This window comes from Papio anubis, chromosome 18 (genome assembly GCF_008728515.1).
Source record: "Papio anubis isolate 15944 chromosome 18, Panubis1.0, whole genome shotgun sequence".
NCBI classification, from domain to species: Eukaryota; Metazoa; Chordata; class Mammalia; order Primates; family Cercopithecidae; genus Papio; species Papio anubis.
The window spans coordinates 39,196,866-39,338,958 of record NC_044993.1 but is presented as its reverse complement, the minus strand read 5'-3'; the positions used below and the strand labels follow the sequence as shown (position 1 = coordinate 39,338,958).

Sequence of the window (142,093 nt, the reverse complement as noted above, 5' to 3'; positions counted from 1 at the left end):
AGCTCTGGGGCTGCCCTCACCTGTGAGCTCCTACGAAGCCTCACTCAGGATCACACGGTGGGTAGAGACAGAGGAGGGCTCTTACTGGGGTCTTTAGATTAAAGTCCATCTTTGTTCACAGGACACTTTTATTTTCCGAAACATTTTAGGTAAGGAAGTCTCTGCTTGCTCAAGTGACATACTATGTGTAACCTTGAGAAAACAGAGAAAAGGGCCATGACTAGAGGAACACAGTTGAAAATCTTGTCTCTCTGCTGCTCAGCTCCTCGAGGGCAGGGGCAGGGGTGGGGTCTTCCCATCTTTCCCTCTATCCTTGATGATGTCCAGTGCCAACCAGGCCACCAGTTGGATTCTACTTGTAGTGCTGTGCTGTGTGGCCCACATAGTGATTTTTATTTTACCTTTAATTTTTTAATTAAGTTTTTTTTTGCATAATTTACATACTGTAAAATGCTCCCTTTTTGGTGTACAGTTGTATGAATTTTGACAGATTGCCACCATAATCAATACACTGGATCATTTCCATCACTCCCCAAAATGTAACCCCCGCCGTCTCCCTTTTGGCAATCCCTGCCCCCATCAATTCCTGTTAGCTACCATCTGTTTTCTGTCCCTATAGTTTTGTCTTTTCTAGAATGTCCTAGAAATGGAATCCTACACTATGGAGACTTTTGGGTCAGAGTGCCTTGACTTAGCAGAATGCACTTGAGATTAGGCATTTTATTTTATTGCATGTCTTGGTGGTTTATTCCTTTTTTCTTGCTGATTAGTATTCTGTCATGGACATACCACAATTCATTTATCCATTCCCCAGGTGAGGGATTGGTGTTTACAGATAAAGCCATTATAAACATTAATAGACAGATTTTTGTGTGAACATAAATTTTTATTTCTCTTGGGTAAATACCTAGGAGTGGAATTGCTGGGTCACATAGTAAGAGTACGTTTAACTTTATATGAAACTGTCAAATGGTTTCCAATGTAATGGTACCATTTTGCATTCTGGCCACCAAGGTAAGAGAGTTCCAATTGCCCAGCATATTCATTCACCAACACTTGGTATTGTGAGTTTTTTAAAAAAATGTAGCCATCCTAACAAGTGCACAGCATTAACTTATTGTGGTTTTCATTTGCATTTTCCTAAAGATTAACGTCGAGCATCTATTCATGGGCTCTTGTCCATCTGTGTGTCTCGTTTGAAGCATCCAGCTCTTTTGCTTATTTTGTTTTTAATTGAGTTTTGAGAGTAATTTATGTATTCTGGATACATTACAGTGTTTTTTAAAATAAGAATCTGTCACAGCCAAATAAGTGGAGTGGTAAAAAAGAATCAGAATCTGTTTAAAATATTTAAAGGGACTCCGGGAGACTTCATGTAGACATGGATTTCTGGTTTTATTTGTTTTTAAAAAGGAAGATCTGACAAGACTGAGCTCAGCATCCCATGTGGCCACAATGGCAATGGCTGGTGGTGCTTGCACCTTTGCAGGGCTGTGTTCTCCAGTCTCTTTACATACCATCCTGGCTCCTGTGGGCATTTGCGTTTGATACCCCCCGAATAACCCATTCTTTGTTTGACCCGTGATGTGTGTTGTCTGCATATAGAGCGCCCCCTGGGGCTGAGTTCATGTTTTGCACTGCTTTTCTTCCCATCTTCCCAATTGCTCCTTAACAGGGACTGAATCTCCCAAGCCCACTTATTCAAATAACCACAAGATCCCTCTTTCTGCCCCTTGGTTCCTTGATGTTCCCACTTGTCCACCATACTGTGCCATTTGCTTGTAATTTATGTGGTGGGTAGCATCCCTTAGAGTTGCTCAGTGTGCAACCCTCACTGCCAAGCGTGCTGGTCTTCTTTGTTCTTCCCTAGCCCAGGTGTTTGCTGTTTGCTCACCAGGTAGGAAGATGCTATGTCGCAGAGACCAGAACCTGATGTTGTCTTAAGACAAGCTCCCTTCTTGGCTTTTGGTTTTAAAAGTATAATTTCACTGCAAGGATTTTACTGGACCAGTGGTTCTCAAACTTGAGCATACACCAGAATCCCTTGGAAGGTTTGCTGAAACACAGATTACTGAGTCCCACTCCCAGAGTATCTGGTTCAGTAGATCTTAAGAGGCGGGTAAAAATGTACATTTGAAACACGTTTCCAGGTGATGTAGGAGCTGCTGGTCCAGGACCACACTTTGAGGATTACTGTATTAGATTATCCTGGCAGGGAGAGGGAGGAGGAGAGAGACTCTGAGTGGAGGAGGTTGACTTCGGGAGAGAAGGTGATGAGAGGAAAATTAAAGTTCCTGAGAGTGTGAATTCTATAATCCTTAAAGTAGTAGGACAGTATCTGGGAAGAGGGAAGTGGTGGTCCCTCCAAAGGAAACAGCTACACCTAGAGTGGCTGGACTGAGGTTCTAGGTCTTGGCAAAGATCCTATGCTCAGGTGTGACTGGAGGCATCATAGCTGCAGCCTCTGGGGGACCCTGTAGTGTTGTCCAGTTCTGCTGTGGGGTGGGAACCCATCAACAGTGACCAGTCAGGCTGCTGGGAGGGTGGTTGAAGTCATATTTCTTTAGTCTTATTATTGACTATTTATTAAAAATATTTTCCAAGCTTTATTGAGGTATACTTGGCAAGTTAAAATTGTGTATATTTGCAGTGTACAATGTGGTATTTTTGAAATATATGTACATTATGAAATAATTACCAACATCAAGCTAATTAACATGACCATCACCTTACATAGTTGTGTGTGTGTTTGTGTGTTGGGAATATTTAAGATCTACTCTCTTGGTAAATTTAAAGTACACAATATGATTTTAACTATAGTCACCATACTGTCCCTTAGATATTCACAACTTATTCATTCTTCATAGCTGAAATTTTGATCCCTTTGACCATTTCCCACAGTCCTAGCATTGACAACCACTATTCTATTCAATCTTCTATGAGTTCAGCTTTTTAAGATTCCACATATACGTGAGATCATGCGGTATTTGTCTTTCTGTGTTTGGCTTTTTCACTTAACATTATGTCTTCCAGGTTCACCTATGTTGTCACAAGTGACTAGATTTCCTTTTACTCTGAGACTGGATAGTATTCCATTGTATGTGTGCAACACACACACACACACAATCTTTATCTATTCATCCATTGATGTAATCTTAGGTTGGTTCCATATGTTGGCTATCATGAATATTGCTGCAGTGAACTTGAGAGTCTATTTGAGACACTGATTTCACATCTTCCAGATATATACCTGGAAGTGGATTGCTGGATCATATAGTTGTTCTAGTTTTAACATTTTGGGGAACATCCATAATGTTTTCTATAATGGCTGTACCAGTTTACATTCCCAACAACAGTGTATGAGGGTTCACTTTTCTCTACATTCTTTCAAATACTTACCTTTTGTCTTTTTGATTATGGCAATTCTAATAGGTGTGAGGTGATCTCATTGTGGTTTTGATTTACATTTCCCTCATTAGTGATACTGAGCATTTTTTTTCATATACCTGTTGGTCACTTGTGTGTCTTCTTTTGAGAAATGTCTACTTAGGTCATTTGTCTTTTTAAAAATTGGGTTGTTTCCTTCTGTTGAGTTGCTTGAGCTCCTTATATATTTTTGAAATTAATCCATTATCAGACATATCGTTTGCAAATATTTTCTCCCATCCCATAGATTGTCTCTTAACTCCTATTCCATAGGTTGTTTCCTTTGCTATGCAGAAGCTTTGTAGTTTGATATAATGCCATTTTTCTATTTTTGCTTTTGTTGCCTGTGCTTTTGAGGCCATATCCAAAAAATCATTGCCTAGATCAATGTCAAGAAGCTTTTTCACTGTGTTTTCTTCTAGTAGTTCTATTGTTTCAGGCTTTGTGTTTAAGTCTTTACTCCATCTTGAGTTGATTTCTGTATATGATATGAGATAAAGGTCCAAATTCATTGTTCTGCCTTTGAATATCTAATTTTCCCAACATCATTTATTGAAGAGATTGTCCTTCCCCTTTTTGTGTTCTTGGCACCTTAGTCAAAGATCATTTGACTATAAATGTGTGGACCTATTCTGGGGCTCTCTATTCTACTGGTCTACATGTCTGTTTTTATGCCAGTATCAGGCTGTTTGATTACTATAGCTTTGTCCTATATTTTGAAATCAAGTAGTGTGATGCGTCGAGCTTTGTTCTTCTTGCTCAAGATTGCTTTGTCTGTTTAGGATCTATTGTGGTTCCATATGAATTTTAGAATTGTTTTTTCTATTACTGTAAAAAATAGCGTTGGGAATTTTGATAGGGATTGCATTGAGTCTACAGTTTAATTTGGGTAGGGCTATGGTTTGAATGTGTTCCCCCAGAAACATGTGTTGTAAACTTAATCCCCAATGTGACAGTGTCGGGAGATGGGGCCTGATGGGAGGTGTTTAGGTCATGAGGTGTCCACCCTCCTGAGTGAATTAATACCTATTGTAAAAATATTTGAGGCTGTGAACTAGATCTTTTGTTCTCTTTTATCCCCTCTTTGACTTTACACCATGGATGACACAGCAAGAAGGCCCTCACCAGATGACAGCCCCTCAATCTTGAATTTCCTAGACTCCAGAGCTGTGAGAAATAAATTTCTTTTCTTTATAAATAACCCAGTCTCTGGTATCCTGTTATTACATGCACAAAGCAGACTAAGACAGGCAGTATGGATTTTTTAACAATATTAATTCTTCAAATCCAGGAACCTGAGATACCTTTCCATTTATTTGTGTCTTCTTCTATTTTGTTCATCAGTGTGTTACAGTTCTCAATGTACAGATCTTTCACTTCCTTGGTTAAATTCATGCCTGAATTTTTTTGATGCTGTTGTACATGGGATTGTATTCTTAATTTATTTTTCAGATATTTTATTGTTATTGTAGAGAAATCCCACTGATTAAAATTTTTTTAAGAGATGAGGTCTTGCTGTGTTGCCCAGGCTGGCCTCAAACTCCTAGGTTCAAGTCATTCCATTGCCTCAGCCTCTCAAGTAGCTGGGACTGCAAGTGAACACCATCATGCTTGGAATCCACTGATTTTTGTTTGCTGATTTTGTATCCTGCAACTTCACTGAATTCTTTTATTAGTTCTAACAGTTTTGTGGTGGAGTCTTTAGGGTTTTCTATATTTAAGATGTTGTTTGCTGGGTGTGGTGGCTCACACCTGTAATACCAGCACCTTGGGAAGCTGAGGCAGGTAGTCAGATCATTTGAGCTCAGGAGTTCACCAGCCTGCGCAACGTGGCAAAACGCCATCTCTACAAAAAAATTAGCCAGGTGTGGTGATGTACCTCTGTAGTCACAGCTACTTGTGAGGCTGAGGTGGGAGGATGGCTTGAACCTGGGAGGCAGATCATGCCATGGCACTCTGGCTTGGGTGACAGAGCCAGACCTTGTCTCAAAAAAAAAAAAAAAAAAAAAAAAAAAAAAGAGAGAGAGAGAAAAAAAGATGTTGTCATCTTCAAACAGTGACTTCTTCCTTTCTGATTGGGATGGCTTTTATTTCTTTTTATTGCCTAATTGTTCTGGATAGAACTTCCAGTACTATATTAAATAGAAACAGTAATAGTGGGCATCCTTGTCTTGTTTCTGATATTAGAGGAAAAGCTTTCAACTTTTCATCATTGAGTACTATGTTACTTGTGGGCTTGTCATACATGGTCTTAATTATGTTGAGGTACATTCCTTCTATATGTATTTGTTGAGCATTTTTAATCATAAAAGGATGCTGAATTTTGTAAATTGTTTTTTATGCCATCTATTGAGATGATCATGTGATTCTTATCATTCATTTTGCTAATGTGGTGTATCACATTTATTGATTTGCATGTTAAACTATTCTTACATCCTAGGGATACATCTCACTGGATTATGGTGTATAATCCTGTGCTCTTGGTGTATAATTCATGTGCTGTTGAATTCTGTTTGCTAGTATTTTGTTGAAAAATTTTTATCTTCATTAGGGTTAATGACCTATAATTTTCTTTTCTGTATTGACCTTATCTGACTTTGGTGTCAGGGTGATGCTGGCCTTGCAAAATTAGTTTGGAAGTGTTCCTTCCCTTCAGTATTTTGGAAGAGTTTCAGAAGGATTAGCATTAAATCTTTAAAAAATATTTAGTGAAATTCACCAGTAAAGCCATCAAGTCCTAGGCTTTTTTTTTGGTTGGGAAGTTTTTGATTATTGATTCAATGTCATTAGTCATTACTGATCTATACAGGTTTTCTATTTCTTCATAATTCAGTCTTGGAAGTTTGTATGTGTATAGGAATTTATCCATTTCTTCCAGGTTGCTAATTTGTTGGTGTATAATTTTTATAGCAGTCTCTTATAATCCTTTGCATATCTGTGGTATCAATCATAATGTCTCCTTTTTTGTTTATAATTTTATTTATTTTAAATTATCTCTATTTTCTTATTCTAGCTAAAGATTTGTCAATTTTTTTTTCAAAAAACTAAGCATTCGTTTCATCAGTCTTTTTTACTATTTATTTAGAATTTCATTATTTTTTGCTCTGATTTTTATTATTTCATTTTTTCTGCTAACTACTTTTGCTGCATCTCTTAAGTTTTGGAATGCGATGTTTCTGTTTTCATTTGTCTCTCTCTCTCTTGTTTTTTTTTTTTTTGACAGGGTCTCACTCTGTCACCCAGGCTGGAGTGCAAGGGCACAATCTCAGCTCACTGCAGTCTCAAACTCCTGGCTCAAGGGGTCCTCCCACCTCAGTAGCTTGGAGGACAGGCACACATCACCACGTCCAACTAATTTTTTAAATTTTTTTAGAGACAGGGTCTCACTATGTAGGCCAGGCTGGTCTCAAGCTCCTGGACTCAAGTGAGCCTCTTGCCTCAGCCTCCCAATGTGCTGGGATTACAGGTGTGAGCCATATGCCTGGCCTCAAGATATACTTTATTTCCATTTTGGTTTCTCTTTTTATCCATTGGTTGTTCAAAAGTGTGTTGTTTAATTTCCACATACTTGTGAATTTTTCAATTTTCCTCGTTATTGACTTCTAGTTTCATAGCATCGTGGTTAGAGAATATATTGGACATAATTTTGATTTTGTTAGGGTTGTTAAGACTTGTTTTGTGGTCTAACATATGATCTATCCTGGATAATGTTCCGTGTGTGCTAGAAAAGAATGTATGTTTTGTGACTGTTGAATGGAATGTTCTGTATATGTTAGTTAGGTCCACTTGGTCTATAGTATAGTTCAATCCTGCTTTTCCTTATTGATTTTCTGTCAGATAATCTATCCATTGTTGGAAGTGGGGTATTGAAGACCCCTACTATTATTGCATTGCTGTCTATTTCTCCCTTCATTTCTGTTAATATTTGCTTTATTTAGGTGCTCCAGTGTTGAGTGCATATATAGTCATAATTGTTATATACTTTGGATGCATTGACCTCATTATCATTCTATAATGACCTTCTTTGTCTCTCATGACAGTTTTTGATCGAAAGTCCATTTTGTGTGAAATAAGAGTAGCCACCCCTACTCTCTTGTGGTTACCATTTGTTTGGAATATCTTTTTTCATACTTTCACTTTCAGCCTATGTGTGAAGTCATAGCCAACTCACTTAAAGTGAGTCTCTTGTAGGCAGTATATAGCTGAATATTATTTTTAAAATCCATTAAACCATTCTATGTTTTTTGATTGGACAACTTAATCCATTAACATCTAAAGTAATTATTGATAGGTAAAGGCTTATTATTGCCATTTTGTTAATTATTTTCTGTTTTGTAGTTTATTTCTTTCTTTTTTCTCTTTCTGTCTTTTTTTGTGATTTAGGGATTTTTATAGTGGTGTACTTGATTCCTTTCTCTTTCTTTTTTGTGTATCTACTATGTGTTTTTCTTTTTGGTTATCATGAAACTTACATAAAACATCTTATGTTATAACATCCTAATTTAAGCTGTTAACAATTTAACTTCTACAACATTCAAAAACCCTGTACTTTAACTTCTTCTCTCCCCACATTTTATGTTGTTAATGTCACAATTTATGTCTTTTGTATATTGTGTATGCATTAACAAATTATTGTAGTGGTAGTTATTTTTAATACTTTGTCATTTTATTTTTATACTAGAATTAAAAGTGATTTACACATTACTGTTAAATACTTAGAGTATTCTGAATTTGATTATGTTCTTATTTATATAGTGAGTTTTATATTTTCCACATATTTTCTTGTTGTTAGTTAGTGTCCTTTAATTTCAACTTGAAGAACTCCCATTAGTACTTCTTGTAAGCCAGGTCTGGTTGATGAACACCCATAGCTTTTGCTTGTCTAGGAGTCTTTTTCTCTCCTTATTTTTAGAGAACAGCTCTGCTGGGTATAGTATTTTTGGTTGCTAGTTTTTTTTTTTCTTTCAGCACTTTGAATATATTATCAAACTCTCTCATGGCCTGTAAGGTTTCTGTTGAAAAATCTACTCATCATCTTATCAACGTTCCTTTGTATGTGATAAGTCACTTTTCTCTTGCTTCTTTCAAAACTCTCTTTGTCTTTGACTTTTGAGGATTTAAGTTTACCATGTCTGGGTGAAGATCTCTTAATATTTAATCTGTTTGTAGTTCTTTGAGTTTTATGACTCTGAATATTCATTTCTTTCTTCAGATTTGGAAAATTTTCTGTAAGTATATCTTTAAATAAGCTTTCTATTCTTTTCTCTTTCTCTGCTCTTTCAGGGGTCCTGTAATGTGAATATTAGTTTGCTTGATCTCCCATTAGTCCTGTACACTTTCTTTACTGCTTTCCAGTCTCTTTTCTTTCTATTCCTCTGACTAATTTCAAATGACTTGTCTTTGAGCTTGCTGATTTTTTTTCTTCTGTGTGGTTAAGGCTGTTTAAGTCTTTTATGAAATCTTTCAGTTCAGTCATGTGTTCTTCAGTTCCATAATTTCTGTTTGGTTCTTTATTATGGTCTATATCTCTTTGTTTAGCTTCTAACTTTGTTTGCATATTATTTTCCTTATATCATTTAATGGTCTGTCTGAGTTCTTTTGTAGCTCTTTAAGAAAATTATTTTGAACTCTTTGCCAGGCAGTTCATAGATCTCCATTTCTTTAGGGTTAGTTACTGGTGCTTTTTTTAGATTCCTTTAGTGGTATCTTACTTTCCTAATTATTTATGTTCCTTGTAGCCTTGCATTGGCATCTGCAGATTTGAAGAAGTAGGCCCCTCTTCTAGTCTTCATGGACTGGCTTTGGCAAGAAAAGTCCTTCACCAGTCAGCCATTCAGAAACTCTGGGAAGCCTATCTGGTAAGGTCCATGGGCAGGTTTGCTGCTAGAGTTTGAGGACCAGGTATGGTCCGTGGTCCCTCGTTCCTGGGCTGGCAGATGGGGCTGGTGCCTGGGTCTGCGGGGCAGGCCTGGCACCAAGGTCCACAGGAGCCAACCTGGCACTGTGGCAGACCTTGAGCTGGAGTCCACTGGCACCAGCTGGCTGCTGGGATGGGCTGAGTTCTGTATCTGCAGGGGCTGGCCTGGCACCAAGGTCCCCTGGGATGGACTGTAGCACTTGGGTTCAGAGGGGTGGGCTGGATCCTGGGTCTGTAGGTGTGAGTACATAGGGGCAGGCCTGGAGGCTGGGTCCACAAGGGCTTGCCTGGTGCCTGGGCCAATAGGGCTAGCTTGGTGCTGGGGCAGGCCTGGAGTCTGAAGCTACAGGGCCTGGCCTGGACTGTGTCCATAGGACTGGCCTAGTGTGACGGTAGACTTGGAGGCTGGGTCTGCAAGGGACAACCTAGCACTGGGGTGGGCCTGGAGCCTGGTGCTAGGGCCTGCCTGGAGCCTGCGGCCATGGGAGGGGGTCACAGGGGCCGGCCTGGTGTCACGGTTCACTGGGGCAGACCAGGTATTGGGGTCTATAGGGAAGTCAGGTCTGTGCTGTGCTGCCCAGATTTAGGGGGGGGTGAAGTTGTCCTTTCTACCTTTCTCAGTGTTTTTTCTTACTTTTTGTGCTCCATCCAGGTAGTGTAATGTTTCAACCTGGATTTCTTAGCTTTTGTGAAGATATTTTTGTGCATGGATGGTTGTTCAAATGGATGTTTCTGGAAGGGAATGTGTGCTGAAATCCTAGTCTCCCTTCATGCTGACATCACTCTCCAAACTTAGTTTGATTTAGAAAAATACAACAATGACTTTAAGAAAACACACATACCTAAGATGATGGAGTAAAATTCATGCCTACTATACATGATTTTAGTTTTAAGCATTTCTATCTTCAAACTGCAGTTTAGCCAACAACAAAATAATTCTTTTTCGTGAGCATGGAGAAACTGATGATGGAAAGAAGTCAGTGAAGGATAAAATTGGTTTGTGAATTATCTGCAAAGTGGAATAATCAAGAGTTGTTTAAAATTACTGCTAGCTCTCCCCATCATCAAAATTTGTAAACAACAACAACAACATTAACAATAGTGTTAAAAACATTAGCCAGGTGCTGAGGATCTACTGTGTTAGAAACTGAGTGCAAGAATCTCCAATTACATTATTTAGCTGAATTGCCTGAAAGCCCCATAAGGTAGGAACTTATTATCCCCACTTTATAAATAGGAGAAACTGAGGTTAAATAACTTTTTTGAAAGCACAGAGCCAGATCTTACTCTGCTTACATGGAGTATTATACAGCTGCAACAGCATAATCTCTCAAGTCAACCTGCACAGAAAAGAATGCATCATAGGCAAGATACACGGTGATGTCAAATGGCAAGGGATAGAGGTTAAATGGACTTTGGGAGGGTCTGGACATAGAGAGTTGGGATCACCGGGCCTTGGAGTCTGTTTCTGTCTGCACATCAGCTGCATCTTTCTTTCCTTTCAGACATACCTCACGTGCCTGTGGTCCAGTTTGGATAGTCCCAGCACAGCTTTACAGGACTAGGCCCCAATTCCAACTTCCAAGGAGGAAGGATCTGATTGACTCAGCTTGGGTAAAGTGTCTGCCCTTGGTCCGGGTAGCTGTTTCCAGGGAGGGTGGAGTAGGGAACTATAAATAAGGCTGTAGGGGAGGGGGACGGAGGTCAAGCCCCTAGTGGAAGGTGTGTTCTCTGAGCAGACACCTCCCTGCTGTGTAGGGCAACCTGAGGCTCTGAAAAGTAATTTGTCTAAGATCATCCAGCTCGTGATGGACCCAGAATGGAACCACTTGCTGAGGTTTTGAGTCAGGCAGACCTGGGTCTCAACTTTGGCCATACTGTGTAACCTTGGGCAAGTCCTTGAGCCCCCAAAACCTTAGTTTTCTCGATTCTAAAATCTAGAAAATATAAACTGCCACATAGGATTGTTGTGTAGCGTAGATAATGTCCACTCAGCTCCCCACACATAATAGACTCTAGTGTTAGCATCAAGCTAGGTTATGGGATGGCAGCTTGCTGGGCTTTTCTTTCCCACAATAGGGATACTGACCATAATTTCAAAATAAGAGAGAACGAATAAGTGTTCATTCCTTTTGTCTTGTACTTCTTTCATCTTGAGTCTATTATTAACCTCCGTGTGACCCGCCAGCAGCTATTTGAATGCCACAGGGCCTCAATTTTCCCATCTATAATATGGGCACAGTCATTCCCCACTCCCAATCATCTCCAGTGGCAGGGGTGAAGTTCTGGTGGGCCCACAGATATAAAAGAAGACACTTCAAGGGAAACAATAGTTCATTGCAACAGTTAAGAAAGAAAAAAAAAGTCTGCATAGGGTTGAAAACTGGTTGGCTCTTTCTGTCATAGAGGTCCAGTATTGCCAGACATTCTGATTTTCTTTTTTTTTTGAGACAGAGTCTCTGTCTGTCGCCCAGGCTGGAGTGCAGTGGCATAATCTTGACTCACTGCAACCTCCATCGCCTAGGTTCAAGCAATTCTCCTGCCTCAGCCTCCCGAGTAGCTGGGATTACAGGCATGCACCACTATCCCCAGCTAATTTATATATATATATTTTTAGTAGAGATAGGATTTCACCATGTTGGCCAAGCGGGTCTCAAACTCTTGACTTTAAGTGTCACCCGCTCCAGCCTCCCATAGTGCTGGGATTACAGGTGTGAGCCATCGTGCTTGGCTACATTCCGATTTTTGAAAAGAAATTTGAAAGTATTTTATTTCTTTAAGAAATATTCAAGTATCTGATATTTTTTTCAATCTTTTAAAGTGTTTGAATATTCAAATTGGCATTTAAATTAAAAATCATCATGGGCGGCAAATAAGACATTCCCTGGGGCCACCATTTGAGACAACTCTTCAAAAGGAGGCAGGGAAGTTTGGGGTCTTGCTTTGAAAGCTGTTCCCCACTCAAGCTCTGGTCCAAGCCTCTGACCAGGCTACAGAATTCCTGACCTCCACTGTCCCCTCCACCGGAAGCCTCCTCCCTGCCTGGTGCCAGGGATGACTTCAGCTGAAAGACAAAGGGGCCTTCATGTTCAAAGGCCAGCAAGACGGTTCATCCTCTATCCTCCACAAACAAACAGGACGGCTTTGATCTGGGTGGGGGTGGACGCAGCAGCTCCAATTAGGAGATCAGCCCGTGTCTGGGCTAAAGAATGTTTGCAATAAAATAAAAGATCTAAGTGGCTGTAATGAAGGGTAATAGAAAAATGGTGTCACTCGGGATTCTCTCTGAGTTGCTCCATTTGAAGTGGATTAACTGACTGGTACAGGAATGGGGACTAGGGGCCAGTCCCCAGAGCCTCTCCAAGCCTTCATCCTCACCCCTGCTCTGGGATTGAGTGGGCACTACTGGGCACACTCAGGAAGGCAGCTAGGAGAGACAGCATGACCCTATTTTCTTTTTTTTCTTTTTCTTTCTTTCTTTCCCTTCCTTCCTTCCTTCCTTCCTTCCTTCCTTCCTTCCTTCCTTCCTTCCTTCCTTCCTTCCTTCCTTCTTTTCTTTCTTTCTTTCTTTCTTTTTCTTTCTTTCTTTGCTTCTTTCTTTCTTTTCTTTTCTTTCTCTTTCACTGTCTCTTTTTCTTTCTTTCTCTTCTTTCTTTTTTTTTCTTTTCTTTCTTTCTTCTTCTTTCTTTTCTTTCCCTTCCTTCCTTCCTTCTTTTTTTTAATAAGACAAGGTCTCTCTCTTACCCAGACTTGCATGTAGTGGTGCGATCACTGCTCACTGTCACCTCAACTTCCCGGGCTCAAGCGATCCTCCCATGTCAGCCTCTCAAGTAGCTGGGACCAGGCACGCGCCATCATGCCCAACTGATTTTTAATTTTTTTGGTAGAGATGGGGTCCTGCTATTTCGCCTAGGCTGGTCTTGCATTCCTGGGCTTAAGCGATCCACCCACTTTGCTTCTGGAGGTGTTGGGATTACAGGCATGAGCCACCGTGCCTGGCCAGACCCTCTTTTCTGAAGCATGAACCTCCTCACCTTTGCAGACATAGCCACTTCCACCCTCCTTCACTTGACACATTTAAATCAAGGTGGTCCCCAGTGACTGTCCTTTGGGGAAAGGTGTTCCTGCTGTTCCTGGCTTTTATTCTCATCCTGCTGTGAGGTTGCTTCCCTCTTGGAGCCTACCGCATGGAGTTTAGTCTTGCATTACAGCAGGGCTTGGGCTATTTTCTGCTAGAAACTCTTTTTCTTTGAGGGCAGGAACCCTTGTGGATTGAGAATGGAGCAGTTCTTCTTCAGCTTTTACATCCACTGTACTCAGTGTGGAGGAAACTTGCAGGGAAGACTTTGAGTTAAAGTCAATGGTTTGATATGCAAACTTACAAAAAAGGAGGCACAGAAGTGGTGTCTCCAACATGCCAACTGCTTTATGTTCATCATCAGGACTGACACATATGGTTGCTCAGATTGTGCACTGCACAATCACCAGGGACGCCTTCTATAGCCTAGGGAATGATTCCTTTCTTCATTCCATGTATCTTCATGATAATGCTGCGAGGCAGTCATTTGGCTCTGAAATAAGGAAACTGAGGCTCTGAGGGGCTGAATGATATCCCCTAAAAAAGATGACTGAGCTAGGAATATGGAGCCTTCTGGACCCCCTGAAGCTCTCATGTCACCACATCAGACTGCAACGCTGAGTGTGTATTTAGTGCTGAAATGCATAGTGCATGTGTACACTAACCCCTTATACATCCTGATGAAGTGGTGACAGTCATTATTATCTCCGTGTTACAGATGAGGAAGCGGAGACAGAGTGGGCTGGAAGGAACTTGACCCAGGACGCTGAGCAAGCAGAGCTGTGAATATTCGAGCTCAAGCAGTTGGGCTCCCGAAGCCGGTGACGTTAACCCTAAGCTACCTTGTCATCATTATAATAGTAATACTTCATTTCTGGCTACTCAGTCTGATATGTTTTTCTTTCCTTTAAATTGATGATTCCATTCACTGGAGAAAGCCTGGGGAGACAACATTTATTCTGTTCCAGACCATATTTGTCCCTTCCAAGTGGACAAATAATAAGTCAATTAATTATTGTCCTGCTGAGGGACAAACAAAAAGTCCCTCCAGGACTTACTGGGATGTAGGGTCTTCCCCTTTCTTGGTGCCCTAATCATCCAGAACCCCTCTCCCCAGGAGCCACCTAGCCACTTGCAGAGGGGTCCTCTGTGTTCTAGAGGTAGCCGGAGCTGTCCCTACTCTCTCACCCTCCCTGCGAGAGGGTCATGCTTCCAGGGAAACTGCCTGAGCACACACACACTGTCTGGATTTATCTACCATACACAGAATTGAGGGCAGGCCTTCTTTGACATGGAATTCTTTTATTTGTAATTTTTTGTTTCTAATTATTAGCTCCAGTTAATTTGGTATGACCTAACATGCCTTGCTTCTAAATTACCAGTGAGTAGATATAGTTGGGACATTAGCCTCATTCTTATCTAATCAGTGATGTGAGAAGCAACGTTTTAAAGACAATAAGGGACCAGATATGATGGCTCACGCCCGTAATCCCAGCACTTTGGGAGGTTGAGGCAGGAGGATCGCTTGAGCCCAGGAATTTGAGATCAGCCTGGGCAACATGGCAAAACCCTGTCTCTACAAAAAGATTAAAAATTAGCTGGGCATAGTGACACTCACCTGTGGTTCAAGCTGTTCAGGAAGCTGAGGCAGGAGGATCACTTGAGCCCAAGAATTTGAGGCTGCAGTGAGCTATGATCATGCCACTGCACTCTAGCCTGGGCAACAGAGCGAGACCTTGTTTCAAAAAAAAAAAAAAGATAATAGAGAGAATCCCAAGGAAGCAACCATCTTCCATCCTCCTAGTGACTGGAAGAGGGAGATGATCCAAGGAAGGGCAGTTCTGGATCTGTGACTCTGAGTTAGCTTTTGAAACAGGAGGTCACCAAACCTGGGAGGTTGAACCAGTTCTTGTCTGAGCAAGGACAATCAAATCAGGAGATCTCCCTGGAGGCACCTTTAGAGACACACATGTGTTTTTTCTGGCCACAGACTTTTAAAATCCATCTTGCTTTTGAATTAGGTTAATGAAGTCATACCTCTGCCTCACTGAAGCACCACATGCGTGGCTGTGTTCACATCTGAGTAGACCCAAGGCACATTGATGGGGACCCTTGTCCTTTCCAGCTTTCTGGGGTGGTTGAGACTCCTTTGTCAAGAAACATCAGCTGGCATCCATTGGCCAGGGCTCTCTAGGTCTGGGGGGCACCTGTGTGCTCTCAGGAGCTCCTAGCCAATGACCGACAACAACGCAGTGCTAGGGCTGCCTCCTATCCTGGGGTATAGGAGGCACTGCATGGGGGGGAATGAGAGACTTCTTTTCTTAGTGTTGTTTTTCAGAGCTCAGGCTCCAGATCAGATAGACCTGAGTTGAAATCCTGGTTTCAGCCTCAGCATACTGTGAGAATTTGGGCAATTCATGTGGCCTCTGTGGGCCTCAGTTTTCTCATCTATAAAAGGGGGATAGTGACCCTGTGCAGGGTCAATGTCATGAGTCAACGTGTCAATGTATATAAATAACTTAGCAGTCTGACACCCTGTAAGCTCACAGTGGATGCCACCTATGAGCATTGACATTAGAAGTATTATAGATGAATCATGTTATATGTATTCAACTCAACTATACATGGCTGACCAAAGCAGAAAAAAAGAAGCAAAAAAGACACACACGTGTGTGTGCACACACAATATGGCAGCCATGAAGGTGCACCCCTTAAATCTCCCTTGAGGAAAAACGTTGCCATTCAGCTACAAGAAATGCAGTTGGCAGACAGCCTTCAACTTCAGCATCTTCAGGATCTGCCTCGACTTTCAAGCTGAGGCCATGGACATCTCAGGAGCTCCTAGCCAGTGACTGAGAACAACGCGACTGCTAGGGCCAAAAGTGACATTCTTTCTTGCCAGCGTGGGGCTCCTCAGATGGGTAGTTGTTGATTTGGAGCCCCTTTTGAAGTTGGCCTAGTCTTCGTCAACTTTGGATTGCAGTCAGAGGCTCCTCCTGCCTGATCCTGCGTCCTCCCTCTTGTATCTTTCTCAGGCATTACCCCCAAGAAACTGCACTCCTAACTCCATCTTAGCATCTGCTTCCCAGTCTGTCTTATCCCACTGACAGATGAGACAGAGATGGGAATGATAGAGAGAGGAGGAGAGAGAGAACAATTTACTTATTATTATTTTTCAAGTTCCAATTGTTTAATGGCATGGGCTTAAGAGAGATAACAATTTAAATGGGATGGGCAGAAACAAGTAAGTGCTCCAGAGGGAATGTGATGACAGAGAGGAGCCTCAGTCCCCATTCTCCTGCGAGAATGGCTCCTGCCTGAGTATGGTTCTCATGCGTAATGTCACATGGCCTCTGTATTAGTCAGGGTTCCCCAGTAGGATATGTACATAGAAAGAGATTTATTATTATAAGGAATTGCCTCATGCAATTACAGAGGCTAAGTCCTTATATCTGCAGTCGGCAGGCTGGAGACCCAGGAGAGCTGAAGGTGTAGTTCTAGTCCAAGTCTGAAGACCTGAGAACCAGGATAGTCAATGGTATAAGTTTTAGTCTGAATCTTGCAGGCTAGAGACACAGGAAGAACGGACGCTTCAGTCCAAGTCTGAGACCAGAGAAGACACATGTCCCAGCTCAAGCAGTCAGGCAGGAGGAATTCTCTCTTAGCCTTTTTTCTGTTCATGTCTTCAATGGATTGGATGAGGACCATCCACACTGGGGAGGGTGAGTTACTTGACTCAGTCTACTGATTCAATCTTAATCTCCTCCAGAAACACCCTTACAAACACACCCGGAATAGTGTTTAGTCAAATGTCTAAGCACTCCATGGGCCAGTCAAGTTGACACACAAAATTTGCGACCCCAGCTTCCCACAGAAGCCAACTCCCTCAAGAAGAGATGAAGATTCGGCTCTATGTTGCTGACATGGCATTGTGTACACAGAACAATGGTAGGTCACTCTGTGAGTCCCTGTGGGGATTTTCTAGGGTAAATCAGACCTTGATTCATGTTCACCGTCCTTGCTTATGAGTCTTTAGCACCCCTCAGACTGCAACCCCTACAACCCTTAGATGTTATGCTCACTTTCACCACATCCCTCAGACTCAGCATTTACAAATTTTCCCCCTGACCTTCGCATCCAATCCCAGGGCTTTGGTCATGGGTGGTTCCAGCTGTCTGCACCTCACAGCTGATACCCCCTCACCTCCTGCCTCCCCAGGGCCACTCTCTCCCCATCCCACCCAAGCTGCCAGGGTGACTTTCTTTTTTTTTTTTTTTTTTTTTTTTTGAGACGGAGTCTCGCGCTGTGTCACCCAGGCTGGAGTGCAGTGGCGCGATCTCGGCTCACTGCAAGCTCCGCCTCCCAGGTTCAGGCCATTCTCCTGCCTCAGCCTCCGAGTAGCTGGGACTACAGGCGCCCGCCACCACGCCCGGCTAGTTTTTTGTATTTTTAGTAGAGACGGGGTTTCACCATGTTAGCCAGGATGGTCTCGATCTCCTGACCTCGTGATCCGCCCGCCTCGGCCTCCCAAAGTGCTGGGATTACAGGCTTGAGCCACCGCGCCCGGCCTAGGGTGACTTTCAAAACACTCTTCTTTCATCGTAGACCCATAAGATGTTGGAAATGGCAGGGACTTTAGAGACAGTGCATCCTCTCTGATCTTCCTTGCAAGATTACAGCTGGGCAACTGAGTTCCAAAGGCAGGAAGAGACTTGCCTGGGGAGGCTTCTCTGGTCCTCAGGCCCTGGTCTTCTTGTGGGTCCCCAGGGGTGGTGGAACTGGTGGGGTGGTGAGAGGGCTGGGGTCATCATGGGTGGAGAGGATGTGAGTAGAGTGACTGGGAGGAGTGGGGATGGGAGGGGGACTTGTGGGTGTGTGGCAGGTGTGTGTGCAATGTGCACATATCTGCATGTGAGCATGTGTGGCTCCTACCAAATGACCCCAGGCAATGGAATCTGGAATGGATGGGGAAAGGGAGCTGGGCAAGAGCCCAGCAGTGTCAGCTAGTTAATAGATAAAACCCATTCTTTGGGATTCTCGTTAGGGCACTGAGGTCTTCATCCACTTCAGACTCAACCTGTATCCATGCAGACCTCACTGAGGGCTTCCAGCAGGCTGTTCTGCTCCCAGCTCTCCTGGGAGAGTGGGTGTTGGTTTTAATTCTTGCCCAGAGCCCTGCTGACAGCTGGTCAGCTCCAGCTGTCTGGAGGCAAACCTGGGGCCCAGCTCAGTGGAACCATTTTCAGCTGTGTACCCCAGCGAGTGCTTGGCCCTTCAGAGCATAATTTCTCTCATGTGCACAAGAAGGGGTGGACCAGGATGGAGGCGGTTTCCAAACACCAGTCTTCCATGCCAACGTCTGCCCCCTGGCCTTGGCAAAAACCAGAACAATAAGGACAATGCCGTGAGTTGTTCATGAAACTAAATGCATCCAGTCTAATGGATTATCCTTTATTCTGAGATGACGTCCTTCCTTTTTTTGATATTCAAATGCCCTTTTGAAAATCAAATGATACAAACTCTGTGTGTGTGTTTGTGTGTGCACGTGTGCACGTTTGTATGCTTGTGAATAAAGGCAGGCTAGTGAAAGAAAGTCAGTGCTTATCAAAGTGAGGTCTGAGAATGCCTGGAGGTCCCCAAGACACTTTCAGGGGGTTTAGAATGTCAAAACTCTTTTCATAATAGTACTAAGATGTTATCTGCCCTTTTTACCATGCTGACATTTGCACTGGTGGTGCAAGAGCTACAGCCAGTAACCTGCTAGTCTGGTAGCACGCCTCAGGCTGGGACGTTCTTGCAGTAAAACAAAAAAGAGAAAAAGACACAATGTCACTTAAGAATGTCCTTGAAGCAGAAAAAGTTATTAACTTCTTCATTTTTCGACCCTGAGTACAAGACATTTTAATATTCTGTACAACCAAGCAAAGGTGTTCATGAAGCATTTCTCCTGCATACTGAAATACAATAGTTGTCTTAAGGAAAAGTACTTGTGCAATTGAGTTGTTAGCTGACCTAGCTGAACATCATTTTTACTTGAAAAAAGAAGACTAACAGAAGAATTATGGTTATTCAGACTCAAGTATTGGTACACGTTTTCTTGAAAATGGATAAAGTGTGCCTGTCACTTCAAGGAAAATAATGGACCATATTTGTCACCAATGATAAAATTCAAGCTTTCAAGATAATGGAGATAAATGCCTGGAACAGAGTGGCTGTCCAATAAAGTCTGTCTTTCCCCTCTTTCTCCTACTCCTATTTCCTCTTCCTCCTCCTTTTTTTCCTTTTTTTCTTTCTCTTTCTTTTGACAACATCTGACTCTATCACCTAGGCTGGAGTGCACTGGCACCACTTCAGCTCACTGAAACCTCTGCCTCCCAGGCTCAAGCCATCCTCCCACCTCAGCCTCCTGAATAGCTGGGACTACAGGCACACACCACCATGCCCAGTTTATTTTTGTATTTTTGTATCTTTTTTTTTTTGTAGAGATGAAGTTTTGCCACATTTCCCAGGTTGGTCTTGACTTCCCTCTCTTCTTGGTGGAGATTAGCTCCTTGGCCCTGCCTGGCAAGGTGTCTGAAAATTGAGCTTGAGATGGGGTAGGAGGTATTGGTTTGGGCACAGAGTAAGCTGCTGTAAGAACAGTCCCCCAAATATAGCAAGTTCAACAAGATGGAAGATTATTGCTCTCATGGAAAACTCCAAGCTAGGAAGGGAATGGAAGACAATTTGACTCCATGAAGCGGATCAGGAATTCAAGTGACTTCCTTCTTGTGCTCTGCCCTCTTTTTCCGTGTTGGAAGCTGGATCTCTGTGCTGTGTCTATGTTTCAGTCTGCAAGAAGGCAGGGAGAAGATGGGAAGGGCTAGCACACATCACTTCTGCTCACATGCCATTCACATATGGCCACATGTAACTGCTTGGGAGGCTGGAAAGTAGTGTAATTTCTAGCAATGTGGCCATTCTATGACTAAAAAGAATAAAGGGAGAATGGATACTGGGGGATGGGTGACAGTTTCTGCCACAATGTGAGTGGGGTAGGATCAGAAGAGAAAAATGTAGGAATAGCAGAAATGTGGCACCTGTGAGCTCACAGCTTCAAAGAGATGCTCAGGTGAAATCCCAGAGAGGCCCACCTAGACTCAGCACCCTGGTGCTGCTACCTCTTCTCACCTAATCAGTCTGTGCACGGTATGTAGGCCATGTGTCTTTGCGTTTTCTCCAAACATCTGAACATGGTGGATCCAGAAGGCACTTTAGAGATCCTCTTTTTTTCTATAAAAGGAGAGGCAGAGCCCCAGAGACAGAAGACTCTTGACCAATGACACACAGCAATTCAGAGTTGGGGTTGGGACTAGGACCAAGCTTTCCCACTCCCCAGGTCCATAGCTCTCTTGCCATGGCACATAATATCTCTTTGATGATGCACCAGGCCCATTCCTTTCTGATATATCAGATGGCTACCTCCCTGAGTTGACCATCTGATTCCTTATCCTGTGTTACCTTGAAAAGCATGAATATATGTTAAATAGGAAAGGAATGAAGCAAACATGTATCACACAGTTGAAAAGAAGAATAGGCATAGAGATGTAGCGTAAGTAAGGTTATTCAGGGAAGGAGCATTTCGATCCCTTTTTATTCATACACCACCCAAGAGTCTTTTGGATGCAGGTGCAAAAATCCCACTGAAACCTGCTTACAAAATTAAGGAGGATTTATTGGCTCATATAGTCTCCAATTCCATATTTTTAGGATGGGTCACTTTTAACACCCCACTCCTGATACCCATTTCTATGTCACTTAAGATGTCTTGTTGACAAGCAGCAGCCATGGGCTCTGACAAAACTGAGACTTTTGGGCATTTATTGGAATAATCCTGGGGTGGTTTCAATGAAAGGACTGAAGAAAGGGCTGAAGAAACAGATCTGGAACTTATATCTCAGAGGATATCAGCAGCGGAAGAGTCTGCCACCTTCCAACCCTGAGTCTGTATGCAGAGGTCAAGTGTGGGCAAAGGAATTCTGATTGCATGCCTACCCCATCTGATACCAGAAGAAAATGGGTTAAACATGGAGAGCTATGACAGATAAAAACAATCACCCTTTTTCCCCCATAAATGCATACTGTCATTATCCACATTTGCTTATTAGATTTGTATTTTTTTTCCTCAAGTTTTAACTTACAGAAATATGTATAGCTCTTATTGATGGCATCTTTCTAATGGGAGAAGTACATGTAATAGAACTTCTTGGCTCAATACTTACTAACTATATAACTTGGGCAAGTTACTCAACTTCTCTGAGACTTGATTTCTTCATCTTTAAGATGGGGATAAGAATTTCTTGTAGGGTATTTGAGATCATTAAGATAACTAATGCATGAAAGGATTTTAAAGTAGAGTGGTTGCCATTTTTATCATTTTAATTTTCCTCTCTCTCTACCATCTTGGGCTGGATTCCCAGAAGCAGACTCTTAGAGAAGGAAATGTGTAGGGGTTGAGAAAGCGGGGCAGAAAGGGAAGCAGATCAGGCAAGAATCCGATATCAAGCAAAGTCCCACAGAGGGTAATTTTGGCTCAATTCCACATGTGAGCTTTGGAGACATAAGTCACAACTCAGAGTTGCATGAGCAGGGAACAAGGGAGCTGGGTATTGATACCCCCATGTTGCCAATCATTGGTTGGGGTGTCTGGCAAGCTGTAGAAAGCATTCTGACAATGAGATGCTAGTGTTGGCTGTTGGGAGTCAAAGCACACTGGGGATCAGGAAAAGGAGCAGAGGAGGTATGGATGAAGCATGCTACCTGTCCTCAGTGGCGCTCATTTGCACAATAGACTTGAAGGGGGTTTTAACAAAGGGGCCAGGGTTAGAGAAAGCATGAAGGTGAGACTCAGCAGCCTGTCCCATCTGGGTCAGAGGTCACTCACTCTGACTCCAGGACTTTTTCCTTGGAGCTGCCAATTTGCAAATTGTAGGCTCAGCAAACTTGGAAAGGCAGGATGCTCAGCTCAAAAGCTGAGAGTATTTGTTTAAAATCTGGGGCTGAGCAATCAGGGATTCTCACCTGGAAGCCTTTTTCACCATGGCATTTTGCCAGCAGGCCCTGTGCTGGGTCAGGCTGCACACACTGGCCCAGGCTCCCAGCAGTGCAAAGAAATGAGTGGTTGTTCCCACTGCCCACATTGTGAGGGTTTAGAGGCAGGCTCAGATTTCACAGTTGGCAAGAGGCTCCCCTGCGCAGGTATTCTCCCTGTACTTCCTGATTACCTGTAAGACCTCAGGCATTGACCTCAGCACTGGGGAAAACCTCACATCTCACAAGACCACAGATAACTCTAGCTCCTGCGCTGCATCAAGAAGGACAGGCAGATCAAGTGTGTTGGGGGCATTGAGAAAAGAAACATCACTTTCCACCTCATCAGGAAAGGTCTCAGAGAAGGGGTGGCTTTTGAGTTGTCCTTGAAAAGAACAATCAAATCGTCTTATTTAGCCAATGGTCTAAAAGTTACATATTTAATATTTATTTTAAAAACATTCACATGGCATTTATTACATGCCAGGAAAAGTTCAAGAGCTCTACATGTATCAACTCTGTTCCTATTTGTAGGGAATGTGAAGCTTACTGGGGATGTTAGTGGGGATCTTGGCTGCCCAGTGTGGGACCTCTGTCCTCTTTAGGTGTCTAAGACATGTTCTCTTTCTCTGTGATGGCTAAGGCATGGCTGGCCAACGGGATGCTTCCCTCTCCAAAGGAGCAGGGAGAGCTGGAGATACCCTCCTTGCAAACAGCAAGCTTGAGGATCCAGCACCTGGTGCACAGGTAACCAGTGGTGGTCTCTTTCTCTGCATCGACTATGCCTGTGGCCTCTTCCGGCCCTGGCCACACCTGCCTGACTTTCCCTGCTTTCCATTCATTTTTTCTCAGTTTGATTTTACAGCCACCTTGGAGTCTCTTTTCTGTTAGGGTTCATGAGCGTTGGATTCTGTTTCAGTACCCAGAAACTTGATTGGTTCAGAAGAGGAAGCTGGGAGATGAGGCCAGATGGGAACAAGACCAAGGAAGGTCTCGATTGCCAGATGAATCGTTTGTGACTTTAGCCTTTGGTCTAGTGGTTCTTAATTGGGGACATGCTTTAGGATCATCTGATACTTTGGTTAACTATTACCGCAATAATGCTACGTAACAAGTGACTTCCCACCCAACCAGGGCATACAACAACAAAAATTTATTTTTCTCACTACAGCTCTGCAAATCAGCTGGGGTGACTCTGATGAACTTGATTAGTATTGACTGAACTTGGGCCAGGGTACACGTTGGGTTCAAGCCTGTTCTGTATATCTGTCATTTGGGGACTCAGACTGAAAGGGTAGTGTCCATCTGGAGCACACTCATGGTAAAGAGCTGGAGTGCAAGAGATAGGAGTGGAAATGTTCAATGCCTCTTCAGACCTTGGCTTGGAACTGGCACAGCATCACTTCTATCCACATTCAGCTGAGCAGAACGCATCACACAGTCAAGTCAAACATCAGTGGTGTGGGGTAGTCCCGTCTGCTCACAGTAAATCATGATACAGGGACACAAGGAAGAATTGTAGATTTATAATTTAATCTATCACACAAGGGGTGTTTTTTCACAACCTGATATCCTGATTCCAACCCTCTGAGTGGAATTTTTTATTTTTTATTTTTTAGAGACAGGGTCTTGCCCTGTCACCTAGGCTGGAGTACAGTAGCGTGATCATAGCTTACTGCAGCCTCAAACTCCTGGGCTCAAGTGATCCTCCTGCTTTAGCCTCCTGAATACATGAGACTACAGGCATGCGCCACCATGCCCAGCTAATTTTTATTTTTATTTTGTGTATAGCTGTAGTCTTGCAATGTTGCCCAGGCTGGTCTTGAACTCCTGGACTCAAGTGACCTGCCTTGGCCTCTCAAAGGGCTTGAATTACAGGCATGAGCCACCATTTCCAGTTAGAATATCTGTATTTTGAAGAAGCTGCCCTGGTGATTCTGATGTGCACTGTCACTGGGTAAGTACTAAGTACCGCTATGGACGATGAGAAGCCACTGAAGGCTTTTGAGCAGAATGACATGAGCAGTTCTTGGCTTGGAAAATAACCTTGGGAAATAGGTGGCGGTGGAGGCTGGCATATCTGCTAGTTAGCAGACTTGCAAATGACCCAGAAGGGATGATGAGGACTTGAACCCTGTGTTTCGGGCACCTATTGCTGTTTAAGAAACAAGCACAAGACTCGTGACTCAGAACAACACCTGTATTTTTCTGTTTGTTTTTTTTGTTTCTTTTTTTGAGATGGAGTTTCACTCTGTTGCCCAGGCTGGAGTGCAGTGGTGTGATTTCAGCTCACTGCAACCTCCGCCTCCCGGGTTCAAGCAATTCTCTTGCCTTAGCCTCCTGAGTAACTGGGAGTACAGGCACGTGCCACCACACCTGGCTAGTTTTTGTAATTTTTGTTGGGATAGGGTTTCACTATGTTGACCAGGCTGGTCTCGAACTCCTGACCTCATGATCCACCCACCTCAGCCTCCCAAAGTGCTGGGATTACAGGCGTGAGCCACCGCGCCTGGCCAAAACAATACCTGTTTTATGAGCGCTTGTGACTCTGGGGGTTAACTGGGCTCGGTAGGGTAGTTCTGCTCCATGGGACTGCAGTCAATGGGGACCCATTTGGGCCAGACATCCTGGATGGTGCACACCTATGGCTAGCAGCTGTGGCTGGCCATCTGCTGGAAGCTCAAGTGAGGCTGTTGACTGACACACATACATGACCTCTCCATGTGGCTTGAACTTCCAGCACAGAAGCTGGGTCCTGAGAGGGAATGCTCCAGAAGTGAGCATTCCAAGAGGGAGAAAACAAGAGCTGCTTGTCCTCTTAAAGGCCATGGCCAGCACGAGCATGGCATTGCTCTACCACATTCTGCTAGTTCAGTGGCCACAGGGCCAGCCCAGAGGCAAGGACTTCATGGGGAGAGTGATGAATAATGTGTATCCACATTTAATCAATCACATCTGGACAGTGGCAGTGCTGAGGGAGGGGACGCAGACTCAAGAGAGGTTTAGGGAGAGTGGACAGGACTTGGCACCTCATTGGTCATAGAAGGAAGAACTGGGGATGCCAAGAAGGTGTTGCCCTGAGCATCTGTCAGGATGATCACTTCAACCCCCAGAGCCAACCATGGGGTTCTGACGTGGGGCAGTCTCTCTGCTAGGTGTTGCATGTGTTCTCTGGAAGGGAAAGATGATTGGCACCTTTGCCCAGGACACTCACAACCCTGCTAGCATCGCATCCTAGTCAGATGAGCCAGGCTTCTCATAGAGCACTAATGGAAGCGGGCTCATGACAGGTAAGTTTTGATAGCAGACGAGGTGGAAAAAGAAAAATACTGGATGCTTCTGGGAGATAAGAGCTGCAGAAACCAGGATGGGATGTGGTATGCACAGGTCAGGGAGATGGACAGAGACTGGCCTCTGATTACCCTGAAGCATTAAGTTCTTGCAGATGTTGTCAGAGACTGAACTATTCTCCTGCCTCCCCCAAGTGGTGTCAGCTGATTCAGATGGGAGTCAGATGGCAGCACCACTTCATGATTTCCCTCCATCCTTGGCCCAGGGCCGTCTGGTGAAGGATGTCCTATAGTTCCGCTCAGTAGGAGAGAATCCAAAAATCACCTTACCGAACATCACTAAGGTCAAGCCCTAAAGGGCAATCCTGAGGCAGTGTATGATATATATTTTTATTTCTTTTTTCACTAAAGTATTTTTTTTTCCTCCAGCTCCCTGGCTAAGCTGGCTTTCCTTCAGATCTGGGGCTTCTGGTCTCGAGGTCACCTGTGTTTCCTGGCCAAGGATGGTTGTTAACTTGCTCCTCAGATTGTTCAGTTTCTCATTCCTGTGCTTTGACCAAGAGGCCAAGTCCGTTCATTTAAAGTCATCTCTAAAGACCAGGCTTGGTTCTGGACATGGTGGGACTGGCTCAGGCAGGAGGCTGACTCAGTCGTGGGAAACATTAATGCCTGCCCATGGTCATTCTTTTCCTTCTAAATGCCAGGTTCGTGGAGATTAGATGTAAGGAAACTTATAGAGGCAGATAGTCCTACTGCTCCCAGGGCTGCCACTTATAAATCATGTGACCTTGGGCAAGCTATTCTATAAAATGTGAGACTCGCTATCTCTATCCATAATGTTAAACTAAGACCTCTCAGGCAGACCCTGAGTTGTGTGCATTGGACAGACCCTGAGTTCTGTTATGAGGACAATCTGCCTTCCTCAAATAAGATAATGTCCCACTTCCCTCCTTCCTTTGGGCAACTTGATTCTTCCCATCCATACTGTGGTTGAGGTGTGGTCACCAATCAACTCCATCTGGCCACAGGATTGGGCAAAAGACTGTGGACTAATCAAACTCCCACAGTGACTGGTCCAGGAATAGACATATGACCCAAGTTCCACCAATCAGATTCCTTCCCTAGGACTTTTCTCACCTGAGCTGGGGAAGAATTATCTTTTCACTCTCAAAGCAAGGTTGTTAGGTTCTAAGACTGAAGCTGTTCTTGATCTCTTCTCCCAACACCTGGGTTATGTGAGCTCATAAGTTTGCCTTCTTCTTGGACTAGTTTCAGCTGGGTTCTGACAGTGTACCTTACAATCAAAAAGTCCTGAAGAAAGCATTACTTTTTGATGCTATTGTAATAATAATAATGAGAGCCGCTTTATTATATGCCTAAAGCTTGCCAGGTTCTGTGCCAGGTGCTTCCATATATTATCTAATGGTTTACCTCGACCTGTGGTTATTTTCGTGCCTGGTGGCACTCCCCGACTGCACCTAATCTCCTGGAGGTTGATTTCATCTCAACATTGCCCAGGGAACCCCGCTTGGTGCCTGTCCTGCACCTGGTGCATGGCAGCCTGACAGTCCCTCCGAGGGTCACCTTGGAGGGCCACACGGAGATGCGCAGTCTGTTGCCATACGTGTTCCACAGGTCACATGGAGTTGGCCCTCTGGCCAGAGGTTGGATGGGTATTGATCTTCATGGGGTGGCTGCATAAAAGTGGGAGCCCTACTCACTCCTGCCCTCCTGCAGACCCCAGCCTCAGCCCCTTCTTTCCTAAGCAGCCTTTCCTAGTATTATTTTAACAGCTGGCTCCAGAATTTTTTCTGGATACTGAGTAAAGGGTATGGGGAATAAGGAACTTGCTGCTCCTGCTAAGCCACCTGGGGTGAAGGTGAGACCTCCCTAGGGCTCCAGCTGGCTTGTGGAGGAAGAAGTAGCATCTATGCTGGGACTGACAGGTGGGCAGGAGTCAGGAGTTGGGAGAGCAGAGAGGGCAACCGCACAGAGAGGACCCAGGCTCAGGAGGCTGCGTGGGCACCTGAGAAACCGGCCAGATGGTGGCGCTCAGAGAGACCTGGGGTGTGAGATGAGGAGGAGCCTGGACGTCCCAGCACTGGCTTTCATTATTCTAGCACATCTCAGGATTTTTTAAGAACAGAAAACCTGGCGTTTATATTGGCAATGAAAAATGTTTGAAATCTAAATTATTTTCATCTGAAGCTAGAAATATCCAGAATGGGCCGGGTGTGATGGCTTATGCCTATAATCCCAGCACTTTGGGAGGCCAAGGTGGGTGGATCACCCGAGGTCAAGAGTTCGAAACCAACCTGGCCAACATGGCAAAACCCCACCTCTGCTAAAATACAAAAATTAGCTGGGTGTGGTGGCGGGTACCTGTAATCCCAGCTACTTGGGAGGCTAAGACAAGAGAATCGCTTGAACCTAGGAGGCAGAGGTTGCAGTGAGCTGAGATCGTGCTACTGCACTCCAGCCTGGGTGACAGAGCCAGACTCCGTCTCAAAAAACCAAACCAAAACAAAACAAAAAAACAAAAAGAAAAGAAATCTCCAGAATGTTACATGCGCACTCAAGCACTGAATTGAATGAAGTACTGGTTTTGATGGTAACTACAGCTTTCCATCGTTTAAAACCCTTTTAGGCTGGACGTGGTGGCTCATGCCCATAATCCCAGTGCTTTGGGAGGCTGAGGTGAGAGGATCATCTGAGCCAGGAGTTAAAGACCAGCCGGGGCAACATAGCAAGACCCCATCTCTACAAACTTACAAAAAAATTAGCTAAGTATGGTGGTGCATGCCTGTAGTCCCAGTGACTCCGGAGGCTAAGGCAGGACGGTTGCTTGAGCCTGGGAGGTTGAGGTTGTAGTGAGCTATGATCATGCCACTGCACTCCAGCCTGTGTGACAGAGTGAGGCCCTGTCTCAATAAATAATTAAATACAACTTTTTCAAAATATCTTATTGCTGTTTAGTTTCCATTTTCCAGGTTTTTAATGAGGCTCAGGAGCTTTTCAAAGGTTCACTCTGCCCCCCTAGTCATTTGGGCTGTGTAGTTCACCCGTAGCATCCTTTTACAAAGAATAAGGTTAAGGCATTAGGGGAGGAGCAGGGAGCACAGAAGGAAGGAGCTCCCAGGCTCCGTTTTCAGCCCTTCCTTCCCCTCCTCTTTTCTTTTTTGAGGTCTGCTCCATTCTCTTAGGGCCTGATCCTGGTCTGCCAACCCCGGATAAGGTGTTGTGATCAGGCTTTCCTTCCCCCAGGGTTCCCCCTGGAGAGATCCAAGGCAATGGATGGAGGATCCTTGGCCCCACCCCATCTCCTCACCCCACTCAAGGGAACAGCATCTGAGGACAGAGGGCAGCAGGTAGTGTGGCCCCACCTCACTTCACATTGCAGGGGGCTCTGTCACTTTGCTCCTGTGTTGCAAATGCCACTGGAAAGGCCAGTGCTGTGCTGCCCAGTGAGGTCTTCAAGGTGTTGGCCGGATGCCTGAAGAAAGTGGGAGCCATGGAAGGTTGTATGCAGGAGAAGGGCATGGCCCCTTCTAAGCATGTTTCCACTGGTGGGAGGCCATAGAGAGAATGATAAAGAAGGAGCATGAGGCCACATGGATGACAGCTAACCCCTGCTAAGAGCCCATTCTGAGCCGTGCACTGTATGCCATTTACAGGAGAAAGAAGTGAGCATGAGTAGGTGGTCAAGGTCACCCAGCTGACAAGTGACAAAGTCAGAGCCATCAAATTTCACCTGAGATTCCTCCCCAGTTGTTTCAGGCATGTTCAATTCGTTTCCTGGCAGTAACTTTGCAAGGATGGTCCTATCGTCCCCATTCACAGATGAGAAAACTGAGGGCAAATGGTAGAGCCAAGTAATGAATATGTTCTGCTTGGTCTTTACTTCTCTTAGATACTCAAGGAAGGCAACAGGTCTGGGCAAAGAAGGAAGGTGTTTCTTCACCAGAAGCAAAATTTGTGTTGGAAAAGGGATCTTAGAAAAGCCCTAGCCTTGACACTCCTTGACTCAGCCTCAGGGCTTTATACGTACTTTGATGAACACTTAATAAGTTGCAATTTTTCTGTTCTACCACAGCGTCAGCGTGTACAGTTGTACAGGTTATGCACTACATAATTCATGGAGTTCCATGGCCTAAACCTGAGGGACCCATCTTGCAGCCCCTGAGACGGTGTGGAGTGGTGTCCACATATGAGGGCTTGGCTGACAAGTAGTGGGGTTTGAATCTGGACTTTGCTACTTGGTTGAGGAGTGTTTTTCTATTCTCCTTGATCCCATTTCCTCATCTGTAAAGTGGAGGTGGTATCGTCGTCTCTTCTGCCTCGGGGGCTGTCAGGATAGCAGGAGAGAACACACAGCATAAGGCCTTTTACACAGGGCCTGGTGCTAGTGGGGCCTTGGAAGAGTTCAGTTTCTCATACTTCTGTTTCCCTGAGTGGGCTTGAGGGCAGGCAGAGGCCCCATCTAACTCATTCCTGCATCCCCCATGCCCAATGCTGTCCTTGCATTTGGGAGGGACTAGGCACCCATTTGCTGAGGGACCAGAGAAATCATGCTGGAGGCAGCGAGGGGATGTGGGGAACACTGGGGCAGCAGGCCCCAGTCCTGCATCCCCACCCCTCTTTTCCCCTCTTGGAGACAGCCTGGTCTGAGTTATTTGCCTTTCCGATACTTCCCTGCCTCCAGGGCACATTTTCTCCGGGATGAGTCCACCCAGGCAGAGGGCGAAGCTGGCAGGCACAGGCTGGATTCCTGCAGAGGTACGCGTTTCATTTGGCCTGCACCATGGCTTCATGTTTTTAAAATTAGTTGCCGATATTTTACAATTTGGAGATTTCACCTAGAAACCTGGATTTCCAGCTATTCTTGAAAAATCAAAAGATCTAGCAGCCCTGGGCCTGCAGCTGGCAGCTGGTGTGCAGCAGCCACTGTTCCTTTGTGTTGGGTATATGCTGCTCAGTTTGCCACACGATCCACCTGGTCCAAGTCCCCCTCCCTTATGACTCCTGCCCTTCCCATGGTGAACCTGCAACCCCTGGCTCTATGGAGTGCCCGGGCCATCCCACCGACCTCGCAGGTCTTGGTTTGGCAAATCATGACCATGCCAGGGTCTTTACCTGTGGAACGGGTATATCTCATCAGAGAGAATCTGTGGGGGTGCCCTCCAAACGTGCCAACCAATGCTCACGACCAAGCCTCCAGTGTAACGATCTGCCCACTTTCTTTCTCCTCCTCCCCCTGCCTCCGTGAGCCAGCGAGGCTGCTGCCCTGTTTTGGGACACAAACATACACACGTTATTAGAACCTCAGATCAAAGGCGGCATCCTACAGCCTGCCTCTCAATGGTCCCTTTGTGCAGGCGGAAGCCTGCGAGAGAGTTAGAATCCAGGGAGAGCGGGAGGGGCTGGAGGGGGTGCTCAGCACAAAGATACTTGTCACCCGGAGAAGTCCACAGAAATGATGTTAAAAGAGGCGCCAGGTGGAGGATGTACCCTCGCTCGCTGTTGGAAGATGCAAATGGATAATTCTCAGTTCTGCAGAGGAGAAGAAAACACCCATCCCTTGTGGTTTCAGAGGAAGGGGGCAACAGTGGCTGCCCACCCCCTCCACCGGCAGCAGCCTCCGTCTGCCTGCCTGCCCTCGCCAGGGGTGTATGTGATACTGAAAAGGGCTTCTTGGAACGAAAACGTGACAGTGACCTTGTCTTGGGCACAGAGTCAGAAGAAATAAAATGATGTGGGAAGGGGGCCTGGGGAAGGCCAGGGGAAGCCGTGGGGGCAGTGTCACCTCTGGCCAGATGGGCCTGTGTGTTCAGCCCTTCAGGCCTACAGCAAAGCATTTCAAAAGCCCCTACTGTGTGCCAGCCACAGTGTGATGCGAGGCAGGAGCAGAGAGGATTAACTCGGGGTCAGGACCTCAGCGGAGGCAGAGAGGGCGACGCTGTTCTAACCAGGGCATCAGAGAGAGCTAGCATCTGCTGAGGTCCCCTCGGCTGGATGCTCTAAGCGTTTTACACACATTGTCTCATTTATCTCTAGGGTTGGTTTGAACAAAGAAGTGCTTTGAGAGTTCAGATATGGAGCCAGGAATCCTGCCTGCCATGGGATGCAGGGAGAGGGGTGGCGAGCAGGTATGGAAGAGGGGGTTCTCTAGGAGGGGAACGGAAGCCAAGAGGCCACCGTGGTGCTGGGATGCGCAGGAGTTCACGGGTGTCTGCGGCCTGCGACACTTGCCAACCTCTCATATTTGCAAGACCCTGGGGCTCTCTCCTTGGGCCTCTTCTGTTCTCTGTCCACAGTCATTCCCCAGGGCATCACATCCAGTGTTGGACTTTCAATTCCATCTGCATGCTTATGAGGCCTGGGCACATATCTGCAGCCTGCAACTTGCTTCTGTATTTTAGGCTCATAGATCCAACTGGCCACTCGATCCCACTGCCAGGACACTCAACGGTCCTCTCAAAATAACGTGCCAAATGGAGCTCCCCTTCTTCCTTGCCTGGCAGACCAGCTCCACCCACAGGCTTCCTCATCACAGTTCATGGCAGCTCCATCCTGGGAGTTGCTCAGGCCCCACATCTTGGCAGCTTTCTTAGTTTCTCTGTTTCTCTCCCGCTCCACGTCCCATACATTTGCTAATGCTGTTGCTTCTAATTTCAAAATACATTCAGCCTCCAACTTCTTCTACCTCCTCCACTGCCATCACCTAGTCTAAGTCGCCATCATCTCAGTCCTGGCGCCAGACCATAGCCCTGTGACCCACACTTATTCTCAACAGAGCAGCCCAGTTGCTCTGGTTACTACTCTCTCTTTTTTGGAGACAGGGTCTCACTCTGTTGCCCAGGCTGGAGTGCAGTGGTGCAATCTCAGCTCACTGCAACCCCTGCCTCCTGGGCTCAAGCAATCCTCCCACCTCAGCCTCCCCAGTAGCTTGGAATACAGACATGCATCACCTTACCTGACTACTTTTTAAAATTATTTTTTGTAGAGATGGGGTTTTGTCATGTTACCCAGGCTGGCCTCAATCTCCTGGCTGCAAGGGATCATCCCACCTCAGCTTCCCAAAGTGCTGGGATTACAGGCATGAGCCATCACACCCAGTCACAACTCTCTTCTAGTAACTCCTGTCTTTCTCCAGGAAAGCTGAAGTTTTTGCTGAGACCTACAAAGGTCTCATGATCTGTGCCTGTCATCTCCAACCTCATCTTCTCCCTGCTGCTCCCAAACTGTGGTCTCTCTGCTCTTTGCTGTTTCCAAAACATTCCTGGCACATCCTTACCTCAGGCCCTTTTCACATGCTGTTCTCTCTGCTTCTTCCTCATTTTCAAGTCTTTGTACAAAGGCTATCCTCTCTGACCTGTCGATCTAAAATCATTAGCTCCTGCCCTGGTATTTTTTCTTTCTCTTTATCACTTGAATTTTTTCTCCCGTAGACACACCACATATTTCATTGACTTACGTATTTATTGTCTCTCTTCCCCCATGAGAATATAAGCTTCATAAGGACAGACATTTTTGTCTGTTTCGTGGACACAAGAGCCTGATATAAATTAGGCCCCCAACAAATCTTCATTGAATGACATGATAAATAAAAGAGAAACACCTTTATTTCTTGGTTGCCTCCTCCCTGACTTTGGCCTCTCCATCTCCTCCCCAGCACGGCTGCTTACACGAGGCAAGGGCAAGCTATGTAACCTTGGTTGCTTCTCAGAAGGCTTAACTTTCTAGAGCCTCCAAGTGTGTGTGGTGTGTGGTCTATACACCAGCACCACCAGCCTCACCTGGGAGCTGGTGAGAAACGACTCTCAGGCTCCACTCACACTGCATTTCAACAAGATCCCAGTGAATTCATATGCACATTAAATTCCAGGGAGCCCTCCTCTAGGCTATTTGACCCTACCTCAAGAAAGAGGGATTAAGAGTCTTACAGGGAGGGATCCAAGGTCAGAACATACAGTTAGTCAGGGACCAGTCTGTCTGTGTCTCTTTCTCCCTGGGGTTTACTATCATTGCTTTCCCCTAATGGTTCTTACTCCGCTTCTTCCTGCTTATTTTTCAGCCCACAGCGACCCCAAGAAGCTGCTCCAACCCCTGGGACTATGGAGCTCTCCAGCTGTAGAGACCACCAGGAAGTGGACTGCAGGCCCTGGGCCTCTTGATTCAGATTCTGCAAAGAGATCCTGATGGGTTTGGCCAATGGGTCAGGCATCCAAACATCTGTGGCTAAGGGGTGAAGGAGTCAGGTGTTACCAACATGGTGGCAGGGGCCACCTTAAAGCTGTGTTCTGTGCCATGGAAGGAGGAGGAGGAGGAGGAAGCTAAGCTGAAAGGGAAGGCAGGTGATACAGGAAAATCAACTATGAGCTTTGCTATAGTGACCACTTTTCCTTCACTCCTTGAGCTATGACCTTAAGAACTGTGTACCAGTGGGAAGCACTTGCATAGTATGTGTTCAATTGCTGAACACTTACAGAGGGGTGTAAGTGGACAAATATGTCCAAAAACACATGAAATGCACACCATCAACACTTGCAGATGGTCTCCTTCAGGGAAACTTTCCACACTGGCTCTCCCCTCACTGAGCTTTCCTTCCTATCGCCCTCCCAGTCTAGGTTCCTGGAGTCAGTGGTTGGAATCTCAGATGGGAAGAAACCTTAAAAGTCATCTGGTCCAGCATTTTTCAAAGCATGTTCCATGAACTTGTTTTCCAGAAACCGTTTCCTGGTCTGGCGAGTTTAAGAAACCCTGCTTACGACGATGCTCTCCTCTTAGAGAATCACAAAGCTTGGCTACTCAATGAAAGCTCTGACAAGTCCTGCAGGAAAAGAACTTGTCTCCCTTTGCCTAAGCCAGGGCTGCCCAAAGTTTCTCATGGAGTCCTTTCTTTCACATAATAATAGCATCTCACAAACCAGTGGTCGGGGGAACCCATTATGGGAAATGCCAATCTTCCGGACCCTTCCTTCTATTTTACAGATGGAGAGGCTGTGTGGTGGTCAGGTTGGCTGCATGTAACTGAAAAACAAAGGCTTAAAAAGATAGGGGCTTCTTTTGCTCCTTTGTTAACAAAGTCTGGGAATAGTCAAAGACTGGTGCTGTGACTAGAAAGGCTTCTGATATGGTTTGGCTCTGTGTTCCCACCCAAATCTCACCTTGAGTTGTGATGATCCCCACGTGTCAAAGGCAGGCTCAGGTGGAGGTAATTGAATCATGAGGGCAGTTAACCCCATGCTGTTCTTGTGATGGTGAGTTCTCATAGGATCTGATGGTTTTATAAGGGGTTTTCCCCCCTTTGCTCGGCACCTCTCTCTCCTGCTGCTATGTGAAGAAAGATGTGCTTGCTTCCCCTTCTGTCATGATTGTAAGTTTCCTGAGGCCTCCCCAGCCATGCAGAACTGTGAGTCAATTAAACCTCTTTCCTTTAAAAATTGCCCAGTTCCGGTATGTTCTTGTAGCAGCCTGAGAACGGACTAATATAGCTTCTCTGACCAGCGTCAAGAAGAGCAGAGAGGCAGGGCTGGGAGGAGAACAGGGCGCCTGCCAAGGAGATGGTGAGGCTGGGCTGGCGTTCTCTCTCCTCCAGGCTCACCTGCGAAACCTGTGCTCTAAACTTGCTCAAACACCCTGAACCCAGGAGGAGTTGGTGGCACAAAAATTCAATTCAATTCAACCAACATCCAGACTGTACTCAAGCAGCTGTCTTTTGGCCCAATCACCTCCAACCTCATCTTCTCCCCTCTACTCCCAAACCATGCTCTCTCTGCTCCAGAACCAGGGGCCTCTTTGCTGTTTCCAAATGTCCATAGCAGTCCCCACTTCAGGGCCTTTGCACGTGCTGTTCCCTCTGCCTTTAGTACCCAAACAGAGTGACTTGGAGACCCCAGCCCTAGTTCCTGGGGAAGCCCAGCCTCCTCCATGTCATATCCAAGGCCTAATGCCTCCTGGCTGCCTCTGGCTCCCATCTTTTCTGCTGCAGGATATCTCCACCCTGAAGATTGCCCTTGGCCCCGTTAATTACCTGTGGGGGTCATCTTTCTGATTCCTTCATTTTGTCCTGTGCCACTAACCCAGGGAAGTGGCTAGGATTTTGCTGAGGGCTTGGAGTAACAAAGGAAGAAGAGAACACTGCCAATCGCATGTTAGAGCTCACTGTCCCAAAAGTGAATTGGCCACTCCCCACCTTGCTGGCTGTGCCTTCTTAGGCCCCATTATCACTCTCTTCTCATGCTGTTTCTTTTGAGACCTTTCTCTTCCCTTCCCTCCAAAATGCCTGATATTTTCTCATGCAGAGTAGTCTAACTTTCCCCTCCTCACCCAAACTAGGCTTCCAGGCCCCTTAGCAATGCCAAAACTCACCAGGGAACGATAAAATAAAGCAACTCCAGGGATCCAGGAAGAACCAGTGGAGACTTGGGAACTGATTTTCTCCTTCATATATCCCAGATCATATTCTTGGCAGTACTCCCTCCTTACTGAGCACAACATGCTCCTGGCTAAGGCTGGGCAGAGTGAATTTCTCTCCTTCCACAGCAGGTGTGATGGCACCTGCTATAGGCAATGCTGTGTTCAGCATTGCAGTCAGAGATGCAAGTCAGGCAAGAACCCTGGCCTCAAGGAGCCCTGGCTCCAGGAGTGAAACTTAGCCTCATCCATAAAAAATAATTGGAGATGGGAGGGGGCGGGGAAACCTTGGCTAATCAGAGCAGAGAAGAGCCCGTCAGGTTGGAAGGTCAAGGAGGGCTTCCTTTAGGAAGTGGCATATGAAGGGGGCCTGATCAGATGGCTTAACTTGGGGGACAAGCATTGGGGCAGCTAACCTGGGTGATGTAGGTTTTTTGTTTTTTGTTTTTTGTTTTTTTTTTTTAATCTCCCAGCCCTATGTCTGACAGATTTCACCTAAACCAGCCTTGTTAAATCTCAAGCCCCATGAAACCCGTTTCTGTTATAATCTCTCTCTCTTATCTCTTCCTTGCCTTCCTTTCCCATTCTCCTCCCCCAAAGGATGGGAAATCTTCAAAGAAAAAGATGTGTCACTGTAAGTATACAGCCCAAGAAATGGGCCAGATAAATTATTAAAACATAAAAAGACAGTTAGTTGTGGGGTGGGAAGCCCTCGGAGGCTGAATGGCCACCCCAGGTGGACAGCATGCTGGTGGCCCCTGGAGACCCCCTTTTCAGAGCCCTGGACAGGCTAACATTTTGCCACAAGGCCCATCTCTTGGGTTCTCACCCCAGACCCAGTAGGGGTGTCATGATTCCAATAGCGGTGAAGCCCCAGGCGCCTGCTGGGCTGGGAGGCGTCAGGGTGAAGGTGGAGGGGGGCTTTGTGTCTGGGCTGGACATTTGGGATTTGCTCCCTGGAAGACTCAAACTGCTAAATGCAGTTTTAGTTCTTGCTTTTATCTCTTTTTGAACTGTAAAAAGAAATTCCCAAGGGGAAGAGGGGATACTTTTTTCTCATGAAAGAAGAAAGCCAGGACTGGTTTAAGAAAGTAACCAACTTTCTAAGCACTGTGAGAAAGGATGCTCCAAGTTTTGCTTTGATTTAGAGGCACCCTGGTACCAGTGGGGAGGGGTGAGAAAGGCAAACAGAAACCCCAGATGAATTCCATTGCCTTTTTGGGGTCTGAAAGAGGGTGCCTACTCTGACTCAGATGCTCAAACCCCTGCCTCCCTCCTACTCCCGACCCCTGCAGTTCTGCCTCACTTGTTCATGCTCCTACAGCCCAGGGGTTCTTACTTCAGCATTACCCACATTTGATGCTGGGTCACTTGTTCTGGTGGGGTGGGGGTGGGGCTGCCTTATGCATTGTGGGATGTATAGCAGCAACCCTGGCCTCTACTCACTAGATGCCTCCAGGCATTACCAAGTGTCCCCCAGAGGGCAAAATTGTTTGCTGCCAGCTCCTTATGGGACGGAAAGAAAGAAAAATGGCCTGTTACCCCTGGTGTAACTTACCACACTGTTTACTCATTCATTACATTTATTGTTTCTTGCCTATCTTCCCCCTAGGTGAGTGGGAGTTCCATGAGAGTGGCAGTTGTCTGTTTTGTCCACTGATGTATCTTAAGTGCCTAAAACAATGGTTGTCACATAGCTGGCCCTTCATATTTGTTTCCAGATGGGAGACTCTCTTTCTAGTGGTGGAACATTAGTTTTGCACTGTGTTGGAACAACCTGATGTAGTGAAAACAAGCCTGGGCAATGAAATAAACAGATTGGAGTTCAGTTCCTAATGGGGTCATGGATGAACTGTGTGACCTTGGGCAAGTGAGTTCACCTCTCTGGGTTGAATAGGTTTCCTCCTTTCTAGAACAAGTATGAGTCTGCATCGGAGAGTGGTTGCGAGGACTATGCATGATGGAGGACGAGGACTGGCACATCAGAAGTACTGAATGAAGAACTGTAACATAAAAATGACAACAGTAATATATTTTTGTGGTTTCAGCACTCCTCAAATGAAACCACCCAGCCAACAGGATTATAATGTACCTGCTTATAACATTAGCCTTCGTTTCTACCAAAAAGGGTGTGTATAAAAGGAAGCTTGGAAGATGAAAGTAAGACACTTGGATGAAGAGGTTTATGACTCTGGGGGACTGTGAATTCCTAATGTCCTTTTGAGACATGTAGATCTTTTGGAGCGATGCGTCCCAATGCAGTAGCCACAATGCCAAGTGCAAATGATCACTTGTAATATGGCTAGTCTTTGAGATGTGTTTTAAGTGTAAAATACACACTGAATTTTAAAGACTTAGTGCAATACAAAGAATGTAAAATATCTCATTATATCTTGAAATTATACCATTTTAGATAAAAAGTGTTCCCTTGGTATCTTTGAGGACTGGCTCCAGGATCCCAGAAGATACCCAAATCCCCAGAATTCAAGTCCCTTATATAAAATGTCTTGTAGTATTTGCATATAACCTACACATACCCTTCTGTATACTATAAATCATCTCTAGATTCCTTGTAAGTCCTAATACAATGTAAATGTTATGTAAATAGTTGTTATACTGTATTAAAAAGTTTTTTATTCTTTATTTTTGCTGTATTATTCTGTTTGCATATTTTCAGTCCACAGCTGGTTGACGCCGCAGATGTGGAACCTATAGGGAGGGCTGACTGTATTGAGTTAAGCGAAATATATTATTAATATTTCATCTATTTCTTTTCACTTCTAAAAGATGCGGCAACGAGAAAATTTAAAATTACAAATGTGGCCCACATTATATTTCTATTGGGCAGTGCTGCTCTGGAGAGTCGGCAAAAAGGGCAGAATGGAGCCTCCATTTTACAGGTCACAAAACTGAGCACAGGGAATTCACGTCAAAGGTGGGGGCTGGTTTCACTCTGAGCTCCGGCTTTTCTCTTCCCACGCCCGGGCTGCCTGGTACCAGGACGAGCGTAACACGGACCCACAGTGTCCCCAGAAGGGGGCAGGCGTTCTGAGAGCCACAAAGGTGGGGTAGAACCCCTTGATGTCCACCGCCCCCCCACCCCCGCCGCGCGACCTCCCCGCAGAGACCTCCCCAGACAAAACAAACAAACCCATGGGTCTGGCGAACTGCAGCGGGGAGCGGAAACCAAGGAAGATCAAAGACCCAGCGGTTACCCCCTTCCGGGCCGCGCAGTTTGGCAGCGCGCCCCGACCCGGGCGGGCACCCACGGGCCCCTGGACGAGGAGATGCGAGAGATTGGCTGATAACGGGGCGCTTTGGACGTCTGTCGCCGCCAAGAGAGGGCTGGGCCCACACTGACCCGGGGTGTGCTGGGGTCTCCTCCTGGACTTCCCAAATAAGAAACTAGAGGAGTGCGCTGGTGGGGGGCAGGGCACGGGGCGGGTAATCAACACTTTCTGTAGAAGGTAGGTCGTGGGAAGACTGGGAAAAGGCAGCGCTGTCGAAGCTTGCACCTGAGCAGCTCAGGTCTCCGCTCCCGACCTCAGTTTCCCCACCTGTAAATTGGAGCCGCCGAGTCTCGCCCTGCCCGTTTAGAAGGAACCTGGAGCGGAGGGAAGTGACAGTACAGTTGGCGAGGGCCGGGGTGTTCTGTCCCAATAAGCCTCCTGGAAAAGCTGCCCAGTGGGGTCCCCAGACCGCGGCTGGGAGCGCAGTCTGTGTCCGCCCCTCCGGTCCGTGCCCCGCCCCCGTCCCCGCCCCGTCCCCGCCCCCTTCCCCGCCCCCGCCGCAGCCCGCCTCGCCTTTGATGCGCCGCACCGGCCAATGGGCGCGCGGGGAGGCGCGGGCCGCGGCGGCAGGCTGGGGGCTCCGCGCTCCCGGGCGTCAGTCGGGCCGCGAAGACGGCGGCAGGAGCGCGTCCCGGCTCCGCCTCGGGCTCCGCTCGGCTCGGAGGCTGAGGAGAGGAGGAGGAGAGCCAGGCGAGGCGCCAGGCCAGCGGGCCGGGCGCATGGCTTAGGGACGCTCCCAGCCGCCGCAGCCCCAGCATGGGGAAACTTCACTCCAAGCCGGGTCAGTGCCCCCGCCCGCGCGCTCGCCCCGGGCCCCGCCGCCCTCGCCGCCGCGGTCGCTAACTCTCTCCCTTCCTTTCTTTCCTTCTCCCGCCGCCGCCGCCGCCGCCGCCTCGCGATGTGCCTACAGCCGCCGTGTGCAAGCGCAGGGAGAGCCCGGAAGGTAGGGGCGCGCGGGGCGCAGACCTCGGGGATGGACGCGGGGGACACCGCGGCCGCGGCAGAACGGCCCAGCCCACCAGGTCTTATGACCAGTGCCACCCCCAAGCCCCAGTTCCGGCCACCGGCTCCCCAAGCCCGCTCCCGGAGCAGCCTTCGCGCCCCCTCCTCTGTCCCTTCTACCCGCTCCCCGCGGTCCTGCGCTCCCACCGCTGACCCTCAACCCCTCCCCCTCCCGCGTCCCTGCCCTCGGCTCCCAGGGCGCCCTCTCCTCAGACCCCCGAGCGCCTCTCCGCAAGACCCTGCCCCCTCTTCCTGCCCCCCGGCGCCTTCTCCCGTATCCTGGCTCCTGCACCTACTGCGGCCCCTCTCCTGACCCCCAGCCCTCTCCTCTGCAGTCCTGGCCACCAGCGCTCCCTGGTCTGATCCCCAAACCCGTCCTCCAGGGGTACTGCTCACCCCTCTTGCCCTCTTCTGTCTCCTCGCTCCTGGGGCTTCGCTGAACCCCCCTTTACTTACCCGCGTCCCTCTCTTGGCTCCTGCCTCAGCCCGCGAACCCCCTCCTGGCTGCCGTGCTGTGGCCCTTCGCCTCCCACCGCGCCTCCTTCCCTCCGCGGGGGTAAGTTTTGGTCCCCGGAGCCAGACTCAGGGGCTTCGTGTCGTCCCCGCCCCAGGTGACAGCTTCGCCGTGAGCGCTGCCTGGGCTCGGAAGGGCATCGAGGAGTGGATCGGGAGACAGCGCTGCCCGGGCGGTGTCTCAGGACCCCGACAGCTGCGGTTGGCGGGCACCATAGGCCGAGGCACCCGGGTATGATTCCCCACCCTGCCCCACCTCCTGGCCTCCTTTCAGCCTCAGAGATGGGTCCCCAAACCCATGCACCCCAACTTTGAGCACTTTCCTGCACAGCTTCTGGGTCTAAAAATCTCTTCTCAGCTACCCCCTGCCCCACCAACGCGACCCTCTTCCCGGATGCCTTGGAGAACCTTGAAGTGCCCAGCTGGAGGCAGAGGGCTGCCTGGGGGAAAGGTCCTAGGTGGGGAGGTGGTGAAGGTCCAGTTGATGGGGAAGCATGTCTGTACTGGAGGGATCTGGGGATCTGCTCTGACTTCTACCTTGTTTCTGCCACCAGCATTCAAAGGTGGAGGTGGAGTAGGGGCTAGGGAGAGGGCGGTATTGGGGTGTCTGGGTGGAGGGTAGAGCTGTGCTAGCCCCAGGATCTGAATATGTTCTGATTGTCTGTGGCATTCATCAGTGCCACCTGTACAGGAACCCCAGCAGAGCAGGCGGCCCTCTGGGTGGCAGATCTAGGGGGACTGAGACCTGGCAGACCCCTTACTTGGCACATGAGAGAGAGGGCCTCATTCTACTGTAGCCTGGGCACAGCCCTGAGCCTTCACCCCATGGGTCCCTGAGGCTGGAATTCGTGGAGGAGCACTAAGTGTGATGGGAATGAGTGAGTCCAGCCCCAGCTCCTGGCCTGGGACTTGGCGTTCACAGATGTCCTGTGAGCTCCGGAACTCTGCACGGGGCTTTCAGGCGGTCTGCGTGGAACTCGCGCAAGCCTAGGATCAAAGGATGAATCAACTTTTTGATGTGACATTTAATTTTTTTTTTTTTTAAACTTAGAGGGGGAATAGACTGAGTCTCAGGTCTGGTTAGTTCTTTGGTCTTATCCATGGGCTGGGGAGAGGCCAGTGGAGACTTCAGATGTGTGTGTATTTGGGTGGTGGGACCTGGCAGCCGGCTTGCAGTGCTGGTGTCGGGAGGTGGACCTGTGGATAAAGTCAGTTCCTGTGTGTGGATGAAATAACCTCTGGGCCTGGGAGAAGCTCCCCTGTCCTCCTCCACCACCACTGCTTAACTGGGGGCTTCTCTGTCTTCTGTTGGCTTGGTCAGACTTGAAGCTGCTGTCCCCTAGTAAAGGTCAAATCTTGGTGGGTGGGGGGCACTGCAGTTGAGGCCCTTTAAAAACAGAACTACAAACCTTCCCTTCTTCTCCTGCCCTTTCTAGTTTTTGATCTACTTATTTATTTAAAGACCAACGAAAATGGTCTAATTTAGCCGTATGAACAAATGCATTTGCAGGTCCAGACAGAGGCCCACTGAGTGGATTTCCATTAATCAAGTTTTGGGTTTTTTCAGCCTGTTTATTTTTACAAAGTATTCCTGCAGAATGACATTTATTTGCAGTCCCTCCTTTTTCTTTTTTTTCTGAACTGCCAGGCAGCTTGCTCCGTGCTAGAGGGAAAACTTGAAATACAACGAGGGCTTACTTCAATTGACTTTTATCTTCAAAGCCATAACAAATGTTACCCGCATGTTTTTGGTGGGTCTCCTTGGCATCCAGTCTGGGAGGATGGGAGGGAGGAGGAAAGAGGGAGAGGAAAACAAAAGTCTGTCGTTTTTAATTAAATAGTAGTGTTCCCAGCGAGAGGAATGCAGGCCAGTAAAAGTTACCATTGGGGGAAGTGAGGGAGAATGGGGAGGGGGCCCCAGCTTAAGTCTGTGGCTTTGGTGAAGTCACGGAATTCTGTTGCCTGGTTTCTTCCCCTAGCTGAGGACAGCATGGGATGGTGCCTGTCCCCCTCCCTCCCTCGCCCCCTCTCTCAGAGAAATGCTGAGAGGTCATTAATGTTTGTTCAAAGTACTTTTGAAGATGTGAGGCTCAGAGCCGTTGGCGTGACATGTGTCAGGTGGTTGGAGGGTGGGCCCCAGCCATCAAAGATGTTAAGCAGGGGGCCGGCCTCTGTCTCCTTGGGAGTTGTTCTTGCTGCTGGGGACCCAGACGCCTGGGTTTTCACCAACCTTGGCCCCAGATGGCCTAGCCAGTGTGTCTGCAGAGGTAGTGATAAGGAGTCAGACCTTCAGGGGGAGTCCAGGGTGTGGAACAGCACTCCAGGGGTCCTCCAGGTGATTTCAGGCGGTACCTGGATGAATATTTTAAATCTTATTAGTTATCTTTTTTTTTTTTTTTTTTTTAAACCAGAAAAAAAAATAGCTAGGACATCAAACCCATGATTTTGCAGATATTATTGCTTAGGATGAAGCTAAGTTAAAAAAGAGTCTAATGTGAAGTCGATTCAGAGAAAAATATTAAGTACAAGTGGTCAAAATTGTGAATGTGGGAACGCAATGCCCAGTTTGGGAAGCACTGAGATATTGAACAGGACAGCAATGGGCAACCCTCAGGCTAGTTCATTTCCTCGATTCCCTCTGGTGCCGAAGGGGTAGCTGGTAGGTTCTTCCATGATATTATCAGGATGTAGGAGGGCGTGGGCTGCAAAGTCTGCTGGTTTCCAAGGGCTGGCAGAGGTCCTCCCACCAACCCCAAGCCTGTTTTGGGGCTAGTCTCTGCCTCCAGTCATTTATGTGGCCTGTCAACTAAGTGGCTGGAGACACAGTGGCTCATCCAACTAGTATTACTGTTATTGCAATAATAACTAGTATTTATTAAGTGCCTATATGTGTCAAGCACTTTGCTTACATTATCTTAATCCTCCCCATAACCTTGTAGTGTTGACAGCCCGCTGGTGTGGACTGTGTGTTTCTCCCTTTCTGGAGCAGTTTCTAGGAGAAGCCATGTGTAGAGAAGCCCTGTGCCAGGGCATCCGCCTGGAGGGTGCTGCATACAAAACTCCCAGAAAGGGGGTGCTTTGAGATGAGCCAGTCGTGGGGCAGGCAGAAGCAGGATGGCCCCTGTTTGCCCTCTTCCTTCCTGACGGGATCTGATGAACTTGGGAAATGTCCCAGATGAGTCCAAGTTGCACACAGGGTCCTGAGATGTGAAAGGGTGACCATGCTGGCATTAAACTAAGCCTGCCCTCTTAAATACAGAAATAAATGAGGTCAGGCTCTGTCCTAGTTATTTGTCACCTGTGCAAACCATTTTACCCTTGTATACCTTAATTAGCTCATCTGCAAAATGGGTATAATATTTTCGTCCCTGGTGGGTTATGATGGGATTATAACCGTTGAACCTGGGAAGGAAGTTAACCTACTGGGAGATTCACTGAAGACATTTGTAGGGTTGGAGATGGGGGCCTACAAACAGGGAGTGATAGGGCTGGGATAAGAGCACCAGAGGCTCTCTGCCTCCCCCACTCTCATGGCAGGCTCACTTGGAGGGATGCAGGCCAAGGGCTGGGCTTTTGCCCTTTCCATGGGGACATGAGCAAGTCCAAGGGAATATGGGCTCATAGGAGAAAAGGAATGAGAAATGGGAGGCACACGAGTAATGTGGAAGAGAAGCAATAAACTGACCAGCACACACGCCAGAGAACACTGTGTTAAACAGAATTAGAAAGCAAAATAAGCATCATAAACTCAGAGAGACAACGGAGGATGCTGGAAACATGAAGCAGCAACAGGCAGTTAGAGAAGAAAACCAATTGGAAACACTGGGTGTGGAAAATAGAATGGACAAGTGAAAAAGCTTAATAGATTGATTAAATAGTGCAGGGGACTCAGGTATCAGGTGGGAGACACTTGGTGAAGACCTGTGTGCCTCTGTATACACTCACAGGCCGATTGTAAATATGTACAACCAGATTTAAAACAATCTCCTCCCCACGGCCCCGATTGGCCCTTTTGTTCTTGTACAGCAGAGCTGCCCGAAGAAATAGGCTGAGAGCCATGGTGCAGGCAAGCCCGCCTCTGGATCAAAGGCGGCTGCCAGGCAGTTTGGTAATTTGGCTGGGGGCACCTAGTACATTTGGATATTTGGAGAAGATGAGGAGGGTGCAGGCTTACATGTCCCATGGGGACATGTGGGGTTGGGTGATGAGATTGGAGGCTGGCCCAGCTGTTGCCCGAGCGCCGGATTCCAAGGGAATTACCCTTGAATGATACCAGTTGGCACAATTAAAAGGCCCCATGTCTTTACCATATGGAAAGTGTTAGGCTTCTTTACGTGGTTTCAAAGCTATGTGCTGGGAGGTGGGCTTGACATTTGAGGTAGAGCATAAATTAAATATTTGGTGTTTCAGGATTAAAAGACGATTTGCTTTAAGGCTGGAGAAGGACTCAGGGTGGAGGTGTTTGGGCTTTGCTCACTGGCATTTTCGAGTTCTCCAGGGAGGGTCCCCTCTACTCACAGGCACCAGGGCCAGCTGCCTGGCCCAGCCTGGGCACTGTCTTTCCTCCTGGGGGGTGGGAAGCAGAGGCTGGGAGAGCTTGGGCTGGGCAGAGTGCCGGGGACTGGAGGGACCTTCTGGTTTTCCATAGGTCCCACAGGATGGGTGGGTGGTGGCCATGGGTGTCATCTTCTTAGTGCTTTAATGGGTCTTTGTGATGTGGTCTCTGGTAGAGGCTTCGAGGAGTGTCTTGTCCTCACTTTGAGACTTTTCTTCTTGGGGAAGGAGGCCGGATGCCCCTGACCCAGACTATGCATGCCTTCTGTTCTCTAGAGCCCAGGAGCACCCTCTTCATTCACATTTTTGTAGGAAACCTGGGGGAAATCAAATCCAGGAGGCACCTGCTATGGGTCCTACAAGGTCCTAGAACTCAGGGGACGTTTCTTCTGCTCGCCCAGTGGGGATGTTGGAAGGTAGGGATGGACGGATCGATGGACAGTGTTGCTGTTTGTACCAGGAAGCTCAGGTACACTCTGGGATCAAACCGTCTCCATGAGGGCATGAAACATCAAGGCTGAACTGTCAGCAGCAAAAAAAGAAGAAATAAATGAAGACACCCTCCCTGCCTCCTTTTTCCCCAGCTCCTCTTCCCTGGTCAGCTTCTTCCCTTTAATTCCTGCTTCCAAATTCCATCTTTTCCCAGGTCCTCCTGTCTGGACTGGAAGGGTAGAACCAGGCCTTTTCTTTCAGGCACTCAGCTTAATGAATTAATATAAATTGTTATCAATAATTCTTTGTTTATTATTTTTTTTTAGAGACAGTTTCACTCTACCACCCAGGCTGGGGTGCAGTGGCGTCATCATAGCTCACTGCAGCCTCACAGTGATCCTCCTGCCTCAGCCTCCCGAGTAGCTGGGACTACAGGTGCACGCCACTGTGTCTGGCTAATTTATTTTTATTTTTTCGTAGCAATTGGGTCTCGCTTTGTTGCCCAGGCTGGATTGAACTCCTGACCTCAAACCATCCTCCCACATCAACCTCCCAAAGTGCTAGGATTACACATGTGAGCCACTACACTTGGCCTTGTTATTAATTATGAGTTAATAAGTCCCTAACTGGGCCAGGCTCTGGGAATACAGTGGAGAATAAGAGAGACGTGGTTCCTGCCTTCCTGCGGCTTCCAATCTGATGAAGGGGACAAAGCAGCAGTGAGCACCCAGGCCCATTCCTAGGACTACACAGAGGCACTCTGGGAGGGAGGGGGTAGGACGGGCCACTGAGGCTGAGGAAAGAGGAGGAAGGAGTTGGAGATTGGGGGAAGAGCTGACCAAGGCCCCAGGCTCAAGCTGCCCTTGTAAGATGGGGTGGAGGGTTGCCAGGAGGCTTCTGTGTGGAATCAAGTGGGTAATCAAGAAGGGAATGTGGCCTCCAAGTGGCTCTGCAGCCTGTGGGAACTGGAAGTCGTTCCTGGCACTGTCTGTGGAAAGCCTCGCATGTTGGTGGCTCTTGGCACATCTGAGTTACCTGTCTGTCCCTCTGGACAGGCATGTCGGGTGGAGCAGGGCGGGCAGTCAGCGTGCTGCCCCTGTGTCACGGACAGGTCCTTGGGGGCACAACCCGGCCTATTTGGGTGGGTGGCCCTGCTGTCGTGTTGGGGAGGAGGCTAGCCGCAGGACTGCAAGCCCAGCTGTCAGGGCTACGGGGGACCTGTGGGGTGGGATTGCTCCTCAAGAAGGAGGCACTTCAGGGACCAGGGAACAAGAGGGAGTGACCAGCAAACCCCAGAGAAAGCTCATCGTGCCCCAGAGCTGCAGCGTGCCTGTGCCTATGGAAAGAGGGTCCCCCATGTGGGCTGAGCAAGGCTATCTGAGACAGGATGTGCAGCCCCCCTGGCACTGGTGAGCCAGGTGCTCTGGAATCCTCCTAGCTCGGGGGTCCTGCAGCCTCGCCCCATGGCTGTGAATCACAACATACTTGGATTTAGATGCTTTTGGATTTTTCACATCACTTGTCGGATTCCAAACCAGGCACTTCCGGCTGCCTCCCTGCCTTCCCTCTCTCTTGCCCACTCACACGTGTTCTTTTTGCCGCTGTTGTCTCTCACAGACATTCTTTCTCTTCTTCTCCCTCCCCACCTCCCTTCCCCCTCCTCCTCCTCCTCCTCCTCCTCTCCCTGAGGAAGGAAAAAAATTCAGTCTCTCACAAACAAAATATCTGCCATTCCGTTGGAGGGAGAACTGAGGCAGGAGCCCAGAATATCCTGGAAGGAACGCCAGCGAGAGTTGAAGGCCTCAGTTGTTTAATCTGGAAGGAGGACTTTGATGTCACCCTGCTCCGTTTATCCTGGGAAGCTTCCCGCTGCTTCATGGCTTCGACTCTCCGCGTGAAGGATGACCGAGCTCCTCCAGGGGCTGGAGGCAAGCCTGAGCAGCCCCGAAGGGCAGCCTGGTGAGGCTGCGCTCCTGCCAAGCCCAGGTGGGGTGGAGAACCTTCTCTAAACAAGCACTTCCAGAGACATAAGTAATTCTTTGATAGCTTCCTGGGAAGGCAGAAGGGAGCTGTTTAGCCGTGTGGGCACCAGTCGTGGGGCTCTGGGAGGAAAGCCTCAGGTCTCCGCACTGAAGTCATCCCCAGCCTCAGAGTGGTGGCGGCGTGGCCCGCCGGGGTGGGTCCTGGATGTGTTTGTTTAGAGGGCTCTGAGGCATGGGTCTGGGCTTCGCTTTCCTTACTTGTTAAGTCACATGGGCTGTGGCATGTGTGTGTGGCCTTGTGTGTGGCTGATGCCTTTCAGAGGACACCAGGGTATTGAGAGGGCTTCACACTGGTGTGGCCTCAGCCAAAGACTCCCTGCCTGGGCTTCAGATTCTCCAGCTGAGAAGTAGAATAAAATCATGGTAATTTAGCACTGTCTATTGAGTGCATTCATTCTTGCATCTGCAGTAGGGTTTTTTTTTTTTAAATTTAGAGACAGGGACTCACTATGTTGCCCAGGCTGGTCTTGAACTCCTGGCCTCAAATGATCCTCCTGCCTTGGCCTCCCAAAGTGCTGGGATTGCAGGTGTGAGCCACTGTGCCCAGCCCTATATATATTTTTTAACTTTTATTTTAGGTTCAGGGTACATGTACAGGTTTGTTATATGGGTAAATTGTGTGTCACAGGAGATTCGTGTGCAGGTTATTTCATCCCCCAGGTAATAAGCACAGTACCCAATAGGTAGTTTTAGATCTTCAGCCTCCTCCCACCCCGCACCCTCCAGTAGGCCCCTGTGTCTGTTGCAGCAGGCATTGAGTACCTGCTTTAGGCCAGGGACACCTAGAAATGCTTGGTACCTAGAGTGAAGGCCTTGATTTCATGGAAGTTAGCTTCTCATAGGAAAACAGAAATATTTTCATAAACAAGTTGTGCAATTTAAGTTGTGATATGTGCCTCCAAAAAGTACTGGATGTTTTGAGAACATGTACCAGGGGTCAGAACTCATCCGGGGTGTTATTCATTCCACAAATATTTGACTACTTTCTCTATCCCACGTGCTGTGCTTAGGGTGTTGTGGAAATTGTGAGGACTAGGACATAGTTTTTGCCTCTGTGAGAGTGGAACTAAGCTGTCCCCATTGCCTTTCATCAATTTTTCTTCTCTTATTGCATTGGTTAGAATCTCTCATACTCTATTTAACAGCTACCAAGTATGATACTTTTTGTTTAAGAAAGCTTCCTTCAACTCCTGGCTTTCTGAGCTTTGTAAAATCAGGAATAATTATTGAATTTTGTCACATGCTGTTGGGATGCAGATGGAATGGATCATTCTTTGCTAACGTGGTGTGTGATTTGTATGCTTGATTTACATTGCTGGATTTCCTAGTGCAACCTTCTTGGCCCTGCAAAATTCTTTGTCATGATAGATTATTCTTTTAAATGTGACCGCATTTGATAGGCTAATATTTCACTTTGGATCTTTGCATGAAATACTCAGTGCAAGTTAACTGTTAAAGTATAAAACCATAAGGGAAGCACAGGGCTGTGGAGGTTGGGGAGGGTTTTTTTGAAGGAGGTGGGCATGTGAGTAGGGATTTGAAGAGTGGTAGGACTGAGATCAGGGGTTAGAAACTTAAGGACCTACAGGGGCCAGAGAGGTAATATGAATGAATGCCACAGGCTCAGTGGGAGACATCTGAGAGGGGTGGGAACCGGGGTCACCCTTGGGGAACACACACCCTGCCTCAAGGGGGCAGTGCCACTCAACCCCAGCCAATCACTGCCATGTGGGAATATGACCCTGGTGTTGCCGCATGGGCTGATCATTAAGAAAATCCAGCTGTCTGGATTTTTATGTGAAACTTTTCCAATTTAAAAAATTCTTGTTAACCAATTAAAATTTTTAGAAAACACTTTTTTTGGGTGACTCAGACGACTGGATTTGGCCTGTAGTACTCTGGCTTGTGTTTGCTGATTTAGACCTTTAAGATTCTGATGGTGGTGGTGGTAGAGAAGTAGTATGTTAGTGATAAAAGGACACACGAGTGAGTATCATATGCACTAAACATTGTGCCTAATACATAATGCATTCTCTTGTAGAATCGTCACAACTGCCTCAGGTATTATTCCGCTATCACATAGATGAGGAGGCCGGCCCAGCAAGTTAGAGTCACTAGCCCAGCCAGGGAGAGCTGGACTCAGGCTGCATCCAAGGCAGAGAGTGCAGGCCAAGCAAAGCCTCAGTGCCAGGAAGCTGTGCACAGTATATTTCAGTCTGGTGGGAGAGCAATGTGGGAGGCACAGGAAGGGTAAGTAAAGATGTGGGCTGGGATGGGAGGCCGAGATGGGCGGATCATCTGAGGTCGAGACCAGCCTGGCCAACATGATGAAGCCCTGCCTCTACTGAAAATACAAAAAAAAAAAAAAAAAAAAGCCGGGCATGGTGCAGTCACCTGTAATCCCAGCTATCTGGGAGGCCGAGGCAGGAGAATTGCTTGAACCCAGGAGATGGAGGTTGCAGTGAGCCAAGATCATGCCATTGCACTCCAGCCTGGGTGACAAGAGTGATACTCTGTTTCAAACAAACAAACAAAAGATGTGGGCTGGGAGACTTTATGCTGAAGACCAGCATGTGCCCATAGAAGGTGCCAGAGGTGTGCTTAGAACTTATAGAATCAGACTTCCTGGGTCCAAGTCCCAGCCGCACCTCTCCCCAGCACGGTGGGGCCAAGTGATGGCTCATCTCTGATTCTCAGTTTTCACATCTGTGGAATGGGTAGAGTAATGGTTCCTACCTCATGGAGTTGTTTTAAGGGTAGAAATGGGTTCATTTCAGCAAGTTAAAGAATAAAGAAGATGTCACCCCTTCTCTCGCAGCTTGCCAGTGTTGTTTGCTAGTGATCACCCGGATGTGTGCTAAGTGTGGTACCAGTGTGCTAAGTGTGGTGAAGGAAAAGGATGGGGAAGGAGAATAAGGGAGGATTCTACTTCGGATTAGGGAGTGATGCATAAGTTGTTAAGACCCAAAGAATAAATAGGAAATAGCTAGGTGATGAAAGGTTTATTAAAAGTATTACAGGCAGAGGGCATGGAATGTGCAAAGGCCAGGAGGCATGCAGGGTTGGTACACAGAAAAAGTCTTTAGCTGCCTTCTCGGTGTCTGACTTGGAACCACATTCCAGTCTCTGAGGTGTAACGGCAGAACTATGTGGTGCAGCGGTGGGGAGTGGGCAGTGCCTGCTGGGCTGGGTGGTACCACTGTATGTTGCCTCCCGTCACGAGGCCTTGTCTCCTCGCTGCAAGTCTTCCATGAAGTGTTACTGGTGTCTGGACTCCAGCTTTCTGGTCAGATTGGAAGAGGTAGGGAGGAGAACCTCTCAGTCACAAGAAAGAGTGTCACCCTGGAGCGGATTGGCTGGCTTGCTGGGCTGCCCAAGCCTGCTGGCCTTGAGCATAGAGCTGGGGCCCTGGGGAGGGGGGAGGTAGAGCATAAAAGGACCCTGTTAGCAGGATGGGGCTGTCTTCCCTCAGGCCACAGCCTTGCTAATGGACTCAGGCCGGAGGATGTTTTCCTAACTTCAGAAGGCTGTGTGGGCTGGTGGGCCCCTCACTCAGAGGCCTTGGCTTGCGGTGGTCCACTGAGTGGATTTGGGGGTGCTGGTGTGTGGTGCCATGCTCATTCCATGCCTGGTTTCCAGAGGGAGCCTTGTTCCAGGACAGTTTTTGACCCTGACTTTGTTGTTTTACCCTTCTTTCCCCCTTCAAAGGCAAAAAGATGATTGAAGAGAACTACTATAATCCAGGAACAAAGTTGCCTTTTCAGCGGGCACTGGGGACTTTCTCTGCTTGCTCCCTGCCCTGGAAAGTCCAAAGGTACCCACTGCCTCAGCTGGTCCTGGGTACGTGCCTGCTTTCTCAGTGGCTGCAGGCTCAATGTGCCCGTGAGCTGCCCACTGTGTGCATAGCCCCGTGCTGAGCCTCGGAGCAGCAGCCCGAGGAGGAGGTGGTGACAGTGTAGCTGCTGCTTGCTGCATGTCTGCTGTGCGCCAGGCTCTGGGCCAAGCACTGTTCATAGTGCTGGCTTCTCAGAGCACCGTTATGAGGCAGCTGTTATTATTATGCCCATCTTACCCATAGGGAAACTGAGGCTTTAAAGAAGTCAACCACCTTGCCCAAGGCCCCTTGACTTGGAAGTGGAATCTTGCTTCAGCAAGATTCAAATTCAGATCAGTGTGATTTTAGAGCCAACTTAAATCAGTTTAGGTGAGTTTTTTTTTTTTTTCCAACTGTATGTCTCAGCCCCATTCATTGTTCATGACATCAATTTAGTGACCAAAATGAAATAGAAAAGAGTAAAAATATGAGAAAACATTATATATAGTAAGAGTAAATATTGTTTTATGTAATTTTTTGTTCTAGTTAAAAAAAATGTATACACACACTTCACACACACCTATACCCAAACGCATATACATATATCTATATCTATCTATCTACAGCAGAGGCACATTGTAAAATATAATTCTTACTATAGGTCATAATCAGAGTGTTAGAAAAACACTAGTGTGGGTCACTGGTGCAGGCCCTGAGCCTGATTGCCTGGTTTTGAGCCCTGGCTGTACTTCTCACTAGCAGTGTGACCTAGGGCAACTTTCCTGACCTCTCTGTGCTTTCTGAGCTGTTTGGTTTGTTGACTTTTGGGCCTGGGTCAGTGCTCCCAAGGATGCTGTGGGTTCTTGCTGCTGGCTCACTCCCTTTGCTTAGGGAATGAAGGGGATGAGCAGTCCCATGGGGGGGCCCCATGGCTTCTCCCCTGAGAAGCCAACAGCAGCAGCTTCATCCCAGGAGAAAGACAGACATGGCTGAGTTGTCAGGGGTTGGACACAATGCTGTGCTGGGAACCCTGAGCCTGGGGGTGCGTCCAGCTTAGCTATGAGGTATCTGTTATGACCTCTCCTGCCTTCTGCTTCCTCCTCTCAAATGCATTAAAGGAAAGGAGAAGGTTTTGTTTCTATTGCTGTAAAAAAAAAAAGTCCAAAAATTAGTGACTTGATCACTGTATGACTTGCTTGAGAGTATGCACTTTGGGCAGAGCCTGGGAGGGTTAAATTGTCTGTGGCTCCATGCGGCACAGTTAGGGTGGCTCTGACAGCAAGGGTCTGACTGCAGCAGCTCCAATTGGGTGACATGTCTGGGGCTTCAGTTCTCTTCTAGTTGGCCTCACCTCGTGGGTAGCTTGGGCTTCCTCACAGTATGGCAGTCTCAGGGTAATCCGATTTACATGGTGGCTGTCTTTCCCAAGAGTATGGAAACAAAAACTGCCAGGACTTTTTAAGGTTTAGGCCTGGAATTAGCAAAAACACATTCTCTTCATTAAAGCAAGTCACAGGTCCAGCTCAGATATAGGGGAAAGAACTACACAGGGGCATAAATACTGGGAAGTGGGATTCACTGGGGGCCATCCACACAGTCTACCAGAGAGTAGGTGGTCTCTTGAAGAGGGAGTGGAGTTATAGAAAAGGACTGAGATGTGTTCCTTGAGTTTAGGATCCTGGTGGTCACAGTTGGGTCTGGCAGGAACTGTCTTGGTGAAGTGACAGCAGAGGTGAGACTTGGGTGGCTCACGAAGGGACTGAGAAACATGTGCAGGGGAGCAGAAGCACATACTTACAAGAATATTCATGGCTGCATTTGGAAGAATGAAAAGTTTGTGACAATTCAAACATCCATCCCTAGGGTACAAGGTAACAGTGGTGTGGACTTCTCATTGAGCTCTCTGCAACTGGTGAAAGCCCAGCGAGTAAGGTCCTCTCTTGCTGACAGGAAAGAGACCCTGAAACACTGCTGAATGAGCAAAGCAAGTGCAAAACATTCATAGGCTGTGGTCCTGTTTCTTACAGTGTGCGAAAGTCTATGCAGGCCTGTGTCACTATGTATCTGCAGGGGCATAGAGAAAGAGCTGGAAGAGTACACGGTCAAGGACTGTTTCCCTGAGGAGTGGAGAATTTCGCTTTTCATTTTGTACATTTTTAGGTTGTTTGACTTAAAAAAGTGAGCATGTGCTACTTTTTGTATTTTTCAAAACGGTGATACATTTTAAAAGTGAATGACAGATGAGGAAACAACGTGTGTAGGCAACTCTATGGAGAAGGTTTGCCAGAAGGAGTGGAGACAGAAGACAGCAGCCAGAGGGTGTGGGGTTGGGGAGGACTCGGTGTGGCCGAGGACCACCTACATCCGAACCTCTTGGGTGCTGTTGGAAGTGTGGAGTCCTTGGGGTTTCCCAAGCCTGAGTCAGAACCTTTCTGTACTGGGCAACAGCTGGGCCGACTGGACCCTGAAGGAAAGGTGACAGGAGGGTGCAGGAGTTAGAGAGGGATGAGGAGGAGGGCATTCCCCATTTGTAGAGTAGCGGGACCTAATGAGCGACCCTACAGAGACACCAGCACAGGCCCTCACTCCTGACAAGCTCTCGCTCCGTGATTCTCTCTCCTCTTCCCACATCCCCAAAACTGTAGCTGCTTAAACTTGCAAATGGATTTAGAGCTTCCCTGGCAGTCATTGACACCTGCCTCTTTTGAAAAGACTGCTAGGTTCCCCCCTGTAGAATGGGAAGAAGAAGGGGCTGTGGAAAGGACCTCTAGACTGTGCTGACCAGTAGAACTTTCTGATGATGGAAATGTTCTGTGTCTGCATTGTCCCTTCTGGGAACCTGTGGCTTAGAAGGTGACCACTGGGACTCAGAGACTGCCTTTTAAGATATATTTTATTTGAATGAATTTAAATGTGAACTTAAATAGCCCCTCGAGGCTAGTGGCTACCGCATTGGACAGCACAGCCCTGGACGCATGGAGAAGATCCTCTGTGTCAGGCTAAGCTCAGTCCTCAGCGGGCACAGCCCTGGACCCATGGAGAAGATCCTGTGTGTCAGTCTAAACTCCATCCTCAGTGGGCAGGGAGGTGTCAAAGGAGTGATTCACAGCAGGTGGTCGTGGAAAGAAACCGCTCCGCCACAGGAAGCACTGGTTAACCCTCTTTGGGGCCTGTCCACAGCCTGCTCCTTGTAACATGGCTTTGTTCAGGCTTGGTGGGGGTGGCCCTGGCTGGCCACAGCCATGGCCACGGTGAGGAATGATCATGATCTTCCTTCTAGATGGTTGGATTGGAGCACCTTCTCGTGATGTCACAATTCGGGGCCTTTCTAGCCTTCTTAACCCTGGAGGTTCTGCTCAGCAGCTGCTACTGGGGTTCTTGAGTGAGGACTCGTCCTCTTGGCTCTGGTCTGGGGCATTGGAAGGTAAACTCCCTGCTGGGTTGGAGGCAGCAGCACTGAGTGGGTGGCTGTTTTGCAGCCAGGATTGACCCAGGGCTTTATGGCTTGCAAAACGTTCCTCACAGGGCTTTGTCAGGCATTTAATATTCACAGAAATGTGGCCAGGATCAAAGTTATTACTATGGGGAAACTGAGGCCAGACTGCAAAGTCCACAGGGCAGGTTCTTTATGGCTCAGTCTTGTATCCCTGGGCCTTTTGCCCTGGTTGGCACATGGCAGATCCTCAAGAACATTTTCCAGGTGGATGAGGCTCAGAGGGACCATGCAGCTTGGCCGGAGGGCACACAGCTGCAGAGGGGGCAGGGATTCTGTTCTGTTCCATCTAAGTCCCCACCTCTTTTATGGAGCCAGGATGTTTTGTGCCTTTGAAGAGAGCCTCTGCCCCTTCAGAAAGGGTCCTCACCTTTTTCCTTTCCTTAAATTAAGTCGTACGCATGGTTAAAAAAAAAAAAAGGAAAATCCAAAATAGTACTAAAGGTATGCAGTACACAGGAAGCCTCCTCCCACCTCCACCTCCCAGCTTCCCCCTCTGGAGACATCTGCTGTAGTGGGCTCCTCAAGATACTTCTAGCCATGCTCTGTTTGTGCATGCTTATCCCTGCACTGACAGCAGAAGCTGTCTTGGCCAACAAGACCAGGAAGCATTGGTTTTAGTAGATTAATTGAAAAATTCATTTAAGGTGGGAACCATACAAAAGCGATATAGAGGCCAGGCCTGGTGGCTCACCCCTGTAATTCCAGCACTTTGGGAGGCCAGGGCAGGCAGATCACAAGGTCAGGAGATCGAGACCATCCTGGCTAATACGGTGAAACCCCATCTCTACTAAAAATACAAAAAATTACCCAGGTGTGGTGGCGGGGGCCTGTAGTCCCAGCTACTGGGGAGGCCGAGGCAGAAGAATGGTATGAACCCGGGAGATGGAGTTTGCAGTGAGCTGAGATTGCACCACTGTACTCCAGCCTGGGCAACAGAGTGAGACTCCATCTCAAAAAAAAAAAAAAAAAAAAAAGGTGATATAGAAGCCAGGTGCAGTGGCTCATGCTTGTAATCACAGCACTTTGGGAGGCCAGAGTGGGAGGATTGCTTGAACCCAGGAGTTTGAGACCAGCCTGGGCAACATAGTGAGACCCCATGTCTTAACAACAACGACGACAACAACAACAAAAACTAGCAGGCATGGTGATGTGTGCCTGTAGTTCCAGCTACTTAGGAGGCTGAGACGGGGGAATGGCTTGGGCCCAGGAGTTTGAGGCTGCAGCGAGCCATGATCGCACCACTGCATTTCGGCCTGAGTGACAGAGTGAGACCATGTCTCTCAACAACAACTACAATGGAAAGTGATACAGACCTTAAATATTTTCTTTTAACTTAAGATTCATGTATACCTCTGGCTCTGCACCTTGCTTTCTTAATATGTAACTTTTTAAACTTATCTTGGAAATCATTTCATATCAGAATGTATAATCTTATTGTTCTTCATGGCTATCAAGCCTTCTGTTATAAGGATAGACCATCATTTATTGCATTGATTCCTTACTGCTGGGCATTCAGATCGTTTGTGGGCTTCTGCTTGTGGTCGGCTTTAGAGCAACAGTGTGCATTTCTGCTTCCACCCCTCCCCCTGTGCCCCCGACGCACACTGCACATCCTGATATGATCCCCGGGTATGGCTCTGCTATGTTTCTGGCAAAGCTGGAGTTTTTCCCCCTGGTTGGTGTCTACAAAATCAAGGAGGAAAGCAGCTTCAGGGGGAGCTTGTGGTTAAGTAGATGTGACCTTTCTCTGTGGATCCGTTGGGACTCTGGGTTTCAAGCCCATGTCAACTGTTTCATACAGTCAAGTTCTTGGCTTGTGTAACGAGGGAGTGGGCTTCAGTTACAGCTGGATCCTCGAGCCCAAGCTGTGTCCCAGGACAGCAATCTGTGTCTTCATCTCTGCTTTCTTTTAGATTGGCTTCATCCTTAGGCACACCCTTCCCAGGTAATGGCAACTTGGCTCCCAGCAGTCCAGGCTTCCAGCTTCAGCTGTTAGAGAAGAAAGTTCCAGCAAAAGTCCAGGCAGAGCTCCCATTGTTTTGACTTGGGTCGCATCCCAGAACCCATCCCTGTGCCTCTGACAGTCCTGAGTCACATGCTTGTCCTGGAGTGGAGGCTGAGATCACCCCCTTACCCGCATCCCTTGAATCTCCCTGATGAGAAACTGACTTGAGAGGAGAGGGCTGTAGAAAGCACACTGTGTGGGTGGAGCCAACAGCTGTGGATGGCCTGGTCCCTGCAATCAGAATCACTGAACAAGGCTTTGGTCAACAGCTGGCAAGGCTGGGTAAGGACAGGGCAGCCAGGTATCTGACCATTGATCCACCTATTTCTATCATATCTTCGAAGAGCCTAGGTGGTTTGCCACCTCCTCCATTCAGCCCACCTGGGTTACAGCCTTCCTTTCAAGCTTCTGACCTCTCTATGATGATCATAGGTTGATGATTTTTAACCCTCAAGGAGTGAGTAACTTCGCTTTTGGGAATCCACCGAATCTCATGTGTCTCTCTCCTTAGATAAATGCTCTTACATTGGTCACTCCAATTTCAGGGCACCCATGTCTCCAGGTTAGGAACTCCCATTTTAGTTTTTATGACTTTGGCTTTTTTTTTTTTTTTTTTTTTTTTTTTTTAAAGACTTCATTGCATTACTTCACTCCTTTTTCCCTTTGCGATCTCCCAATTCGAGGGGTGCATGGAGCTTAGGACCAGGCTTCAGACTTGGGTTTATATTGAACTGTGTTGATGTTGGGCCTTAGTTTTCTCACCTATAAAAAGAGGAACAGAATGCCCACCGTTTGGTGTTGTTTGAAAGATTAAATGATGAAGTAATGCACATGGCCATTGAAGTGTTAGCATGCAGTGAGCACCCAGCAGACATACTCAGTAGCCCTTTAAGGCCTCTGGATATGCTGCTATGTTCTGGAAGATTCCCAGTAAACTCGTCTCCATTTCTTTGGGGCCGAAAATAGCACCTGAAAGGGGCGTGGTTGCCGTTTGCCGGATGAAGATGTTGAGAGGGGACATCACATTCGTTTGCTCAGGAGTTCCCCTGAGATGATTGTTCCCATTTACAGAAGGGAAAACCAAGCCCTAGGGAGGTTTCAGGGGCTTCTCTGGGTGTCTTGGAGTTAGTTTGATTTAGCTGTGAGTGCCTTTTACACTCTGATCTTGGGACACCCCTCACTTATAAGCTGTACCTCCTCCTTGGCCAAGGACAGGCCACAGGTAACAGCTCCCTTGTGTGTTATGGCCCTTTGGCAGAGTCCCCAATCTCAACTGAGTCCTTTCCGGCCCCAGATCCCAGCCATGGCTCTGCTACCTGCCTGGCTGGACACCAGGTCTGGGGTGGTGGGTATTGTTCTGGTAGAAATATGAACTGGTGCTTCGCTTTGAGTATATTAAGACACAAAGTCCCTGTGGTTAACAGCAAATTAATCACAGTGTTAAGGAGGGCCTGTTTCGGGTAGACATGACTTCATGAGCTTGTCATAAAGCCGGCCTCTGCCATATTTCACTCCCCAAGATTTTTGACTTTCAGAAAAGGAACCGCAGATAGAGTTACCAAGTTTTACAGAAATATTTTTACTGGGCAGAAGATTGCTTTATGGCAAGAGCCAGTTATTTCAGGAGACAAGCAAAGAGCCCTTTATTCTCACGTTCTGTGGGAGGAAAATGTGGTGCCAGAAAGCCCGCTTCTTGGATGGGCCCCTTGAGAGGGTGGGCTGCATTTTTGGAGTTGGGAGTGGGTGACATGAGTTGGCTTGCGGAGGTCTGGGGGGCCCCTGAGCACCTGCCTACCTTTTCTTAACCCTCCCTGGGGATTTTGGGCTTATTTTGCAAGCACACATAAGCCTAAGGGTTTTGAACAGGGAAGAAAGGTGGTTAGCACTGGGTTTGAAACCAGGGCTGCATATCAGAGAGGGGAAGAAACTGAGAGTGGTAGGCCAGCCTATGGGGGGCCCCAGCTGGAGACACAGGAAGTCCAGGTTAGAGCTGGTGCTGCCATTTCCCGGCCATGTGATTCTGTCATTTCTCGTTGTAAACTGGAGATAACAGCAGGACCTGCCTCATGGACTTTCAGGAGGATTAAGTGAGAGCATCTGTGTCAAGCGTTTCCTCATTTATTCAGTCCATAATGTCTATGGTGATCGTTGGCAGTGAGAGAGAGGGGTCTTCCTTCATCCACGTTCCTGAATCTACTCATCCCACAGCTTCCTTTGCTTGTGCCTTTGAGTGCAGTGGGCCGGTGCACTGGGAGGTTTGAAATCTGGGCCCCCTTGGCAGGTCGGAGATTTATGGGCCTCATTCTTTGACCTCCAGTCAGCACCTCTGTACATGGGAGGGACGGTTCTGTCTTGGAAATCCGAGGGAAACAGATTGGCTGGAAATTCTGCCCCTGGAGGATGGGTCTGACCTTTGTGTATTAGGACTGGGTGCTTCTCTCCCCCAGTGTGGAAGAAGGATGCGTGTTACAAGTTTTGCCTGTGTCTAGAGCAGCCGTGTGCCTGATAAGGAGATGGCCCCCTTGCTCCTGTCTTGCTTCGGACCTTAATCCCTTAAGTTGGGCAGTTGGAGGAGGTTGATTTGTCTCCTTCTCTTCCCCTCCTTTCTTTCATTATTTAGAATGTGAGGGAGAGTTTAACTGGTTCTCTGGGAGATCTATCGTCTCAGCTTTGGAACAGCATCCAGGTTTACAGAATGGAGTCTGGTGCCCAGCGCCTTCTGATAAATATTTTGGAAAGTCAGATTCCGCTGACATTATGGCCTATGGGTTGGGCAGTGGATGCTTTCCCATGACTGGGTGATTGAACTTGGACTCTCCTCATACCATGCCCTGTGCACCAGCTTCATGCTACAGCATTTTAGGGCCCAGAATTCCGGCCTCTTTTCCTGCTTCCAAGATTCTGCTTGTGCAGTTTCGTTCATCAGAAATGCACCTATTGCTTCTGTATTCCCTGCAAATACACACGCCTCTGCTTTATCCTTGGCTCTCTGCTTCCTTCTTCCCTTTCATGCTGCCTCCAAGTTCACTCACACCCTCCCTGAAGCCCTCCCTGAAGCTGCCCTCCTTGTTCTTAAAAGCTTCCACATGGCTTTGCTAACATCTCCTTTGTTCTGCCCTGGGTTGGCCAAGTCAAATAGGTAGACCCTGGGCAAGATCCATGGTCTGTCAAGCCTCAATTTCCTTACCAATAAAATGAGATGGTAATAACAGAACCAATCTCCCAGGACGAGTATGAAGATTAAAAGAGAATGGGTGAGAAGCCCCAGAGCCTGGTGTGCAGTAGGGTTGGTAATTATTTCACTCCTCTCCTCCCGCTTAGATTGTAGGCTGCTTGAGGGCAGAGGCCAGTTCTTACTCCTTGTTGTAGTTGTATCTTGTGAGCTTTTTAGCATGGTGTCTTGTCTGTAGGAGGTCCTGAGAACTAAGTGGAACCCTCTGGTTGGGAGTGGTGGGGTTCCTTGGATGGAGGAAGTCCTGCAGAGATGGATTTTCAGGAGTTTTAGGGAAGACGTGGAACGTTGCTTTAGCAAAGTGGTTGGAGCTGGGCGGGCACTGCCTACCATGGCAGCCTTTATCCTGACGCAGCCACTGAGCGTTTGAAATAGGGCGGGTCTGGATTGGGAGTGCCCAGGGGATTTCAAAATCTTAATGTAGAAAAGGAAAAGCATGTCAACTTTTTTTATTAATAATTAAGCAAATCACATATAACGATAGTATTTTGAAATGTCGATATTTTGATCATATTGGCTTAAATAACATTGTTAAAATTAATGTCACCTGTTTCTTTGTTTTTTTTTTTTTTTTTGAGACGGAGTCTTGCTCTGTCACCCAGGCGGGAGTGCAGTGGCCGGATCTCAGCTCACTGCAAGCCCCGCCTCCCGGGTTTACGCCATTCTCCTGCCTCAGCTTCCCTAGTAGCTGGGACTACAGGCGCCCACCACCTCGCCCGGCTAGTTTTTTGTATTTTTTTTTTTTAGTAGAGACGGGGTTTCACCGGGTTAGCCAGGATGGTCTCGATCTCCTGACCTCGTGATCCGCCCGTCTCGGCCTCCCAAAGTGCTGGGATTACAGGCTTGAGCCACCGCGCCCGGCTGTTTCTTTGTTTTTTAACGTGACTCTTAGAACATTTAAAATTACATGTGTGACTTGTATTCTGTTCCTGTCACACAACACTGGCCTTGACTCCATGGGAATGATGTTGACCCCATGGAGGCAGAAATTGGTTCTTGGGGGGCAAAGGAGTCTTAGTCTTTTTAAGTATAAAACACAGATATACATCTGGTATATAAACAGATCCACAGAGTATCTGTGGTATTAAAATGTTGTGGTCTACACAGGCTCTGTATGGAGAGGGAAGATAATGGGAATTGAGAAACACTGTACTGGCCCCAGAGATAGGCAGGCCCGATTCAGATGCTGGCCCTGCCACTTACTAGCTGTGTGACCTTTGGGCGAGTGCCTTAACCTCTCTGTGCCTCTGTTTCTTCATCTGTAAAATGGGAGTGAAAATGGTGCTTAGCCCACGGAGCTGTTGTGTAGATCAGATGAGAATGCCTGTGAAACACTTAGCTCCGTATCTAGCCACAGAAAGCAGGTGATACATAGGACAGTTATTATTCATGTGCAATGTGACAAGCTCGGCTGGCCTTTGGAGGCAGAACGGGGTAGGACTTCCGCTCTCAGGATCTATGGAGTGACCCTGTCTATTAGCCTTGGTTTTTCCATCTGGGAAATGTGTTGCCGGGAGTGCTGTACCATCTGTGCAGCACTTTGTGCTGAGGGTGGAATGTGGCTGGCAGGCATTCGAGTGATGCGGCCCCCACCCCAGCCACTGTAGCCCTGCGCCAGGCACAGGGAGGCTTCCACACTGAGGGCTGGCTGGTGGTAGTCTTCAGTGGGCTCATGGCAGACTCTCCTGGGTGTGTGACTGTCCTGCTGTCAGGGCCAGGCTGTGCTGGACATCTCCTCCCTGGGGCTGCCTTCGAAGGTAGAGCTGAAAGTGGAGGGGAAGGAGGGGCTGCCTATGGCCTGCTCGACACAGACAATTGGATTAAGGTTCCTTTCAAGGCTTTGGAAATTGTCAGTGACATGGGTGCTGGCCTAGGGGCTGCAGGTGGCAGCCCTCCAATAACAAACCCAAATTCTGTCTTTGGAGATCGCCGTTTGAGAGACACAGAGGCCAGGGCTCTGCCTCCTGTGGGGAGATGTGATTCAGAGAGGGGCAGGTCGGCAATGCAGCCAGGATGAGGACGAGCAGCCGACCACACAGCCTGGTGGAACCAGGGTTTGTGCACATGGAGGCTTTGGGAGTTGGTAGGGGCCTTGAGAGTTTCAAGTGCTCTGAAGACCTGGGTACCCTCCACTCACTGCTGCTCACACACCCAAGCAGCCCGTCGGAAGCAGCCTTCCCCTCCTACTCTTGAGACCCATTTGCGCTGCCAGCCTCCCAGTCCCATTGAAGGGCTCTCTGTTCATCTGTTGCTCAGAGAGGCATCCTGGGGGGTCATTCCTAACTCCTCCCCTTCCTTCCCTGCAGAGCTGCCAGATGGACACCTTTCGTCAATCTATGACTCTGTGAATCACAGATTTGCCCACTGCTCACCATGGTCCCCATCCTCTTCTAAGCCATCATCCTGTTGCGCCTGGAGGACTCCAACAGCCTCTGAATTTCTCCTCCCTGCTTCAGCCGGGCTGACTTTGCAGAACCCAATGAGATCCACTCCTCCCTCTCCTACTTGAATCTCTACTGCGGCTTCCCAAAGTCCTTAGAGGAACATCTAAATCCCTTCCCATAGTCCATAAGGCTGGGCACAACCTGCCCCTTTCCTGCTTTTCATCCCTGGCCGCCCTTCCCCTCACTCCATCCCAGCTGCCCTGCTCCCTTCTGGAACATACCCATCGCACGCCCACCTCGGGGCCTTTGCACGCTCTGTTCCTGCAGCTGGAGATGCTTCCCAGTACTCTCCCTTGTTCTTCCCAGCTCACCCTCCAGGATGGAGCTCTCACATGTGCCTCAGAACAGCTTTCACTGTGGTTCCTTCTAACACCGTGTTCCTTCTGCCTCCTTGGAATGCTCACCACCATTGGTCATTTGTGACTTATTCATGTGGCAGTTGAGTTACTGCTCACCTCCCACAGGAACAGCAAGGAGTTGTGGATATTGTTATTAACCTGTGGTGGCATGGGGCAGGGTATTGTCACCCCTCTGGTGGCAGGGGCAGGATATTGTCGTTAACCCCTAGGGCTCCACGGCCTTGCACAGGGCCTGACACATATAGGCATCTGTTAATCCTTGAATGAAATTGCTTTGCTGTGTGCTTTGGACAAGTTCTTTCAATCTCTGAGCTTCAGCTATCCTGTCTGTAAATTAGAGGGTGGGAGTAGTTGCTTCCATCTTGGATTTTTTTTGGGAATGAAGCCTGTGTGTTATGTGGGGCTGGCTCAATGACTGGGGGTGGTGGAGTTGTCTGCTCTGCCCTGTCCTTTGTGCTCTAACTCAGGGGAGGTGGCAAATTGGTGGGGAGGGGTTCAGGGGATCTGCTGGGGGAGTCTGGGAATCAGAGAAATCCTCTCTGCACCAGTCTGCCCATCTCTAAAAATGAGTGCTCACCACCTCTATGGTTCGTTGTCTTACCCAACTTAGGTGCAGCAACAGCGTCCGGGCTTGAACTTGTCCCTGAGTCAGACAGAGACAGACCCAAAGCCAGTTTCTGCCAAGCCCAGGAGATGTGGAGGTTAGAAAGGGTGCTGACCAAAGTCAGTCTCTGGAGCCCACAGAATCGTGAGGTCGGAAGGGGTGCTGACCTGCCCCGTGCAGAAGAGGGTGGGAGCGTGGGCTCTGGAATCAGATGAGTTTGAGTCCTGGGCCTGCTAGCTAGCAGTTGTGCAAACTTAGGCAACTTTCCTAATGTTTCTGAGGTCTCAGTCTCCCCATCTGTAAAGCGAAACTAGTAGCTGAACCTTCCTCCTGGAGTTGGTGTGTGAATTGGTGAACCTGTGTGGCCTGGAGGTGCTCGGTAAGGCTGCTCTTATGACTAATTATCATTCCCTCCAAGAAGAAAGTCCTTTCTGGAAGTCTTTTCCCCGCCATGGAAAGGTCTTTGTTATTTCTTTCTTTGCTGGAACCCTCACCTCTACCTTCAGCACCACCCCATCTCAATCCCTGTGTTGCCCCCCTGCACTCTGTCTGGTCTCCAGGTGGCTCAGTGACTCCAGCTGGAGGGCTGCTATGGAGACCTCCTGATGCTGAAGTTGCCCTGTGGGCAGGTGGACATTCCCTGTTCCTCCTCCCCCATCAGGTTAAAGCGAGGCCCTTTGGAGCTTCTGGGCTCTTATTCATCCCCTTGACCTGCCCTGCAGTGTGAAGCCGGATGCTGCGGGGGAAAGAGCCAGCAAGTGCTTTCTGGGGTCAGATCAGAGTTCTGCTGGTCTCTGCCCCTCAGGACTTCCCCTTCTGGATTCTGCATCTTGGCTCAGAGCTGGGAGAGGGTCCCACCCTGACAGCCCTTTAGAATCTGAGACCCTTTGCAGATGTACCGCTTCATGGGGGCCAGGAGGAGGGTCACTCCCTCTCTGAGCTTAGCCACTTGGATCTTCTGAATTTATCTGGCAGCTGTTCCGAAAACTGTCTCTTGTGTATTAGAATAGCTTGGGGAAAATTGAATAACCTGGGTTTAGCTCCTGGTGATTCTGATTCAGTTAGGTGTCTGAGAACTCTTACGGAAACGGGTTGGGCTGGCCTCAGCCACAGGGGCTGAGAGGGGAGTGGGGGTGGGGGTGAGGGTGCTGAGCTGGCACAAACAACAGCTGTTGACTATATATGTCTGGGGTGCAGCCCAGCAGTCTCTCTTTAACATACACATATATGACATATATGTATGTATATATAATACATGTGTGTCTATATATACATGGAAATTTTAAAACTTTGTGTCTTTTCAGTACTTTTTGAAATAGACAGTATCACTCCCATTTTACAGATGGTAAGACTGAGACTCCAAGTGGCAGAATGCCTTCTTCCTAGACACATAGGTATTGGGTGATAGAATTTGATGCTGGATCCAAATGCAGGACTGCCTATATTCATTCTACCTCACAACTACCTCTTTGGGGACTCAATTTTCATCTCCTATCAAATGGGTATACCTCCCTTGTCTTGCCCAACCTCCTAGGTACACAGGCCTTGGACATTGGGGGCTAGGGATTGGAAATGTGGGCGTGAGTCAGAACTGGGGGCTGAGGTGTCCTGGGAGGGCCTGTTTAGTTTGGTTGACATTTTCAAGGGATACCGGGCCTCACTGGTGTCCTGGCTGAGTCGACACAGCCATCTTCCCCCAGGGACTAAATTTAGGATTCCTTGGGACTTGGCTGGGCCTCATCTTGTTTTTGGAAACTTTCCATTTTGCTCCTCCTGCTGCTGGTGGCCGAGGCCCAGGCACGGCCGAGTGGTAGTGCAGCGTGGTCTCGCCTTGGATTGATCTTGTCGGAGTTCATTAGCAGCCGGCCTCGCAGGCCTGGCCTCCAGCGGGCAGGAGGAGCTGTGCCTGGGGCGTGCCAGGAGCCAGGGGGTCCCCTCCCCACATCCTTGCCTCGTTGTCGTCCCAGGCAGAGGCCCTCTGAGGGAGGCGCTTGGGTTTTCTTTGGCACTTGATGAGCAAATGGCTCCCTCTCCCTTTTCTTCTGAGCCCTGTAAAAATAAAAAGTTAAAAGACCCTAAAGTTTGAACAGTAAAACCAAATACATGAAACCAAGCTGTTTCCAGTGGGGGCCATGGTCTGTGAACACCCAAGTTTGAAACTTCCTCTCCTTGGAATTTATGGAAGCCTTGGAAACTTTTTCCTTTTCCCTTTAAACATCAGAATTGGCTCAGGGCATTCTTTAAAAGCATAACCCTGGTGCTTCTCACAGCTTGATTTAATACAGCTTGAATATAATAGTAACTTCTGAACCCGGCTGTCTTCTGAGAGAGCTGGAAAGTTGTTTCATGACACCAGTAAGTAGGTGTTTTTTTTTTTTTTTTTTTTCCTTTAGCCAAGAAGTATATTCTAAGATTTATTAGATTCTCCACTGCCCTCCCCCTAGTAACCCAGATTTTCGCTGGAAGGAAAGGAAACTTGCTCAGATCAAGTTCTTTAACTAGGGGCTGAGAGATAGGGAGGCCAGTCTTCTGGGGTGATGTTGGCACTAAAAGATTCACCAGCGCCCAGAGGCTGGCTGGTTTTATAGGCGGGTGGTTCACAAGTGTTTGCTTCATAGGCCGGAGCCGGCTTAGGGCCTGGCTTTCAGAGTATCAGCAGGATGGGAATTGTATTTTGGGGGAAAAAGAACAAATGGGGTTGTCAGCCTGTGTTCCTGGGAGAAGGGATTTGAAAAGCCCCTTTGACAGGTGATCTTGTGGCAATATTCCCCCCAAGAAATAACGTGGGCCTCCCTTTCCAGGGCTCCTTCCCAGGGCCGTGGGGACGGACTTGCTCTTGAGCTCAGGAGCTCAAACACTGAGAAGTGGGTTATATGCTTTTTCATTTTCCATCTGGACTTAGCAGAGGGCTTTTGGAGGCTCTGGCCAGTGACCTGTACACATGCTTTTTGGCTCTCGCAGCAGAAAAATATTTAATTAGTTGCCACACTTTAAAAATGGAGATGTATCACATAAAAATCCAGAGAGGAGAAAATGGAAGATGGGAAAACACCAGGCCTAAATTCTGGTGTGGCCACCATTTGTTGCATCCTTTGCAGCAGGGGTTCTCCATGGGAGCACAGGACATTTGGCGATGTCTGGGTACATCCCTCGTTGTCATGGCTGGGTGGGGGGGTGCTGCTGGCCTCTAGTGGGTGGAGGTCAGGGATACTGCCAACCATCCTGCAGTGCGCAGGACACAGGATATCTGGGTACATCCCTCGTTGTCATGGCTGGGTGGGGGGTGCTGCTGGCCTCTAGTGGGTGGAGGTCAGGGATACTGCCAACCATCCTGCAGTGCACAGGATGCCCCACTGCAACAATGAATGACCTTGGCCCCAAATGTAAGCAGTGCCAAGGTGGAGAAACCCTGCCGTAGGGGAGCATCTGGGCTGTAGAGCCCACCAAGCCTCCTATCTGGGCTCAAGAATATTCCAGAAGATTCTGAGTTCCCAGAATTGATTGCTAGCTTATTGGCTTATTCCTGCCTTTTGTTGAGACTATATGCTAATATGCCCTCACTCTCCTGAGGGCCCTGAACAGGCACTGGACAGATGGAGGCTTGGTGTCAGGCAGATGTGGGTATTGCCTACACAAGCCTCAGAGCAGAGCTGGGAGGAGCAGCTATACTCACCCCCATGTCCAATTACATGAAGACATTCAGTCACTCCTCCTCACCTCCTCCAGATAGCAAAGAAGATGCAAACCCCAGTGATGGTAATTCCTGGTTTAAATATTGGTAACAAATGACTGATAAGATTATCCATCCATAACCAGATTGCTGTGGTCAAATGGTGATTGTTCAGAAGTGGAAGCAGTGCCTTCTGTTATGTTTCTGATTATCCTTGATGGGGGAGAGAACTGGGTTAGAGGACAGGATTTGGGGTGTAAGCCTCTTGAGTATCCTGAAGATGCACCAGAATTTGGCCTGAGAGCTGCTGCAGGAAACTTGGGGAGATTGTGGGTATGTCTGTGGGCTTTACGGCGGTGGTGGTTTCATGGGTATACCCTTATCCCCAAATTCATTGAGTTGTATACATTACATAAGTATACTTTTTACAAGTCAATCATATCTCAATAAAGTGCTTTTTTTTTTTTTTTTTTTTTTTAAAGAATGACTTATAAAAACTCATTTTTGGAAAAAAAGAAAGTTATTTACCAAGTATACTCTGTCCCCCCACCCAGTGACCCACTGGGAAGGTATTCCTACCATCCCTATCAACAGGTGAGGGCATGAGGTCAAGCAGCATGTGCACTCCCTGCAGTCAGTGATGAGAGGCCCCCACTGGGCTCTGTGAGGCTGCACTGATGGATGGCCTGAGTCCCTGCCTTCAGGAGGTGCCCAGTGTGTTGTGGAGGCCACCAAACCTGACTGGCCCATACAAGGCAGAAAGTGATTTGCGGAAAATGATACAAATATTTTGCACCATTCAGAGCAGGTTGGGTTGGTGGAAGGAGTAGGGTCTTAAGTTAAAACCAAGTTCTGCCTCTACCGGTTTCATGACCTTGGCCAAGTCACTGCACCTCCTGACCTTGTGGCCCTCACCTGTTGATGGAGATAGTAGGAATACCTTCCCAGCAGAGGGTTGTTGGGTGGGTAGGTAGAGTATATTTGGTAAATAACCTTCTTTTTTCCCTAAAGGAGTTTTCATAAGTCATTCTTTATTTAAAAAAATCACTTTATTGAGATATGATTGACTTGTACAAAGCTATACTTAATGTATACAACTTGAATACAACCTGATGGGGTTGGGGGTAAGCATATACTCATGAAACCATCCCTACCATCAAGGCCTGTAATGTCTGTAATCTGCCCAATACATGTCTGTAATCTGCCCAAGTTTCCTCCTGCTCTCTTTATTATTATTATTTGTGTGAAAGAAAGAGAGAAAGAACACTTAAGATCTGCCCTCTTAGAAAATTTTAAATATATAATGGAGTACTGTTAGCTATAGGCACGATGCTGTGCAGTATATCTCCAGAACCTATTTATCTTACATAACTGAAACTTTGTACCCCTTGGCCATCACCCCTTTCCATTTCCTCCTTTCCCTAGCCTCTGGCAACCACCATTCCACTCTGCTTCTTTGGGTTTGCCCATTTTAGATTCCGCATATAAATGAGATCACGCGGTATTTGTCTTTGTAAGCCATTCTTAATCAAGGTAGGCATAGCTAAGCACCCAGGGGTCTTAAAGTCGACCTTTATGTAGAGGCATTCAGGTGGGTTGTATGTAGGAGGTGGTGACTGATCTTATTTAGCAGATAGATTTTTCCTGTATTGCTTTTGCCTTGAGCTTCTTACCCCAGTGAGGACTTACTTTCTTGACCCATGTATTCTTCTTTCTTTCCACTTGTTTTAGGTGGGGCAACTCTGGTTGTTGTAGTAAAGACACCTTGACATTAAAGTTTAGAATTTTATTTATCACTCATGGACCAGTCCAAAACAGGTATCTTGGTTGGAAAATGAGTGACTTAGTGGTCCAGGCTCCTTCTATGTTGTGGCTTCTTCATCTGTGAGAGCCTCTGAGTTCTCTGCTTCCACCTGGTGAAAGGGGAATAAGGGAATGGAAAAACTCTTCCCACTGCTTAAGATCCCTGGCTGTGAATCATTCTGTACCACTTCTGCTCATGTTCCATTGATGAGAACTAATCACATGGCCCCACCCTGATGAAAGCGGTGCTGGGAAATGTAGTCCCATCTGGGCAGCCACCTTCCACTAACAACTCTACACTGCGGAAGAGGGAGCAGGAATCTTTAGGGGCAGGTAGCCATCTCTGCCATAGTACCAGCTTGAGTTGTTGTTCCCTTTGCAGGTGCCCTTGGTACCTGAGCCTCCTTTTCTGCTGGCTTCTGCTTCTTCAGCTGGACATGTCCAGCTCCATGTTCCAGAAGATTCTGCCTCTTTTACTGTGTGGAGTGATGTTTCCCTGGGGATCTACCAGTGCTCTGCTGAGAGACTCACACCCAGATTCTGATCAGATACCCACACTGTGTACGTTTCTCATATTGCGGTGTCTGTCAGTCAGCTTGTGAGAAATGTGTGAGAGCAGCATTCCATCTCCCATGATTCTGCAGGTGATCAGGAGGCCTTCTGCAGCCTGTGGTTCTCCTGGGCAGCTTGGTAGCTGGCTGGCCTGGCTGCAGGACCACTGGCTGTGTCTTGGTCACTGCCTCATCTCATCAGGGGCTACTTTTGTCTCTGGGAATGCAAATGTCACTATGATCACCTGGAGAAGTCACTTGACATCTGTGAGCCTCATCTTTAAAAAGAAAGAAACATTTAAATACAGCCTCAGCCACATATCACATGGGCTGTTATGAGGCTCTAATAAGGATATCATTGTGCCTGTGTTCCTGCTACTCAGGTACTCTCTCAGTCCTACGGGCTGCCCACTATACACACACACTAACCCGCCACACATGCACTGTCTTAGTCCCGCAGCCTACCTGCTACACACCCTCTCTCTTGGTCTCATGGGTACCTGCTACACACGCACCCTAACCTGCTGCACACATGCACTCTCTCAGCCCCACGGGTTACCAGCTACACACACACTGTCTTGGTCCCATGGGCTAGTCGCTACACACGCACTCTAACCCACTAAACTTGCACTCCAACCTGCTACACATGCACTCTCTCAGTCCTGTGGACTGTGTCTTCCTTCGTTGGCCTCTCCAGGTGGGCTTTCTGCTTTTAGTTTTGATTTGAGAGTGAATTCTATTTCTGAAAAGGACCTTAGGGAGTGTTGTCATGACACCATGATGGATCCCCTTGATGGACTGGCCATTTTGGCCCCCCACTGTGTGCTCACCCCTTCCCACACATGGTAGGGCCTGCCCAAGGAGAGGTGAGGGCCCAGTGCTTAGAGCAGTGCCTTAGCAAAGGCAAAGTCTGCATCTTTGGGAGGCCCTCAATGCAACTGGCATAATAGCAGGTACATGCAGGGAATGCAGGACTCATGCTCAGTGAGTGCAAGAGAAAGCACCCGAGAGAATAAGAGCACTCAAACCCTTGCCAAAGGGTTCCCTGGCCAGAGGAGCTTGGGAAACGGGTGGCAGCACCAGTTGAATGAGCATTACTCCGTCCTTTTTGGCAGAAATTGCAAACTGGTGAGCTGAATCTAGCTCCCAGGAATGTTTTGTTTGACCCTTTCAATTTTGAAACAATTTGAGCCAACATTTAAAAATGAGGAATTTCACTTAGAACTCTAGATTTCTGACTTCTTTTTAAAAATTGGAAAAGCTAATATCATTGGCATGAACCTCTTAGCCTGGCAACATTCAAGTGGAGCTGAATGTAGCTGTGCTCTTGGACAGGGCCTGTGTACCCCAGAGCCCCTGCAGTGCCCACCAATCCTGTTTCTCATTTTTCTCTCTGTATTTTTCATCATTGCCTTTGCACATTGGTTTTCTTATAGAACTATATTTCTTTTAAATAAATGTTTCTATTTCTCTCATAGGAAACAATTGCTATCAAAGATGGAAGAGAAAAGATAAACCAAAATGGTTTTTTGTTTTCAGAAAAATAAGAGCATATTTCTTCATGGAGATGAAGAGTGTTTCCATATGCCTCTTATGCAAATATTAAACCTGCCCCCGTTTAACTTATTTAAATAACTTAGCTCCTTAGCTCCTATGGGATTGGGGCTTGAGGTATCTGCCCTGTACTGATGTATTGCTTGCCCGGGACAATATTTCCTAAATATATTATCCCACTGGAGATTCTGGGGAAAAAAAGGTTATTTGCAAAATTAACGTTGTGAAACAATTGCTACAACTACCCATTAAATAAGTTCCTTAACTGCAGGACTTCTCAGAGCCTTCATTGTCCTAATGTGCATTGTGAATCTGGAATATGGAGTTTTCGTATTATTCAGGATTCCTTCAGTTTAGGGACTAGTTTCCCAGGCTTCTCTGACCAGGGAGCCCTTTGGCAAATAGTGCTGCAGGATTTGAGTTCTCTTATTTTCTCAGTTGCTTTCTCTTGCATTCACTCAGCATGTCTATTGCATTCCTGTCTCTACCTGCTATTATGTCAGAGGCATTGAGGGCTTCCCAAAGATGCAGACTTTACCTTTGCTAAGGCTTTGCCTTCTGCCAGCTCCTATTGCTGTGTGGGACCCCTGCCACTTACTCAGAGGCACCTTGGATGGAGAGAACTGGCTAAACAGCAAGTGTCTGCTATCTGTGGTGGGTTTGAGGCCCTGGGTACTTTTGGGGCTTCCACAGAGCTGGTGATTAATTTTTCTGATCCAGGATGATGATGTGCTGTCTTGCAGCAGCTCTCAGTGGCTGTGAGCTTACAGAGGAGTGGGATCAGGGGAGGGCAGAACTGTGTGTGTAGGCATTCGTGCCCTTTATTGCTGTTAGCCTTGATTTGCAAAGGGCAGGGTGGTTCAGGAGGCAGAGAGCATGTTGCTGATTGCTGAGAGCAAAGGATTTTGTGTACAGGATCTGAATGTTGCAAGGAGTGGTTGTTTGGGGCTGCTGGCGTGGAAGGGATTGCCTTGTTGATCTCTGCAAGCTGTGTGTTGTTCTTGCCCAGTAATGCATTTGTCTCTTTGCCCAGCCATCGTAAGGCAGCTCGTGGACCACATGCCAGCCTTGATCTGCTGAGCTCTCTGGGATGTTTCTGAGAAGGCCAGAGTGTGTTGCCCGCCCAAGGATGTCTCACCTAATTAGTCCATTAGAGCCAGTGGGCCTCAGATCATGAATCTGGAGCTGTCTGCTAATTATGCCTTGAGCGTGGTTTTAGTTAAATGATTAAGGGCTCTCGCAGGGCTGTCCTCCCTACAGCAGTCCCTCAGGCCTGTGCCTAGAGCCCCACCCAAAATGAGATTCACATCTGCCCTGGGAGAGAGCTGCCCCCTCCCACATACCCTAAAGTGGACCCTCCCAGGGGAGTCTGGATCTTGCAGGTGCCCATTTTCAGACTGAGGTCTTTGCAAAGAACGTGGTTGCCTCATCCTTCCCGACATCCCTGTGTATGTGCAGGGAGAGGAACATTGTCATTCAGTGGTCACCCCATTCATTCATTCTGAAATGGAACCTTGGGGCAGTCTCATGACACAGCAGAGATTCTGGGGTTCCAAGGCTGCTGCCTTTGTCTTGGTGTTCATCCACGAATTGTCTGTGGTTCTGCTGGGAATACACCATTTGTTTACTCAAGGCATATGCTGCAGACCTATCCCAGGCCTGCTGCCCAGTGTGCATTGGGGTAAAAATGCATTATTGTGGCTGGGCACAGTGGCTCACGCCTGTAATCCTAGCACTTTGGGAGGCTGAAGTGGATGGATCACGAGGTCAGGTGTTTGAGACCAGCCTGGCCAACACGATGAAACCCCAACTCTACTAAAAATACGAAACTTAGCTGGGCATGGTGGTGGGTGCCTGTAATCCCAGCTATTTGGGAGGCTGAGGCAGGAGAATCTCTTGAACCCTGGAGGCAGAGGTTGAAGTGAGCCGAGATTGCGCCACTGCACTCCAGCCTGGCGACAGACTGAGACTCCATCTCAGAAAAAAAAAAAATGCATTATTGCTCCATTTCAAGATGTGTACTGCTACCGACTTGGGGGTTAGGCCAGGGGGCTGTGTAGGAGGTGAGAGGTTAGGTGGCTTAAAGTGGATGCAACTTGTTGCCTTCCCACTGAGAGGAAGAGTTTACTCCCCATTTGGAATCTAGGTGGCCCCTGTAACTGCTTTAACCCATTGAAGGCAGTGGGAGGGACGCCTAAGAAAGCCTGGCAGCTTTTGCTTTCATGCTTTCGAGAGCCCCACGCTGCCCTATGAGAAGTCCAGCTACCTTGCTGGAGAAATCACTTGGAGAGGTCACGTGGAGAGTGAGGCTCTGAGACAGAACAGGGCAAGAGAGAGGCCCAGTTTTCCCAATGTCCCAGTTAGTGTCCCAGCTGAGCCCAGCCTTCCAGCCACCCCTGCCAAGGTGTCAGACATGAGCCATTTGGGGTATTCCACATCAGACAAATTCCTGATGACAGCAGCCCCAGCCTTCCTCCCCCTGCAAACACACAAGACTTGAGCTACCAGCACCACTGCCCAGCTGAGGCCAGTCTGCCCAAAGCATCAGGAGTGATAGTAAAATGAAGGTTTTAAGTCACTAAGTTTAGGAGCGGTTTTTTTACACAACGATGGATAGCCGACACAGAGGTATAGCTTCATGTCAGGCTGGTGTGGAAGAAAGATGCCGTGTCTCCTGGCACATGGTAGAACATTGCCTTTTAAGTATATAGAAGAGGAGAACAGATCAATAAAGGGTTCCATTTAAGGGACACCACACAGGTGTGATGGAGCAAATAGAGTTGTGACTCCTGATGTGGCTTGATCCCTTCATGTGTATTGTCAACAGTTCTAGAATTCGAATCCTGATCCAAACACAGTAACTTTTTGACAATCCCGCATTTAAAGCAAACCCTTTGATTTAAATGTCTTTCTCACTCACTCTGTTAATTCTCAGGCAGTTATTTTCCTGTGTCAAAAGAGAACAGGCAATGCAGCTGGCATATCAGTTAGCTGTTGCCATGTTGCAAACCACTCTAAGACTTAGTTATTCCACCCACGTCTGCGGGTAGGTGGGAGCTGTATGGACCTGGGCTGGGTTGATCTGGGCTGGGCTTGCTCATGCTTTAAGACAGTTGGCCACAGCTTCCTGGTCTAGATCAGAATTGGCTGGGACAAGTGGTCTCTCCTTCTTGTGCATGTCCTATCCCTCCAGCAGGCAAGGCCAGGCGTTTCTCATTGCAGGGACAGGGTCTGAGAGAGGAAGTGGACTCCCCAGTGCCTTACCAAGTTTCTGTATCACATTCACTACCATCCTATCTGCTAGAGCAAGTCACATGGCTAAGCCCAGTCTCAGTGTGGGAGGGCTCCCCCAAAAGGGTATGAAATCAGGGAGGCATGAACAAATTAGTGCTTTAATGTAATCAGTTTACTCCAGTTTGGTTGAAGGGTATTTTCCCAGCCCAGAGGTCCTGTAGTTGGGCAGGGTCCTACCTTTGCCACTTTCCAAATGTGTAACTTTGGGGCATTATTTAACCTGTGCCTCAGTTTTCTCATCTGTAAAATGGGTATGGGAATAGAAGGGATGTTGCAAGGCTTTGAAAAGGGGATAAATGTAAAGCATGTGGCATGGTGTCTAGCACAGAGTAGCCCTTGGTAAATGATTAAAATAGAGTAGCCCTTAGCAATGATTAAAATAGCAGCCAGCTTATAAGCAACCCAAGGCCATAGGCACATGGAGAATTGGGAGCTACTGGGCTGTTTGGTTTCTTTCCCTTGACCTCCATGGATAAATAAGGGTCTCTTTCATTTAGGCTGTCCCCTGCTGAGCCCTCTCTGAGTGTGGACAGTAGCTTCTTGGCACCCCCACACTTATCCTATAGCACCTGTGTATCTGAGGGCCCTGGGCTGTTGTCTGTAGATAGTAATGAGGCCCAGGCGCCCAGACTGAGGTCTGAGATGTGGGCCTGGCTGCACGGAACCCTGACTGAAGGCACCTGCTGCCAAGCCCAGGCATGCCTTTCTCCCTTGCTGTCCTCAGGAGTCCAAGTGCTGCCAGATTTGGGATTGGAGAACAGAGAAGATTCTTTTTTATTAATTTTTTCTGTAAAACTTGTTCTTTCATGGGATTTCCTTCCAGTCGCTGGAGAAGGTCACAAAGGAGGTGGATGGCGAAACCTGGCATTAGATTCCGATTTTGACCACGTAGTACCTGCCACTGTCCAGGTGCAGAGGAATCAAGGGGGATAGCTAAAGTCCCTCATGGGTGCTTGTACCAATTACGTGGCTAGGGCAGGAGCTGGGATGCTGGCATTTCCCAATTCCTGGGCTCGGGGGCTGGCAGGGCCTTGGTGGGAGCAGAAGAGAAGGCACCCGGCAGCTGGGCTCTGTCAGCTGCATGGAGACGTGAACCCTGCTGGCCAAGGAATTTGGGGCCTGAGTTTGAGAGGCTGCTTTGGACGTGCATCCTGGGCCTTGGAAGAATCTGAGCGCCTGGGCAGCAGGCCCGATGGGGGACATGGGGCCCGGATGCCGGGAACTGAAAGCTGGCCTGACTTCTGAGGCCGTGGAGCTGGCTCTCCAGAGGCCTTGCTGCCTCCAAGATCCAGCCGCCAAGCATTTACCCAGGCAGGGCCTTCCCCACGCCCCAAGTCATTCCTGCCCCAGCCCTCAGAGTCTTGCATTCCTCCTCTGTGTACCTCCTCCTCCTGGGCTGGACACTGTGGTCTGTGACACTGTGGTCTTCTCTCCGTTGGGAATTTGGTAATAGTAATAACTGATAGCAGTGGGAAGGACCGTGATAACAGCTAGCATTAAACGAGTGACCCCTGGGTGTCACAGATGTGCTGATCGCTTTATGTTTGTCATTTCATCGAGTCTGTGCCCTGTTTAATGAATATACTCAGTAAAGCTCCCTCTTCACAAGGGTTCTGTTCCTGTCCACTCTTGGTGTTTATTGGATGTGGTGCTTACAGCATGCTAGGCATTGTTCTGAGGTTTCACGAGGCAGGGATTATTCTCACCTTCATATTCCAGACAAGAATCTAAGGCTCAGGGAGGTCTTAGATTCACCCTCCCACCTAGGGTAGAGCTGAGAGTTTGATCCCGGTGGTCAGACTCTGACCCTCAGCCCAGCTGCCTCCATGCCAGGTCCGTTTCCCTGGCCTTTGACATTTTAGAGGGCAAATTCTCATCAAGGTTTTTTTCATTTTCACCTTGTTCTTCTGTGAACAGAGCAAAACTTGCAGTCCCTTGAAGATACCAGCGAGTGGGGTCTGGTTAGTCAAGGTGGTGGCCCACTGGTGAGTGGATGGGGGACTTCTCCAAAGAGTTTCCCTGTTTGAGAAAGTGTGGATCACTGAGTCACAGAGGCGTCTCCTTGTTTGGGTGGGGGGTGGGTGGCTGTGTCCCTGCCTCCCCTCCCATCTCCAGCCAGGGCTCAGTTCTGCTTATTACCTGAGGACCACTGTGAGCCATGTGTCTGGGATCTAGGTTGAGGGAGGTGCTGGGGCTGGAGGGTTAATAATAGGCCCCATCTTCTGTTCCAACTTTTGAGGCCACAGAGGTTTCCTAGGATGTCATGGGCCATGGCAACCCACAGGCAGCTTTTGGTGGGGAAGGGGAGCACACCCATTTTCCAGTTCCCAGTAGATATAGAAGACGCCTTCCTGGCCTTGCAATTAGAGAGAAAAGTTCAACCCATCAAGACTGACTCCTTTGTGAAATGGGAATCCTCTTCTGTGCATCCTGTACAGAAGGCCTCCCAGCCTCTGCTTGGATACCTCCTGTGACAGGAAGCTCACTCCCTTGATTCTCTTTTGTTGGACAACTCTAGCTCCTGGAATGATAGAGAATTTGGGCCCTCCCTGTCATTAGTCCTGCTTTGCCTTCAAGAAATATGGAGAATTGTCCTTCTTTCTCTGGTGAGGGAGTCATTCTCTCCCTGTGTGAAGGCAGGAAGCTGGCTTCTTCCATCCCATCTCTCAGGTCATCTTGGGTTCTCACTGTTCCTTGAGGTCCTACCCCTTCACCATTATGCCATCAGCTCCACAACTCCAAAGCTGTGTGCATGTAAGGTACTCATATGTATTAAAATAGGGCTTGGTACATGCTGGGTATATCAATATTAGCTGTAATCATGCAATCATCTTTCTGGTTGTCCCTATACCACGGTCTCTCAAACATGAATGTGTATATGAATTGTGTGGGGATGATGCAAAAATGCAGATTCTGATTTCATAGGGTAGATGGGACCAGAGACTCTGCATTTCTGACCACTTCCCCGACTATATCAAGACTGCTAGCCCTCAGTCCACACTTTGAATAGCAAGGCTGGTGTAGCTGTGTCTTTCTTTATATATGAAACTTTGTTTCCAGGTGGCACCTAACCTGGTAGAAAGTAGTAGAATCATCAGCTCATCACTTCCCAAAATATAGATGTAATACTTCTATTAACGTAGCCCAACATTGTATTACTTAGCGGGGGAAAGCATTATCTAGGCTTTCCAGGTAACTTTTGTTCTCTGGCTTCTATGTCTGACATGGAAAAATATGCAGCTTGCCTATATCTTGATGGATCTGAAAGAAAGTGTGGGTCAGTAAGGAGAGATGCTTTACCTCTGGACTTCCCTCTGCTCCTACAGCTGGGATGTATCATGAACCTAAGTCCAGAGTTGAATCAGTAAATGGAATCCCAAAGAGTGCCCTAGAGCAGGGATCCCCAAACCCTGGGCCAAGGGCGGGTACAGGTCTGTGGCCCGTTAGGAACTGGGTGGCACTGCAGGAGGTGAGCGTCTGAGCTCCGCCTCCTGTCAAAATCAGCAGTGGTATTAGATTCTCACAGGAGTGCAAACCCTATCATGAACTGTGCATGCAGGGATCCAGGTTGTGTGCTCCTTATGGAAACCTACAAAATGCCTCATGATCTGAGGTGGAACAGTTTCATCCCGAAACCATCTGCCTACCCGTCTCCCTCTGCCCCCATCTGTGGAAAAATTGTCTTCCATAAAACTGGTCCCTGGTGCCAAAAAGGTTGGGGACCACTGCCCTAGTGCAAATATCCTCAGGGCAGGTGTGGCTGATTCAGGTGGACAGCAAATGAAACAGGAATGGCTTGTGCCCTGGTACTGATGGGATTCCTTAATGTCCGGGCCACGTTCATACATGGAAAGGAAAATGTACACCCTTCAGTATTTTGTTTATTGCTCAGTTCATTCAACTTACATATCTAATAGAGGAACCAGTATTTCTTAAAGATTTAAATGCTGATTTCAGGTTAACTTAAATAACTGGGACTGAGACTACAAGTTTAGAATGACAGATCACATACCCTAACAGCAGGTAACGGTAGTTATCAGCTTGTCTGCCCTTGCAGTAAGCCCATGCCAAAGCTATGCTGTTGATGCTATAGCTTTAATCCATTGTTTTGCCATTGTTTCTGCGTCTGACCCGCCCTGGGCAGAGATCTGTTCTTGGCTGAAATGAAGCAGCAGCTCAGCAGGGTGGCTAGAGCTCAGCCTCGTGCACCCAGGTAGGCTGGATTCAAATCCCAGGGCTGCCCCTTGTTAGCTACTTGGTCAAGTTCCTTTCATTTCCTGTCCTTTCTTTTCCTTTCCTTTCCTCTCCTTTCCTTCCCTCTCCTCTCCTCTCCTCTTTTTTTTTCTTTTTCTTTTTTTGACAAAGTCTTGCTCTGTTGCCCAGGCTGGAGTGCAGTGGTGTGATCTCAGCTCACTGCAACCTCCACGTCCTGGGTTCAAGAGAGTTCTCCCACCTCAGCTTCCTGATTAGCTGGGATTACCAGTGCCCGCCATCATGCCTGGCTAATTTTTGTATTTTTGATAGAGATGGGGTTTCACCATGTTGGCCAGGCTGGTCTCAAACTCCTGACCTCAAGGGATCCACCTGCCTCAGCCTCCCAAAGTGCTGGGATTACAGGCATGAGCCACCGTGCCCGGCCTCAAATTTGTTAACTACTGTCTGCCTCAATTTCCTCGTTTGTAGAATGGGGAAGTAGCAATGTCTACCTCATGGTGGTTGTGACGATTAAATGAGTTATAAACATGGGGCGCTTGGGAGGGCGACTGGCACATGGTCAGTGTGGCACACCATTTGGTTTCCCTATTTTGCTGTGACCTCACTGTGCCTAAAGGAAACCTAATGTCTTCTCTGACCCCAGCGCTCAGATCCTCCTTGTTGCCCGGGTGACTCTTGGTTAGCCTTGGGCCTGGCTGCTTCTCCCAAGATGGTTTAAACTCAAGCCCCTGTTCTTTAGACTAAGTTCCCCTTTTTAAGACTGTTTCTCATAGAACATTTCAGACAGACACGAAAGTAGAGAGAATACGGAAATGAGTTTCCTCACACCAGTCCCTCAGACTCAAGCACCAGTCGACTTTCTTGACTTCCTTTTTAAGCGTTAAACTTCACTGGTGGTGAAAAAGACCTTTTTAAGCCCACGCCTTCCTCATGGGTTTTGTTTGGTTTTGCTTTTCTATAGCCCAGCATGCCCCGAGGTGCTGCACGGTGGAAGCTCTGGGCAGCCGGCACTTGCAGCCCACTCTAGTCAGCCTGGTCGGGGGCACCATTAAGACAGGGCTGTGCCTTGCTAGTTCCAACCTATAATTAGTGGAGCCGCCCCGAGGGTTCATCCCTCTGGAGGTGGTGGCCCAAGTCTGGGTAGTTCACGCTCCCCTATAAAGGCAGTGGGCAAATGGATCATGTTGGAGGCCTTTGCTGAATGCTTTTTTTCTTTTCTTTTCTTTTTTCATTTCTTTTCTTTTTCTTTTTCCTTTTCCTTTTCCTTTTTCTTTTCTCTCTTTTCTCTCTCCTCTCCTCTCCTCTCCTCTCTCTTCTCTCTTCTCTCTCTTTCTTTTCTTTTCTCTTTTTGAGACACGGTCTTGCTCTGTTGCCCAGGCTGGAGTGCAATGGCACCATCCCAGCAGACTGCAGCCTCCCTCTCCTGAGCTCAAGCAATTCTCCCACCTCAGCCTCCTAAGTAGCTGGGACTACAGGTGCACGCCACCATGCCAGGCTAATTTTTAAATTTTTCGTAGAGACGGGTCTTGCTATGTTTCCCAGGCTGGTCTTGAACTCCTGGGGTCAAGTGATCCTCCTGCCTTGGCCTCCCAAAGTGCTGGGATTACAGGCATGAGCCACTGCGCCTGGCCCTGAATGCTCTTTTGACCTTGATATTATAGGTGACCTCTCCTGCCAATCCAGCTTTCCCGTTTTTGGAGGAGGCCCAACCTTTTCCAGAACTCTTGGGCTCAACCTCATCTCCCCATACTGATACTTTTGTGTTTGTTCAGAAAATGTTAGAACACATCAGTTCCTCATGTAAATCTGGCCTATGCCTGATAGAGGAAGAAAAAATCCCCACATATGTTCACACCTTCCTATATGTTAAAACCAACGAATGCTAAATATGTTTAGAAACAGTCATCCTTCTTTTTCTTGGGATGCTCATCCTTCTTTTACATTACAAGTGTGTCTTTATGTACTTTATATTCACCTTCACTTTTATTTATTTAACAAGCATTTACATGGTGCTTCTAAGGAACCAGGCATTTTTTCCAAGCGCTTTACAAATGTGACCTAATTTAATGCTCCCAGTAACTCCACAAGGCAGATATTATTATTTACCCATCATACAGAGGAGGAAACTGAGGCACAAAGAAGGTTATGAGTTTGTCCAGCATCACACAACCTGTAGGTGACAGAGCCAGGACCCAAGCCCCAGGCCATGTGGGGCATCGTCTGGGCCCCACACCACCTGGCAATGCCGTTTGCTCCTTTACTGCCATTATGACTTCATGGCCATTAGGATGAAGCCTTTTTTTTTTTTTTTTGAGATGGAGTCTCACTTTGTTGCTCAGGCTAGAGTGCAGTGGCACAATCTTGGCTCACTGAACCTCCGCCTCCAAGGTTCAAGTGATTCTCCTGCCTCAGCTTCCTGAGTAGCTGGTAACTGGGATTACAGGCACTTGCCACCATGCCCAGCTATTTTTCTTTTTTTTCTTTTTTTTTAGTGGAGACGGAGTTTTACCTTGTTGGCCAGGCTGGTCTCGAACTCCTGACCTCAAGTGATCTGCCTGCCTCAGCCTCCCAAAGTGCTGGGATTACAGGTGTTAGCCACTGCACCCGGCCAGAATGAAGCCTCTTTTTAGATTAACCTGATAATTCTTTTTTGAGGTGCTGACTGTTAGACTGAGGCTGCTGGGGTCCTTCCTGGTGTTCTATGCAAGTAGATATTTAACATTTGTTCCTCAGCCTGTGAGCTGCACTTCTCTCTCCATCTGTAGCCACTGTGGTTCCCCTGGGTGCAGGGTGTCTGTTGCTGGGAGGGTTGGGTGCTGGGTTGATGCAGAGTTGAGGGAAGCATTCACATCCACACTTTTCTTTCCTTCTCCGTGAAATACTTTTGCCTCCTGAGACAGACAGTCCTGAGGGCTGATCGTTGGCTTTGCAAGTGGGCGGTGGCCCTTCTGGGTGGCCTGAAGACAGCAGAGAAGGAACAGAGCCTGGGGCCTGGCTGAATGGGCCCTCTCCTGAGCCTGTGGAGTCATGGTCTATTGCAGCAATAAAGCCTTTGGAGATACCCTCTTGCCATGGTTCCTCTTTTTGTACAAATGGGGAAACTGAGGCAGAACGCCCGGCTCCCAGGCTAGCATTTTTCCCTGCCATAACCATTTGTTTCCCAGTAAGCTGGACTGAGAAGCTAGGGTAAGACTTCAGAGGGTTCCAAGTTGATTGAAGCAGGGAGCCAGTGAAGGCTGTGGAGCTGGGGAGGGGTCCTGTGAAAATAAAACGAGTGTGCGCCACCTAGGCTGGGGTACAAGCCAGGAAACTGGTGTGGCAATGCGTTCTCCAGGTAACTGACCTCAGGCTATATGCCTGACTGAACCAAGAAATCAGGTGGAGTGGCTGCCCAGGGATAGGCAGGGGAGCTGTGTGGGCCGGGGCCGAGCAACCCAAGGGGACCCTGTCTGCTTGTGTGTGGAACAACTTGGGTTGTGTATGGGATGTGATGGGTTTGGTCTCAGATTGGAGAGGCCCATTGCACCTGCCCCATTTGCATTCTGGGCAGTGACTTGGCTGCCGCTGAGGACAGAGCTGGCTAAGGCCGCAAGGAGACGCCGGGCCTGTGTTTTGAGCAGGGGCCAGGGCTGGATGCTGGAATAGCAGCCGGCTCAGGTCCAGTCCACGTTGGCCTCGGATCAATGAAAGCTGTCCCAAGGCCAGCACATTGCTGCTGCCACTGCCTGGGGGCTGCTGGGCTGGGCGGGGCCTTCTGAGGCCACCGTCCCGAGTCACTGGCTCTGAGAACGTCGCCAGCATGTCCTGAGCCCACTGGGGGTGGATCCTAGCCCTGCCCCATGCCCTCCCCACTCCATGATTCATAGTTTCACTTGTCCCTGCCTGGCATTGCAGCCAGGATGGTTTTATCCACGCACAGAGAAAATACAGAGCCCACAGAGAGGAGGAAGAGAGGGTTAGCGGTGTCCTTTTTTGTCTGCTATTTTATGTCGTTTTCCAGGCACCATGCCAGCTCTGTAAGGGCCTTCAGTAATGAGGGAGAAATGTACAGACCCTGTCCTCAACAAGTTTAGCCGGCTGGGGAGCCTGCGAGCCACAAGCAGTTGTCTCGCAGAGCGCCGAAGGCAGCAAGGAGGACACAGAGTGGGGCCTCACAGAACCCGGGCTCCAAGCATGGCTTCTCCGAGGCTGGAAGAATGAATTAGGAGGCAGCAAGAAGCAGCGAGTAGGGGAGCATCCTGCACAGAGGGTGGTGATGGGGAGCGGGGAGAGGGGCAGAATTGAAGGTGTGGTTGTGGGGGAGGGCTAGTGCAGAGGGGTGTGGAGACAGGCAGGATTGGTTTTAGGGGTGGCATCCCTGGTCCCTTTACCCAGGGCAGTTCCAGTCTCTCCCGACTTAGGTATGAACAGCACTCCTTTTGTCTCTCTAAAGTGTCCTGGTTAGGGCACTGGCATTATGTGGGCAGTCCAGGTATAAGTATCTATGTTTATCTCACAAATAGGGAAACCAAGGCTCACGGAGAGTTCGTTGTGCAAGGACTTGGAACGAGGATGGGACCGAGTGGGGCCGGGAACCATGCCTACTTGACTGGAGAGCTCAGGCTTTCCCATCGCCCCATGCCACCTTCCTTAGTGAAAGTAAAACCATGTTCTCTGAGCATAGACTCTGCCCAGCCTTATGCCCAGGTGGCAAGGGTGAGGAGGAGCGAGTGAGCAGGACTCATTCACTGGCTTACGAGGAGAATAAGCTCACACTGGCTTAAGCCAAAAGGGGAGATTTTGTGGTTCATATCATTGAAAAATGTAGGGGAGGTACTAGCTTCAGGCACCGTTTGATCCAGGGGTTCAAATGATATTGTCAGGATCCCTTTTCTTTTGCATCCCCTCGTGTCTCTGTTTTCCTCGGTATCAGCTTTTTTCATAGCTAGAATTTCTCTTTGAGGTGGTAAAGTGCTTTCAGCAGGGTCAGGCTCTCAGCTCACATCTCACCAATGTCAACAGAGAGAGAGAGAAGATGTCCTGGGGTTGCCTCTCCTTGGCCTAGCTTGGGTTGTGTGCCCGGCCCTGACCAGTCCCCACGGTTGGCATGGTGCGAAGCTCTTATTGGGCAGGCCTGGGTCACGTGCCCTTCCTGGTGGCTACGGGGAGAAATCAGCCTGCCCACACCATGTGGGTGAGAGGAGTGGAGGGGCAGGGTTTCCAGATAAAATATAGGCCACATGGTTAAATTTGAATTTCAGATAAATAGCACTTAATTTTTTTGTGTTTTAAGTCTATCCCAAATACTGCATGGGACATACTTATACTAGACAATGATGTGTTGTCTGATACTCAAATTTAACTGAACGTCCTTTGTTTTTATTTGTGAGGTCTAGAAAGCCACCAAGGAAAATCAAAGTGTTCCCAGAAGAAGGAGGAAGGGAGGCTGGGGCCAGGGGCTTCCAAACTGCAGATGCCCACTGCAGGAGCCAGATGAGGGACAAAGAACTTCCCATAGCCTCGGCTTCCTCCCGAACTTACAGTCTGTGAAGCCGGCCCGAAGCGCGCTTCCTGAATGAGAGAGGTTCCTGGGGCACGAGGTGCTTAGAACAAGCTTCTTGCACTTGAATTAGGCTCTGAAAGATGGGGAGGGGGGTTCCTGAAGTGGGGCTGGGGTGGGGTGGGCTAGGGTGGGAAAAATTATCCATTTCCATTTTTCTGCCTCTCAGGCCTGAGCCCTGGCATCAGGGTCCCTGGCCCCTCACGCAGCTGAATTGGCCACAGTGTGACCATTGCCTTTCTGGGCTGGACTGATGTTCCACCTGCTTTGTCTGAGACCAACCAGCTTGCAATTCATTGGCCTGCCTACTCCCTGTGAATTCACCAAGTGGGTCAGGATTCCTCCAACTACCTGCGTAGTTCAGGGGAGAGCCCTGTGAGGTCGGGGACTGCAGAAACAGAGCCTGAGGTGAGGGTCACGTGCAAGTGATTCACTCAGGACACTCTCCCAGGGCAGGGCAGGCCAGTGAGGCAGTGGAGGAAGCAGGACAGACAAGAAGAAGACGCCAAGCACAGGTGCCATTTCAGGCAAAGCCTTGGCTTCAGTCTGACCCTCTGGGGGAGCTCTGGGATATAAATTATGCCTCTGAGTTTGTCCTGACAGGAGGTATGGGCTTTCATTCTCCTGCACCAGGCTCAGGGCCACCTGGGGTGGGGACACGGCAGTTCTCTGAATCTGCAGACATAGCCCTAGGGCAGGCCTCTGAAGAGGGCCCCCAGGTGTGAGCTGCTGGGAGGGGGCACACAGACCCGGGGGGATCTGCGTGTGCACATGGTGCCCTGGGGAGGTGGACTGCAATCAAAGGGTCTGGAGAAGTGAGGAGGCCCCCATCTGTGGGCACCTCGTGGGAGTCCTGCTGCAGGTGGTCTAGAAAGGCTTGAGAAGTCCACGCAGCATTCCCCAGACATCCTGGGCCCTTATGCCTGGACCCACTACATTTTCCTTTGAAATGTTTGGTTGCCCGAGACGGTGCTTGTGGAGAAACCATCTGAGGGTGGGCTTGTTGGGCTGGGTGCTCCGGCCCTTGGCAGTCAGGGCGTGTGGGGGCTCTTGTCCTGTGCCTCTGCTCCCCGAGGGAACTCATCACTTGCTGGTTCTTTGCTCCCAGCTGTGGGTCCTCTGGATTTGGATCCTGGCTCTGCTTCTCTTTGGCTTTGTGATGCTGGGCAAATCCTGTCCCTTTTTGAGCCCTCAGTTTACCCATCTGAACTCTCAGAGGTTCCTAAAGTAAAATTCACAAAAGGACTTGTAGTGGGGAGATTCATGAACCCCCTGAAATTCAATGTGCAATTTTCTTTGCATGGCATTTTTCTAGGGGGATATTCTCAGAGGGGCTGTGTCCTTCTTGCAGGTAAGAACCTCTGAACAAAGGCTCTGGCCTAGCCTGATGCTGGTGGTCCTGGTGGAAATGTGGGGCTCAGACGGCAGAGGCGTCTCTTCGAGATCCAGGAACACCCAGGGGCATGTCCTGAGAGCTCTGGCCTTCCTCTCGGGAGTGCTCCGTTTCTCCCAGCCTTACCACTTTCTTGCCTCCCCTCTGACTCTCAGTACCCCCGTCTGTAAAAACAGCAATAGCTCACACGTGGACCTCCTGGGTTGAGTCACTGCCATGAAGACCTTCTTACCCCCAGGCCCAAGAGTGGCCTCAGACCTTCCATGCTGATCATAGGGCCTCTCCCAGACCTCACTGACTTCCCAGGCGACCACCCTGTGGTGACACAGGATGATGTGGGCTGTTGACTGGACCTGCAGGGGCAGGCAGCAGCCTTCTAGATCCCCATACTTTTTGCTTTGAGATCTTTGGTTGCCTGAGAACGGCAACAGCAAAATTTGGTGTGTGCTGGTTGGGATGCGCAGGAGAGTGCCACCCTGCTCCCCCTGGGCCCCCATTGACAGCCTGGCTTGCATGCTCAGCTGGTCTCGTGCCATTTCTGGAATCAAAGTGCTGTCTGCATGACACAGCCCCTGGCTTCCTATGCACGTACAGGGAGCAGTGAGAAGCAGGCAGAGGTCTGGCTGTGGCCTCTTTGTGACCTGTGTGCACTGTGTGGCTGTGGAAGGGAGCAATGGGGTCTGGGTGGCCCAAAGTCCGGAGTCTCCACCTTCCCTCCCAGCTGGAATCAGGAGGCCACCCATTTCACCAGAAAGCTGTAGGTCTTGCCACTGCTAGGGCCAAGACCCTTTCAGCAGATTTCTGAGTGTGAGTCTTTCTAGAACCAACTTGGGTGCCCATTTTTATATGTTTTAGCATTTTTTTCCCTCAAAACGCTTTGCTGTAATTTCTGATTGTAGAAGTAATCGTATGTTCATGGAAGACCATTGGGTGACCCAGAATCCAGCACTGGACACCATTTCTGGGAGCATTTTGGTGCCCGTCTCTGCAGACGTGTGCCTCCTCCTATAGCACATGGAAACACGTGCAGATAACGTGAGGAAATGTAATCACATTTTCTCTGCTCTTTGGCAACTGCTTTTTCCTTTCAAGAAAATGCGGGGCATGTTTTTCTGAGTCAGTAAATTTAGAGCTGCGTTTGGTGGTTAACACGCTGGTCGAGTGTCTCTGCCGTCAGGAGTTGACACATGGTGTGTCAGATGGTGGGAGTGCCCCAGGGATAATAAAGAAGGGAGTGTGGGAGAGGGGGGCTGCAGTTTTAAATAAAGAGATCTGGGAAGACCTCACCTAGGTGACAAGGTGATAATGAGCCCAAACCTGAAGGAGGGGCAGGAGGGAGGGGCTGTCCAGAGGAAGAGCCTTCTGGGTAGAGGGAACAGCACGTGGGAAGACCCTGAGTGGGGAATGAGCTGAACCTGTTGGAGGAACAGCAAGGACGCCTGTGTAGCTGCGGGCGAGCGAGTGAACGGGGAGGAACAGAAGGGGTGAGGGAGGTGATAGGGCAGACAAATTGGGTGGGGCTTTAATGGGCTTTGGTGGAACTTTGGGCAATTAGGTAGGGGTTGGGGTGGCAGCGAGGGCAGAGAATAGAAAGTGATTGTCATTATTCAAGAGGACTGTGGCCTGGAACTCGTGGCAGAAGTGGAGGAGGTGGCAATGATTGGTTTCAGGGCGTGTTTTGAGGGAGAGCCAACAGGATGTGTGGATGCCTCCAGGGTGTCTGGCCAGAGCCAAGGAAGCAGGGAGCTGCCCTGTGTGTGCACAGGGAAGGCACTGGGGAGGACAGGTTTGGGGGCCACCAGGCATCCGGTTTGGACACATGAAGTTTGAGGTGCCTGTTGAGCAACTTGGTGACATCAAACAGGAGGTAGAGCCACATCATTTGTTTTAATGGAAAAACCTCTTTGAAAAAAGTTGTTATTATTATTTTTTTAGTATAAAAGGGTTGAATATTCTTGGTTTAAAAAGAGAGAATATAAATATAAAATTCAAATCACCCAGAAAGCCGGACAGCTGAAGGAGACAGCGCCCCAGTTCCCATTCTGAAGTGGAGTGTGGCCTTCCAGAAACGTTCTGGAAAACGCACCTTTTTGTTTTTTAACACCGCAGGAGGGGACTCGGCGGTTCCTCAGCAGCTTCCTATCTGACAGCACTGTGGACCCTGGGCCCTCATTCCCAAATGGCCCCTCTCACCTTCTCGGCTTTTCCACACTCACCTTTGATGTGATCGTCGTGCACTGCTCCGTGGCAGGCAGGTGGGACTGGTGCCCTCATTTTATAGATGTGGCCACTGAGACTTTCGATCACTGACAGCCCTGGCAGCATGCGGACTGCTGAGTTTCAGAATGAACTGAGTCCTCTGGACGCTGCCAGTGTGACCCTCTTGATTATGTCCTCATGTGGTAGTTGAGGATGGTGGGAAGTCGAAATCCACAGTGGCAAAAGACTTCACCGGCAGTAGAGGGAGGAGGGCGCTCCTGGTGAAGGGGACAAGACAGCTTAGGGCTGGGAGGCTCCGAGCGGGCAGTCCGACCTGTGAGAGGGATGGTGACAAGTTTCTTAGAGCTATTTTGGGGATGTGGGGACAGAAGGGGCCAGGAGATGAGAATGGGAGGCCTAGGGCAGATGGGATCAGAGTGGGTAGGAGCATGGCTTCTGCAAGATGGTTTCTCCAGGGCACTGCAGGGCTGCATGGGTGGACTCTGTGTGTGTGTGTGTGTGTGTGTGTGTGTGTGTGTACGCGCGCACGTACCTGTGCTCATGGGCACTCTTGTCCTGTCCATAAAATGAAGCCTCGGGTTATAGGAATCAAGAGGCTCTTACTTCATCTATTTTGTTTAGGTTCAGAAAAGCAAGAAGCTCAAGCCCTTCATTCCTGAGGCTGAGCAAGAAATTCCAGGCTTCTTGGGTCCCCAAGCCCCTTCCCTGGGCAGGAGCACACATCCTTTCCCTACAGTGAGGTGGCCTATGGCCATGGGGCACCCTTCCTTGGGGCCAGGTGACAGTGCTGCCTGTCATAAGCAGCCTGGCTCAGGGCCACCCTGTCAGCAGGTCACACGCGCTGGACCCTGGCAGCAGACCGGGGGCCTGTCCCAGGGCCAGGAACTGCTGGCAGATGCCGCCCCAGCTGCTTGGTGATCAGAGGCACGCCACAGGCCCTCGGACCTCTCCTCTTATCAGCACTCAGCTGTGCAGTGTGGCGGGCCAGTGGCCGGGCTAGTCAGCAGTGTGCCAGGTGGTGGCATGGTGGGGCCAGTGGTGTGGTGGGCAGTGGTGTGGCAGGATCAGTGGTGCAGTGTGCAGTGGCATGGTGGTATCAGTGGTGTGGTGTGCAGTGGTGTGGTGGGCAGTGGCGGGACAGGATCAGTGGTGTGGTGGGCAGTGTTGTGGGGGCAGTGCTGTGGTGGGCAGTGGTTTAGAGAGGTCAATGGTGGGTGGGAAGGCTGTGTGTGTATGTGTGTGGTCAGCAGTGGGTGGGAGTGCAGAGACTCCCACAAGCGCTGAGTGCACTCTCTCTGCTCTCTGCAGCCGGCCAGAAGTGGGGTCACCTGAGGCCTTTTGGGGTGATAAGGCAGTGCTGGGCTGAGCTTTGATCCGCTGTGGCATCCCTGACAAAAACCAGGGCAGAAGAGAGGATGTGAGGGGACAGAATGAAAGACCAGGACCTGGAGGGAGAAGAAGGTGACAGCTGTGACTTGGGACACGCTGTTTGAGCCAGACCATGCATGAAGCACCGTACACATACTCTCCATTCCTCTCACAACTGCCCTGCCAGGTGGGGGCTGTCATTTCCACTTTTGGCTGGGGAAACTGGGGCATAGTCAGGTAGAATCATTTGTACAAAGTCACACAATATAAAGCCGAAGAACCAAGGCTCAAACCCAGACCTGACTGACAACTCGGGTGAGTCACTTAACCTCTCTAAGCCTCAGTTTCCTCATGGCCAAAGTGGGGGTCATTGCAAAGCCCAGCTTCTAGGGCTGCTGGGAGCACTTGGTCGGTGATGCCCCGAACGTGCTTCATGGAACACTTGGCAGACGTCACACACTGACTAAGGCTGGTTATCATCATCACTGAGTCCTTTATATTCACGACCTCAGTTACCCCCAGGCCGCAACATGCCCATCCGATCCCAGTTTCCACTGTGGAAATGCCTTTGAACACGGTCTAGTCGGAAAATTGTGGTCAGATGAACAGTAAAGTCTCCCCGCCCCGTGCCCTGCCTGGCTGTGGACAATCCCTACATTGGGTCATCTCTTAAGGGCTTTGAAATGCCAGCAGTTTGAGATCAGGGAGCATTCTGGGTGATGTCAAGATTTACTCTTTTCTGTTGTTGGTTTTGGTGTTTTGGTTTTTTTTCCCCCCCCCCCCCCCCCCATTAGTCATTTTTTCTCCATGCTCAGAAATCACACTCTGAAGCCATGAGTCTTGAAGGAGGGTGGCCAGGTGGGAAGGTTGGTGGCCTCTCCTGGTGCCCACCTTGCCTGGTGTCTCTCCCCCACCCACCCTCTTCCTACTTGTTGGAACCAGCCTGACCACTGTGGGGGCCAGGGGATGGGTTCTTTAAATCGTGTTGTTCTGAAAGCGTGGTTCAGTGGTCGATGTCCTATTGAGGGGTTGGAACTTCAGGTGGTAAGTGGTGGATGTCTTATATTTTAATGATTCTGAATTTGTTCAATATGAATTGTCCTTAAAAAAAAAAGAAAAAACACCACCACCACCTAACCTGGGCAACATAGCAAGACTCTGTCTCTATAAAAAGTTTTAAAAAATTAGCTGAGCATGGTGGCCTGTGCCGGCAGGAGTCACAGATACTCAGGAGACTCACTTGAGCCCAGGAGTTGGAGGCCGCAGTGAGCTGTGGTCACGCAACTGCACTCCATCTGGGGGGCACAGAGTGAGAACTCCATCTCAGAACCAAACCAAACCAAGCCCCCCAGCACCTGTGATTTTATTGATCTTATTGCTTTATGGCAAGACTAGATTAAAAAGAGAGAAAGAGACCCAATTTAAAGAGAAGCATTTAAGTACTCATGGTAGCCCAGGTGGGACATGGCTCTGGAGGAAGGTGCGACAGTGGCATGTGGATGCCTGTGACTGACTGGGGTGACAGCCCAGGAAGTGGCCTTTGCTGGCCCTTTGGTGACTGTGGCTGGCTGAGGTTCAGGATTGGGCAACCCGTCTCTAGGGATTATGTGCACCCTGTCGGGCCTCAGGCCTGAGGGCTGGAGGAAGGGAGTATGGTGGTTTCAGAGTCAGGCCCTGGGTCTGAAGTCTTTCCTGCCAGCCCCGCCGTACCACTCCTTGCTGGCTGTCCACCTTCCCTGTGCAAACCCTCAAGCCCGGGAGGTAGGCTCAGGTTGGGGTTCCCAGGATGTGGGGAGCTGAAGGCTGGGGATCTACAGTTAGGAGCACGTCGATTGCATCTTGGGCAGATAAAAATAGTCCCGGAGAAATCTGAGGAATTTGAATTGCTGCTCAATGTCTTTGGCGTCTTGAAGACCTGGTCCTTGCAAGCCAAACACAAAAGGCCTGGTCTGTGTGTGCAGCCCGGGGAGCCTCTTCCCTCCCACCTCAGCTTCCACAGCTCTGAGTGGAGTCTGCGGGTGAGGCTTCTGCAGGGACCCGCGGTACAGCAGGGCGGCAGGAGCTTGCTCCGCTGGCTCCCAAGCTTGCCTGGGAATCCTGGACTTAGCTTTGAGGAGGCTGTGGATTGCTTCTGGGGGCTGTAGGAGTCAGAGCTTTTAGTTGCAAGTAACAGAAACCTGACCTGAATTGCTGGAAGCAGCAAGGGCCGTTTAGTGGCTTGTGTGACCGTCCCATCGGTGAGAAGAGGGGGTGAGGGTGGGCTTGCCCCAGGGTTCACCGAACAGACACTTTATCAAGTGCCTGCCTGGTACCAGGTGCTGTTCAAGGGCAAAACAGACCCAAAGACCTGCCCGCAGGCAGCCTCCTTCTGGAGAAGGCTGGGCCTGAGACTGGTCCCAGCACTGGCCTCCGTCTCTGTCTGTGTGAGCTGCCTCCTCGAGCGAGCTGCCTCTGAGAAGCTGCCGATGAGATGAGATGCAGCCTTGGCACCGGAGAAGAGTTGTTTCCCTTCAGCTCCCAAGAGAGGGGTCCCGGGGGAGGGTTCCAATTGGCTTGGCTGCGGCCGGGGGACAGGTCTGGTGGGCAGAGCCAGGAGCCAGCACCAGATGACCTATGGCTGTGGTGGGCTCAGGGGTCTTCAGGGGAGTGGCTGAGGACTCTGCCCTATATTTTGGCTTCTTTGGAAAGAGATGCCATTTATCTTGGAAGCAGCATGTTGAGGCCTGTGTTCTGATGACCCAGGCAGGGAGGGGCAAGCCTGTTTTCCTCTCCTGGGGAGGAGGATGCCCCCAGCCTCTCCTGTCCTTGGGGTCAGGCCTCCAGGAGCCCTCCCGGACTCCTGCCTGCTGTGCCCTCTTACCATTTCCCCGCCCTTTGATGAGGATTATTTTTGTATCACTGGCCTGAGTGTTGTGTAGTGTTGGGACGGGCTGGGTAATTTCCTAGCACTTTCAGCCTGCTGAGCTTATAGGCAGAGTAGGCTCTGGAGGCCTGGGAAAGCCCTAGGGGCCTGGGGATGGGAGGGAGGCTGTGTGGGCAGAGATAACAGGTCCACAGGGGAGAGGTACATGTGAGAGACATAGAACTTGAGGCCCAGAAACTGGACAGCCCCAGTTTTCCTCTTGTTTCCTGGGTATAGCCCTAGAAAAGAGAGCTGCCCATTGGTGGTGTGTGGGCTGGAACCCAAGAAGGTCTGTGCTCCAGGGAACTGTGAGCATCATCTTGGCCAGCCTCCCTATTCTAGAGACCCCTCCAGGGGTCTATCCCACTCTGTTACTTTCCACAAAACCTTGGACCTGTTACTTAATCTCCCAGCTTTTGTTTTCTCTTTTGTAAAGTGGGTTATTATCTGCGGTTTTACTAAATTGGATTTTAATTACCCAAGTAATATACTCATCCATTAAACATAAGAACACTTCTGATAAGGCTGGGGTTTATGACCCCACACCCGCTGCCTCTGTCTGCCCTTCCTTTCCTGGAGGCCGCTGTGGCTGTCGTCTTCCGCACGTTCACCCACACGGGGACAATCTCATGGTGTACATGGGTTTGGTGCTCTCCTCTGTGTGCGGATAGCAGCACAGTCTGCGTATCTTCCTGTCGTGGCTCCTTTGCCTGTCCTGTGGTCTGGCTGTCTGCCTGGGAGATCTGCAGATCTGTCTTGTTCTTTTGGAGTCCCTCGCGTGGTGTTTCTCTGTGGAGATCCAGCGCACATGCCTTTGGGGCATCCAGGGTGTTCCTGACTGCGGATTAACAGGAAGTGCATTGCCTTAAACATCACTGGATTTAAATGTGCCTCCTGGAAACACAGTGAGCATCGTCTCAGGGTGGACATAGAGGCACTGGCTCCCCAGGCATTAGGATGCAATGTAAGAATATTCCTGAACCTGTGTCGGGAAGAGGAGAGAAACTGATGTTAGTGCTTCCAGCTTCACATTAGACACCATCTAGGCCCGTTGTCTACGTTTTCTCATTGACTGCTCTTTGACATCAAAATCCCCATTTTACAGAAGGGGAAAATGGAGGCTGGAGAAGTTAAGTGATGTGTCTGCTGCCACTCGGCTGCCGAGGGTGGGGCTGGGCCCGGAACCTGGGCGCCCCGACTACCAGGTTGCTCTGGACGCTGGGGAGTGGAGCATCCCTGTCCTGCCTCCTGAGAGGGGACAAGAGGAAGGCAAGAGCTTGCTTTCAGCAAGGCCTGGAGAGCGCCTGGCCGGGCTGCGGCCTCAGTGTACTGGGAAGAGAGAGCTTGCCAGGAATTTCCTGGGGCAGCTCCAGGGTAGGCTGCTTGGATCTAAGGGTTACAGGGTGGCCTGGGCCCTGCCCCCCTCCTCTTTCCCCGGCACGTCCCAACCCTGTACATTCTTGGAATCTGTGAGTTGTGCCGTGTTCTGTGGGCACTGGGAGTTTGCTTTGAAACCCGTGGCACCAACATCTGTTAGCTCTTAGAGAACAGAAAGATTGACAAAGCACTGCTGGGGCAGGCGGTGGGGGAAGATCTTACATTCAGGAGTAGGAAGTCTCAAAGACAGAGGAAAAACCCCAACCAAACTCCAGCTCGCTCCCCAAGGCTGCTTTGATGTGGTTTTCCCATTCCCGGAGGCCTTATAAGGTATCGTGCCTGGATTCTGGGCTCTGGACTGGTGCTGGCCGCACACCCTGTGCCCGGAGGAGCTGGCCTCTCTTCCTGGGGCCCAGTGTGGGGCAGAGGAGGGGCTTTAGGGCCAGCTGATGGGGCACCACTGGGACTTAGGAAGGTGGCACATCTGGGCCTGAGAGGCCACCAAGCCAGGCCACTGGGCAGGAGCAGCCTGGCCCCAGGTCTGGTGGAGCAGGGGCTCTGGAGACCCAGGAAGGTCTTTGATCAGAACTTGCAGAAGAGGCTGAGGCCCACTGTCCTGGAGGCTAGAGGGGAGGGGCCTGGGACCACGGGCAGAGTGACAACTAAGTAGACAAAAGAAGTGGAGGAGGGTGGCCGCTGCAGCCAAGCCCCACATGTGGGTTTCCCAGGTGCAGTGGTGAAGGGTATGGGCTTGGGCACTGGCACTTACTAGCTGTGTGACCTTGGGCAAGTCACTTGACCTTTCTGTGCCTCAGTTGTCTCATCTGTAAAGCAGGGTAGTCATGGCAGTCCTTTGGAATACCTGAAAGGATTGCCACGAGGGGGAAATGCAGCCCCCTGAAAACCGTGTGCTGGGCAGGATGGGGCATGTTTCCAGGTGTCTGTGAGGGCACCTGGGGTCTGGCGAGTCTCTCGGCTCGTCCCAGCAGTGTTCTGGCCACCATATGATAACAATAGCAAGAGTAATAAACAGTAACTACTGACCTGATGAACCCCATTTCCACTTTCAGCTGCCCTGCTAAGCGCTTCACACGCAGTGACTTCCTCACTTCTCACACTGCCCCCCTCAGATATCCTGATTGCTGTCGCCCCTGTTTACGAATGGGGAGACTGAGGTGCACTAGAGATAAAGTTCCTTCCCCCAGGTGGCGCAGCACATGTGAGGCAGAGCTGGGATTTGAACCAAGGTCTGACCACCTCCAGTTCCATGCCCTCTGCACGGGGGCTCCCAGTGGCGCCGTCGAAGGTCGGAGTGTGTCTCCCGGCAACAGCTGCCTTCCCGAAGGGTGGTGCCGGGGGCCTGGCCCTGGCCCTGACATGTGAGGCTGCCAGCCAGGGCTCAGCTTGAGGGCAGGGCTAAGTCCTCAAGTTGTGGGGAGCAGCAGGGGAGCTTTGAGTCTTGCTAGGCAGATGGGAGCCATTGACCACTCACCCACTGGAGCTGCTGGCTGGACTATTTTTCTTGCACTCCTTTAGGTGTGATCCTTGGTCCCTGGTAGGTGCCAGGACTCCTGGCTACCTCTGCTCCCATGCCCACAGGAGCCCTGGTTGCATGAGTAGGAGCCCGGGCTGAGGCACCTGAAAGAGCTGGCTTGAGTCCCCACTCCGCCCCTTGCTGGCAGGTGATCCAGAGGGGGTCGCAGCCTCTTGGAGCCTCTTAGCCACTTAGATGCAGGGCTGTGGGGAGGCCATTCTCCGGAGCCTCCTGTGAGGATCCCATTGGTCAGTACCTCGCACACTGTGAGCACTTGGTAAATGACGGGTGACTGTCATCAGCACTGTTTCTGGTCTCATACGGTCCTTCAGGGTTGAGGCCTCTTTCTTTGTAGATAATAACGGTAACGATTATACCTCTCACTTTACAGTTTGCAAATCATTTTAATGAGCATCTATTTCTTGAGAGATGGAAAGACCAGGGCTGTTGTGATGATTCAGGGGGTTAATAAATACACGTGTACACAGTTGGCCCTCCATATCCATGGGGTCTGTATTTATGGATTCAGCCAACCATAGATAGGAAATATTTGGAAACAAAAAAGCATCCGTATTGAACACATACAGACTTTTCTTGTCCTTATTCCCTAAGCAATACAGTATAACAACAATTTCCATAGCATTTACACTCTCTTAGGTATTGTAAGTAATCTAGAGGTTATTTAAAGTATAGGGGAGGATGTTTGTAGGTTATATGCAAATACTACACCATTTATATATGGGACTTGAGCATCTACAGATTTTGGTAGCCTCAGGGAGTTTTGGAACCAGTTGCCCACAGGTACCGAGGAATGACTGTATATATAAAGTGTCTAGCATGGTGCCTGACACATGGAAAATGCACAGTAAGTGTCAGCTGTTTGGTTATTATTGTGGTTGATGACTGTGCCCATTTTACAAATATGTAGACTGAGGTCAAAGGCGAGGCAGGCGGTACAGCCAGGATGTGATCCTGTGTTTGACTCCACATCCCACATGGCTTCTGGCCTAGAGACTCAAAGCTCTAGGAGCATGCACACTGCACACCGCAGACCCTGGCTGTGTGGCTCAGCGGAGGGGATGCCCTTTTTTTTTTTTTTTTTTGAGACGGAGTCTTACACTGTCACCCAGGCTGGAGTGCAGTGGCGCAATCTCAGCTTACTGCAGCCTCTACCTCCCAGGTTCAGACGATTCTTCTGCCTCAGCCTCCCAAGTAGTTGGATTACAGGCGTCTGCCACCACGCCCGCCTAATTTTTTGTATTTTTAGTACAGACGGGGTTTCACCATGTTGGCCAGGTTGCCTGACCTCGTGATCCACCTGCCTCGGCCTCCCAAAGTGCTGGGATTACAGACGTGAGCCACTGCGCCCGGCTGGGGAGAGAGAATTTTTGCAAAGTTGAGCACAGTGCGTCCATGGACCATGGCTCCAGGGAGCTTTCCAGTGTTCTTCAGAGCAGGGTGCTGTTGAGTGGTGAGAGGCCTATCCCGGAACTTGCCAGAACTCTGCTTTCTGGGTGTGTCAGAGAGCTTGGTCCTCTGAACAGGGAGTGCTGAAGCTGTCAACGGTGATGACCGGGGTGCCTTGAGCACACGTGGTCATCGTTATAGGATCCCACACGGTTGCCTTGTTGGTGGCGATGTCTGGAGTCTTTAAACTCTTCCAAGTGTGCCAGTAAAAAGACACGAGTACTCAGACGTCTCATTGATGCTGTCACCCGGCTGCGGTGCAGTCAGGGTGGCAGGCGCAGAGCCCCCCTCTGCAGAAGACCTCAGCGTGAAGAGGTGCACAGATGCTCTTGAAGACCGTTGCCTGTTCTCTCGAGGAAGCTCTGCCTACCAGCCTTTCAGGGGGCGGCGGCACCCGTCTTTCTCCTGCATGAAGGATGGGCTTTAATTGGCTGCTGGGGCGTCCCAGCCATCTAATGATGCCACCTGTGTGCATCCCTTTCCTGTCATCGTCTCCCAGCTCCCCTGTCAACTCGGGCTCTGTTAACACAAACAGCCAGTTTACAAGCCCAGGAAATGTTCGATGATTATAATAATTGGCGGAGGAGGAGAGGGAAGCCATCCTGACTCGAGGAATAAAGTAGCCTGGTTTTGAAGTAAATGGGACACCAGAGTCTGAATGGCCACATTTTAACAGCTTTTAAGAAAGAGTGTGTAATGCCCTAGAAAGATTTGAAAGAAGAAAGAGAATAGCCACAAAATGTTAGCTGTTTGTCTTTAAAACAAAAAACAAAAAAAAAGCAAGAGGCTTACCTCCAGCTGTGTCCAGTTGATGAGATCAGCAATACAAAGCCGTGTTTTTCTTTTGTTCATCAAGATGAGGACTGGCTTTTTTTTAAGCATCATCTGAGGTGCAGAATTTTTTTTTTTCTCCCAAGGGAAGGGTTGGGTTTTTTTTTCTCTCTCTCTCTTTTATTTTTACAAAGAGAAGTTGGTGACAGCTGCTGAGTTTGGGCTTTTTTATTGCTTGTCATTTTGTGTTTTGAGAAGCACTACCATAGCATTATCATCCCCCCAAACCCTTGTCTGTCCTCCCATAACAGGAGTATTTCCTAAAGCGGGTTTCTTGGGACACGAATCTTGTGATGCTTTTGAAAAACGAAGCTCCATGGTCTGAGTAAGTTTGGAGAATGCAAAATATGCCAGCACTTGGAGATTCACAGTGTTTAGAACCATAGGAAAAGTCCTGATAAGTCCTGCTGTAAGGGATCTTGTTTAACTTTGTTTAAAAGAATCTTCTTTGATCATGGAAGTCTTCTGGCAGAATACCAATAAATACAGAAGACAGTCTGACAAGGTATGGTCTAGCTTCTTCCATATTTGGAGTTATCCTGCTAGGGTGGGTCAGACAGATGGGGCCTTTGTTGATATCCTAGAAATTTCCCAGCTTGTGGACCAGCAACACTCCCCTCGCTAACTTGACACCTCCTGGTCAGGTTAGTTGGGATGAGATCCCAGATATCCTTAACTCACTGGTGGGGAACAGGCAGGGTGAGTGCAAGGAATCAGGCTGGTTTCCGGAAAGCATGTGTGTTGGTGAAATATGGGAGGCATGATGGAAGACCAGGTGGAGCCATAGCCTGCAGGGGCCTGAATGTTGTGCTGACACGTGTGCGTTTATGTTAAGGGCAGGAGGGACCCACCTTGGTGCTTAACTTTTCAGGTGCGATAGGATCTGCCTCAGTTGACCTGAATTCCCATCAGAAGAATCAGCCCAGGGTCTTCAAGGCGCCACTTTTAATGTCTCAGCACTGGACTCCCCCTAACCCCTGCTCAATGCCTCTGCTTTGTCTTCTAGGAGCTCGTGGGCGACGTGTTGAGAGACACGCTCAGCGAGGAAGAGGAGGACGACTTCCGGCTGGAAGGTACTCAGAGTCCATTGCACTCTTCTCAGCAGCAGCAAGTGGGGGAAGCCGGTGTCCAGCTGGCCGTGTGCCCTGCATATTCCAGAAAATCTGCAGACGGAGGGCACAACAGGGACCTTGTGACTCTGGGTGGGGGTGGACTAGAGGGTGAGATGGAGGAGAGGAGTAAGACTCAGATGTGGCACTTCATAGGTCCAAGCCCAAGTGGGGGCCTGGTCACCTTGGTCCACGTCCTGACCCTGCACCAGATTAGCTGGGGGACCTCGGACAGGTTGTTGAAACTCTGCTGCTCCTCTGGGGATAATAAGAGTGGCTGCTCAGAGTGGTGTGTGAAGTGTGATCAGGCAGTGCTGGGCATGGAGTAAGCATTACACACAGTGCCTATTCCATTTCCTCCATCGTGTCACTCCCTTGGCGCATGAGTGCACACATACACACACACACACACACACACACAGCCAGCCTCTCACCTCTCTCCTGTGTCGTCCTCCTTCCTTTCTTGAGACGGGGTCTTGCTCTGTCACCCAGGCTGGAGTGCAGTAGGTAATCATTGCTCACTGCAGCCTTGACCTCCTGGGCTCAAGTGATCCTCTCACCTCAGCCTCTCAAGTAGCTAGGACTACAGTTGCACGCCACCATGCCAAGCTAATTTTTAAATTTTTCTGTAGAGACGGCGTCTCACTATGTTGCCCAGACTGGTCTTGAACTTCTGGCCTCAAGCAACCCTCCCACCTCGGCCTCCCAAAGTGCTGGGGTTACAGGCATGAGCCACTGCACTTAACCGCTGCCTTCTTTCTTCATGGTGAAGCGCCGTGTTGTAGAGAGAATCGGGATACTCAAGTAGAGGGTCTGCTGGCTGCTGGTGTGCTGGTTTGACTTTGGGCAGGCCACCCCACCTTTCTGAGCCTCAGTTTCCACATCTATAGAATGGGAACAAGGGCCTTTGCCCTGCTTGGCTCCCAGAATTGGTGCCAGGAATGGATGACAGCGTGAAGCAGAGTGTTTGCTGAATGGGAAATTTAAAATTCAGAAACGGGAAGAAATCACCAAATGGAGGGCTGCCTTACGAGAGTAAGGAAGGACATCTCTGCTGAGACCAGGCAGACAGCTGGCTGGAGAGCTGGGGGGCCACGGTGCAATGGTCTGCAGAGGGGGATCCAGGCCTGCGGGTGTCCGAAGGGCCGCAAGAGGAGAGCAGACTGTTCTGGGAAGTTCTTAAGGGGAGCCTGGGCCAGACCTGAGGACCGTGGCCACTTCTGGCCTGAGAGCTGTTATAAATATAGAATCTTCACTCCAGCCCAGGCCTGCTGAATCCGATCTGCATTTTAATAAGCTCCCCAGGTGACTTGCATGCACACTACACTCGGAGAAGCACTGTTTGAAGATACTCACTCCGTTGCCTAGAAGTTGGAGGCAGGCTGGAGAGCCAGGTATCTAGCAAACTTTGTTCAAATGTAAGCAGGCCCCACATCAAGGGGGAGGAGTCCTGTGAACAGAAAGCTTTGTGTGTGCATACAGTCTGATATCTTTTACGTAAAAGAAGGGACCAGACCATCCTCAGGAGTTTCTTAGGGTACCACATATGCATATGACTGTGTGGATAGAGGCCTAGACAGATGATAACCATAGCTCTTTCCAAACATGGGAGGAGACTTAAGTCTGTGTTATCTGCATTTCATGGTTAAACTTTTATAAGAAGAACATAGTTGGGCATGGTGACTTATGCTTATAATCTCAGCACTTTGGGAGGCTGAGGCTGGAGAATTGCTTGAGCTCACAAGTTCAAGACCAGCCTGGGCAACATAGCGAGACCCTGTCTCTATTATCAATAATTCTAAAATTATATTTTTTAAAAAAATCAAAAAAGATAATTATGTATTCCTTATGAATTTAAAAACTAATGTCAGTATTTAAAAGTGAAAACCGTAAATAAGGCAGCAGGAGCAGAGCTGCTCTGGTTTGAGTCAGGTGGGCATTTGGACCTGTCTGTGTGGCCCTTAAGACCCCATGAGGGACCCTGGACCCAGTGGCCATCTGTGGTCCTCTGGCACCCTTGGTCCTGTGGTCCGAGGCCGCCCACCCCAGGGTGGGTAATATGGTGTGAATGGCAGGCCACCACATGGCTAGGTCTGGTGAGAGCAGGTGCTACTGAGTTCTGGCCACAGAAAACCAACTGTCTGCTCCGGACCTGGGACTGGGGGGTCCCTCTGTGCTACTGGCCAAGGGAGAAAAAGCCGAGTCCTGAATCTCTTCTTTGTCTTCCTGTTGGCCAAGTTCATTGCCTCTTGGCGGGCTGGAGAGCTGTTTAAGAGAGAAAAAAGGCCATCTGAGGCGTGAAGATAAAAAGAAGTCTTTTAGCCATCCCAGGAGAGGATGGCTTTAGCTCCCGCGTTGTTATGTAAAGCCGGCCCTAATCCAGCGTCTTAACCGCCTTAACTGGCCAGCTGGGAGCGGGAGGGATGGGAGATTAAGGCTGGGCTTGGTGCGAGGGCCAGGGCTGCAGAGCTCCTTTTGAACTGGGGAAAGAACAAAGTAAACATCAAAAGTCCCAAGCTCTGAGAGCTGGCTGGGCGTGGCAGGGCTGGTGAGGTGAGGCTTTCGTGGGGAGGAGGGGAGAGGGCCCCCTCCTCAGCTGACCCAGCTAGGGTCTGAGGACCAGGGAGGGGTGACCCCATGCTCACCTTCAGCACACACCCGGCCTCCCTGCCCCACAGCTGGGCAGCACTCCAGGTAGTCGCAGCCTGTGGCTTGGGCCCCACGGGGAGAATGGGTGCCAGGTCGCGTTCTCCTGCATGGCCTCCAGGAGTCACTGTGTCTGAGGGTGCTGCAGCCACTGCTTTGTCCCCCTCTCCCATCTCCCTCTCTCCAGGAACCCCCTGCCTCTCACCTGGTGAACCCTGCCCCCGCCCAGCTTCTTGGCTATCTCTGTGTCTCACCTCTGGGCCTTTGCTCATTCTCCCTCTGGGTCCTCAAGTGCCTGGTTCCTATCTCTCCACTTCCCGGCATCTTTCTCTAGGAAGCCCCCTCTGCAGGGCGCGGTCCAGCCTGCAGGGTCCCTGCTTCCTAAAGGAGATGCTACAACCACTGAAGTCAGGCAGCCCCTCCTCCTCAGGACCAGGCCCGGGCCTCCCAGCTTCCAGGGCAGGCCTTGCTTTGCTCCTGCCGCCCCCTCCCCACTGGCCTGACGTGCAGACGTGGCAGCCCTTGGGGTGGTCTCTGCTTCCTCAACCCAAGGGTGGATGTGCCTGGAGTTGCTCGTTCTGCCCAGCAGGGAGCAGTGCTAGGACCGAGACCTGGTGGGGGCTTAGCAACACTCTGGGAACTCAGGTCCTGTTCAGCTCTGTAATGGTCCCTAACTTTGCCTTCCTCATCTCTCGTCCCTTCATTCTGACTTTTTATGAATTTGCAGCTCAGACCCCATTCTAGCCTGGCTTACCCACACTCACTATGTGACCTTGGGCGGGTCACTTCCCTGTGGCTCAGTTTCCTCACTGGGTTCCTTGTAGCACTTCTTTGCCAGGGTTATCGTGAAGACAGTGAGGTGATGGATATAGGTCCCAAGGGTGGCCCTGGTACAGACCAAGTGCCCAACACACTTGAGCTGCCATGATTCTTGTTTCCTGGGTTCAGTTTTCTTGAAGAGGCACCAGCCCATGTTTATAATCATTTACCTAGCCCAGATCAAAGACGGCCTCTTCGCAAAGCTTCTTTAATCCTATTAGAATCTCCAAAGGCCTCCCCGTGCTCCCGGTGCCTGGAGTAGGGTCTGGCATGCTGTATGTGCTCAATAAATAAACACTCACTGAAGAAGGAAAGTCAACACCGTGTAGTCACTGAAAGCAGGCGACTCCTCCCTCTGCCTCACTGAAAGCAGGTGACCCCTTCCTCCAGCCTCTCAGGCAGGTCCTATGTACCTGTGTTGGGGCCTAGGCTAGTCCGTCCAGGCTCCCAGGGGTCAGATGTTGGGCAAAGGGACTTGGGAGGCTTATAGTCTCTTTCATTGGTAGTTGGAGAACTAAAGCCCAGAGAGGGGAAGCGACCTGTCCAAGGTCACACAGCAGACTGAGAACAGAATCTGGCCCCTCACTCCTCGCCATTCGGTATGTGCTGGGCATTTGCTGCAGCTAGGGGCTCTGCTGGGCCCTGGGTTCACAGTGAGCAAGGTAGGCAGGCCCATTGGTCACAACATTCACAGGAGGGAGGCAGGGATGAATATGTAAATCTGCGAAGGAGCATGGAAGTTTCTGGTAGTGGTTCTCTGCTAAGAGGTAAAACCCAGGGAGAGGTAGAGTGAGGAGGCTTTTCTGAGAAGGTGATGTTTCACCTGAGATGCAGATGTCAGGAAGGAGCCAGCCATGGAAGAATGTAGGGGGAGAGCAGCTAGGAGGAGTGAGCAGAACCCCAGGGTAGAGGGAACTTGGTGTTTGGGGAAGAACAGAAAGGAGGCCGTTGTAGCATCAGGAATGAGAGTGGGGCGGTCGTCAAGTGTGGGACCACGCACTTGGGTTGGAGAGGGTTGGGTGGGTGACTGCTGGATTCTGACCTGTTTTAAGAAGCGAATTCTGGCTTCTGGGAGGGACTGCCCATGGGCAGGGAGGAAGGGGGCAATGAAACCAGGAGGTGATTGTAGGGTTGCAGGCGAGAGGAGATGGTGCTGGCCTAGTTTGGGAGCTTGGGGCTGGGGAGAAGTCCATGAGGCTAGGGGTTGGAGCTGGTGAGAAGGGAGTTGAGGGAACGATAGAGATCAGGGATGCATCTTAGACTTTTGGCTTCAGGAACTAAGGATTTGGCAGTGTCACTTCTGAGGTGGAGGTTTTGGCAGGTGACCATCAAGTCTCCTGTTTTTGGACCTGTTGGGTTCAAGATGCCCATTTAACATCCAAGGAGAGGTACCGAGGAGGCCGTGGGATACCTGCTGATTGGAGCTTGGGGTTCAGGGAGCAGTTGGGCAAGAAACAGAGAGAGAGCGAGTTAAGACTTCTCAGGAAGTAGCCACGGACATTGCCCGGGACTCCCGGGCAAGGCTCCCTAATACACAGGGCTGGCGGTGGCTTCCTAGGAAGGCTGGGAGGAAGGGGAGTTCACAGGAGGGCAGCAGGGACCCCCAGATGGAGGGGCAGGTGCCTATGCCCTGCCGGCTCCTCTCCCTCAGTTCAGAGCCCGTCCTGTCGGGGGATGTCAGCGGCCCTGACTCTCCACTCCCCTGCAGTCCCCCCAGAAGCTGAGTTGCAGCGGTGACAGAGAACAAGCGGACTTTGTTACCTTGGCAGTTTCTCTCAAGTCTGCTCCTCATAAAAGCTCAGCTGGAACAGTGGAAATTCTGACTTGTGTCAGATACCGGAGAGGCTTTAATAGTTTCAAGTAGCTCGGGGTTAGATTGTAAAAGCTGAATTTCATCACATGTTTTAACTTGGGTGGGGACGGAGAGGGGAGAGTGGAAGGGACATGATATTTTTAGCCCACAGAAGGCTTTTTCTCCCCTTTCCCCCTCTCTCTCTCCCGGGGCTTCCCCCTCCCTCCCTGAACAGATGTTTCGTCTCAATCCTGTTCAGATCTCAAAGCTGAGTGGCCACCAGCCTTATGCTCTGATGAGGAAAAAAAGGCCAGAATGTTATTTGTTGAGAAGAATTTCCTCCCCCACCCCCTTTTCCCCCTTTTTTGTTTCCCCTCAGTTACAACTGGTCCATAAGCAAAATCTTGTGGCAGTAAAATGCAGCTGGGAGGCAGGATGGTGGAGAAGAAGGCCCTGGTGGCACTTCTGGTCTCAGGAAGGGGCAGACCCCCACTGGTGAGAAAGCTGGACATTGCCCTAGAGGGCACTGCCCTGGGTGAGTGAATCACTGCTGTGGTGCTGGTACTGGTGGTTTTTCCTAAAAAGCAGGATCTCAGAAAGATGGATGTGTTAAGTCAGGATTTTTTCGGTTCTTTTGGACACTCACTTAAACTTTTGGCTCATGAAATTGAAAAATCCTAGGGTAGATCTTGCCTAAAAAGGCCTGTTTGGATTCTGGAGCTAAAACCGTGTCGTGGACACATGCACGCACACACACACACTCACACACGCACGTATATTCACACACTCACACACGTGTCTCTCTCGCTGCCCCTCTGTGTCCCTCTCCATCATTTCTCCCTCTGTCCCCTGGTAGCTTCTCCCCCACAGGTGGCGAGGATGGCAGTCCCCAGCTCTGGGCACTCCCATCCTATGAGCACAGCCCTCTCAGGTGGAAGAAAGTTCCCAGGTCACAGTGGTCCTTGCACATGTCAGACTCACTTTACTGACCACTTTACTGGTCACTTGACCAGGGTAAATCTAGGTTTTGTGGGACCTGAAGCTTTCGGGGGCTAAACCAAAATAAATATCTCACCACCTCAGTCTCTCCTTAGCTCATGTCCAGAAATACCTGTATTTCCCCCAGTATCACCTCACACAGGCACAGGATGTCAGAATGGTTAGATGACAATCTTAATAGATTGAGGATAAAATGCCTAATTTGGAAAATGTTACAAATACAAACACATATGACCACATAGACACCTTCAAAGACCCATTCTGACTTGGAAAGGGCCCATATAGGTGAGAGGGCCCAGAAGTCTAGCTTCATTAGCTTCTCCATAAACTCTCCTTTCATACTGACCTAGGACCAGCCACATGGCCTTCAGGATGAAACAAGCTGGGTCAGGTGGGGGTACTGAGTGCAGTGCGACCCTGGAGTGGGATCAGTCTCCATAAACTACATAGACTGAGAGTGGGGGATGAGTGGCTCTGCGGAGGAAAGCCAGACGCTATTATCAGAAGAAGGAGGATTGTTGGACAGGCAGGAACAGGTGTCAGCTATTGTGGTCTGACAGAGTGGAGAGGCCAGTGGTTGAGGAGTTGGGAAACTGGGGTTTAGTTCTCTTTGTTCCACAACTTCTGGGTTCAAATCCTGGTTCTGCTACTTACTGTTGTTTCCTTTTGATGAAGCTGATGATGCTGATGATGATGCAGCACCTATAGTGTGATAGACACTGCCCTATAGACATATATATCTCAGGGTATATATATTGGGCTGACGGAAGATTCAGATGATTAAATGAGTGATATAATAATGGTGTAATAAGGCTCACTGAGCAGGGAAGCCTAACCTAGCCCTGAGGGTGTGAGAGCATGCTGCTCAGAAGAAGGGAGGCTTAAACTGAAGACTTGAAGGATGAGCGGGAATTCCAGAGCTGGAAAGAGTGTTCTTGGCAGGGATGAGAGCATGGCAGGCTCAGAAAAGGGAACGCAGTTCCACAGAGAGACAGGGCTGAGAGGCAGCAGCAGCCGGGTTGTGGAAGCCTTTGGACCCCTCCTTAGGGGAAAGGGGGCCAGCGGAGGGGTTTAAGCAGGGAAACGGCGTAATCGGTTTTGGTTTTTAGGCTTAGTTTCCTCTTTTGCACAATGCCAACAGTAGCACACTCAGTGTTAAGAGGACTTAATGGAATAATGTGTGGTACTACTAACTTCACCAGCCTCTCCGTGCGGCCCAACAAAGTGTGTGGCTGTGTTTACAAACAGAGGTGGGATCACTAGGACCCTCATTCCCTGCGGAGAGCCTGATACAGATACTGCAAGAAACCATTTGGCCTGGAATGCACATATGATATCTTTCTCTTTTTACTGGCAGCAGATTTACCCGCCTAATTATATTTGGCAGAGGCTAATATTAAAATTCATCTGCATTCCCTCGAACAGCTGCTGTCAGAAGGTTGCGGACTCAAACATCTTGGCAAGCAACCCTGAGACTGAAATATTTGCAGCAGATAATCTGTACGTGGACAATTGAGAAAGGACTGTGGATATGTCAGGGCGAGCATCCAGACTCTAGCAAGGAAGTTCTGGCTTGTGTTAAATCTTACATTGTATTCACCGAGAAGAACTTGCCAGGTAACTAGGCTAAGAGAGGGGTCTGCCATGCATTTGAAGTGTTAGTAATTTCTGGTCTTTAGTGGGGCCGATTTAGTCATAACTGTGTTTCAAATTTGTCTCTTCTTTCCAAGTTTCATATGCACCAGGCCTTTCTGTATTGTGTTAAGATAAGCTGGCATTTACTGGTATCATCCCGGGTTTGGATTTTTACCTAAATTTCAACTCCCCACCTCCCCATGGCACTTCCCCGTCTCCATCAAGGCAGAAGGTATGGCATATTTGTTATGTAGCCAAGCTTCCTTATGCCTACCTGTAGAATGTGCTGTAGTTCAGCAGGCCTGGCAGAATCTTTGCCCTGTGCACGGATGGGAAACGCTAGGCATTGGGCAACCCGGGAGCAGAGGCCTAGAGGGCCCCAGATCTCAAGAAACTTGCTTTCTGGCTGTGCAGATGTGGAGGCTCCTGTGAGGCAATCAGAAGGTCCCAGATAGGAGTGTACAGAATAGTGCTAGACTGAACGGCGGGAGACAGCACCCCACTAGCTCCGGATGCATTCGTGCAAATCAGAAAAAAGCTGCCCCTCCTCAAGACACCTTTGTGCCATCTGTCCAAAGATGTCATAAGCAATACACATATCTAGGGTATCGGTCATGTGAGTGGCACCACCTGGGGATGTACAGTGCACAGCCTGCTTCTTGGAGCCGGTCTCCTAGTGACCCCAAATGACCCCGGACCAAGGGGAAGAGCCCCGAGGAGCTCACCCTGCCAGACTGTTGAGGAGGGTGGGTCTGTTTTATTTCACAGGCCTTCTTCTCATGCTGTTTGGGTGGCGCCAGCTGTCAGCAGCTTGGGCTGGGTGGGCCGTGCCATCCTGCTCCCTGGGTCACTGCCATTTGCCAGGGTAAACAGTCCCGAGTGACTGTGGCTCTCACAGCATGCGATCCCCAAGGAGCCTCCCACTGGGCCCATGGGGAGGCGGGGGTGGTGTCTAGACCCACAATCAAAGTTGTCACCATTCAGGTATTTCCTCACTCTCTTCTTTCGCTCTCTCTTCCTCTCCACCCCTCCCTTTTTTTTAAACTGGGGGAGGGGAGAGGGAAGAGACTGTCTTTGATCTCAGCGGAGGAAAAAAGTCTGTTCTGTTCAGGCTTTTGGCTAACACAACAAACAGTGTTTAAAATTTAACTTTGCTTAATTAATTAGTAATTCTGTTTAATGCTGTCTGATCTCCCTCCAAAAGGTATTTTGAAGCTTGAGAAGGGAACATCAAAGGGAGTCGGGTGAAGATGGTCAAGTAATGCATTTAATCTGGCAGTTGCTGAGGGTGGAGAGCTGCCAGGCTGGGAGCTAATGGGGAGAGAACCGTCATTTGGTAAACACAGCAAGCCGACTCCTCGTGGCTATGGTGTGAGGAGGGACAGGGAGCAGCTTCCAAAGAGAAGGAGCTCTTCAAACCAGTACCACTCCCCCAGATTCATATGAGCTGACAATAGGCTTTAAGAAAGCAGAGTTGACATTTTCTTTCTTCCATGGCCACTGTATGGTTGGGCAGGTTGTGTACTGCACAAGGGTTTCCAACCAAGCAGGCAAGTTACAGGTGAAATTGTCTGTGCCCTGCTCCTCAAGCACATATCCTGTGCTTAGAAGTGGAGGGTAGCACACATCTAAAGCAGCAATCGATCCACAGACTTTTTCCTGAAGGGCCAGATAGTATGTATTTCAGACTTTGTGGGCTCTGTTGCAACAGTTCAACTCTGCTGTCATAGAGTGAAAGAAGCCATGGACAATGCAAATAAGCATGGCCGTGTCCCAATAAAACTTTATTTACAGAAACAGGAGGTGGGCCAGGTTTGGCTCAGCAAATGCACTTTGCCACTTCCTGCTCTAAGGCACCCAAAAGTGCTTCTTAGGCAAGTGAAAGGCCTTTTTCCCCACCTGGTCCTCTGCTTTCCCTTTTTCTTCCAAATGAACAGTGTCTCCTGCAGTTCCTCAGACTTTCAGTTGAAGAGTGATCAGCATGATCAGTACTCCCTGATATTAGGCCCCCAAAAGATAATTTCCCAAGGGGAAAAATGGCTGCGCTAAACCAGAATCAGAGGCAGAGAATGGACTCAGACTCTGGTGCCAAAGCTGATCTCAACAGAAATACATCATTGCAATCCCCCTTGGCATGACCTGGGCGGCCTGCAGCGAGCACCAGTCCCCCTCTCCTGCTTCCCATGAGCCTGCGCTCACTGATGGGTGGAGGGTGGTTTCTTCTGCATGGGGCTGACTGGGGGCCTTGGTGGCTTGACTTAGTTTAGTTTCAGAGGGCTCATATGTGGATGAGGCCTGGCCCCTGCCCCGGCATTGGGGTCTGCATGGCCAGTTCTCTGCCACCTCTTCTGGCTACTGGGCAGGGGACAATAGGAGGGTGAATGACTTTCTTTGGTGGAGATAGAGTGCTGACTATCCTTGTTCCTGACCCCCACAGTCCCAGGGCAGGATGGATCACAGGCCCCATGCTGGGAGGGGCCCCTGGCGGGTTCAGCTGACCTGTGGATGTCTGGGTGGCTTTCTGAGCTGGGATGGGATGAGGGAGCCACTGGTGAAGAGAGGACAATCTGGACCACTGTAGTCTTTGGGGAAGACATATGAGGGGTTGAGGGGGATGTTTTCCAGCCCCTTCAGGTGAGGAGAAAGGAAGGAAGAGGGGAGGTCCTGAGGGAAGACAGGCTGTCCGTGCATGGTGGGGGAAGAGTGCTCCAGAGGAGGCGAGAGCAGGGACAGAGGTTCCTTTTCTTTGGATTTTATCAAGTGGAACATGAAAGGCAACATTGAACCTGAAGGTGGTTTTCTGATAACTTCCCTTTGAACTTGAAGTTTGGTTTCAACAAGCCTGGCCAGCTTGCATCTCCAGCCAGGACCTCTGCAGAGAGAGGCAGCAGCTTTGAAGATGGATCTGGGCTTTGTTTTTCTTTCTTCTTTTTCTTTCTCTTCTTTCTCCCTGCCTGGGAGGGGTGAGTAGAGGATGCTGCAGGCCGTGATATTACTCTGGTTTCTCCAGTGGGGCAGTTTGGGGTCAAGCGGGATCATTGGGATCTGGGCTGTTAGCTGGGACCACAGCCCGTCTATATCCTTGGCAAAGCCAGCATTTATCGAGCACCTACTGAGTGCCGGCCACTGTGCTCTGTAAGCCCTTTCCTCATTGCCCTTTCCCAATAGCCCTGTGAAGGTGAGGCCGTCGTGTTCCCATTTTACAGACGAGGGGACTGAGGTCCAGAGGAGTCAAGGGCCTTGTCCAAAGCTGCCTACACAGGCTGTGTATATTTGATATAATGCTTTTGTGTCCATTTGCATTCCTGAAGCCTCCGTTTTGAGAAAACTTAGCTGCTAACTGTCCTGTTCCCAGGAGTCAGTGGGGTGGGGTCATCGGTCCCCTGACTGTTACTACTCATGGCCAGACCTAGTGCGCTGGAGGTCTTAGCCCGTTGTGATCAGGGCTTGTTGCATCCACACAAGAATCCTCTGGGGAAGGGGTTGGTAGCTTCCTCATTTTACAACTGGGGAATTGAGACGTCTAAAGAAGGTATGTGACCCACCCAGGGTCACACAGTGCCAGAGAACAGAACCCAGGTGGAGATGACCACTGCCCTGGCTGGCCAGCCTCCATTAGACAGAGAGAGGCAGGCTGAGAGAAGCACCGAGTCTCCTGAATTGAGCCATGAAAGGCATGGAGGGGCAGCCTAGTGGACTGACTGTGAGCATGATTCAGGCTGCCTGGGTTCAAATCCCAGCTCTGTCGTTTACTAGCAAGGCACTTATCCTCTCCAAGCTTCAGTTTTCCCATGTGGAAAATGGAGCTAATCATAATAACTGCCTCACAGGGCTTCGTGAGGATGGAGTTAGTAAACAGCAAGTGCTTAGTCATTGCTGCCTCATCTTTACGTACAGTGGCGCCAAGGGGAAGTGCCTTCGTTAACTGCAGAGGAGAGAGCTCCCAGCCCGCAGGACCGAGCAGAGCAGGAGAGCAGGGGCCCAGGCCCACTGGGGGCATCCCCACTGTGCCTGGCCCAGGCACTGCGCTTAGGTCCTTGCTTGCATAGCTGGGGTGTGTGAGTGTGGTAGGAGTGTGGGATCAGAGAGACACAAAGCCCCCATCTAGTTGCCTGGCCCAGCGGCCTCATTTCTCCAGGCTGCTGACTTCCCAAGAAAGTCCTGCTTTGCCTTCCTCTCTGACTGGGGAGTCTCAGCTCCTCACATAACCCCCGGCCACATCTGGGTCAGGGTAGAAGGACCAGGCTCCCTTCCCGGAGTAGGAGCCAGGCCGTTTCTTCACCTTTAAAACAGGACAAGACATTTACTACCCCAGGGCAACAGAGGGAATCAGATGAGAGGAGCTGAGAGTGTGGCCTGGAAAAGATGTCTCCGGCAAACCCCAGCCCCACTATCAGACAGAGACAAAATGGCAGAAGGGACTAAAGGAGGCTTATGGGACATTCCAAGAATTGATGGCACTTTGTAGTCTGGGTCCTAAGTCAAGGAGGATGGTGCTACCCTGAGCTGGCTTCCTCAGGAAAATAGTGTCAGTAGGTCGTGGGATTTCACACTCACCCTCACACAGCTCCTGGCAGGCCACACACAGGGCCGTGACCTTTGGCAGAGAAGGGGGAACCTGGGGTGAGCAGAGGCCAAATGCAAGGTTCAGGATGAGTGTGCTCCCTGAAGATGCCTTTTGTGTATGTGCGAGTGTGTGTGCATGTGTGAGTGTGCATATGTGTACGAGCAGGTGTGATGCATGAGTGTACATATATGTGCGTGTGTGCATGTGCATACGTGTGTATGTGTGTGCATGTGTGCTTGTGCATACATATATGTGGACGAGTGCCAACCCAGTTGAACTCTGTTTCTGGCACTCCTTCTGGCCATCCACCAAGGTGCCGTAGGCTGTGCCCAGGTGGTAGCACCTTTGAGGAGGCCAAAATGTCAGCACGCAAGGCAGTGAGACTGCAGAAAATGGCCATGGTTCCTAAGCTCCCTCGCCAGGCCCCAGAAGCACCCCTCCACTCTCATCCATCTACCCTCTGGCCTGACGCTGCTCTGGGTGGCTGTGTGCCTCCACAGGGCAGACGTCACAGGCTGGTAGGGGCCTGAGGGGGCCCGCGACAGTGCAAATGGGTGTACCATGCTTGGCGGGGGGTCTCCCCAGGCAGTACCAGGTGCCAGAGTAGTGTGATGTTGACCCCAGCAAATGGGCAGGGCAGGAGTGGGCCCAGCCCACTGGCGAGAATGTCCAGGCCAGGCCTGGAAGACGAAGGTGCAGTGAGTGCAGTGCCCTGCGTCTGGACCCTGGTCCTCATGCTCCCTCGCCTCCCTCCCTGACAGTGGCCCTGCCTCCTGAGAAGACCGACGGGCTGGGCAGCGGAGATGAGAAGAAGATGGAGAGAGTGAGCGAACCCTGCCCAGGCTCCAAGAAGCAGCTGAAGTTTGAAGTAAGTTTCCTTTTGGTGCTGGGTCCTAGGGAGATGAGATGGGTTTTCTCAACTTTGTGCTTTGGGAGGAGGGAAGCTGAGGCCCTTCCAGACAGGAAGGCCCTTCCTCTGCATGAATAGCACCCTCTGTGGGAGGTTCTTCCTGCCACATCTGGGGCTGTCCTGGCTCAGGGCAGACCCCAGGGACTCACCACTGCCCACCCGCTCAGCCTGGTCCCAGCCCCTCCATGCGAGGTGTGCCCAGCAGCCTGGGAGAAGGCATGAGAGTAGACGAGGGAGGCAGGACTCTGGCCCTGCTGCTGCTGTCACCTCTCTGGACCTCAGTTTGCTTGGTGAAACCTTCCCTTCCAACTCTTGAGGCTGTTCTGGGGGTGCCTGCGGGGGCTCTCAGGTGGAATGGACGAGCAGGAGGCACAGGCAGGTCCCTGACGCTCTCTGGGCCTCAGTTTCCCCATGTGGGCAACACCAGGGATGTGCCTCTCTGTGGCTCTGCGCGGTGCCTGGAGGAGGGAGCAGAGGCTGTGGGCGGAGGTTGGTGAGGCTCTGAGCGTAGGGGTAGGAGTTGGGAGAGGGATGCACAGGAGAGCCTTTGGGAAGAGAAGGGTCTTTGGGGTGAGAAGGGGACACTTGAGTGCCCCAGACCCAGTGGCTGCATGGTCTGTTCCCCACTGCCTGATAGTGTAGCATGCCCCTCTGCGCCCAGCACAGTGCCCAGTGCTGAGAGCCAGGCCCAGGCCTGCTGCATGGAGCTTCCCCACTGCTCCGCCCTCCTTGCTCCCTCCTTCCTTCCCTATGTTTGCCTTCCTGAGACCACCAGGACATAGCTCTAGAGTCAGCAGGCCTGGGTTCAAATCCTGGCTATACACTTAGTGGCTGTGTGACTTTGGGGCAAGTTCCCTAAAGTCTCAGTGGCCTCACGTGCCTCGCCTGTAAGGTGGGGACAGTGGTGATGTCTGTTGCATTGGGCTGTTGTCAGCATCATGAGTTCATGCGCCTAAAGGTCTAAAGTGCTTAAGAGGGTGTCCCTCTTTCTAACCAGTGCTGATTGGCACTGGCTAATTGCCAGGGGACCCAGCTTAGACTTGGTGTGGTTCCTGCCGTCAAGGAGTGCACAATGTGACCAGGGGACAGTTGAGTGCCCCAGACCCAGTGGCTGCACAGTCAGTGATGAGATGAGATCTGGGAGCCCGGGGTGGGGGTCAGGCCGAGGGGTGTGGGGTAACAGACACTTGGCATTTCCAGGCTCTGTGCGGTGCCCGGAGGAGGGAACAGCAGCTGGCGGTGGAGACTGGGGAGGTGGGTGAGGCTCTGAGCATAGGGGTAGGAGTTGGGAGAGGGGTGCACAGCGGAACCTTTGGGGTGAGAAGGGTCTTTCAGGCAGAGGGAGCTGCAAGAGCAAGGGCCTGGAGGTTGAAGTGCCAGCGTGCTGTGTGGGGAGAATGAGCCGCGTCATGTGGCCTGTGCTGGATGGTGGGACATGGGGGAGACGCCCTGTGTGCAGGGTCCCAGGTGACCGATCTTACCCCCTTTCCAGTGTCGTCTCCCTGCCATGCCCCACCATCCTGCACAGGCCACACCACACAGCTTGCTCTCCCCACACAGCACACCAGCACTCCAGCCTCCAAGAGGCTTGAAGGCTCGCCTGAGGAGGACAGGTAGTGTCTAGTAGGAATTAGGGCTGCCAGCTTCTTCCTGGAGCCCAGCCCCACCCTAAGCCCACCTGGGTCCTTGTAGGGTCTTTTGGGGAGCTTGGCAAAGCCCAGGGCTAAACTCAGTGGCAGAAGGAAGACCGGGCCCAGGCATCCTGCCTCCCTGGAAGCCCAAGTGTGCTTGCTTCTGGAGGGGCAGGCTCGGGACTGAGCTGTGGTCCACAGGCAGGACTCACCTGACAAGCCCAGATGGGGTGTGGGAGAGGCCTAGGAGACACACATGTGACAGGTGGGGCAAGTGGCCAGAGTTACTGAACTCATGTTTCTGAAGCTCAGACCCAAGCTGTCTTGGAAACAGGTAAATGGTGTGTGTGTGTGTGTGTGTGTGTGTGTACATAGGTATGTGTGTGTAGGGTGTGCACGTATGGGGTGTACCTGTGTAGGTGTGCGTGTGTATAGGTACATGTTTAGGGGTAAGCATGTGTGTGTGTGTGTGTGTGTGTAGGGGTGTGTATGTAGGCACGTGTGTCATGCCACATGAAACAGTGCCTCGGGCAGCAATGAGGGCCCTTGGCAGATGTCAAACGGGCGTGGCTGAAGCAAGGTTGGCTTTGAACTCAGCGTAGGCGCCTGAGAATTGCTGGAGGGAAATGGCTTAGAGCTGCAGTAGCCAGGGCCAGGACGCTGTGCTGGGACTCACTCCCCTAGTGTTCACAGATAGCTGCCTTCCCCTCTCTGGGGAGCTGAGCCTTCCTCTTGCCAGGCCAGCCGGATGCCACCTTCTTGATGGCGGAAGGAGAGGTGGAGTTTGGCATGCCATGGAACAAAATGGTCTTGTTTCCATAGAATCTTATGGATCTGAAAGGCTGTTTGTGGAGCCCTTTCCTGCTGAACACCATGCTTCCTAGAACTGTTCGTCTGACACTCAGCCAGCCTCTGCACACAGCCCTCCGGTGACCAGCTCACCGCTTCGCGGCTCATATTCCCTAGGGTCAGACACTTCAGGTTGCTGAAAATGATAATAATGAAATGATTGTTTCATTGATTATTGATTGAAATAATTATTTCAGTGAAATAATATGTTAATTATTACAGCAAAAGTAACAGCTACTACCATTGATTGAGCTTTTCCATGTGCCAGACAGTGCTCCAAGCACAGGTGTAAACGACACCAGCATTTGCCCTCCACTTCCTGTTTCCAGTTCCCCTAAGCAGACCTGGCCACATGGCACTGGGAGCAGGCAGTGTGTAGGGGAGGCGATCCTGGAGCACAGGTGCGAGGAAGGAGGGAAGCCAGCGAAGTCTGAGTGCATCTGTGGGCTCTGCCTGCTGGAGAGCCTCCTAGGAGCCACGTAGCATGCGCTCAGATTTGTCCCAGGGAGGGCTGAGGAGGCCTGGCATTTCCACTGCCTCCTGTCCCTCCCTTGCTCCATCGCCTCTGCGCATTCCTTCCCGGGCTCTTCAGGGCTGCCCTGAGACAGAAGAGCGTACATGAGGCGGGAGGTTGGGAACTGTCCCCACCACAGGTGCAGGGAAACAGCTGGGCTGAGGGCATGTGGGTGGGGCATTTAATCTTCCCAGCAACTTCGTGGGAGAGAGGCTACCATTTTCCATAATGTATACAAAGAGAAACTGAGGCACAGCAGAGGGCAGTGACATGCCCAGGGTCACACAGCTGTGGAGGGCCCTGCAGGGGTTGGGGCCTGGGGCTGACTGACACCCGAGCTCCTCATGCTCATGCTGTCCTACCCCGGCATGCTGCTGGGGCTCCCAAGTTGATGCTCCCTTGCCTTCTAGTTGCTTGTTGCCCTTGGTCCAAGTTCAGCTTTTCTGAGACCACAGCGCCTCTTCTCAGACCCCCTGTGTTTCCTTTGTCTTTCAAGACCCACAGACCACCAGGCACCCCTACAGGCGTCCCTCCCTAGGCCAAACCTCCCCTGCCTGGGCTCTGGCTACCCTCCTGGGCCAGTTCTGTCTTGGCCAAGGTGCTCCCTGTCCACTCAAGGTCTGGGGAGGGCAGAGGACAGGTGGCCACCCCTTGGCCTGGCCTCTAGGCCCAGGCTTCCACCACCCAGTCAGTGTTGCCACAGATAGGGGACCAGCCCCACCCATCTCTCTGCATCCAGGAGCTCCAGTGCGATGTGTCTGTGGAGGAGGACAGCCGGCAGGAGTGGACCTTCACCCTGTACGACTTTGACAACAACGGCAAGGTCACCCGAGAGGTGAGTGCACCTGCCTGGCCTCTTGCTGTGCATCATGCCCGCAGGCACAGGGCCTGGGCACAGCACCCTGTCACTGCCACTTCTCACCCCTGCATTGGTCCTGCCCCTCAGGGAAAGCTGTAATAGCTGGGGAGTTGCTGGGAGCTCCTGCGAGATCTGGAGGAGCATCCCAGAGCTGCTGGCAAGTGGGAAGAGGACAGGGAGGGAGGGCAGCTCCCCTGCTCTCAGCCCAGGCACTGCCTCTCAGTGTCCTCTCTTCCCACTTGCCAGCAGCTCTGGGATGCTCCTCCAGATCTCGCAGGAGCTCTGTGGATAGTGCAGGAGAAGTTCACCTTTATGCTGCCAGATGTGAGTTCTGGGTTAACAAGGTCACCTCCTTCTCAGGCTGTGGTTTAGGAGCTGTTCCAACAGGTTGGAGGAGGAAGTTGTGACTTTTAAGCACCCAGGACTCTTTGACATGTAAGTGACAGAATACATGCTCCAACTGCTGTATTAAAAAAAAAAAAAAAAAAAAAGGAATACAATATATTGGGTCATGTAACTGAAATTTGGTCCAGGGTCTGACTTCATGGATGGCTTGACCCAGAGGCTCGGTGGCTTCAGGACAAGGTTTTCATCACTGCTCTGTTTCCTCAGTCTATTTCCTCTGTTCCTCAGCTTTATTTCCCTTCTTGTGAGGCAGACTCTCCCCTTGGCAGTAGCAAGATGATTGATGACAGCTTCAACCTGCATTGTCCTTCACTGCCTTGGTAATGAGAGGAAGGGAGAGAGTTTCCAAGGAAGGTGGCCCAGCCTGGCCCTGGAGAAAGTGTTCACTGGGTCATGTCTTCCTCCCACCGAGGAGCCAGGGAGTGGTTTTGAGTGGAGGGAGGACTGGTCTGGTGTTTCCCTGGTCTATTTTTAGCCCTGACGCCACTCCTCAAATTTGGCTGTAAATACGATTCCCTTCCACGCCTTCTGAGTGCCAGGGCGGATGGGCTCCCACCTCACCGCATCTGCAGCCCAGAGCTGGGGTGTGGGCCAGCTTTCCAATCAGAAAGAAGACCTGCTCCTCCTTCAGGCGTTCGTTCATGCAGGAAATAGCACACCGATTCCTGCGTGTCTGGCCCTGTGTAGTCAGTGAGGTTGATTTTCAAGCTAGAATTGCCAGAGCACATAGGCTCTGAGACCCTCGGTCTGCTGGGATCACCTCCACCCTGATTAGACACCAGGGCCCCAGGTCCTCTAAGGTATCAGAGGTCTGGGGGATGAAGTGAGTGTCCCTCAGCCACCTCATCTGTATAATGAAGCCTCCTTCATGGGCTGCCCAAGATAGAGAGAGTGAGCAAACAGGTCCTTATGAAGAAGCCAGAGGGAAGGACAGGAGGAACAAGGAGAGCCCTCTGTGGGCCTCGTTGGAAGAGGTGGGGTCACTGAGCAAGCCAGCTAGGGAGTGCCTGGAGCCTGGGTCTCAAACTTGTGGCCCCCACAATTTCAGTCTGGCCCCCAGATGTTCTGGTCTGGTCCCCCAAAGGGTTTTGGTAAAAATCAGTGATTCTGAAGATTTAACTGAAGATCCTGGATTTCTGGCTTTTCTGTGTGACCCCCTCCCACCTGCACTGTCAGAGGACAAGCCGCCACGCCTCCCAGGATAGGGTCAGATAGGGTCAGTGCCTCTGTTGGCCCCCACTACTCTGGGCCGCCCACCTACATGCCTGCCTGTTTGGGGCTGCGCTGGGGTTGCCTCAGCTGCTTCAGCCTGCAGGACTTAACAGGCAGGAGGTGAAGGATTGCTGGGCAGGTAACTGGCCACGGATGCGTCTGCTTCATAGAGAAAAAATGTCTTCTCCAGATGTTTCCAATGCCAATTAAAGCAGGACGTTGCCCCCGACCCCAACACCAGACAAGTGACCGCAGCAGATACCCAGACAGAAAAGGCCTAGTGAGCGGAATCTGTGCCCTCCAGCCCCAGTCAGAAGGGTTTTGAGACACCCAGGGAACATTGTGTGGACACCCCATTCTGGTTGAGGGTTACCTGAGGCTCAGAGAGATGAGATTTGGTCAAGTTCTCACAGATTAGTTTATCTTTTAGGGACGGTCTCAGCCAGCTCAAGCTGCCATAACAAAATACTACAGACTGGGTGGCTTAGCAGAAATTTATTCCTCACAGTTCTGGAGGCTGAAAGTCCAAGACTGAGGTGCCACCTACTTCAGTTCCTGGTGAGGACTCACTTCCTGGCTTGCAGACGGCCATCTTCTCACTGTGTCCTCACGTGGTGGAGAGACCTCTTCTGGTGTCTCTTCCTTTTTTCCTAAAAAGAGATGGGATCTTGCACTGTCGCTCAGGCTGGAGTGCAATGGTGTGCTCACGGCTCACTACAGCCTCAAACTCCTAGGCTCAAGTGATCCTCCCACCTCAGCCTCCCAAGTAGCTGGGACTACAGGTGTGCACCACCACACATGGCTATTTTTTTTTTTTTTAATTTTTGGTAGAGAATGTTATGTTGCCCAGGCTGGTCTTGAACTTCTGGGCTGAAGTGATCCTCCCACTTTGGCCTCCCAAAGTGCTGGGATTCCAGGTGTGAGCCATATCCCAGCTCTCCTCTTCTTCTAAGGGCCCTGATCTCCTATCATGGTCCTGCCTTCATGACCTCATTTAACCTTAGTTATCTCCTTACTCCAAATACAATCACATTGGGGGTTAGGGCTTCAACCTGTGGATTTGCAAGTGAGTGGGGAGCCACAATTCAGTCCATAGCAGGGACACATCTCCCTTTCCAGTTTTCATTTCAAACCCGAAGCGGATGCTCTTGATGCTCCCACCCCATTTTCCCTGGGCCCACCTTGAAGTTCACCTGCTACCATGGTGGACAGTGCCCACTGTAAGAACTTTCTCAGGTACAGGGAGCTGGCTTGGCCCTTGCAGGGAAACCCAAAAGCACAAGGGAGGGTGGGGCACAGTGGCTCATGGCTCATACCTGTAATCCCAGCACTTAGGGAGACTGAGGTCGGAGGATCGCTTGAGACTGGGAGTTCAAGGCTGCAGTGAGCCATGATCACACCCCTGCACTCCAGCCTGGGTGACAGAGTGAGACCCCATCTCAAACAAACAAACAAAAATCCAAAGTACAGGGAATGTAGCATCCTTGGGGAGCTCTCAGGCAGTGAGAAATGCGAGTCCATTTCTAAACCCTCCCTCAATCTCGATGAGGCTGTTCCAAGGTGGCCTCCACACTCTCCCTCCAGGGCCCCAGTGTGACTGAGCCCCAGTTGCCCCTGGCTGTAACCTGTTCTTTTCCTTTTCTCTTATGGGATCTTCCTCTTCTCTCTCCCTGCTCCCTCACTTCTGCTTCCTAGGATCTCTTCCCAAATGAACCTCAGACATCCAGGTTTCTGCCTTAGGCTCTGCTTTGGGGCAGCCAGAGGGGTTCAGGCCTGCAGCATCCACTGGGCCCTCTGGTTTCTATTTTCAAGGCCCTGTGACTGAAACCCCACATGGATCTCTGCTTCCCTCCCATTCAGGACATCACCAGCTTGCTGCACACCATCTATGAGGTGGTGGACTCCTCTGTCAACCACTCCCCGACATCCAGCAAGATGCTGCGGGTAAAGCTCACTGTGGCCCCCGAGGGCAGCCAGAGCAAGAGGAGCATCCTTGTCAATCAGGCCGGTGAGGGCTGCAGGGCTGAGCCTGGGAAACAGCGTCCTTCTATCTCTTGGGAAGGACCAGAGCCTTCCTGGGAGGGCTGGAAGGGAACCTGTGGGCTTTCTGGGGCAGCTGCTTTGTGGACAGGTAGGGTTCAAATGGGTCCTTGAAGGGGTAGGAGGAAGGGTGGGAAGGGGAGGGAAGGGATTCTGGGTGAGAGGCCTCACATAGGCAGAGCCATGCTGCTGGTATAAAGGCTGGTGTTGTGGGCAGCACGGCGTCTGCAAGCCTTGAGGCCAGCTAGAAGGAGGTGAGGCTGGAGGGGGAGTCTGGGGGAGGAGGTGAGGCTAGATGGGGACGTGTCCAGGGCAGGTAGCCTTGAGACCCCTTTACTTAGCCCCAGCTCGGGGAACCCTCCCACAGTGACCTTGCAAAGCAGCTGCACGCCAGGCAGCCCTGGGGAGGGTGGGAGCAGGTGGCTTACCTAGTGTCTCCTGTGCTTCTCGGGCCGGACTCAGACCTGCAGAGCACAAGGCCCCGAGCAGAGACCAAGCCCACTGAGGAGCTGCGGAGCTGGGAGAAGAAGCAGCGAGCCCCGCTCAGGTATGTGGGCATGGTGCACATAAGCATATGTTGAACACCAGCTGTGTACCTGCATCTGAAGGATTCAGAGCAGGAAGTTTTGCTCTGGTCTGTGTTCTCTTCAGGGAGCCAACGCTTTTGATGCACAGACTCATAAATCAAATGAAAATCTTAACAAATAACTACATGTAGTCCACATCCTTTTATGGAACACATCTTGGGCAGACAGGACTGGAGTCCAGCATTTTTGGGGCTTTGGAAAGGTGCTCTCAGCAGTGCATCAGGCTCTGACGCATTGCTGTTTCTACTGGGAGATGATTGGATGTTCACACTAAGTGAGATAGAGACCGTAAACACCTTCCCATCCCTTTAGGGTGGGCCTGGCTGCCACGTGGGTTATGAAAAATCTTGGTTTTCAGGCTTTTTGGATTTCAGAATGGTGGATAAGGAATTATGAGGCTGTAGTTAATTTTCACCTGTTATTTCTTCAGCTGCAAGGGAGGAAGGGAGGAAAGGAAAGAGAGATTGTTTAAAGAAAGGGATTGAGTAAACAACAGTAACACGGCAGGCGTAAGGCTGTGTTAACCTCTAGTGTAAATGGTAAGGGAATGACCGGAGCTGGATTAGTACTCGCTTAGGGGAAAGAAAAAACAGTTCAAGCAGGGTCACAGCTAGGTGTGGGGACAGGGCTGAGAATCAGAAGGACCCAGGCTGGCTAGAGATCCTGGAGGAAGGTGGTACTGTGTTGTGTGGGAAGGAAGCCAGGATGGGAGCAGATCAAAGAGGTCTTTGGAGGAGAGGACCAGGGAGCCCCGAGCCCTGCAGGGGAAAAAGAAAGCCTCTGGCAACATTTCTCCCCACCCCTCCATACACACTGTGTTAGTCACAAGTGTGTGTGCACACACACACTCATACACTGGTGAGGCCCATCCTGGGCCGTAGGGCTGGTCATGGGGTCTGCCAGGCACAACTCCAACAGTTTAATGGGCTTCTGCTGCCCGTACCCCCTGGGGAACCAGACCAGGGGTTAGGCTACCTACCTGCAGTGGGCACATTTATACGGCTTGAAGCCTGGCACTGGGGCATTCTTAGAAGTTGGCCAATAATCTCTCACTTTTGCTTTGAACCTGTTCAGAGCAAACTCCCGTCCACTCCTCCCAGAAGCTGTGGGGAGGTCTGGCCATGGGCTGTGGTCTGTGGTCTGTCTCTCCATCCGCAGGGAAGCAAATGGAGGCCAGCTTGTAGAGAGGGCTGTTCCTCCCCACCCTCTCCAAAGGCCAAGAAGAAAATGAATGAATGGTCCAGAGTTCGTTCTGGGGGCTTCCCAGTAGCCTGTGCACTTGCCCCCACCTGGTGGTCGGTGTCACCCCACTCACTTTCCTCCCCTGCTGTAGGTTCCAGGGTGACAGCCGCCTGGAGCAGTCTGGCTGCTACCACCATTGCGTAGATGAGAACATCGAGAGGAGAAACCACTACTTAGATCTCGCCGGGATAGAAAACTACACGTCCCAGTTTGGGCCTGGTAAGGGACTCGAGCACCCTGCGATGGGCGATGAGGGCAGGGCGTGGCTGGACGGGCCATGCGGGCCATGCGGGTGGTGTTCACTGCTACCCCAGGCTTCAGGAAGACAGCTATTATGGGACAGGTCAAAGACTCTTGGAGAAAGTGACATTAAAAACGGTTTCAAAATTAAAGTAATACATGCACGAAATTGAACAAAATCAAATAGTATCTAAGGACTTAGCACCCAATGACAAACAACAGTTCCGTGCCCCAACCCAGCCCATTCAAGCCCTGTTCCCTGGGCAACCACTTTGACCCCTCCTGGCTGTTTCTTCCAGCGAGAACCTCGGTTTCCCTAGGTACAGTGCTGCTGTGTCTTTATCAGCCTTGACCTATGTTGACCTCTTGCTCAATTTCACTCCCACAACTCCCTTCTCCCCTTTCTCTTCATATGTTTAATTCCTCTAGGAGTTACTTCTGTATGTTTTTAGCAATATACTTAGAGTTCTTTCTTGCCCCAGTGACCTTAGACAGTTTTTCGGGTCTCTGCTGCCATCTCTCTTTCTCGGCTCCCTCTCGGAGAGTATTTTTTAAGACCTACCGAAGAACCAGTTCTTCCCACTTAGCACATGGGAAAGTTCCATTTCAGAGAGTTTTCCTGCAAGGCAGTGAGGGGCAGTCGGGCATTGGGAGGTAGCTCTGGTCTTGGAGAACTGGGGGTGGGGGTGATGTCTGGGGTACAGCACAAGCCCCAGCACACAGTAGGTGCTCATTAAATGTCTGTTGAATTGGTTCCTAGGCTCCCCTTCCGTGGCCCAGAAGTCAGAACTGCCCCCCCGCACCTCCAATCCCACTCGGTCTCGCTCCCATGAGCCGGAAGCCATCCACGTCCCACACCGAAAGCCCCAAGGCGTGGACCCGGGCTCCTTCCACTTCCTTGACACCCCAATCGCCAAGGTCTCAGAGCTCCAGCAACGGCTCCGGGGCACCCAGGACGGGAGCAAGCACTTTGTGAGGTCCCCCAAGGCCCAGGGCAAGAGCGTGGGTGTGGGCCACGTGGCCAGAGGGGCAAGAAACAAGCCCCCTCTGGGACCCGCCTTCCCTGCAGTGTCCCCCTCCGCCCACCTGGCCGCCAGCCCGGCCCTCCTCCCCTCCCTAGCCCCCCTCGGGCACAAGAAGCACAAGCACCGAGCCAAGGAGAGCCAGCAGGGCTGCCGGGGCCTACAGGCACCGCTGGCCTCGGGTGGCCCCATCCTGGGGCGGGAGCACCTGCGGGAGCTGCCCGCCGTGGTGGTATATGAGAGCCAGGCCGGGCAGCCGGTCCAGAGACATGAGCACCACCACCACCACGAACATCACCACCATTACCACCACTTCTACCAGACATAGAGCCCCTCCCCAGGGCCCCACCCTGCCATATGAAGGACCCCACCCCCGACACCCCAAGGCATTATTATTCTATTAATTATTGTTATTATGACGATTATTGTTATTAATAATTATTGTTACTCCACTAATATTTAGCTAGCCTTCATGTAGAAGATCTATGGAAACACAGAACTAAACTTTTATTTATATGTTGTGGGGACTGCATAACTAGCCCAGGAAATGACTCTGGTTTGGAGTGGCCTGTAATGGGCAGAGGCTCCCTGGAGGCTCAGGAGCTGCAGCATCTGTGTGGATCAGCCCACACCCTTCCCAGAGCCGGGGAGCCCTCAGCCCCAACTCAGCCCCACCCCAGCCTCTTCCAGGAGAGCACCCTTACCTGGCCCAGCTTCCAGAGACCCTCGAAATCTCCGAGAAGATAAACAGCTGCTACCTCTTAGTATTATTCTGATTTTATTTTGCCCTTAACTGATTGTAATGTGCTACAAGGGATTTCAGTGGACTGCAGAGTGCGAACGTCTTGCTGTTGTGTTTTTATGTCCCAACCTAGAAACCTTAGCTGTCTTTTCTGGAGTTGTCTTTCATGCTTTTCCAGTGGGATCAAGCCCTTTTCCCCAAAGCAGTCCCATCTCTTCTGCCATGCACAACATGAAAATCCACTTCTCTTCCTTCTCCTCCTTCTCTCTCCTTTACAGCGATACATACACATATTTAAGGACTATCCCTGAGACCATCCTTCTCATTCTGGAAACTGCTAGGGAGGGAACCAACCACTTAAACAAGTGTCGTTTTCCAAGATCCGGGCAATTGTGTGCTGTTGGTTGTGGGGGAGGATGTGGCAGATATATACATACCTACACAATTCTCTAACAGCGCTTTCTGTATCTATAGATAGACGCCATCTGTCCATTTCTATGTATCTTTCTATAAATATACACTCTCAGGTATCTTTTCTGGTGTGTAGAAATCAGTGGTTTGCTTCTCTGGATGCTTCTGGAACCCAGATGTGACCCTGCTTGTCTCCTTTTGGGGCTGGATGGCTCAGATGCTTTCATCAGAGGTCCCTTCTCATGTTTGGGGGTCTGATGGATTTTGGAGAAAACTGCTGGGGTACAGAAGCTTGGAGGGAAAAGGGGACCATGACCAGAGTTGGGACCCTGGGGCAACATCCTCTGCAGAGAAGGATTTTGTCTGGCCAGAGCCTGGAGAAACCTGAAAAAGAACCAATCAGCTAGCCAGGGTCTCAGAGAAAAGCAGATTACACACTCAAATTGGGTAAGTTGAGCAGAGTTTAATAAAGGCAATATTTACGAAGTGTGGGCTAAGCCTCCCACGAGAATGCAGAACCCTGGGGCTAGCAGTGTGGAGCGCTACTCCCACCCCTGGGCCTGAGTGAGGAAGGAGTTATCTTTAGCAGACAGAGGACTGCTGGAGGAGTGAGAGGGGCACCTGAAGGAGCTGTGACCTTTGCTCAAAGGATGCAGCCAGTCATGGGGACCCTCCAGGGAAATTAATATCCTGACCCTGCTTTCCTGCCCCTGCCTCAATCCATTGACTGAGGCCGCTGGAAGCCACCGGGCCGAGGGAGCTTGTTGATGTGGGTCACACGGGCATGTTCCCAGGTCAGAGAGGAGAGCCTACAGTGAATCTAGAGGGACACAAGAGGGAGAAGCAACTCCAGCTACCTTCCTTTCTGCCGTTTTAGCTCCCAACTGGCATCCTCTTTTCCAGAGCCTCGAGTTTGGGTTTAATGTAGTTAGTAAGGAGTTACTTCCAAAGATAGTGGGCTTAGTTGTTACCATATTATTAATTTTATTAATGACTGATGTGCCTGGGATTGGATTAATACATTAATCCTTAGGACAGCCCCATGAGGCAGCTTGATGGCAGCTCAGGAGCATGTCTAAGGCTCAGAAGTTCGTAACTCCCTTGAGGCCACACACAGGGCAGAGCTGGGATTCTGGTCTCCCACTCGATCCCTTCGCCACTGGTGCAGAGCTTAATCATGGCCATGGGCTGCCCTTGTTTTGGGTTGTGGGTTGTGGGTTTCTGTCAGTGAGAAGTCAACTCAATCCAAAGTGAATGAAACCAAGTTGGAAGGCAGGGAGGGAACTGGCTTTGAGATGACAGAGTCCAGGATGTGAACTCAGCTGAGACTGGTTCTTGTCCCTCCCTCTTGTCCCTCGGATTGATACTGGTACTCAACTACATGCTTTGTCAGGGAGCCCTGACTGTTGGCCTTCTGGGTCCCCTAACCATAAGGAAAAGGACCTTCCATTAGTGTAAAGCCCAAGGCAGGATTCTGATTGGCTGGGCTTAGATCTGGTGTCCATAGCTGGACCAATCATGACATCCCAGCTGGGGTCACATGGCCAACCTGCCCGCAAGGGGGTGGGGGTCTATACCGGAAGACAGGAGGGGAGGGGTGCAGACCGGACAGGAAGTAATGGCGCCCCAGGTTCCGAATTGCTGCAACCCTGGAGGCCAGCCGGGAGTTGAAACTACTGGTTTTAGAGCAGTTCCTCTGCCTCCCTAAGCTCCACACCTATCAGGATTCTGTTACTTCTTGGTAACTGGGACTTTCCCAGCTTTAAAAACATTATTTAAAAAAATAGTAACGTGCACATGTAAAAGATTCAAATAGTACATACACAAGGTACACAGTAAAAAGTAAACTTCCCTCCATCCCAGGCCCGCCAGCATCCCTGATGCCAACTTTCTGGGTGTGGCCTAGGGCCCCTCAGTGTAGTGTAGGGGTTGTGAGCACAGACTTTGGTGCCAGCTTGCTGGGTTCGAATCCTGACCACTGGGTACCGAGGACTGGGTGTGTTTAAGGCCTCTTTGTAGCTCTGTGCTTCAACTGATATACTGTGCCTCAGTTTTTCCTTTATAAAGGCGGGGATCGTGAGAGTACCTGGCCCATGTGAGCACTATGAAAGTGTTAGCTGTTCTTTACCAGAATAAATGCATTTCTATATCTCCCCATATGCATTTTGTTAATTTTTAAAGTATTTCAAACACAAAGTTTGAAACAGAAAATTGTGAAACAGTAACTGTGAACTCACCACCCAGAATTTACAAATGCTGACATTTTGCAATATTTATTTCGGATCTATTTTTAAGGGGGTGGGGGGCGGGGAACCCTGCAGTTACTGCTTAATCCTCTTCTCACCCCACCCTTTTATTTTTACACAAGGAGCATAGTGTTCATACTTATGCTATTTTTTTTCAGTAACTGAATATATTTGGAGATCTCCCTCCCTAGATCATAGAGCTCTGCCCTCTACTCTCTAACAGCTGCTCGGCCTTCTGTGCTAGAGGTGCTGTCACCAGCTTGCCCCATCCCCTCCTGGTGGTCATAAGGGTCATCTCTCATCCCAGGCTCTGGCGAACACTGTGCTGAGAGTCCTTGCACACAGCTCTCCCAGTGCCCACGGGCAGGAGACAGGTGACAGAAAGTGTCCACATGGAACTGCAGAGTTCGAGAGCAAGTGTGATTTCCATTTTGATGTGATTGTAAATGACCTCTAAAAGAGGTGATACTGGCCGGGCACAGTGGCTCACGCCTGTAATCCCAACAGTTTGGGAGGCCGAACTGGGTGGATCACCTGAGGTCAGGAGTTCAAGGCCAGCCTGGGCAACATGGTGACACCCCATCTCTACTAAAAGTACAAAAAATTAGCCGGGCTTGGTGGTGCATGCCTGTAATCTCAGCTACTCGGGAGGCTGAGGCACGAGAATTGCTTGAACCTGGGAGGCAGAGATTGCAGTGAGCTAAGATTGTACCACTGCACTCCAGCCTGGGTGACAGAGTGAGACTCCATCTCAAATAAATAAATAGGTTATACTGAATAATGAGGAATCAGAGGAAGAAGAAAGAGAGAGGGAGGAAGGTTGGAAGGAAGGAAAGAGGGAAAACTAGAAGGGGAAACCGTGGCTGCTGGTGAGGTTTTGACCACATTTTCCTGCAGGCTGGTATGGGTGAGAGGTTTGGTCTTGTTTGCAAATCTTCTGAAGGCCATTCCAGAGGATCAGTTGCCACTGCCCCATCCCCTGAGCTCTGAGCATGGGGGTTCCCCTGGGGAGACTCCTGGCGAGAGGATGCCAATTTCTGCTGATCTGTCACTGGGTACCGAGGACTGGGTGTGTTTAAGGCAGACAGCCAGGTGAGGATCCCAGCCACTGGGGCCTGCTGTCATCTCCTGGGAGTGCCCGGGGGCCAGGAGCCTAGGGGACTCTTGCACTTCACGTCCAGCCGTGCTAATTACACTTTTTGGCAAAGGAAACAGCGAGGAGCAGTTTCTTTCACTCCTCCAGCCCTGTTTTCTGTGTTTAGACATCAAATCATTACTGGGCTAGAGGGAAGGCAGCCTCCAAAGTGTGGCAGGAGGAGGGGAAGGCTGCCTGCACCTTGGTGTGTCTGTCAGATGCCAGCACTAATAACCTGGCTTCTTTGAGGCCTGTCAGTGCTCTCAGGAATGAAAGGGGACCCCTGAGAGGTGCTTGGTGCCAGCAGGCTGTGAACGCCCTCCACCCACCACCCTCCCCTCCTCCTTAAAGATGATGCTGCCTGCCACACAGCAGACACCTGGTCACTGCACACCTGAAAGACCCCAACGCAGCCTTGCCCCTTGTCCAGCCACGCCCCAGCACCCGCCCTCCTGGCCCCTGCCTCGGCCTCCCCAGACCAGCTGCACCCAACCCCCAACACACACCCCTTCTCCAGATGTGTGCAGGGCCTCGTTTTGCAGAGCCAAGACAGATGTTTCAGCCACATGCTTTATTAATTTCTAAAACCTGTGCTCGGGACACCCTTCCGCGGTCATGAAAAGTTTGATCACTTGCCACAGTCAGGACCTTTGTGTGGGGCTCTGATCTGGTGTTCGGTCTCATCATCTCCCAAACCAGCAGTCCTTGGGCTCATACCCCAAATGATTTTCCTAATTTATGTATTTCCCTACAAAGGGCTTTCTATACCTAGCATCTGCCTCCAGCATGAGAAGGGGAAATAGGTGAGACCCATTTGCCAGTAGCAGACGACGACTCTTGGGAGGAAATGGCAGAGCCTGGCAGAGACTCCCTGTCTCCGGCTGACCAGCCAATGGGATTCCTCTTCTCTCCGCTGTCTCCCACAAAGTAGAAGAATCCTGGTACATTTAGCCCATGAGCCTGACACAGATTCCTATCTAGACATGAGGCCCTTTAGACATGACTTTGGCATTGACCAGCCTGTTGGCGGTGGCTCAGGGAGGCAGAGGGGATGCTCACACCAGCAGTTCTCATCCCCTGAATGCTTCGGATCACCTGGGGAGATTTCACAGAATACTGGTGCAGGGGTCCCACCTCTGATGATGCTGAGTGGTGGGTCTGGGATGTGGCCCAGGCATCAAGATGTTTGCTTTTTCCCCGAAATGACCTCAGAGGGCCCGATTTGAGGGAAATACCTAACGTCAGGGGTCGTAAGAATCCCCCAGGGAGCATGTGAAATGCAGATACCAGGCCCACCCGCAGAGATGAGCTGAGGTGGGTCAGAGGTGAGGCGCAGGGATCAGTGTTTTTCACAAGCTTCGCACCTCCAGGAAATGGTGGTGTGGTTGGACCCACAGACCACAGTCTGAGAGTCCCGTTGCCTGTGCCTTGGCGCATGCGGGGTGGAATCCCAGTGGCCCTGCCTTGAGGAGGATGTGCATTAACGTGGTAGGGGAGGCAGAGACAGCTCCACCTGCCCCCTGCCCCACCGGGGACCTCCAAAAACTTCCTGGATGTTAGAGCAAGCAGCGCAGAGGATGAGGCTGGTGGATTTAGTAAGAGCCCTCTGTGTTTGGGCTGAGTTCTTTCTCTAGTTGCCCTGTCATCTGGCCTCTGGAAAACCCAGCTCTCCTCCTTTATCATAAGATTACAGGTTGCGAAAGACAGTCACATTTAGTGAGACCCCTAAGGTCCTCCAACTAGGGTGGGTCCACAGTGGCCCCTGGTGCATGGACCACACACTCTCTTCCCTCCCCTGGCTCAGGACTAAGGTCTGAAATTAGGGAGATATGAGTGGCTTTCATAAAAACTTCTCTTCCCAATCTTCCCACTTTGCTTGGGGGCCCTTGGTCAAGGCCAGCTTTGGGGACTAGAGCTTGTTGCGACTACCAGCTGTCTCATTTTGCTGTAGTACAAACTCAGGCTTGGTTCCAAGGTTTTGGGGGCCCTGCTGTGCCCCTAGTAGGGTTTGTTTTGGGGTCACATCTGGTCAGATCCTTCAGAGAGCCTTTCCCCAGCCTCCACATCAGGGAGAGAGGTAGGTAGTGAGGAGCATTCGAGGCTTAGAAGAAGGACTAAAGTACAACAGCCTTGGAGGAACTGCCAGGGACCGAGGGCGATCTCTGGAGGGGGCAACCCAGGATCCCCTGGGCTTCTGAGCAGGAGGACCAAGACCTTCAGGGACCCTAAGCAACAAAAACATCACTCCTCATCCCCAAGCCCTGGCATCCCCCTGCTCTTCTAGAATAACTCTTTTCTAGATATTTCTGATCGCAAAATTCTGGGTGGGTTCATCCAAGCTGACTTTTGCTATTTTTTTCTTTCCCAACAAGGCCTCACTTTTTGGAGCCATCTTAGCTGGTGCCTAGGCAGAGGGTCAGTCAGCAGTGGTTATCAGGATCCTGGCTCTGTGGGTTGCCTTCCTCCTGGTCTGTAAAGCCCCTGCGGGCAGGGACTTCTTAGATAGCTGCTTCCTTAGGGCATGGCACGTAGTGGAGCTTCCTTAGGGCATGGCACCTAGTGGGTGGTTAATGAATGGAAGAGAGGGAATGAGCGATCAAGGGAGGGAGAAGGGAGGGAGTGGAGATTTCTCATCCTTTCCTGTTAATGTATGACATCCTCCTGCCTATGAGTCCTTGACTCTGGAGTTTTACAAAGCAGTCACATTTCAAATAAAAGTCTGGGAAAGCAACACAGCATCGCCAACTTTTAATTTTGCTAAATAAGGATATTAGAAAAAGAATAGAAAACTGCAGTCCCTTACTGTTTAAAGAAAAACCAAAAGAAGTTAAAAAGAAAAAAAAAAAAAAAACCTCATTGTGTTGTCTTTTTGTTTTTGTTTTGTTTTCTTTCCTTGGAAACCAGTGAAAGTTTGGTCAACCACACATCGTAGTAGGGCTAGAATTCCCTTCCCATTTTAGAGACGGAAGACCTGAGACTCCAGGTGGGGGTGTGGAGTCCAAATGGACAGTTCTTCCCAAACCTGAGCACAGACCAGCTTGCAGGCCCTTTTTCCAGTCATGGCCTTAGCTGTCTGCAAAGGACTTGGGGGAGGCTGACATCTGTGATGTCCGGAGAAGGGGTTTCTGCAACCTCCAACACTGGTCAGTAACTCCACAGAGGCCATTGGTGGGGGTGGTCTGCTTGTGTCAGCAGGCCTGTCATGGCCAGTTCAATGGTCGGCACTGAGCTGTGTCTCTTGGTGCCAGGTAGAGAAGTTGGAGTGGGCCTGAGGCCAACTTGCCCAGAGCCACACTCCCCAAGAAGCTGTGGGTTCTGGAACTTTGCCCTGCCTTCCTGTCCCCTGCCCACTCTAAGCCTCCAGAAGTCAATCCTCTGCTCACCGGGACCGTACCTAGCATGGCCCATTGATGTGTCATGTTTGACCCGTCCAGGGTTTCAAAATGTTTGAATTTCCAAAATCTGAGGGTTTCACCTAAAAACCTGGATGTTTGGCTTTTCTCATAAAAATCAGAAAGTGTGTTTACCCCAGGCTTCTGTTCCCACATGGCTGCAATCCGCTCACCCCTTCCACTGATGCACGTGCCTTTCTTCCCGTGCCCGGAGCCCCTCTCAGCCTGATGTTGAGGCCTGGCTTTGATGTGATTCAGCTTATGACCCCTGCACAGCCTCAAGTACCTGATTTTTGGAGGTCAGTGATGCCGCTTAAAAACCTGTTCAGGGCAGAGCGTTAGACAGGAGGATGGCTAACGGAGCAGCTTCCGGCATGGTAGGACGTTCATGGGGAAGTCTTTGGGGCAGTTCTGGAGACCCTCACACCGTGGCACCACTCCTCCTTTAGGTAGGGCAGAGTGGGCTGGAACCCCCGGTGGAGGGTCCCAGGCTGTGTGAGACCCTGCCCAGCACTCCTTAAACAGCCAAGACAGGTGGAAAGCCCCAACTCAAAAGACTGGCTGGATTGTACCTGGCTCAGTGACTTCCCCGCTTTGAGACACAGTTTGCTTTTCTGTAAAGTGGACCCAGTGAGGCCCACTTGGCTTCAGCTCCAGGGACTTTGGAGATTTAAGCAAAGCAAGAAACGGGAAAGGAGTTTGTTACATATCAGGCTTCCTGGATGAATGCCCCCAGCTCTCTTGGAGGGGGAAGCAGAAAGACTGCTGATCGGGCAGGGGATGGGGACTCCCTGGGTGGCCACATGGACAGTCTCAGTAGGAGCCTCAGGCCAGGCTCTGCCTGTGACTCCCACTTCTCTGGGCTGCATCTCACTGTTCAGGCTAGAGTCTGGTCCTTGCCCAACTGCAGGTTCAGGAAGATGTGGCGCCAAATTCTCTGGACCTGATGTCCTAGATCCTGTGCACTTGGCTTCATGGAAAGAGTTTGAGAAGGCTGCAGGATCCAGTAGCTGGACCAGAGAATGCAGCTTAGGGGCTCGGCTAAGATGGGCAGACCAGCCCATGGGTGAGACTTTGGACCTGAGCTAAGTCCTGGTTCTACTGCTTCCTAGATGTGTGACCTGGGACAAGAGACTCACCCTCTCTGTGCCTTGGTGTTTCTCTCTAACATGGGGCTAATTGGGGTAACTACCTCACTGAGCTGTTATGAGTAAATGATCCAGTGGGCATGAAGCATTCAGCACAAAGCCTGGTACGTAATAGGCCCTCGATATTAAAACAGCAACAGTAGCTGCAGTTAGGAGAATGTGACCCCAGAAGGCTCATGGGAAAGGAGGTGCAGTCCCGATGGATGAAAGGTACCTGTCCCCCACCCTGGCTGCAGAGCCCCCTGTGAGACAGCTGCTGTGGCATGTCGCCTCCGCTATGCACTCAAGAAACACTTGAGGACATGACTTTTCCCTCTCAAGTTTGATGGGATTACTCTATTCCTTCCAGACCCGACTTGTAGTGTGAACGTGGATAAGCCCCTGCTGTCTCTGGCCTTCAGTACCATATTTGTATTATGAAACTGCCCTTGGCTTGAAGCTAGACCATGAGAGTGGCAGCTCTGAGTCCTACAAACAGTAGGGGCAGTGGTGGGGATGGGCAGCCTGAAAGCCATGCCCAGCAGTGCCTTCCTTGAGGAAAGAGGTGGCCTCTGGAGCAGTGCTTGGGTACCCTGCATCTGGGACTGTCCTTGCCCTACTCCTAAGCTGCAGGATCGCTGAGGAGTCCAGATTGCCATATCTGCCACTTACAGAGTGCCTACTGTGCACCCAGCCCACATTCACTAATGTCCTCAAAACAGCCTTGAGAGGAAACCAATGAGGAAACAGAGTTACAGTTCAGTTAAGCAACTTACCTAACTCATGGCTAATGCTTGGTAGGGTTAAACACAAGCCTGACACCTGTCCCTGGGGAGAAGCTGCTAGACATGTGACCCTCCCTTTCCAGGAGCCTGCTGGCATTGATACAGATTGACAAAGACCAGTCCTACTCCCTTGTCTGTCATTACTCCAGCCAAGTCCAGGGACACATTAGCAAGGGGAGCTTTGGAAGCTGGGGCTGCTGGTGTGGCCAAGACCTCAGCTTCAGCAAGATGGTGCTCCAAGCTCTCAGGGTAACCTATGGTGTCCCCTTCATTCCTAGTACTGATCATGTTTGTAACTGTAGTTGATCCTCACTCATTGCAGTAGTTACATCTTTTTTTTTGTTTGTTTGTTTTTGGAGACAGAGTCTCACGATCTGTGGTGTGATCTCGGCTCACTGCAGTCATTACATCTTATAAAGTTGCCTCTGACAGTGAGTTAGCGCATACGGAACTGTTGTTCCTAGGGGAAATACAGGGTTAGGTTCCTGCAAACTTCTGGTCACAACATTTTCATTACCAATCAGTGCATAACCTTGTTTTATGTGTGTTTCTGTTTAAATATGCCTAATTTACTAGATATTCTTGATTCATTAACATTGAACTCAGCCAACAGGTCTATAACTCGTGACTGAACGAAGCTTATCTAGCACACGTATTTTCTCTGTAAGGCGTATCAGAGCCTTCTGTGCTTAAGAGCTCAAGACAGCACTTCAGCGCCATGCCTGGGGAGCATTTTAGGCAGCCAGATCACTAACACAGAGCACAAACATGCACAAAGCATGATGCTACACAGACTGTGAGAAGGATGTTTGCGTATAGGATGAGAACTGAACCACGAAAGCAGAGCATCATCTTGTTCGACCTCAGCTGAGAACATGTGGCTGGGCCACTCAAACTTTTTGCTGCTCTGCGCATGTCACGAATGAAGTGAGTGCACCACGAGTATTGATTTCGGGTGACAGATAAATTTTAGTGAATAGGCGATTTCTCCAATACAGAATCCACGGAGGGTGAGGATCCACTGTAGGTACTTATCTGTGCCTCTGATTATTTGATTTCCACCAAAGCACTTGTTCACCAAATTATCTTGTAATCCCAAAGGCCCAGCAAAGACAGGTGCTAGTTCAATGTCTGTTGAGTGACTGAAGGACAACACATTCTTGGCCTCCCCACCCGCCCCCAGCTGGACCTAGCACATGGCCTGCTGTTGACAGGTCTTTGTTGATCGAATTCATAAAGATAGATGGGAAAAGGGGCATCCCTCTTGTGGGTTCCCAATGCTGAGACATGTTGGAATGTTGATACTGCCACCAGAGAAGGGAGGCAGCATGCAGACAGACTGAAAACCTGGAACCTCCTGGGGATATTCAGATAGTGTCACTGGGCTTGGCCTGGCTCTCAGCACACTAGGTACAGGGGCCCAAGGTGACTCTGAGTGGCTCAAGTCCCCTGGCCACATCCCCTCCAGATGGACCCCTGGCCATCTTAGCCAACATCACCTGATTCCATTTCCTCTGACTCTGTCCTCAAAAGGTAGCATCTGATTGTGATTTGACCCAGAAATTCCTGGCCAGAATATTTCCAGTGTGGTGCATGTAAACTTTCTGCCTTCCCTTCCTTCCCTCCTCCCTCCTTTCTTCATTGGGGAGAAAGAATTTGACATTCGAGTATCTCACTCTCTCTTGCTAAGCAGTTTAGTTAGACTGCAGGTCAGTCTCTGTGGTGTGACCACCCTCCAGTGGCAAGGAGCTGCCAAAACTGAGCTTCTGGGCAAGACGTGGGCAGAGCAAAGAGAGACCCACACGTGGTACTTCCTGCCCAGAAGGAACCTGCTCAGGCCTGGCTGGCCTTTGCCAAGTTCATCTCCAGGCTTTCTGTTCATCCGTACTTTTGAAGATTTAGTGATCAAGTACTATGTGTCAGGAACCATGCTCAGCACTCGATAAAACGGACATCATCTCTACCTACCTTTGCAGAGCTTTAGTCTAGTGTGGCGGGGGAGGACTGCTTCCACCCAGAAACGACATTTTTATCCACTGTGATAACTTCCGGGGAGACATGGGAGGAAATAACAGGGGACATGATGGAGATGGGGGCTGCAGAGGGACTCTCCAGGAAGCCACATTTAGGGGGTGACTTCAAGGGTGAGGAAGGATTAGCCAGGTGGAAAGTTAGAGGGAGCAGCTGGTGCAAGGGCCTCAAGGGTGGACAGAGGGTGAACGCTTGATGAGTTGGTGCAGGCCTGTATGGCCGGGTGCAGCTGGCAACGGGGAGGCCCGGAATGGGCAGGACCTGGGGGCGTGAATGGTAGAGAGTCTGCTCGTCACCCCAAGAGACACATCAGGAAGCTAGAAGGTCAGTTGGGGCAGAGAGGATGTGACACTCTAGCCACCAGCACGTGGAGAAGGGACTGGAAACAGTAGCCCGGAGAGGGGGCTCTCATGGTAGGATCCCACGGTGACCGAATGGATGCACGTTGTTTACGACATTCTTACCCATGAAAGCACTTAAGGATCTGCTTGCTTGCTTACACGTGGGATCAGCACTACCTTCCGTGCTGCCGAGCATCTTAAGCGAGGGAAAGAACAAAAAGAAAAGTTGGCAAGAAAGAAAGGGCAAAGACAGAGAGACTGGGAGAGAAAGAAGCCCCGATTTCCTCTCTCTGGTAGTTGCTGAATTGGCTCTCGTGAAGGCAGAAAGGGAAGGGCTGACTTATGTCCCTCTGCCAGGAGAGGGGAAAGGAGGGAGGCATGATATTGACTTAAACGTGGGGGATTTAAAAGGCCCCTATGTTCCCACTTTGTGCTTTGCTTCTAACAGACAGCCTGGGACCTTTGAAGTCGGTCTGGCCCAGTGGGGAGCGGGCTTCTGTGGAGACAAGATGCTAACGGGGGCGGGGGAAGGGGGCCAGGGGGCGGCCGAAACTCTATTAGGCATGCTCTAGCAAAAAGAAAGGCAAATCCAATGATAATGTACATCTGTTTCAGGGAATTTATAAGCTTTGAACATTTTTTATGGGCAGATAAGTGGGTCCTTTTCTTACCATAACTTAGAACTTCAAAGCTGAGTGTGTGGATAATGCAAATTGCTGAAATATGAGATTTTCCCTACAAAGAGGTTTCCAAAAAAGACGAGGAAGAAAAAGAGAGGGGGAGAGAGAGAACGAAGGCTAATTGATGCCACAGTCTTTTATGTACATGGCAAAAACGGGACAGAAATTGATTTTTATGAAATAAGAAATTGATGGGAGAGACATGGGGAGGGGAGGAGGCGGCCTTGTAGCAGGTGCTGGGAGGCAGGGACTAGGGCCGGGTGGGTCCACCCAGGCTCTGGGTCAGCCCTGCAGGGTTGAGCTGCCTGGCTGTGGCTCAGGCCCTGGGGACACAGTGTCCTCCCTCTAGGAGCCTCCATGGGGAAAACAAGAAGAACACTGTCACTCGTAATGGGCAAGCAAGGACACTTCAGAGCCAGCCAAGACAGTGCCAGCCCAGAAAAACATCGTGGAACACCCAAGGGGGCTCCGAGGCAGGATGGAACCCCCTGGTTTGGGGAAATCAGAACAGGCCTCCTGGAGGAGAGGAGCTCTAGGGGGCAGGTATGATCCTGAGGGGAAGACAGTGGTGTGGGACATTTCTGACGGCAAAACAGCTGGGTCAGGATATCCCCAGGGTCATGCCTCTGCCACCCAGACCCCATCACATTCAGCCCTCTGTGCTTTTCTTGTCTCCCACATCCCCAGCCCCAGGAACTAGCAGGGACACAGTCAACGTTCAATATGTGCTTGTTGAATGAATGAATGAATGTGAAATAGTGAGAACACAGAGCTCTTTCTTTTCACTATATTACATACCTACAGTGGTAGAGTCATACTAGAAGAGGTGATGGGATGGTGGTGTGGTCCCTGTAGTTGACCCCATCATCCTTTCTGCCCATAGGTGATTCGTCTAAGCCAGACATGGCAAAGCCCTCACCTTTGCCAGTGATTGATTCAGGAAAGACCATGTGTGACCTTATTCTGGCCAATGAGATCTGAAGGGAAGTCTGTTGAGGAACTTGTAGGATGTCATGATGGTGGTCATCTTGCTACAGCCTGAGGATCACAGAGCACAGACAGAGAGTCCTGGGTCCTCGGGAATGATGTTGAGCAAGCACTTATACACAACCTGGCAACCATCCAGCATCTGCATTTTAGTTGTTTGGTTTTTCTCAGGAGGAGGTCTTGAGATGAAGACTCAGGCGCAAGTTGTTGATTTTGAGGTGGTCCTGGGAAAGACAGGGAGGAGAGTGGGGAAGTGAGGCAGGAAAGGAAGGGAAGTTCCACTCCAGGAGCCCACGTGGAACAAACCTCAGAGTTATCCCACCAGCACAGGGAGGGAGCTGAGGTATTTATCCACCCATCCTTGTCAGTCATTGGTCAAGGGTTATTTCCGTGCACAGGCATAGGCTTCAGTGGAATCGCAGGTACTGGCAGCTGGAAATTGGACCAGCAAACACAAATGATTCCTACAGGGGTTACAAGCCAGGCACAGGCAGTGTCTGTTACTTGGGGTTTCTGTTGCTTAGAGCTGAAAGCATCCTAACCCATCCCAGGTGATCATAGAAGGACTGCAAAGTAAAAGGTGAGGCGTTTGGACATTTCCTGAGAATCCGTGGGGGAACCATTGAGGGTTTGGGGCAGGTGTCAACCACAAGAACATTAAACAGGTTCTTTTGGCAGCAGAGTTGGGAGTGGTGTTGAGGTAACTGGGAAAACTCCACAGAAGCTTAGCATTCACCTCTACCCGACACCCTGCCAGCATTCTGGGTGATTTCTGCAGGTGTCTGAACCCCAGTCTCCCAGTGTTATGGCCCCCACCACCAGAAAGGCCTCCTTTTTCTCTCTTCTATAGCCACTCACTCCTGGACCCCACTGTGAACCCATAAATGCCACACCATGGAAGCCACACACTCTGCCGTCTCCTTCTGTCCTTGTTCCTGTCCTTCTCACAGTCAGTCCCTCTTGGTTCTTCCTGGAGTCCCTTTCATTCTTTCATTGCCACTTCCTGCTGCTGTACTGTCACCTGTGGCCTAGATTTGCACTCCAACACCCTCAACTCCAACACCTCTATCTTTCTGCCCTATCCACTGGACAAAAGCTGACTCTGGAAAACATTAGGCACTCCAAATCAAGGGTTCTGTCAGATGGATAATTGCCATTATCCTCACCAAGTTGCCACTGGACTTCCTTGTCCCTAAATCCACTGGGCATTTCATTGCTACCTTTCTTAACTTCTTGATTGTTTTTGTGATACTGACACACCTTCCCTTTCAGAACACCCTCTGCCCTTGGATTCTGTGCACAGGAAGCTAGTTGTTCCCCTGGATACACTCTTTCTTCCTTGTAATAGAGCCTCTGATTTTGAGTCCAAGAATAAAGACTACAGTTCTCAGACTCTTTTGCAAATAAATTTTGCTACTAAACTCTAGTCAACAGTAAGTGTCATGTAGCAGCTCCTGGGAATCTCCTTTAAAAAGAGAGGTTGTTTATACCTATTGTCATCTCTGTTCTTCTATGTCCCTTCTTCCATTTTGCTGCCTGGAAAGCAGGTGTGATGGCTGGAATTCCAGCCACCATTTTGGACCATGAGGACAACACCCTAGAGATGTGGAGTGGCTGAAAGAAGCCTGTGTTCCTGAGAACTTAGAGGACCAGGACCTCTATTCCAGGCTTGGACACCTGTATTTAGACTATTATATGAGGAAGCAATCAACTTCTCACTTGTTTCAACCACTCTCACTTGCAGTCAAACCTGAATTGTAAGTGAAATTGCTTTCCTGATATCAAACCTGTTGGGTTTTCTCCAGAATCCCTGGGCCACTTTTAGCAGTCAGATTTGTCTAATCCTCCTTTCAAGATGGTGGCAATCAAACTGGTACATGGGACCTGACTGGGTTTTGTCTGCAACTTTCTGAGAGTCTATAATTATTTCAAAATAAAAGTTTTAAAAATAATGGCATTGCTCAGATCTCAGTGCTGGCTGCCTGGCCTTCTCTATAGACTCACTTCTTGGGATCTTGTCCACTGCCATGACTGTCTCTAGGTTGCTGTCAATGAGTCCCAACTACATGCCTCAAAAGAAACTCATCATCTTACCCCAAAACCTGCTCCTAGCTCAGCAGATGGCAAGACAATCCAGGTAACCCAGACCAGAAGCTTGGGTGTCATCCTTGACTCCTCTTTCCCTCATCACTCCGGTTACTGAGGCCTTTTCCACTCTACCCTAGCATACCCTAGCGGAGACTCCTGTTGGCTCTCCCCAGCCTGGGGACAGTTCCTCCACTGGCCATGCTGTCTCCCATCAGTCCCCACACTGCAGACAAAAAGCACTTTTAAAAATGCCAATCTGGGCCAGGTGCAGTGGCTCATGCCTGTAATCCCAGCACTTTGGGAGGCCGAGGTGGGCGAATCACCAGAGTCAGGAGTTCGAGACCAGCCTGGGCAACATGGCGAAATCCTGTCTCTACTAAAATACAAAAAGTCACCAGGCATGGTTGCACATCCCTGTAATCCCAGCTACTCAGGAGGCTGAGGCAGGAGAATCTCTTGACTCAGGAGGTGGAGGTTGCAGTGAGCAGAGATCACACCACTGCACTCCAGCCTGGGAGACAGGGAAAGATTCTGTTTAAAAAGAAACAAAAACAGCCTGGTGTGGTGGCTCACGCCTGTAATCCCAGCATTTTGAAAGGCCGAGGCAGGTGGATCACCTGAGGTCAGAAGTTTGAGACAAGCTTGGCCAACATGGCGAAACCCCGACTCTACCAAAAGTACAAAAAATTAGCCGGGCATGGTGGTGGGTGCCTGTAATCCTAGCTACTCGGGAGGCTGAGGCAGGAGAGTCGCTTGAACCTGGGAGGCGGAGGTTGCAGTGAGCCGAGATCACGCCGTCGCACTCTGGCCTGGGCAACAGAGCAAAACTCCGTCTCAAAACAAAACAAAAAACCAAAACAGAAACGCCAATCTGACCATGCCACTTCCTACTGCAAACCCATCTCACTGCCCTCAGGACAAGGGTTCAGCTCCCAGCCCTGCAGACCCGGCCCTCAGGAGCCACTAGCTCCCTGTCTCCTGTCTCCTCCATGACTTCCTGCCTTTCCCCTCTGCCCCACTGCCCCGTGCTCCCTGACAACCCTTAAACAATGGAAGATTTTCCTTTCCCTTCCAGCCCAGAATATGCTGCTCCTTCTCCGTGCAGTGCTTGTCCTCACCTCTCACCTAGCTGCTCCTGGTCCGAGTCTGGGTTCCCCAAGGCCTGGCCTAAGACAGAGACTTGGGGGTGGGTTTTTGGTAGGGCGATGCTCAGGAGAGGAGTGATGGGGCAGGAAGGCAAGATGGCAGGTGACAAAGTGACATGAAGGTGCCTTGCTGAGGTCACCATTAGAGACAGCGGCCCTCTAGGATGAGGACAGAGTGATCCTGGGGTGACTGGCTGCAGGGCGAAAGGCTGGAGCATGTGTCCACTGGCCCCAGCCTGTGTCTTGGGGGTGTCTCTGGGGCTGTTGATGCCCCTTCGCTTCCTGCAGGACTGGAGAAGGCCCAGGGAATGGGCAGGAAGGCCAGGTACAGTTCTGCTGAGATGAGGTGAGTCTGTGCTTGTGAGACTGTCCTCAGTAGCTGCAGCTGAAATGACAGGTGGCCGTGGGTCTCTAGTACATCTGCCCCCTTCCTTCTTCAAGACCCCGCTCCTCCAGGAAGCCCTCCCTGACCCCCAAGCCTTGGGTAGATGCCCCTCCTGGGCCTCCTGCATAGGCCTCATATCACAGCTGCCTGTCTGCTGTCCCCACTTAGCCATAAACTTCTTTAAGGCATAAATGAGTTGAGGTGGTGGGCTTAAAATAAGGCAGTGGAAACAAAGTTGGAGCCAAGGGGAGAGAACTGGAAAGACGATCTGCATTTATAGAAGGCTGCAATAGGGTTTGATCAGTCCAGGGCTTGCCGACCCATGGAGCTGGGGTTGGGGTGCAGCCACTTCCTTGCTCTGGGCCCTCTGAGATGCCATGGTGCCAGAATCACACCAGGCAAAGCCACTCTCCAGCCTTCCACTGCCCATTTCACCCTCACAGCAATCTTAGGAAGCAGGCTTTCTATCACGTCCATTTTATTCCAGAGGATGGTAAAACTGGGAAGTTGTGTAAGTTGTCTAAGGCATTTGACCCAATTAGGTCCAAAGACTCGCTTGCTCGCTGTCTCTCTCTCTCTCTGTCTCCCCACCCCTCTTCTCTGCACATCTCCTGATCACCCAAGAAGAAGGGGCCATGGTGGACATCATACCCACTCCTGTTCCATTGGCCAAAGGAAGTCACCTCATCAAGCCCATTACATCTGCTCCCATCCCATTGGTCAAAGCAAGTCACATGGCCCAGGCTCATCATATTAACTCCCATCCCATTGGCCAAAGCAAGTCACATGGCCAAGCTCATCCTATCTACTCCCATCCTATTGGGCAAACTAAGTCACATGGCCAAGTTTATGGCATCCACTCCCATCCCACTGGCCAAAGCAAGCTACACCACCCAGCTCATGGCATTCATTCCTCTCTCACTGGTTAAAGCAAATTACATGGTTGAACTCATGGCATTCACTCCCATCCCATTGGACAAAGCAAGTCACATGGCCAAGCCCAAAAGCCATGGGGTAGGGAAGCACTCTTCATTGCTAAGGGGAGAGAAAAGGATGAAAGTTCACTGAACAACAGTGACCTCCATTATATATGCAAACTCAGGGTGAGGCCCTATCTTGGGCATTAGATGAGCTGAGTTGAAGGCTCAGCTTGGCTGACAATGAGCTCTGCAGTCCCGAGGAAACCGTTTCCCTCTGTGAGTCTCAGTTTGCCCATGACTGCAATGGGGTTAATTACACCGTAAGCCTCCGGCTGTTGTGAGCAGCGAAGTAATCCCCAAGGCTGCTGACAGTGAGAAGGAGGGCTGCCTAGAGATGCAGGAGGCAGTTTCCTCTCCACATCATCCCCCCAACACATACTGGTTCAGATCCAATTCCATCTGAGCTGGGCTCCAGCTTGACCAGGTACCATGATGGCAGCTGCCGCCTCACTTCCATCGCTCTCTCCCGAACCTCATGCCTGCTCACAAACCCTTTGGAATACTTCGGAGGCCCACGGTGGCTTCCCATCTCATGGCCGAGGGTGGAGTAGGGGGGTGCCTAGATGTGGGGAGGACAGGCAGGCCTTCCCTAAAACAGTCAGCCAAGCATCACATGCCGCCTGTCAAAGGGGGGTTTCAGATGCGGGGATTATGAACACCGAGAGTACAATTTCCTGATCAAATAGAAGGGGCGATTAAGTTAATGAAGGCTCATTTTGCTGATTTGAAAACTATAATTAATAGACATTAATTGTATATTTAGAAGTTTAGCATGGCGTGGGCTCAGGAGCCGTTGTCAAACACAATGACATTGTTAAGTACTGCATAATAGACTGAGC

The 142,093-nt window shown here is 49.9% G+C and overlaps 1 protein-coding gene across 2 annotated transcripts; it reads left to right on the top strand.

The window, feature by feature from the left end:
- The first annotated feature begins 40,017 nt into the window (after positions 1-40,017).
- NKD1 (NKD inhibitor of WNT signaling pathway 1) lies at positions 40,018-126,091 on the top strand. 2 transcript variants are annotated; one of them, XM_031658260.1, is made up of 11 exons: positions 40,074-40,267; positions 40,397-40,429; positions 41,100-41,233; positions 98,708-98,774; positions 106,492-106,683; positions 112,030-112,136; positions 115,912-116,007; positions 119,509-119,656; positions 120,151-120,235; positions 121,609-121,736; positions 122,518-126,091. In XM_031658260.1, exons 1-11 carry the CDS (start codon positions 40,243-40,245, stop codon positions 123,105-123,107), a joined length of 1,605 nt encoding a protein of 534 aa, XP_031514120.1. In that variant the 5' UTR covers positions 40,074-40,242; the 3' UTR covers positions 123,108-126,091. The 2 variants fall into 2 exon arrangements, with proteins under 2 accessions (XP_003916912.1, XP_031514120.1); XM_003916863.4 differs by lacking the exon at positions 106,492-106,683 and having other exon boundaries at positions 40,018-40,267.
- Positions 126,092-142,093: the final 16,002 nt, after the last annotated feature.

Coding starts and splice junctions, on each gene's coding strand:
- NKD1 (XM_031658260.1), top strand. CDS start 40,243: ATGGGGAAACTTCACTCCAAGCCGG. Junction 116,008..119,508: donor ACGGCAAGGTCACCCGAGAG/GTGAGTGCACCT, acceptor CCTCCCATTCAG/GACATCACCAGCTTGCTGCA. Junction 119,657..120,150: donor CATCCTTGTCAATCAGGCCG/GTGAGGGCTGCA, acceptor GGCCGGACTCAG/ACCTGCAGAGCACAAGGCCC.